The sequence below is a fragment of the Erpetoichthys calabaricus genome, chromosome 5, assembly GCF_900747795.2.
Source record: "Erpetoichthys calabaricus chromosome 5, fErpCal1.3, whole genome shotgun sequence".
Lineage (NCBI taxonomy): Eukaryota > Metazoa > Chordata > Cladistia > Polypteriformes > Polypteridae > Erpetoichthys > Erpetoichthys calabaricus.
This window is the reverse complement of record NC_041398.2, coordinates 210,401,525-210,506,441: the sequence shown is the minus strand read 5'-3', so window position 1 is coordinate 210,506,441 and position 104,917 is coordinate 210,401,525. Positions and strand designations below refer to the sequence as shown.

The following is a 104,917-nucleotide window of genomic DNA, read 5'->3' as shown; positions in this document are numbered from 1 at the left end:
GTGGTAGTGCTGTTGCCTCTCAATAAGGAGACCGGGGTTCACGAGCAGGTCCTCCCAGCATGCTTATCCTCCCTGTGTCTCCATGGCGTTCCTCCCACACTCCTAATACATGCAGGTTAGGTGGATTGGTGATATAAAAAAGGCCCAAGTATGTGTGTGTTCATCCTGCGATGGACTGACGCCTTGTCCAGGGTTTGTTCCTGCCTTCCACCCTATGATAGCTGGGACAGGCTCCAGCATCCCCTGCAACACTGTTCAGGACTAACCGGGTTAAAAAATGACTGACTGAAATATAGCACGATTCTAAATCAAATTTATTTCAATCCGTGCCACAGAAAAAGACAAGTGGTGTGTGAAAATACTTATATTTTCTAATACAATCAATAGATAGATACTTTATTAATCCCAAGGGGAAATTCACATAAAAAATTCACAATAGAAAATATGGATCAACATACAATATTAATCAGTAAAAGGATGCTAAGTTGGTGCCTCTTGTTAAGAAATCACTTAGCTGTTGGGTTGGTCAGTGCATATTGAAAGATGCCGCCAGTTTCTTCCATGCTATACTCCTTTCTGAGTGTTCAATTTATAGAGGCTGTGCTCTACTGTGATGAGACATTTTTCACATATATATTGTCCAGCCCATGACTAGTTATTTCACCTTGTTATTAATTTGGTTATTAAGAACAGCTGGAAACATAATGAATGACAAGAATTAACTCTTCTGTATTGTCTCCATAATAATATGAGTTACAGCAAGACCATATTAAGACCCCCACAGGCACCAGCAGAGTGGGCCATTTCATTAGGCAACATAAGAGGCTGCCCAGGGTGGCATTTATGAAACTTAAGGGGCATGTGTGCTGGAAACCACAGGGAAACCCCCGGACATAGAAGTGTGATAAAAATGTCTGCAATATGCTTCGGACAGTGAGGGGACACTGGGGACTTAGTTGACAAAACTCTAAGTAGGCACCATTACACATCGTGCATCATTTGAATGAGTGCACACGGTTTGTATTCCAAGGGGCACGCGCTTCCTTAAAGTCTGCAGCATGTGCACAAAGAGATGCCATTTGTGCTATTGAAAGGACACATACTCCAGACATCGAGGTTGTCGAAGTCGAATCATCCACTTACCATGGATGAGTGGTGAGGTCCATCAACTCCACCTAGAACTCCAAACTGGCACCTGGGTGTCTCATGCATATATTTACACTCCATGAACATCACATATCAAAATAAAATGAGCCAAGAGGTGATTTTTCGATGTGGGTGGGCTCCATGTTCCCACTCTTCATTGGGAGCCTCTTAAACCCACCACCATTGATACCATAACTGAGATGAGCCTAGCAGATGAGGACATGTACATCCAGACATGGAGTTGATGTATAAAGTGCTCAGTGCTTTTATTTATAACCAAAGAAAACAGTGTTCAAAAGTGCAGTGTATCACACGTTCAGTCAGTAAATCTATATATATAAAATTCTTTTCGCGTTTGAAACGGAAATGACGTATGACCACGCGATATGGAAATTACGTAAAAGTGGTAAACACAAACACGCCGATCTATCCCATACAAGTGCACCCCGCGTCGCCCTCTCCCAGCCCTCCTCTCTGGACTCCAGTGCTGACCCGTCCGCCGCCAGGCCCGTTCTCACAGAGAAAACTGACACATTGTAACTCTTTTTTAATTCGCAGTACTTGATAATAGAAGAGATGAACAAAACAGCTTTGTGTCTTTCTACTTTTTAACTGCGCCGAGCTGTAAACAACATGAAGACGAGACCGCCTTCAGCGGCCAGGGGTCGTAAGAACAAAGTGGACGCTGGGAGGCACGGAATGTCGGCCTTTTCCTCCGGGTCAACAGCTTTGCAGTTTTGGGCAGCGTCCTCACTTCTCGCACTGTTCGTCACACTTCAAGTGCCCCGTCGGCTCCTGGGGTAGTGGAAATCTTTGCAAATAAGTGTAATCAGCGCAATCGAAGCGGGACTCTCTTGGTAAATTGCGGTGCACGGCTACTTACTGTCCCTTTCAGTCAGTGGTGCCTATAAACAATATTCACCCCCTTTGAAGTTTTTACATTTTATTGTTATGCAACATTGAATCAAAATTTAGGTTTTTGACACAGATAAATAGAAAAAGATTTTAAAGTCAAAGTGGTAGCCAGATATCTGCAAAGAGATGTAAATTTATTATAAACCTAAAACTCAGACTAATTGATCTCATTCCCTCCTGTCATGTAAGTCTCCATGCTTGAAGCCACTGTTCATGTGCAGGTAAAGCTGTACATGTGGGGCGCTATAAAGCAGCTATGTCAAAAAGTACTGATAAGTTTCCATGATAAAACAGCAGTCTTGTTTTATACTTTTGAATTTAATTTGCTTCTTTATTCCTAGTTAAGTAATTAATCAGTTAATACAAATTCCATTTTTGTGTGAGGCCAGGATTCTATGGTTAGGGTTAGGTGTTATGGTTAGCGTTAGCATTAGGGTTAGGTTAGGGTTAGACCTGGCCAAATTCCATTTTTGTGTGTGGCCAGGGTTTTCTGTGGTTTCTGTCCATTTTGTGTATTTTGTTTTTGGTGGCAAACCATAACCATAATTCCCTTTTTTGTATGTCATCAATGTTTTATATGTGGTATTACAAAATTTGTAATTGCTGATCGTTGTCCTTAATACCATAATTGCAATTATTAATTTCGATCAATAGCTTTACAATGAAATTCATATTCTGTATACACACAGTACAGTAGAACCTCCATTTGGCAGTTTTCTAGGTAACCACTTAAAAAATTGTGAATGTGAAATTGTTAACTGCTGGACTGGTTGAACAATTAAAAACGCATTGTTTAAAATGATATTCTTTCTCATTTATTGTGTACAATTCTTTATTACTCTTTTTATAATATGTTAAACTATGAAATAAAATGCGAGTATAACACAAACGTCTTACTCTTTTTTAAATAAAACCTGTCATCACCACCAGTCACCATTTTGGGGAATGTTAAATTGGGGTTCTGCTGTATTAGGAAAAGTTGCATGTGTGTGTAAAATCAAAGGACGGAATAAAATCTGACAGTAATTTCAGAATAAACGTCAATCTAAACACACTCTGATAGGTATATAATTTAGGTGTACAAATGCTGTTCAGAGTTACTCAGACTTCTCGGGAAAGTGCTGCCAATAATCTGGCACAGTGGAGGTTTACTGAGGGGGGTTTGGATTCCCCAGGAGGAGAATTCCGTAGAGATTGAGCAGTTTAGATGGATCCTGCTGCTCAGTGTCAAAGGCAAGATCTTTTTCAGCAACCTTTCCCACCGGCTGACAAGCTTCCTGCTCAAGAACAACTAAATTGACACCTCAGTGCAAAATGGGGGAACTCCAGGGATGCCAAGCTGCCTCAAACACCAGGTATAGTCAGCCAGCTTATCAGGGAAGCACCCGAGGGGAAAGGAGATCTGGTTGTGCTGTGGTTAGACCTGGCCAATACCACATCAGTTGGTTGAGTCTGCACTAAACTGGCACCAAGTCCCCTGTGAGATCAAGGACCTCATCTTGGATTACTATAGCAACTTCAGGTTGTGAGTCACTTCTGGGTTTGTGATATTAAGTGGGCACCACTTGGAGAAGGGCAGTATCACTGGCTGCACTGTATCAGCCATCCTCTTTGCCCAAGCCATCAACCAGGTCCCCCATCAGGGCCCATATGGTTGACCTCCCATCCTCAGTAACAAGGAGGAGATGGATACTCCAAAGGCTGGAGGGACGCATCAAGCAGGCAAGGATGAGCTTTGCGCCTGTGAAGTCAAGGTCACTTGTTTTGAAGAGAGACAGAGTTTCAGACAAGTTCCGCTTTTTCCTGGATGGCACCGAGATTCCATCAATCAATGAGAAGCTAGTCAAAAGTTTGGGAAAACTTTTGGGCCACAGCCTTAGAAATGAGACAGTCATCCAGATATCAATCAAGGAGCTGGAGACATGGCTCAGCAAAGTGGACAAGTTTGTACTGCTTGGGTATACTAATATGGCATCCTGCCTCAGATAGTTTATGATGTGCCCATTACAGCGGTGGAGACAATGGAGAGGAGAATCAGCGGATATTTCTGCAGGTGGCTTGGCTTACCACACAGCCTGAGCAGTGCAGCCCTGTATGGAAAGAATAACATTCTACATCCAGCGTCACGGAAGAGTTTAAGGTCTCCTACACTAGGGAAGCCCTGCAGTACAGACACTACAAAGACCCCAAAGTCTCTGGGACAGGCACTGAGATTCAGACCAGCAGGAAATGAAGTGCCGCTAGGGAGCTGCGGACGGCTAAAGCGAGGCTGAGGCACCAGACTGTGTAGTGAGTGCAGTGGCAACGGGAAGATCAGGATTGGGCAGCTTTCCAATATCTCAATAAAACAAGGTCACGGGCAAGGAGAGATGACTGCTTGTCCAAGAAGAGGTAAGAGCAGCAATGGATGAGGAAAGAACGAGCAGGACAGCAGAGCTTAGGGCGGCAGGCAGCTTGGACGAGATGGGAAAGTTCAATGAAATGAAGGCTCTCTTGGACAGACATCTGGCAGCAGAGCCGCAGCACATTAAATTACTAATCTATGCCATCTTGCCTAGCCCTGCAAACCTCCAAATGTGGCGCAAGGCTGATGCACCTTCCTGTCCACTCTGCACTCAAACACATCCTGAGCAGCTGTTCAAAGGCCCTAGGGGAGGGTCGCCACAAGTGGCACCATGAACAGGTGCTGAAGGCAGTTGCTGCGAGGGTCTCCTCAGATATAACAATAAGCAGGCTGCGCTGTCCCCCTAGGAAGAAGAAGACATTTGTCAAGGCAGGAGAGTAGCTGAAACCGTAGCCTAGCAGGACAAGCAGATCTGGGAAAGCAACTTCAGTTTCCAGTGCACATTGAGGAAACATCACTGTGAGCAGACATTGCAATTCTGTCAGGGACCTCAAAACAACTTGCTTAATAGAATTGACTGTACCCTGTGAAGATCGTATGGAGGAGGCTTTTGAGAGGAAGCTGGCCAAGTATCAGGGGGCTTCTGGAAGAGACGGGGGTGGTGAGCAGACTGCCATGCACTGGAAGTAGGCTGCAGAGGCATCGCTGGCCGCTCTCTCTCTCATACAGAGTCTAAACCCTGCTGGGCATGAGTGGGCTGCTCAGAAGGACAACCATCAGGACTGCAACGGAGGCAGCAGAAAGAGCTTCCAGGTGGCTGTGGATTAAGAGAGGTGAGCCGTGGTGTAATGCTGCTGGGCCACCTGGGTGAGGGTGTATGATGTTGTGAGTCCTGAAACGCCCTATGATCCCAGGAAACATCACTGATGATGCATCCTAACGCATCCATAGGATGTATCTTTTTAAATATATACAATATACACACACACACACAGTATATGATAAAGTTATCTGCCAGATAATACAAAGAGTACATGACACATGTTTCGTACTTATCGGGGGCTTGTCAGGTGTACACAATTTTGCATCCCCTTGCGGGGATCGAACCTCAGACATCAGTGCCTGAGGCAAAGCCTCTGATGCTGTGCCACGGTGGCTGGTTCGCTTATTTGGCAGGGTGAAGATCAGAGTATTACATTCTTTTTAAGTCTGAATTGCAATCTTTCAGAAGTTGGAGGTCTTCAGCCATTGAAGAACTGAAACTCGCAACTGGGAGAAGGAATCCATCACACCTAAGAGAACTGGAGCTCAAGTAGAGTAGAACAGATTACCAGGTAAGATGTGTAGAGGTCTCATTTCCGAGCTGCAGAAAGTTGTACTGGGTGTACTGAAAAATATTAGGTTAGGGTAAATTCCAATAATTTTCTCCATGCTGTTTTATTGGTAATATGTTAAATCCTAAATCAAAAGCAAAATGTCTACTCAATGGACTAAACAATGGTGGATGCCAATTACTTTAGGCAGTCTCAACTTATTTCATTGAAAATTGTGATTCTTTTTTAAATAGTGGAAGGGTACCAATAATTATTATGATATACAGATGTGGCCAAGGAAGTGACTTATATTTCTTTATAATCTCTTTAATCAGAGCTGGGAAGAGGAAAAAGTTTCCAAGGACTTGAAACAAGGACTATGAGTTAAGTTGCCCAAGCAAGCAGACCTCAAGGATTGCAACAACTAACCAGCTTAATAAAAAGACCAGCGTCTGTCTGTCTGGTCCACAGGGTTAGGAAGAAATTTTAAAAATAGGCAAAACATGTGGAAGAAGAGAACTAAATTAAAATAATAAAAATACCAAATAAACATCTAAAAATAAGGAAATATCTTTTTGGCCTATTCTGTTGTCCGACACTGGCAACAGCAGAGTGGCAGTGACTTTCTCGGGCTGGCTCTGGCCACGTAAATGAGGTTTAGATGCTAATGTAATGCTAATGACTGATAACTCTGTGTGGTGGGCAATGAACGAGTTGAAAATAACAACAAATTGACGCACATTTCAGGAAACCAAAGTCCCAACGTGACTAGCCTAGGGTCGCTAAAGTACGCCAATGCAGGAGCAACCACCACTGCATTTTTCCAGCAGAGCACTTCAACTATGAATGGTCTGTTTGACAAACAACACCACAAAGAAGAGTTGAAGACGGACTGCTCGATCCAAAGAGGAAAAGACCACCGCAAAGGAAAGGGATCGGGTGTGTATTATTACACCTTATCAAATGGACAACCCGTGTATAAAATAATTAATCAATAATCAATCATGAGCTGTAGTCGTATTGGGCTATCAAGATACCCCATCCAGAAAACCTGTGATTCTGTAGTTTGTTCTGGATTTGCTCAATCCATTAGGCGAAGGATTACTTCCGAGTTTCTGCACTGAACTCACTTAATCCTCAAGTATATCATCCACTATTGTACTGAAAGAATTCTCAAGATTGACTTTAGCAAAGCCGTTGAGAATTTTGAAGACCTGGTCAGACCTTTCTTGGTCAGAACTGCCATTGCCCCCCGGTTGCACTTCCAGCATCATCAATCAGGATTCCTGCATACGTTTTACCTGTGGGGTACGCACCTTATGAACTTGGGCAGAACATGCAACCACCACATTTACCTTTGAACGCAATACTTAGAACCAAAAGACCCTTTAATAACTTTCTGTAAACAGATAATAAGGTAAACAGAATTGACTTTATTTATCACACAACAATACACTTTCTGTGATTAAATAAATTTTCAGTTATACATATTCTTCACCAATAAATTATACAGTAACTTTATCTTCTCAAGTGACAAACATTTTAAAGAGTTTGAGATCTCACATTACAACCCTCGACAAACAGGTGATTGAAGGATTCATGCAAATAAAAATGTAGAAAAATTAAGTTGTAATGTTCAAACAAAACAACCGTACACCAAGTAAAGATTTTTGAGATTGACCAGAGTCAAAAGAAAAAGAGAAAAATATAAACATTGTGTATGTCAAATATTTACATAAGCAGTGCATCTGAACGGAAATTGGAAAAATATACGCACGTCTGCCTAAAATGAAATATTAAACATTAAACAGTGCAGCAAAATGCTGAAAATATGCAAAGTGTTGGTGTAAGTGTTAAAATTAGGCACATTTCACGACTTTTCCAGTAATTTTCAGTCACAGACTTTATTTGCGGGTGGTCTTCCAGGCTCATAACCGTGACATGCGCAGCACCTCAGCCCAGCTTTTCTGTACCTCAGGCCGACTGAGTCAAACAAGTTTGATTTTTGTCTTAAGTCACGGGGGAGGACAATCACCCAGATGTAAAATGCACATAATGCACTGTTGAGAATTAAGGACCATGGGTGTTTTGGACCTCACAAAGTAGAAAGAGTTGTCTGGCTGAGGTTTTGTGTTAATTATGCCATGACAGAATGGGGGGGGGGGGGGGGGGGGGAGAGGAAGAGATTGCGCTGAACTCGCCATAACTGCAAAGCCTTCACACGTGCGCTAGCTCCATCAGGCAGCATGTTATTGGCTGTCAGAAAAAGGGGACAGCAAACAATACTTGTTGTGGAGTTTGGTATACCCTGCGATTTCTAGTCTTATATATAAACGTCTACGCATGGATGTCTGTCTGTCTGTCTGTCCGTCCGTCCCGGAAGTGAGAGATGGAGTCGGGGTAAGGGCTCTACCTCAGAGGAAACAGAAACTCGCTTAGCCGCTAATACACAAGCGAGGCGAGCACAGCGGCAAAACGAAACCTCGGAAGAAAGAGACACTTAGCCGCTAATACACAAGCTAGGCCAGAATGTTGACAAAACGAAACATCCGAAGAAAGACAAAGTCGCTTAGCTGCTAATGCACAAATGAGGTGAGCACAGCGGCAAAAAGAATCCTCCTAGGAGAGAGACGCCCAGAGTTGTTCCTTTCAATTACCTGACATCTCTACATTTCAATTTTTTTTCTGATGATTTCAATAGTGTCTAGGACCCCGGGCTTTTACCGCACTGGCTTACATAGCTAGCAGCGTATAATAACATGCATCTGGTGACAAGATCTGCAACCGCAGTCGTCAAGTTCTAAATCCCCTCTGACTAGAAGTTGTGTAATGTGGAAACGGTTTAAGGCTGAACAATTAACACACAGGATAGAAAAAGAGACTAAATTCAACTGCCATATAAAAAGACAATCCATTCATTCTGGGTACAAAACATAAAATGGCAAAAGATGCAAAATGACAACGTTTTCCAAAGGTTAAATCTGTTCCTAATTTAGGTCAGATGAAGCAGAATCCTGTCCAGGCAGCAGCACACACAATGCAAGGACATCCGCACTCACTTGTACCAGAATGCAACTGAACATGGAATGTGAGGGAAAAACTGAGCGTCTGGAAAAATCTAAAGGAGACACTTGGAGAATACAGGAACTCCACACTGACAGCAGCCATCACACCACGTCTACACGTTTTACTTATTTGTACGTATCATAGCCCGGCTCAGATATTTAATTTAGTATTAGATTATAGGCTTTTTTTTTATTACAGTGTTTATGTGAGGCACTGTACACCAAAATGTCCCTCTAGGATAATAAAGTTTATCTAAAGTAACCTAAACAGTCAGTCCATTAGAATGGGGTCATATGGTGGTGCTGCAGTCAGTCCTGCTGTGTTGCTGCCAGTGTTTCCAATCCTCTTTTTATGGAGGTTTCTTTGTGTAAATCTGGCCGGCATGAGTGTTGCCTGTGAAGAACGGCCATCTCAACCTGGGTGAGTTTGTGCCTAAAGCCTGATGCTGCCAGGACAGCCTTCATTCCCCATGATTTTAAAATGGGATCAGGAAACCGAGAGGTGTCTTCATATGTGAAAGTACTGAAAGACGTATAGACACTCAAAAGTGTAGCCGTCATTTAATAATAAAGAATTCTGTTGAAGTCTGTCACAACTTGCCTTAAGCCGTCTTTTAGAATCCATTCATCCACATAAGCCAATTGCCTTCTAGGCACAGTTTACAGCAGTGTGCAGGTTACGCTGACTGACAATACCAAAGTGGTCCAGCGTGAGTGTGGATGTGTGTAAGTGGGGAATGCTGTTCGGTTCATGGCTACCAGGTTAGGTCCCGGCGTCCCACAAGCCTCAACTGGATTAGACACATTTCAGAATGTAGTTTATATAGTAACTTCAAAAATGTACACAATCAAAATGAGCCTGGCAACGAACCAATCCTGGACAGGAGTGCAGTATACAGTACGTATTACAAGGGGGCTCACAAATATGCACAACCCCAATCAATTTTCTAAAATAATTGAAATTATGTTTGGGTTAAGGTAAAAGTATTTGAAACTAGCCCCAAAATCCTTACATGACTTGCATCTCAATGAAGAGTATCTTTGCAGATTTTACAAAACATACATGAAAATACATTTAGGCGGACTATACACCTACAATTGATAAAGCAAGATGATTTCCAAAAATAATAATAATAATATTTTGCAATTACAGAAAATTCACTTTTGGCACTTCATAATGTCAGCTTTTTGTTCGGACCATTTTCCATCCATCCATTATCCAACCCACTATATCCTAACTACAGGGTCACGGGGGTCTGTTAGAGCCAATCCCAGCCAACATAGGGTGCAAGACAGGAAACAAACCCCAGGGCAGGGCGCCAGCCCACCACAGGGCACACACACCGTGCCGAGATCACTTTAAGAACCAAATGTAATTTACAATCTTTATGAAGCACTAAATTGGCCCCAGTGTGATTTAAGTGTGTACCCTCTGTTGGACCAGTGACACCCCAATGACCCTAAACTTAAGCCAAATTGAGAATGTGCGTATGTTGCATAAGTGATGACAGTAGGAGTCTGGCTGCACAAAGCTTCATTCATTGAATTTTTATTTGTAATGCTGGATAAAAGATTCTTATAAATAAACTGAATGTACATGGACCTGAAACGGTCATTAATAGCACTGGCTGACAATTCTCAGGGCTTTGCTGGATGTCTCAAAGGTCCAAGAAAATGGGTTCAAATTCTGATGCTCTTTATTGTTCCCCAGTTAATCTACATCCTCCAACATGTCAAAGACGTTCACCTCAACTTGACTGGACCGAAATGCACGGGAATGCCTTTCATAGACTAAAGGGGTCTGTTCTCCTCCCTACTTCTTGATGCTGCCAAGTTCAGAAGTTGGAAAAGTGGTGTCATTTTGTACTGCAGTGGGTAATTATAAAATAGTATTGCTATGTAACCTGGAAAAATTTGTTCTTTTATGTGTAACATCTTAAAATGTCTTGCATGAAATCTTTCAAAACTTGTTGTCTTCTGAAATGGGAAACACTGCTCTGCATCAGAACCCTTTTGAATGCCTGAATACATTTAGTGAGATAAACATACATAGAGTAATAACAGTAGCACACACAGTTTGCACAAAATAAGCCTGTTACAACCCTTAAGAGTAGATAAATGCTGCTCTGACACTACAAGGAGGCTTCAAAAACCTTCTTCCTGCACAAAAATAGTTCATTACATGTGCTTCTTACATGGGTGGTCCAATATGCTACTCCTAATGACAATTTTGGCACATCTGGATGAGATAAAAATGTGGTTACGTTAAAGAGGGGAAATCTTTCTGAAGTGCAGGCGTAGGTGTGTGTGTGTGTGTGTGGTACAAGCCATAAATACTACACCTTTAAATATGTACATGTACTAAAATCCATAATTGTAAAAAAAAAAAAAAAAAGAATATTAAAACCAAAACACACCAAAACTTTCACTGAAAAAATGCTGCTTTCCAAAGAGTAAAGAAACTAGTATCAATACTGAAGTCTTTTAAGACTTTAAATTTGAGTTTCCCAAGGCTATGCTATCTGGTTTTCATTCCAACTGTTCTCAATAGGGAAATGAATGCATGCTTTTCGATTGACTAAACAAAAATAATAATCCAAAAGAAAAAAAAAAATTCTATTATTATCTAAAAACACACAGAAGGGCAGCAATGTTTATTATAGAGAGCATTTTCATTAAAAACAATGGGTATATTTACTCATTACAAGATACTGTATCTGAAATAAATTTCACGACCTCTTAAAATAGGCCCCTGCTCCATTTCACATATCTGAAAATGCATTCCAGGATATCTTGACATATTTTAAGATATTTGAATATCACCTCTGACATCTACAAAATATATCCAGATATCTCAAAATTGCTATTCATTCATTTGCAGATAGAGATAACTTCCTCCACATTTTAAGATACCTCAAAAGAATTGCAAAATATCTTAGATAAGAAGTTCAATTAAAAGAATAGGAAATTCTACAGGAAGTGGTCAAAATCAATTTCAGACATCTTAAAATGCATGCAAGGTCAACCTGAGATAACTCCAAATATCTGCGATATCCTGAAATGGAGTTTGGCAGTTATTTTGAGATACCATAAAGTGTATTTGAGAAATACTAAAATGCATATGAGATATATTGCAGATATCATAAAATGTAAAGGAACATATCTGGAGATTTCTGGAAACACAGTTCAGATATCTTATGATGTGTACTGCATTTCAAAATATCTGAAGTTCACTTTAAGATATCTCTAAATGTTAATACCGCTGGCCATATTCCCGAGTACTAACCAATAAAGGTTTTCATCCTATACCAGATTACACAATGTGAGCCACTTAGATAAAAAGGGTCTTTATACTGTAGCACTATAATAAGAAACACCTTGTGGCAGGATCAACATTAAAAACATGAAAAGTAAGACTATTAAACCTGCTACCCATTTGTCAGTTTCTGTAGATATGTTTGCTGGTCAAAAGTGCACAAGCCAGTAGTTATATGGGCAGTGCCAGGCACAAAACAGCACAAGTGACAGCCTTCTAGCTAATAGACATACCTGCTATGCACACTGATACCAATATGCCAAGTAAAAGTCACTAGTGGAAAGAACAATTTGGTCATTGAAGTATACAGAGAGAATGTACTAACTCCACACAGAAGGAAAACCAGTGGAGAACTGATTCAAGGTAACTAAGGAACAACAGTATTGCTATCTATCTTAACATCAAACAGTGAGAGCATCTGATAGGTAGCGCTATTTAAAGGAACAGTTATTCTAATTGTCTTTTATTAAGAACCTCATTTTCTCATATGCAAGACAACGATACCTCCATTTGAAGCAACATCAGTCTGGTCAGTGCACATAATATTCTACTTCATTAAACAAAACAGTTCCATTTGTATTATTAAAATCTTGTCAGCCTTAAAATGTCACAGCAAAACAACTAAGTAACCAGTAGACTTCACATGCCAAAAAGAAACTTCACAGAAAACTGGAGGAAAAAGGCAAAGTTTTGGAGAATGACAACATCTGATGAGTGCTTCTCTCAGCACAATAAAAAGAATACGAAAAGACACAAAGACTGAAATAGACAAAAACAAGGCTGACGGTTCATGTCCATTCATACAAAAGAAACACACAAGGTGGCAAAGCTGTGCTCTCCAAATACACATCCTATATACTTACTCGCTACTTCTCTGTGTATTAGTTGGCACTGCTTCTATTGAGAGAAGTATCCCTGCATTCAAAGGTATACTAAAGTATATTTTAGGAATAAATGTGTTTTATTATTCTGAATAAAAAGAATGCTTTTCCAGAATTTTATTCTTTGCATTCAGTTGTGGCACAATGTTCTATAACAGAAGGAAAAGAACATTAAACAAAAACTGATGATGTGGTATTTTTGTAGCGATAATCAAATAATTACCAAAATAATTACAGTCATTGAAAGGATAATCATGAAGTCCTCATAGTTTAAATGTCAAACTTACTTGGTTTCAGAAAGCTGAAACATTCCTTCTTGACAGAAGCATAACATATGATCACAAAGACACAAAAAGTGAAACGGCAAAAGACAAAAAAAGAACATACCGTCCATAAAAGTGTTTTAATATTTAGTATTTACAATATGATTCTTTCAAAAAAAGATATACTGTACAGTATCTACAAAGTGTCTTCATGAAACCCGTGGGTGTATTGTCATAAAATATATCAAGCAATATGTGAGTCAATAATTACTTTTATCATACAGTTACTTGAGTAGATTAACATTTTATGTACAATTTGCCCCTATAACAAAGAGTATCCCCTTGTAACCTATTTTACTACCATGGGGTTGGTTTTCTTTGTGGGTGTTTGTGTTGTTAAAGAAAATAAATACTGGCCATTCAAAAACTGAAGGTGAGAACTGCTGAACTTATCTTATACTCTTACATGAGCAAACAAATAAAAACAGTTCCAATAATTCTCTTTCCTATGTGTGAAAGAATGCATTATATGCAAAAGAACCTCTGCAGCAAACAATAAAACACATAATTTAAATAAATACAATAGATAAATACATTCACATAAATGTTGATGGCTGAAGCACCTTTTGTTCTGTTTTACTCTTTTCTTGCCTCTTTAAAGGTTGGTGGTGCTCCACACTTCAGACATCATCAAAGATTCGACTTCTAGACATAGACAGATACCTGCCTCCGGGGTGATGCCTTTAGAGCAGAAAAAAAACCAAAACATTTTATTTAATTTATATAAGCTGATCAAAACTTTACTGTGAGCTACAATTATTCTTTTTCACTTAAGACAATTAAGTAAAAAGCATAGCACGACATGAACACTATCCAATGGAAGAAACAAGCTCAGTCTTTATTTAAAAAGACCGCAACAAAGACCTTAAACAAAGAGGAAAAATATAAATAAAAAGGGAACTTGATAACAAGGAGAAGTAGGTGTGAACCTAGTTCTAATTTGTGAAATCCTGTAAATAATTTTATACTTGTAATCTACACTGAATATGCAAATTAATGACATGGAAGAATCAGCAATAACAGACCTGCTACATATTAAATTCCACAGTAACAATATACATTCATATTTGTGAAATGGTAAAATTTCCCAGAATACTTTTGTCCTAATCTACCACACACCAGTTATATTGGAAATAAACATCCAGATATAATAACATTATTAAAGGAAACTGTCCAAAGCTTTATTTTGTTTCCTTCCACATTTTTGTCATTATGAACAGTAAACCATAGAAAAACCACTCCATGGATGACCGTAGTAAAAGGCTGAAGTGCACATGCATAAAGGAGTGAAACAGAGAGTCTACTGTGGATGAGATGTTGCACCTTGTACAAAGCTAAACAATCAATTCACTTCTAGCAACATCCACCACCTAGCATCTCCTTCTATTTTGAAATTACCCTTCTTAAAGTTGCACAGTGTTTAGCATACTCAAGTTTTATTACCTTCCAGATTCAGAATCAAGTCCATCATCTGCAAAGGTATCTGCATTAAAGTCCATGGGCTCTGCATCCTGTAGTAATTCAACTCGATCTCTGTCCGGCCTGTTAGATCGGGTATATTTCATTGCTTCTGTGAAAACAATAAGATTTTTAACAAAAGATTGAGAACTGAAACTTTGAAAGCAACACTTTTACTGAAGCTTACACAATTATTTTGATCCCATTAGAATTATTACAAATTATAATAAGACATTTTTGCCACACTTGGAATAAAATCACAGAAAAAGCTAAGCTTTTTTAATATTTTTTGCTGCTGGAGTATGTGAATTTCCCCCTGGGATTAATAAAGTATGTATGTATGTATGTATGTATGTATGTATGTATGTATGTATGTATGTATCTATCTATCTATCTAAGCTTCTTCTTCTTTCAGCTGCTCCCATTACGGGTTGCCACAGCGGATCATCTTCTTCCATATCTTTCTGTCCTCTGCATCTTGTTCTGTTACACCCATCACCTGCATGTCCTCTCACCACATCTATAAAGCTTCACTTAGGCCTTCCTCTTTTCCTCTTCCCTGGCAGCTCTATCCTTAGCATCCTTCTCCCAATATACCCAGCATCTCTCCTCTGCACATGTCCAAACCAACGCAATCTCGCCTCTCTGACTTTGTCTCCCCACTGTCCAAATTGAGCTGACCCTTTAATGTACTCATTTCTAATCCTATCCATCCTCGTCACACCCAGTGCAAATCTTAGCATCTTTAACTCTGCTACCTCCAGCTCTGTCTCCTGCTTTCTGGTCAGTGCCACTGTCTCCAACCCATATAACATAGCTGGTCTCACTAGCGTCCTGTAGACCTTCCCTTTCACTCTTGCTGATACTCGTCTGTCACAAATTACTCATGTCACTCTTCTTCACCTTTTCACCCTGCCTGCACTCTCTTTTTCACAATCCCCATTACTCTGTACTGTTGATCCCAAGTATTTAAACTCATCCTGCATTTCCTCATTCCACCACCAGGTTTCCTTTTCCTCTTTCCTCTTTCCAGAGGTCATGCCAAGCACCCTTCATGCTGTCACCCTTACTACATCTGCTGTAGTTTCCCAGCTGTCTAGTAACTCTTCACTACCCCCAATGCTTGTCTCACCTCCTCCCTAAACTCAACCTTGCAGTCTTCCTTTTTCAGCTTCCATCATTTGATCCTTAGCTCTGCCCCCACTCTCTTCCTCTTCTTGATCTCCAACGTCATCCTACAGACCACCATCCTATGCTGCTTAACTACACTTTCCCCTGCCACCACTTTGCAGTCTTCAATCTCCTTCAGATCAGCTCTTCTGCATAGGATGTAATCTACCTGTGTACATCTTCCTGCACTCTTGTACGTAACCTTATGTTCTTCCCTCTTCTTAAAATATGTATTCACCACAGCCATGTCCATCCTTTTGGCAAAATCCACTATCCTCTGACCTTCTTCATTCCTCTCCTTGACACCATACCTACCCATCACCTCCTCGTCTTCACTGTTTCCTTCACCAACATGTCTATTGAAATCCGCTCCAATCACCACTTTCTGTCCCTTGGGTACACTGTTCATCACTTCATCCAACTCACTCCAAAAATCTTCTTTCTCACTCACTTCACACCCAACCTAAGCTACAATGTATAAAAGCACACTTACGCCTGTTTGTACTGGTGTTGGTGGCATTTGTGTCAGAATAGCTGGTTTCTTTTAACTCTGAGTGAACATTCCTGTTGCGAGTGTAGTCTTCTCGTTGATTTCCATAACGCTCTTTCCACTCCTGAAATAATAAAACTTGTTAATTTTTTCTTCAAGCATTTATGAAGATTGTCTTATATATCTTTGTAAAAATGTTAACAACCAACCAGTAAGAAAAGATGCTTACCCGCCTACGATTTTCCCCATCTTCTGCTCTTTGTCGTTTTCTTTTCTCTGCAAAGCGAAACATTCAGATATTGATATACTGAAAGAACTGCAGTTTACCTGTACATTGTACATATGGTTTGATAGTTGTAATGCAATATGAAGTTTACATTTTTATAGTCTACTGAAGGATTTAAACTATTTACTCTAAATACTAGAGTCTGCATTTATATTCTTCACACAAGGAGCATGAAAGTACACACAAAAACACATTAAAGACATCAATTTTATATCACTGAGCACTGAAAGAAGTTCAGCACATCACATCACTTAATTTTTCCCATATGCAGAAGGTTAAGCCTCCGCTTGTTTTAGTTTTTGTGGGTTTTATCTATTCATTTTTATTTCTTCCAAGCTTTGTTCTTGATTCCAGCATTTGTCTTTTATTTCCGTCTTGAAAGTTGCATAATATCCGACCACTGAATCAAAAAATCTCTTCTACTTCATAATGTCTGTGTCTATACATAGGCAACATGTTAAGAAAAATCAGTGAATAAGACAGACTACAACACAAGAAATCACGTCTCTCTAAAAAAACACGTCTATTTATCTCAGGTTTGTCCAAGACCCCCTGGATGCTCAACAACAATACTAGATAGATGTCATGTGGGCATTGAACTTTTTGTTTAAAGTACTGTACATAATGTTATGTTAGGGAGAAAAAATAAAAAACACTCCACACCAATAAGACCTCATTCGATTTGTGAACTACTGAAATACAGTGGTGTGATTTGAAGCAAACTGCTTGATGTGCAGACACAGAAAATGTTTGGTTGATGTTATTACTTCTAAAGAAAGTTCCACCCAGGAGGAATGCTTCGGTGAACAACCAGGTACCCAATCAGTGCAGACTGAGTTCAGAGAATGTGACACAAGAAGACAACGATTTAATACCCACATTGCTATTAGCTATTAATAAGGCATTTACAGTGACCAAGGCAAAACATAAACTCTGTATGTTTACTGATTCCAAATTTTCTAATAAAGTCTGTGTTATATTCAGCTAAAGCATTTAACAAAAAAGAGACTGGGGTTAGTGGTTTTGCCTACAAGACAAAACTTACAAAAATATTTTTTCATAAACGAGCTGAAACCAACTTGAATCTAGCCATATATGTTACTCATGATGTGACACTTCTGAGGTATGATGAAGTATGGTAGGAGATGCGACAGAAAGCAAACGGGAACCTTTGTAGGGAGGTGAGCTTAAAGAAGAAATGCAATGCGAGACACCCTAAACTTCCAGATATATGCACCGGTAATAGTTTATATAGTCAACAAAAATCTAGCTGCTCAATCTGCCTATTAGATATTATATCTTGGTTCCCACAAGGTTCTGAAAGACTACTTAAATGTTATTTGTAATTCAACATCTAGTCCTTTATTGTTTGATAACTTTGTGAAACAATAGGAACTGGTGATATTAATTACTTGCTTCATTAAACAAATGTTAATATCTTGTAGCTTGAAACAAGCAGCGTTACTGTTTGCATAGTTTAAAATAAAACACAAAAAAACTGTGAAACTGATTCAGTCTGTTCAAGTATCAGTATTAATCTTTTGAAGAAATTATAACTTTCTGGTGTATACTGTATTTTGCTAGCATATGCTAATGGTATGAAAAGGTAACTACTAAGCACTGCTGTGAAACCATGTTTAATATGCAGAATTTTAAATATCATCAGCTAAATGTGTAATGCAATTAATATCTCACTTCATGAAAATGAACCTAATTTACAGTATATAAGGAAGCATTCCCTTGGTAGACCTCTTTTCAAATACAGTGATACTAAGAATAGCACACTCTTTTGTCATGTATTGTGAAAATGATTGTCTGTATCTTGAGTTTTGTTGCTAGAGGCTGTACTGCTATGGACTCTCACTACAAGCCATTTCAGCTTGTCGATTTGCACTTTGGTAACTGTCAGTGGGCTGCCGTGAACCAGCAAAGTCTGGATTACATCAACTCTCAGAAGAAGTCTCTTATTAACCAGAACTAACAAAAGACATTCAGTGTTGGCAAAGTAGACAATGCTTCTGAACACTGTGAGTAAAGAGCTTCTTCTTGATGTCAACTGAGCTGTGTACTGCAGCCGCATTGCGCCACAGAGGCTCTTACAGCTGTTCCAAATTGTGGCTATCCAATATATTTCCTCTGTGCCAACTTTATTTCAGACTAGGCCTGAAAATATCCTGCCTTAGATTAAAGTGCCATTTAAGGCTTTCGTTTGCAAAGTGAAATGACATTTAACTGGCCCATAGTTTCAGAGGAAGCAAAAAGTGTTAATTATTTCTTACCTCTACGAATAAGCTCCTTTCCCTCATCAATAAGGTCTGATGTCATGTCATTGTCACCCATAAACTGCTGAAATCCCAACAAATTCAAACAGCGAGTTCCTAAGCTGCAAAAAGTATTACAAGAAGAGATGCAAGATGATTTATTAATTCATGTCTGCAGTTAAACCCCACCTACTCTGATGCCATGTCACTGTCTTAATAAAAAGCACATTTCCAAGGTAGATGTGTAAAAAAAGACTACTTGGCATATATCATTCAAGATTAAATTTAAGAAATCCTCATAACTTGGATCAGTGCCATCATTTCTGATTCAACAATGTATTCCTTATAAGGTACTGGATTTATTAAGACCATGTCGATTTAGACGACTTTTCCTGTAGTAGCCTTCACTTACACAATTTTAGCAAGTCAGAGGCAACCAGCGATGCTCTTCCATGAAGGCCAGTCTCATAATGTGACATACCCCTCAATTCTCCCTGATGAAACCAAACAGGTTTGATTTCGTCTTTAGTAGTAGGGATGGGCTCTGTGTGCATGAGAATTAACAACCAATGAATGCTCACTTCTGACATACAATGCATATAATGTGTGATAAGGAACAATGAACACGGGTGTTTTAGACCTCACAAACAGAAGACAAGCTCATCTTTCTTATGGCTTAAGTTTTATGTACCACAACAGAACAGAAAATAGGTCAGAGATTGTTGCTAAACTCGCCATACCTGTTAACTCTTCGTACGGTACTGGTTCCATCAGACAGTACATCATTGGCTGTCAGAAAAAGGGGCAAGGACAACTGTGCTGGAAGGTCAGTACGCAGTCACTAAACCTGACATGCACAGCAATTTTCAGTCTTGTAAACTGACATGGTCCGGCAATGAAATCAGAAATTGCAGTTGGAATGTCTGACATACCCAACGACTAGAAGTCACATAATGTAACTTTGGCTTAAGGAGCTGTTCAACCACACAGGAAGTTAGTGGCTCCCATCAAACACATAAAAAGAAAATAAAATTATTATAAATGTTCTGATAACATCTTTCTTTTCAAATAATGTAGATTACAGTATTATTTTTATTTTTGCATTTGTGACATACTTTTCTCCTGTCTGGAATTCAGGCATAAACATCTATGCTCATCTAATCTTTCACCCTAGTCCATATTTGTGGCTTCAGGAACCTGCACTTCAGAGGAGCAGTAAAGACATCTCGTGGGAGCCTGTACCTTGGATTGCCAAAATGCTAGCAGATCGTTAGAGTGGAGATGAACCATGGAGCACAGCATGAAAGTGCATGAATGGATTAAAGTTGTTTATACTCCTGCACACTTCAGTCGGTAAAATGTTTATTTTCAAAGTGGTGTGGCCTCAATGCATTTATGAAGTCAAAGCAAATACTCCAATCAATGAAACAATGTCATTGCTTGGGAAAGTTGAGGATAAAAACACTATAGACTTTTTACACATTCAACTATAAAAATTTCAATTTCAGATTTACAATACTTATACATTTACATTTTGATTTACCATAATAATAATATAAATATTAATAACATATGTAAAAAGAGCTTACAGTACATTCTGACAGCCCTAAAGTTCTGGACCAACTTTGCTCCTTAGGTGCTGGATTAAGGAAATATTATTTCACTTGAACTTTGGAGCCCATATGTAACATGACTATTTACACTTAATAAGGTTTGTTTTTTGAAGAGGCAGAGAAGCATTTCTAACATAAAATACTAATTAGAAAGTCGATTAACAACCAACAAATGTACTGAATTATGCTGATAAGTTACTGCACTATAAATAAACAAAAAACCAAACTTTGTTAAATATGACTACAGTGCATTAAATATTGCTAAGTATAAACCTATTTAAACAATATTACCGGTAACATATCTAACTTAGTCTGAAGTGGTGAACTACATGCTTTCTGTGTGTCTTTTGACATATATTAAAAATAAAATGAAGTTACTGCTGTTATTATTTTCAAGGTAGGAAATTTATGCTTTTTTTGTTACTTTCAGAAGTGCGATACAGGGAATAAATTCAAGGGACATAGGAAAAGAAGGTTCATCCAACTGAAAGCCCAATTTCCTTTTTGGTTTACTCCTCAAAGCTGAGCGCTAGTTCCACCCAAAGAATTATTATTTAAAGGGGTTCCTGCCTCACCCTTAGAGAAAGAGAGAGAGAGAGATAACAAAAGTGTGACAGAAGACCACTATATATTCAGAGGACCTACAAATATCTGCCAACAACTTACTAGCATGGCTGGCTTGCACTTAAAAGAAACAATAACAGCTGGTTCCCCAAAGTTTTACTTGCTAACATTTAAGCAATGGTATAATTAATAGGGTGCATTTCACTGTGACAATTTTCTGTACTTATAATTGATTATCTGATCTTAAGGCATGATACCATGGTTGCCAGGGAACAAGCAGATAGTACCATAAATAACTAAACTAAGACATAGGTTATGCCAGTCAAACCTGCTAAAAAATTAAACACTTCTAATTTTGTTAGAACAAAGAATATCTCACCTAAAGTAAGTAGCTATGCAAAGAATGACTATCAGCATAGGGTAGTAGATATAAAAGCCATCAGCAATGAAATAAAGTACTCGCATGGAACCCATAATCTGCAATATAAAACAAAAAAGTATGAAAGGCAAAGATTTCACATTTACGATTTTGCAAAAGCTTATTCAAAGGAGTAGAACTTTAATAAAAGCGAAAAATAATCTGAACTCAAAATACAAGAAATTGTATTGTATAACAGAAAAATGTTAAAACTGCATGGGCATTCTAAACTAATATGTAATAAATTTAAAATAAGTATAGAAAATAAAATAAGGATAGATATTATGCTTAATTTTTTCTACATGCAGTATGTTGTGAATGAATAATTATACTATAATACCTATAACATATTTATAGTATGAAATATTAAAGACAATTCAAAACCTTTTCCTCTAACATTAAGTCTGTTCTTTGTTTGCAACAGAAGCAAGTTTCAAAATTGATATAAATATTGCTGTTTTAAACAGAAGTCAGGCTATTGTTTAATAATATTGTTTAATATCAATTCATATTGTTTGGGAATATGATGAAGCAAGAAAACTGGGATCCAGGCCTAAAGGCAGAGTCTTCATCGGCACATTCTAATTGCCCAGAGCACACCATTAGTTGTGTAGTTAGCATCCAAAGACTGACAAAATGTGACATCACTGGACACACAGTAGATTAAGAATGTGCTTACAGAAGTATATGCTGTCTGCTCTTTTTTCTGGTGAGAGATAGCAGAGTCCATGTGAATCAGACCCAAAAAATTCAAACACAGAGGAGGAGTAAGACGACAAAATAACCTGCAAGTTAAGGATAACAGAAGAGAAGCTTTATTCACCTCCTAAAGTTAATATTATTAGCTTACTTTTTGTAATTTAGTTTAAAGCTGACATATGCACAGCAAATGCATACTTGGATTATATTTCACATTAAGGTTAGCAGGGAACATTTTTATAACCCTGCCCCAACCACCCGCCATATCATTACTAGATTGAAACATAATAATGAGGTACAGTATCTACTGTGATACATGCTTTACAATACAATAATCCCCATAATACACTGCATCCTCAGGACAACAAACAAAAAATAAACAAGAAAACATTATTTTTGGAAAAAATAAAAAAAGGTTTAAAACAATAAAACACACCAAAAAAGGCATTAAAAACAATAAAAATGTATAAATTCTTCACTATGTTCATATATTTGTATTCAGTTTTGCAATTACGAAATTGAAAGCACAAGAAATCTTTGCCATTTCCCTAATCTTGCATGTTTCTCTAAATTGGCATCTTCAAACTCTGTTGTGTAAGCTAAAAGACACCTGCCCTTTAGTGAAGATGTGTGTTGCAAATTTAAAAGGCACTTTATAGACATTGTACATGTAACTGACACTTTCACAGCATTTCAGAAATTAACAATATTTTACAAAATGACATAATCAATGAATACATAATTCGATAAGGGAAAAATCAGGAAAATGAATGCAATATCATACACTGCCATGTACCTTCAAAATGTGCTTGTGCTGTTTTAATTCTCAGGAGCTAACAGTGTAGCCTGGCCCTGCTAAATGCATTATGCAAAATGTTTTACTTTTACACAGTTTTTAAAGGGTAATATACAAATACGGAGATATTTGTGTATGTAATTATTAAGGTTCATACTTAACTCGCTTTTTTTATTACTTCATAATGTTAAAAGAAACCACCGTTGCATAAAAACAAAGTGCCACCCCACACACTAGCCCATTTACATATCAAAGGAAGAAACCTATAATAACTTATAATAATAATAATCAATATGATATCCAAAGCACAGCTACTTGTCTGTATCTTGTGTTTCTTGATTTAACTATTTGCTATAACAGCTGTTGGTTATTTATACTTCAGATTCGACATCTGAACTATTTTATCGCTATAAATACATTTCAATGGACACACCAATGAAAAAACTTTGCAAGACATCAACAAGTACAGTAGTTGTGCTGTTGTGTATTAACAAGCGTACTCCTGTTTGTGCTCATGCACTGTGACTCATCTCTGCCTTTATTTGCTTCACTATGACGTGCCTGTGCAGTAGCAGCACATCACTAAATATTTGTCATCTTGAAAAAGGCTTCAAAAATGGCAGTGAGTTTTTTGTACAAATTTCACAACTACATTTTGCTGTGAGACAAGTGCTATGTGCGGGGAGGCCAACCTCCACACGAGAGCAGTGAAGAAATAACTTCCCAAACATAGACAACTGTTCCAAAACATATTCATTAAACAATTTTTCAATTAGGTAACTGATGAATTAACTGTTTTATATCATTGAGAAATCATAGGTTGTTGGTTATATAGATATTGAATAATATGAGGAAATTGGTTGGGGTTTTCTGAATGGCTAACAATGTATTACTACTTTTACCATTTAAAATAATTTAAACAGTTTTTCAATATCAAATGTTTAGTTTTTTTACTTCTTTTTAAGGAACAGATTAGAATGCTGATATCAAAGGATGACTGAACACACATACCATCGTGGAATAACAAGAAGCTGTGTTCAAGAGTCATGTTCTTGAAGGTCATGAATTAAGCCTGTGGCTTTAACATTATGCTTTTGTACCCCCATATTGCTTGCCCCGTGCGACTGTGGTCCTTGATTATGTTGTCTGCCCTTATAAAACAGAGTAATGTAAAAATGTTCTTAGTTGCAGCAGCAATTGATGTAATTTAATACAGTAGCCTCAGGATTATCTTAAGTATTTTATGCCTTCTGATCAACATTTGCTGCATCAGGGGATGCATACTTAAAAAACAGAGAGTGCTATTGCATACTTGTAAAAGCTGTTAAGTACTGATGAAGACATACAAAATTTATTTGATTGACTGAGAAAATAAAGAATTTTGTATGATTTTATAGTTATGGCATGTTTTCAGTGTACAAAGGCACTGAGAAAATCAACCAAAACTACAGCAAATATAGGGAAAACCACAAATGAAAAACAAATACATAAAAAAAAACAATAACAGCATAGGCTAAAAATATTTCTTTGTTGCTTATGTCATGATCAGCATATTTGAAATGTATTAGTAAATAAAGAATATATGTCATCATTTATAAGGAAGAAATATATTAAATAATATTTAGATACATACATTCCACTAAACTGTAGGCTGTACGCATCAGTCTGGTGGTGCGATGCCAGGTAGTAATAATTAAAGACACGAATTCGAAAGACTGTTGAGTAGACACAAGTACAAAGAAAAAAGATTGTGATGAAACAAGCCATCTGAAAAAAAGAGGAAAAGAATAAATGTAAAAGGATAAAACTGCAAATTGTTCTTTTATTCATGGATTTAAATTAAAAACACAAGATAAAATAGCTTTTCACAAGTGAAGATTAAATTTTACAGTTCATATCTCCTTTTACATCTTATCATTTATCCAGTACATCATGGCAGTCTACCATACATGCAACTCATTCCAGACCACTTTACATCTGAAAATTAAGCTAACAGTAGTCCTTTATAATGTAGGCAGAAGACATGGTACCTAATGAAAACCCATTTGTTCTCGGGGTCTGAGAGGAGGGACTGGTGAGGTGGAAATGTGTAAATTCCACATAGGCAAATCCCTGAAACTGTGAAAATGATCCCTGGAAATGTAGTTACTTTGTGTACCACCAAACCAACCCCTTAAATTACTATTATTGCTACTTACTATTTGTCTTACACCTTTATTCAGGGATGACTTACAACACTGGTTACGTTTCTAATGTTTCTTTACCAACTGGAGTACATGCAGGTGAACTGAATTGCTCGTGGTCATAGTAGGTGTCAGTAGCAGGATTAGATTGCACAAACTCTGTGTTTGCTTTAAGAACTGCTTCTGGCAGTTCTTTGTCATTGGTGCTTTACCTATCATTTGTCATGATAACGGAAGGCAAGTTGAATCAGTGTCTTCTACTATTCATCTTCAAATACATCAAACCAGAAATTCAAGTCTCTCAGCATACTAGCAGGTATAGAAAATACAGGAATGAATGCACAGATACATAATTTTTATATGTCACTCTACTAATTTGCAGTATCTTTTGTTATTCATGTCAATCCCTATTAAGTATGCACTTGTACAGGTCAATGCTTTAAAATGGGCCTAAATATACATTTTTAAGGTACACATGCTGTGCTTAATTCTGGACAGTCTGGTAAGTTAGGGAGCAGCAAAATAAGCAATACATTTTCTGAGACTGTGAGAACCAAGGGCATTTATTAAAAGACCAAATATTGCTCATTTATTTTCTCCCAAAAAGAATAGTTTGTTCCCATTTCACAAATCTGAAGTGTTCAAAATACAACACTTTGAATCAAAATGAAAAAGAAGGTATGAATGGCCCAAAGATTAAGCATGAGGATTCTTTACATCAGCTAAAGGCAGACTTGCCAGATGTCAGTAATCCTCCACTAATCCACCATGTATAACAACTATAAGGCAATTTTTAGCTATATACCTTTTTAAAACAGTTGACTCAATTATTTTATTATTTTCTTGAAGGACAGGAGCTGCAACTTTTGAAATGTTGGTCATGCAAAAATAACCTTTCCATATGACATGTACTAATATTTTGGATGGATTATTTTCATTGTAAAAATGTTCTGAATGCTTCTAAAATGGAAACTTGTACTTTCATTTTATCGCACTCTCCTTACTTAACTTAGATTGCCAAAACTTGCAAAAAATGTCAAAAGCCCACTTACTGAGGCCATGTTTAAATTATGTCCTTGGCTTTTATCCAACTTGATTACTATTTTCAACTAATAATCAAATAATACTGGAGAAGCAACAAATGCCCACCCTCTGTCTCTGCAGTAATAACTGTACCTCTAAGGACCACTCCGTCAAACTTATCAAATATGCGGACAACACAACCATCATTGAGCTCATCAGGAATGGAAATGAGTCTGCATACAGACAGGTGTAGTCAGAACAATATGGAGCTAAACACTCTCAAAACTGTGGAGATGACAGTGGGCTTTAGGAGACTCCCACAATATTATCTCTCCTCTCTATAGTTAATACTGCCATGACAATTGTGAACATTTTCACGTTTCTTGGATCCATAATCTCCCAAGATTTGAAATGTGAGACCAATGTAGGTTCCACCATAAAACAGGCACAACAGTGAATATACTTCTTGTGACAGCTGAGGAAGTTCAACCTTCCACAGGAGCTGCTGATTCAATTCTACACAGGAGTCATTGAGTCTGTTCTCGGCTCATGCCTAACAGAGTGGCTTGGATCAGTGACTAAAATTAACAAAACCAGTCTACAACGAATAGTCAGGTCTGCCAAAAATACCATTGGTGCCACTCTGCCCACCTTACAGAACATGTACTATTCCAGAGTCATGAAACAGGCAGGGAAAATCATCATCGACTCTTCACATCCAGGACAGATCCTTTTTGAACTTCTCCATTCAGCCAGACTTATAGATTACCAAAAACAAGCAGATGGTACGTTTTTTTCCCCCACAGGCCATCAAGCTCACAAGTGGTAAATTCAGCTTAATTAGACTAGGAACCCCATTGCACAGGCCTCCCATGGTCTTACAATACTGTTTACATATTGTTACTACTTTGTTTTTCAGTGTTTATTTCAGTATTTCTTGCACTTAGTTGCACTCTACCCTCTACATGAATATATATATTTACATTCTCTCTTGCTTTTTTTATCTCAGGTGTGTGATTAGCTGTTGTGTGTATGTCGACTATGCAATTTATACTTGGAGAGTCAAAAAATACAGAGTCAAATTCCTTGTATAGGTGCATACCTGGCCAATAAATGTAATTCTGATTCTAACAGCCATTTTGAAAGCAACACCAGATGGAATGCAATTGCTGCATGAACATTCTAGCACAATAATCTCTGTTATAAACTACATTACTAAGGCTGATTTGTTTGTATACCTCAATGTAAAGGTAGTTATATGTTCTCTCAGCCACTTGAATTAGGACTGCAAATAAAGAAAGGACAGGATGGGTGCTGAAGAAAGTGCATTCTGACCAAACCACAGCAACAGAGAGCAGGCTGAGAAGCACAGCTAGGATTCGATAGCACCACTGCTTCAAGAGACACTCCCAGTACCACTCTGTAAAATCAAACACAAAAAATAAATGTTGATATATGTACACATTTATATGAGAAATTTGTAAAAATATAAATATTTGGATTATGTTGCCTTAAGAAAAAAATAATCCTTTGGATGGTTTTAATCATCATATTAGGATGAAATAATAAACATGCATTTGGATGAGAAACTGCATAATAATAACTCAGCAGAGGTAACCTTACAAGATAAAACAGTTAATTTGCACAATGAAGCAATGGTATAAACTGAACCACCAACCTTCTGGTTTAAAGCTTCCAAATGTAACTGGACACTTAACTGCTGTTCTGATTTAAATTCATAAATGATCCAATCACATACAGGATATGTGTGAAACAAAAACATTTGTGTGATTATACTTTAAGGTACAGTAAAAAAAAACCTTGCATTAGGATATAAATACTATAAATATCATTATATCTTTACAGTACAGTACCACAAATTCTGACATTACATAAAATCAGCATGTATGAGAGTGACTAATTAAATAAATAAACAAGTTAAAATCAAAATGTACTGTTTATGTTTTTGTGAAGTGGAACTGTGCACCAGTTCCTGCTTCTTAACTATTTCTGTTTGCTTTAAAGGCACTTTATGAGGCAGGCTTTAAAATAAAACAGTGTGAAAAACCACTAAATCCAAGATTTTCACTTTTGCTTCATTTTTTGGAAAGAGCTGAAAAGATCTTAGACCCTTTACTCTTTTTCTTTAAAGCTGTAATAATATATACCACATAAATATAATCAAGAGATTCTTACTTTTGCGATGAAATAATAATTTCATGCTAGTGAAAAATCAAGCAAAATGACACCTTTTATTGGCTAACTAAAAAGATTACAATATGCAAGCTTTCGAGGCAACTCAGGCCCCTTCTTATTATTACATCTTGCCTGAAGAAGGGGCCTGAGTTGCCTCGAAAGCTTGCATATTGTAATCTTTTTAGTTAGCCAATAAAAGGTGTCATTTTGCTTGACTTTTCACTACATTCATAATGGCTAACACAGTACAAAACCCTACTACTAATTTCATGCTAGAAATGAAGGACAACGGATTTCTAAAAATCTGGAAACGATAGAGCCCAAAGTTTGCTTTGTAAGAACAGAGCCAAGTAGGAAATCTTGGGGAAAAGTAATTTGTCAGAAATCTTCAAACAACAGTGATTTCAGTTAATTAATTCAAAATTAAAGTGGGAAGATAATTAAAGAAAATAATGTATGTGTTCATAATGACTCATACAGATGTGAGGTGAAATGTAGCTATTAGTTAAATGGCAGCAAACAATTTTAATTTTTTCACAAAAGGTAGCCAGAAAATCCTGGAAAGCAACTAATTCTAGCTGGAGGGAAGACTACACACCTGTAAAGGAAGTGCAAGCCCTACAGTGCAAATAATTCTTTCAGCAAAAGGAAAAGAATACTTATTTAAAGAAACGGCTATAAAGATAGCCTGTTGCTTTGTCAAGCACTAAAATTATATCTGACATATCATCTTCAATTGTGCCTGTGAAATGGCAGCTACACATTAGTGCATTCATGAATATGTAATCAACAATCACCTTAGTCCTTTTGTTATTGGTTTCTAGATTTCTTTCCTGAAAGAAAACAGGTCATGAAGTTAAAGTGATACACAGAGTTGTGACTTGACATAATTCTTTTATTCATTATACACAATTACATTTTGAATGTGGATTCTGAATGATCAGGTTTGATGACAAAGCTGCTCATGTAGGACTCATCTGAATGGTGTTGTTTAAATAAACTGAAATATAAGGTCAGTAAACCAAAAGAACTTTTTTTGGACATACCATATATTCTTCAACAGTGAAATTGCAGAGTATTTAAGTACTCTGCTTCGCAGTTAGGAGACCCGGATTCGCTTCCCGGGTCCTCCCTGCATGGAGTTTGCATGTTCTCCATGTGTCTGTGTGGGTTTCCTCCGGTTACTCCGGTTTCCTCCCACAGTCCAAAGACATGCAGGTTAGGTGCATTGGTGATTCTAAATTGACGCTTGATGTGTGTGGGTGGGTGTGTGTGTGTGTGTGTGTGTGCGCGCCCTGCGCTGGGCTGGCACCCTGCCCGGAGTTTGTTTCCTGCCTTGCGCCCTGTGTTGGCTGGGATTGGCTCCAGCAGACCCCCGTGACCCTGTAGTTAGGATATAGCGGGTTGGATAATGGATGGATGGATGGATGGATGGATTAAGTACTCCAAGTTCCTGCACTTCCCCATTTCCATCACTGTAAAATGGAAGGAGTAGAACTTTTCAAGATATTTTATGGAAAGCTTCCTTGAATGTCTTTTTACAAGCCTGTTGGTGAAAGTGTTTTTACCTTCTCCATTATTGATGAACCATGACTTTATCTCTGCCAAGGGAGGAGAAGTGTGCTGTGCATTACTTCTTAAAATCATAGGATGCAACCTCTTCATTCTGGACTGATTCTTTCCAGACCAAAACATAAAACCTTAAAAAGTGTTACATGCCTTCCTTCTGGAATTCCGGGTCAAAATTACAAGTTAGATTTCTAAAATAAAATTTGGACAACACTAAAATCTGACTTGTCAAAACAAGAATTAAATGTATTTATAATTCCACATTAATTATTCGGAAATTGAATAAGCAATAATTAAATTGTATTTTGTGATACATACAACTGAGGGATAACTTCTATCGATTTCTATTGATCTTCCAATTCCAATTCACATGCCTATAATGAAGCGCTGGCAAACAACAAATACTATCTCCTACTAAATCCCATTTAGATACCTACAATTACATTTCACCACTCAGAATTTTAAATAGGTGCATCTCTAATGGTTTCTGAATCAGTTTCTTGGGTACAAAAAAAACAAGTAAACAGAACAACCTTCACTTTTTTAAAGGGGAGAAACTTTGATAAACAATGCAGGTGCAAAGTGAGATAATATCCAGGAATGACAATGCTAAATAAACTCTGAAGAATTTAATTCTGTTTTAACTACTGAGATTGAAAACTCAACTTTTTGGTTATGCACTAGAGTGCACAATTGTTCCAAAGCTGGCAGTTAATTTTTACGTGCAGGAATATTTTTAAAGTTGGTCCTATTAGCACTGTGAAAGAGACTAGACCGTTTTTGATAAACCCCTTTATTGCCTCTCATACAGCTGAGGAATCTGAAGCAGAATTTCATCAACTGGCATGAATTCTTCCAAATCTGTTATAAACTGACTATGACGGCAGAGGTTGGCTCCACGTTCCCTGTAACATTCAGGAGCCTCTTGAAACCGCCTCCTGCCAATGACATACCCGAGGGATGAGCCAAGCAGATGAGGACACATGTAGTTAGACAAGGGGTAGGTATAAAAGTGCTAAAGTGCTTTTACTAAAATCCAAAACGAAGCAGTGTCTAAAGTGTAGTGTTAACAATTCCATAAAAAATAATCCATAAAACAGCAGCAAATCCCACAAGGTTAAAATATCCACAAAAACCATTCAGTAAAAATGTTAAAATTGATGAAAGGTAGAAACTCTTTTAAAAAGAGCAGTTAAAGATGTGTGAATCCTGGTGCTTCCTTCTCAATACAGACATCTCCGCAACTCACCCTCAGCAGATAAATCAGCACAGGGAAGGGTCCCTAGGACATGCACAGCCACCCCTCAATCAGGGCTCTCGACACAAATGCCTCTTTCAGGGCATCTGCATTGCCACTACGATCCTCACCTCGCTCCCTTCATCTCCCTCCACCTCTCCCCAGACTTACACATGAGACCGCTGCAAGGAATCTGGTGACACCAGCTACCCACAATACTCAACAAAGCCTACACTTTTCAGTGCCCCCAGAGCGTCCTCTCTCCGTTTTTCTTAGGGCTCTTTTTAACTGGCTGCCTGCCTCCAACCTCTTTCACTGGCTCAGCCACCTCCAGCCACCTCCGTTATAACTCCATTTATTTAAACCTATCTCTCTCTTTCTAATGCTCATTCTCTCACGAACGTTCCTTCTTTTGCTTTCGATCTTTTCTTTTCCTTTCTTGTGACGGCTTTCCCTTATATTCATCCATGGACACGGCACCTCAATAGTGTACCACAGAAAGCTGAGAAATCAATTGAGACAGACTGCACCTTCCCTCAGTTACCTCACCAACCTCAAACAGTTGTACAAGCATGCACACCCACCCAAAGATGATCAAGCTGGCCATTGCAAATATTTATTTAAAAACGAGCCATGCTTACAAAGCTACGAACCTGCTACACTGTCAGCAAAACTGGCCTTTTTTAAACAATGCTGTGATGAATCTGCACTTATGGGGCAGAAAGGGAAACCGGGTAAAGGCACAAATTACCTTGTCATCTAAAAATATTAAAGCAAATTTAGACTCAACAAACAAAAGAAATAGGGTACTGGGAAATAAAAAAAAATTTTAGATAATGACATGATGTTATGTGAAAAGTGTATATTCTTTTGCACAGAAATTAAAGGCACAACTGCCAATTAGATTCAAGTAAATGAGAAACTGTCTAAGCACTTTAGTGGAAGGACGAATGTGCTTTGGGCTGAGGGAGGGCAAGCGTTCAAGGGATTTGAGCATAAAGAATAAATGAAAGAAAGCAACAAGCACCTGAAACGGCAATTGTAACAGTGCAGTGACAGTCTATGAAGGCAGCACAAGAAAAAATTTCTCTTCTGTTTCACCTTGTAACCATTTGAAAGCAAGTTACACAACACTCATTCTAAAATGCAACAATAACTACCATACACATTCACCCTTAACATGTAAAGACAGTAAAAGAATTAACTTAAAATTGCAAACTAAACACAGTACCAACCAATACATAAGAAATGCACAGGTAAAACTATTTAATAATAGGAATACAAATACCACACCTTCATATGTCTATTCTTAAAATAAGAGAAAAATTGTAAATAGCATCTTTCTGTGAAAACTAATTAGTGACAGAGTATCGATAAGGAAGAACACCTGAAGAAAATAAAGAGCTCGACAATACCATGTTCACAAACTGGGAAGGTGGAGACAAAGCTCAACTTTACAGACACTGAGTAAAGAATAAAACATTGCAGACTTGCTTCTCTGACCTTCATCAAAGTAGGCTGTAAACACTTTTGCTTAGGACTCAGAACTTATAAAAATGGTTGACAATTGCGGCTTGCAGCACAGTGCATGTTTAAGCAACAATCCCTTTTATACATGATTTTATGATGCAGAATCTGATATATTTCAGCAAGGTTTCTTTATCAAAATTAATATAAACAGTTTTAATACAAGTAAAAGTAAGTACAAAATGGAATGTCTTACATTTTTGTATTTATAGCTACAAAATGAAATATTTTATTAACAAATGCCACTTACCCACTGTAGGTGTATATATATAGCGGGAGAACCAGCCTTCAGGCTCCTGGGAGGGAAAGCTCCGGACGAATTGGTGAGTTGCACTAGCCTCATTCTTAGCCACATCTTCCAGATGGAAGGCCTGTTCTAAAAGTATATGCCACTGGACCCGAGTTCGGTTATGTCTCTGGACTGCATATATCACCTTTTGATAGAAAACAATACAACAATACATGTAAACTTGACCTCTAAACAATGAGGCAATAAAATATACTCTATACAAACTGCACTGAAATTGTACTGTGATCCTTTTAAACCTTTCAAATGACTTATACATCATGCCTATTACACATTTTTTTATTTTCATACTCATGCCCTTTAAAGGAACAAAAAAGTACAATTATTTCCAAGGATATACAGTATCTATATGTCAAAAACTGCAATATTATGCTTGCCTGTGTATTCATATCTCTCTATTATATAAAAAAAAAATCTTGCGACGAGACATGATCTTTTCAAGAGAGACAGAGAGACACTTTCACTTCCCGCGAGATGGTCAACTCACGTCATACTTACAACCTTTGGAAGCAAGTCCCGTGATATACATGCAGAGCAGGTTAGAGATAATGGAAGTAGGAAAATTTGAAAGTCTCAAATAAATGAGAGTAAAGATTGCATTAGTGCAAACAAACGGAAAATATTACTCGGTGAAATAACAGAACAGCGAAAAAAGATCGAGTGTTTGAGGATGTCTGGGGGAGAAGAGAGACAAGGCAGTGAGACAAAAGGACAGCTGCTGTACAGGCTTTTAAACATTCGAAGCGCCGCACGAAAAGCAGATCACGTGGCATGGCAGCAGCAGCAAGCCATGTCACTTCCATTTCCAAGCCCAATCACATCATGTCCGGTTCCTACCCGGATGACATCATCTCCCTCTGCCCGGCTTTAAAACCGCCATGTTCTATCTGTCTCACCAGTGCTGTTTTGGACTAAAGTCTGTTAAGACCTTTTTTTGAACAAACTTTCACTTTCATCAGCCTATGTCAAGTACTTGGGTAGCTGCCCCCAAACCTTTTTCCTGTGTTGTTTGAATTATTTCACAGCTGCCACTATTATACTATAAATATAATATACAGTGGAACCTCGGTTTGCGAGTAACTTGGTTTACGAGTGTTTTGCAAGACGAGCTAAAATTTTTAATAAATTTTGACTTGATAAACGAGCGACGTCTTGCAATACGATTAGTATGTATACGCTTTGTCTGGTGAGTGTCATGTAATCACAACTGAGCTGATGGTTCTTCTCTCTCTCTCTCGCTGTGGGATTGTGGGCAATCGTCTCCCATTCTCCGTCTGAGTCGGCGTGCCTCACTCATTTAGTGAACATCCGTACAAGCGTATACTGTTTATTACAGCATTGTGACTGTGTGTGCGCTGTGACATGCGAGTCCCCATCTTGCACCACCAGATTTATTCAGCTTGAAACAGCAACAGCGCGGTTATTTATTGTAGCGGGATCTGCCACTCTCCTATACACAGACACAGCAGTCAGACAGGGTTGTGGCCAAGTAGTACTGTGCTCTGCGCATTTATAATGTTCCTTGTATCACCCATCGACGGCAGGCGCTTATAGCATGTCCGTGATCTTTTCGGATTCGCTTTTACGGCAAACTGCTACAGCGCTGGGAGACTGAGATTGCTTTGGGACGCTCTTCCACGTGTCGTCCCGTTGGGTGGAATCACCACAAGAGTTTAGAAACTCACTCACACCAGCCATGATTCTTTTCAAAGGTAAAGTGCAGCTTAATTTGTTTTATGTATTTTTATTTTATATTTTGTATTAATCATTTTTATATGAATAGTTTTGGGTTGTGGAACAAATCATCTGTTTCCATTATTTCTTATGGGGAAATTCACTTTGATATACGAGTGCTTTGGACTGCGAGCACGTTTCCGGAATGAATTATGCTCGCAAACCGAGGTTACACTGTACTTCATTGACATAAAAATGTCAACTATAGGAAATTAGATTTAGAAAGAATTATAAAAATAAAACAATATACAAACATAACAAGCAATAAAAGAAAAATATCTTTAAACAGCCATAATCATTAGTTATGTGACTCCAAGGTCAAAATGCCCAGCCATGCATCTCAAAAGAAACTACTATTATGAAATCTGGTAGTCCTTGTCCTGATGGACGTAAGCCACCTACCATGTAAAATTAAAGTTAACAAATGATGAATGGGGACCTTTGTAGCTTTCATTTTCAGTGTGAAGGACTAAAGTGAATCTACAGTTGGAGACGGCATTCAATGGTTTTAAATATCCTTTTCTTGTCCTCGGCAGATATATCACCATAACACACAGTGACAAGAACCACCAGGAAAACTTACCACCAGTTGTAGATCATTAAAACATACTGTATTATCTATGCAGTGCATCACAACTTATTACATACTGGGGAAACATAAAATAAATATATGACAGGCACACACAAAAAAGGACATCAATAAAAAAATAGAACCTTGAAACAATTCCTTATTATTTTGCAGTTGTAAATGCAAACAAACATACAAACAAACATACAAATACAAGTTAAATAATTAATAAACATGCTTAATTCAAAATGGCACAGATTTTGTGTATCATTTGATATGATAAAATATATGGAGAAAACATTTAGATTGTGCTGATGTCCCACCACCAAACTTAATATAAGGAAGTATATTTAATGTCAAAAAACTAACCAACCACAATATTGGCACTAAGCATACACTCACCATACAGACAAACAGACATAATTAAATATGTACATCCACACCCTTATCACAAAAAAAATAAACAAAAATATGTCTAACTCCACCTGCTATCAAATTTAAATCACATATACTTCTCATAGTAACAAAAAGTTAACATAATTTTCTACAAGATAAAAAAATCTACATGGTGCGTCACAGATAGTTATGAAAAATAATGACTTACTGGGGACACATTTCTGTACAATTTTTGGATGGGTGATTACTACAAGGGCGGCATGGTGGCACAGTTGTAGCGCTGCTGCCTCACAGTTAGGAGACCTGGGTTCGCTTCCCAGGTCCTCCCTGCATGGAGTTTGCATGTTCTCCCCGTGTCTGCGTGGGTTTCCTCCGGGCGCTCAGGTTTCCTCCCACAGTCCAAAGACATGCAGGTTAGGTGGATTGGCGATTCTAAATTGGCCCTAGTGTGTGCTTGGTGTGTGGGTGTGTTTGTGTGTGTCCTGCGGTGGGTTGGCACCCTGCCCAGGATTGTTTCCTGCCCTGTGTTGGTTGGGATTGGCTCCAGCAGACCCTGTGTTCGGATTCAGCGGGTTGGAAAATGTATGGATGGATGGATTACTACAATATGGTATTTACTATGGATGTCACAAGAACCAATACTTCGGTACCAAGTCAATATCAAAATTCTGAATATGTAGTGGTACTAGCTTTAACAGTATCAATAGTACCAAGTGAAATTCAGCACTACAGTGAAGTAGACAAATTCTTTCAGAAGGCACAATAACATACACAAGAAAAATGTGAGTAAAAACTACATGTAGAAATGGCACACACTGGTGATAAAACAGGAGAGAATCAGTACATTTTGAAAATAAAAAAGAGCAGAAGTCATGTCTAGAAATGTTTTGTGTTCAGGGCAGGAGATTTGCAGCGCATGATTGTGGGAATTGTACTTATTATAAAAAAAAATTAAAAAAATATAAAAAATAAAAGCCAAAACGCACAAATAGCCTTTAGTTACAGTAATCCCTTGCTATATCGCGCTTCGCCTTTCACGGCTTCACTCCATCGCGGATTTTATATGTAAGCATATTTAAATATATATCGCGGATTTTTCGCTGCTTCGCGGGTTTCTGCGGACAATGGGTCTTTTAATTTCTGGTACATGCTTCCTCAGTTGGTTTGCCCAGTTGATTTCATACAAGAGACGCTATTGGCAGATGGCTGAGAAGCTACCCAGCTTACTTTTCTCTTTCTTTTGCGCTGACTTTCTCTGATCCTGACGTAGGGGGATTGAGCAGGGGGGCTGTTCGCACACCTAGACGATACGGACACTCGTCTAAAAATGCTGAAAGATTATCTTCACTTTGTGATCTTTTGTGCAGCTGCTTCCTGAAACGACATGCTGCACGGAGCTTTGCATACTTAAAAGCTCGAAGGGCACGTATTGATTTTTGATTGAAAAACAAACTCTGTCTCACTTTGTCTGCTCCTGACGGAGGGGGTGTGAGCTGCCGCCTTCAACAGCTTTGTGCCGCGGTGCTGCACATACTTAAAATAAAAACAGCCCTATTGATCTGTTTGCTTTTCTCTCTATCTCTGTGACAGTCACTGCTCCTGACAAGCACTCCTTTGAAGAGGAAGATATGTTTGCATTCTTTTAATTGTGAGACGGAACTGTCATCTCCGTCTTGTCATGGAGCACAGTTTAAACTTTTGAAAAAGAGACAAATGTTTGTTTGCAGTGTTTGAATAACGTTCCTGTCTCTCTACAACCTCCTGTGTTTCTGCGCAAATCTGTGACCCAAGCATGACAATATAAAAATAACCATATAAACATATGGTTTCTACTTCGCGGATTTTCTTATTTCGCGGGTGGCTCTGGAACGCAACTCCCGCGATGGAGGAGGGATTACTGTATTGGCACTTTTATAGTATTAAAGTTAGGATTTGTACATGCTTTGGTGTGACTCATCAGCTAATCATTTAACTTGCCTTTCAAATTCATAAGAGGAGATAAAATGATAGCAAGAAAAATCATTTTTATAGTTTTTTTTTTTTTTTTTACATACTACTGATAAATGAATGGAGGCTCCGAATATCCTCCAAGAGCAACTTCTTTCAACCATCCACAAACAGTTTGGTGACAAACAATGCCTTTTCCAGCATGATGGAGCACCGTGCCATAAGGCAAAAGTGATAACTGAGTGGCTTGGGGAACAAAACATCGAAATTTTGGGTCCATGGCCAAGGATCTCCCCAGACCTTAATCCCATTGAAAACTTGTGGTCAATCCTCAAGAGGTGGGTGGACAAACAAAAACCCACAAATTCTGACAAACTTCAAGCATTGATTATGCAAGAATGGGCTTCCATCAGTCAGCATTTGGCCCAGAAGTTTATTGACAGCATGCCACGGTGAATTGCAGAGGTCTTGAAAAAGAAGGGCCAACACTGCAAATATTGATTCTTTGCATAAACTTAATATAATTGTCAATAAAATTGAAATTTACGAAATGCTTGTAATTATACTTCAGTATACCATAGAAGCATCTGACAAAAAGACCTAAAAACACTGAGGCAGCAAACTTTGTGAAAACCAATACTTGTGTCATTCTCAAAACTTTTGGCCACAACTGTATACAATTCAGGGTCATGGACATTGATAATTACACATGCAGGAGTATGGGATGTGGGAGAAAACAGCACATTTGCAATGCTAACATTTGTAACAAGTAAAAATTGAGACCACTTTCAAAGCACAAAACACATCTCTCTATTGATGCAACATGTACAGTACTAGCAGGAACGTATAATCACTAAGACTGCCAAAAGAGCACATTTTACTGCTGAATATGACTATGCAAACACGAAATTTGTGCCATTCGTTTGGCTCTTGAAGGCAAATTAATGTTCATGAGTATAATCCCTAAAATCTTAAAATGTGAAGAACTTAAAAGCACATCTGTTATATATTTGAATGGTAGGGTTGATTGAAAATAGGTAGCAATAGCTATTTTAACAAAGTTCATATGTAAGAAAATTCAAAAGAGATGGACATTGTAACTAAAGTTAGAAAACATTGTTCTAATCCTGAGGCTCCTAAATGCTGTGGTTGTTCTTTTTCTGACCCAATCATTTATAATCAAAAGTCAGCTCTAAAGGTTTTGTTTTTTTTCTCGTAAAACTGAGCAGGCAATTCCTAAAAACATTAGTGATTCAGCATTGAATCTCCCTAGGATAAGTTGATCACATTTAATAAGAAATTTCACAAAGATCTTTGCACTTAATTTCCACAGACTGATTAGCTTTCCTTAGCTGACAATTAAGACTTTTCTATGTGTTTCTAATTATATATTGCTAAACCAGCCCCTTCAAGATGAGCACATGACTATAAATTAAACTGATTTAGCAGCTCATGTTTAGGATATAATGACATTTGAACCAGAACCTGTTATTTGATGCAATTTTTAAAGAAATTCTAATTCATAGAAACTAAAAAAAACTGTTAACAAGAAACAATATTCTTACAATTTACAAAAAAAAATGATAATGAAAAGTCAACTAAACCATTTTATACCCAGCCTAGACCAGACAACTAGAAGAACAATACGTGAACCAGACATTGATACTTATTTCTAATTCCATGTAAAGAATTGGAGAAGGAAGAGAAGCAGCTACACATACTATAAATTAAAGAAGCAAAAGGACTCTGAATTACTCTGAATTATAAAATGGCTGAACCCAAACCATCCATCCATCCATTTTCCAACCCACTGAATCCGAACACAGGGTCACGGGGGTCTGCTGGAGCCAATCCCAGCCAACACAGGTCGCAAGGCAGGAAACAAACCCCAGGCAGGGCACCAGCCCACTGCAGGGCTCACACACACACAGACACGCACACACCAAGCACAAACTAGGGCCGATTTAGAATCGCCAATCCACCTGACCTGCATGTCTTTGGACTGTGGGAGGAAACCGGAGTATCCGGAGGAAACCCACGCAGACACGGGGAGAACATGCAAACTCCACACAGGGAGGACCTGGGAAGCGAACCCGGGTCTCCTAACTGCGAGGCAGCAGTGCTACCACTGCGCCACCGTGCTGCCCCTGAACCCAAACCTTATAGTTAGTTAAAAACTTTACATAAACAAAGTCATATTCACATAAGAGTACATTTTTTTAAATTATAATGTAAAACAAACGGGACATACTTGCTTATGGAGCTTCACAAGGCTTTTTTCACTGGGATACATATTTTGCTTCTCTTCAAAATCTTCATAGTCGTCCATGTTGCGCCCCATCTTTTCTTGGTATTCTGCTGGACACTATAGAAAATATATAAAATATAAATGAAAAATACAGGAAAAAAAACAGCCAAAGCTAAAACATATTTTTAGGCTTTGTTAAGGTTGCACTATACATACATAAAAGCTAACAACCTGAAATATGAGCAGAAATTTAATTAGAACATTATAACAATCTAGGTGAGAACAGGACATTCAGCCTAAAAAACCTAGCCAGTTCTGTCCACTTAATTCTTCTAAAAAAATAAAACAGCAAATCTAGTCCCTAAAGTCCTACTGTCTACCACACTACTTGGTAGCTTATTCCATGTTTCTATGGTTCTCTGTGTAAAGAAAACCTTCCTAATGTTGTGCAAAATTTACCCTTAACACGTTTCCAACTGTGTCCCCGTGTTCTTGATGAACTCATTTTAAAATTACAGTCTCGATACACTGTACTAATACCCTTCACAATTTTAAACACTTCAATCATATCTCATTTTAATCTCCTTTTGCTTAAATTGTAAAGGCTCAGCTCTTTTAATCTTTTTTCAAAATTCATCCTCTGTAGCCCTAGAATCAGACTAGTCGCTCTTCTCTGGTCTTTTTCTAGTGCTGCTATGTCCTTTTTGTAGCCTGAAAACCAAAACTGTACACAGTACTCCAGATGAGGCCTCACCAGTACATTATAAAGCTTGAGCAGAACCTTCTGGGACTTGTACTGTACACATTGTGCCTTATAACCTAACATTCTGTTGCCTTCTTAATGGCTTCTGAACACTGTTTGGAAGTTGATAGTGTAGAGTCCACTACAACTCCTAAATCATTCTCATAAGGCATACTTTCGATTTTAAGACCTCCCATTATGTGTTCAAACCTAACATTTTTGATTCCTACGTGTAATACTTTACATTTACCGACATTAAATTTCACCTGCCACAATTCTGCCGAAGTCTTTATGCTGTAATAGTCCTTCAGTGATGATTCAATGGATTCCAGATTATCTGCCAATCCACCTATCCACCTGAAAACTTAACCAATCCACCTGCAAACTTAACCAGCTTGTTACTTATATTCCTATCCAAATTATTTATATAACGTCAGCCAATTCCGATAGGGTTCCTCACACCATCACCCTCTGCTTCCTGTATCCGAGTAAATTTTCCATCCATCTACTAACAACACCCTGAACTTCCTCATCTTTTAGTTTGATGCTGAGTCTCTCATGTGCCTTCTCAAAGTCCAGAAAAATAACATCATATGTTCTATCATACTCTTTTGTTGTTTCCTCATAGACTTGTGTTTAAATTCTGTTTGACATAAACAGCAACTTCACCTCCTTTTCTGTTCGGTCTATTCTTCCTAAAAATGTATGTTATAATCATCCCCATCTTTGTTATTTAGCCAGGTGTCCTTTATTGCTATGATATCATAATTATGCTCCTTTACATACAACTCCAGCTCACATGTTTTACTTTTGATACTTCTAGCATTACGGCAAGCTATTTTAATGTTGTACTCATTTTACTTTTACATTTAAATGTTGGGTGAGAATTTACATTACAATGCATTTTTATTTTTACACTATTTTTCGTTCCTCCATATACAGTTCTAAACCTGGCCTATCCTAAACTCTCTGCCCCCCATACCCTAGTTTAAACAATCCTTGACTAACCTACTCATACGCCTCCCCCAGCTCATTGGTGTCCCTCTGGTTCAGATGTAATGGCGAAACAGATCCCATCTGTCCCAAAGGTAGCCCCAATGCCCCATAAACCTATATCCTTCTACCCTACCCACAATTTGTAATTGATTCAGTGGTGTACCTCAGTTCAAAACTTGAGTCAGATGACATTGTTCTCCTTGGAAAATACCGTGAAATTCCCACTATACAATTTATCTTTTTTTTTTTCTTTTTATAACAAAACATGTAACTTGCAGATTAAAAGGTAATAAAGCATTGGTAATTAAAGTAATGTTTACAAGATCTGACAACCACAGCCAAAGTTACATAATACACTCCAGACTTGTACCCTGCCTATTCCCAATAAAGGACAGTGTATCAGTTTGTATTCATTCAGCAAATCTTATGTAAACAAAGAAAAGCTGAATTTTATTACTAAACTATCTACTCTATCCTGATTTGCCCGGAAGAGTGATAACATGTACATTACAAGCTTAAAAGTAATAAAAAGCATATCTGACGCTTATAACCTACTTGTTGTGGCAGAAAGAAATGTATTTTTTAGCAGTATTCAGCATCTAGTGCTTTTGAGCTTATTAAGCCCTTACAAAATTTTACTGTGAAATTAAGTCCAAGTTTTAGAGAAACAGAAGTGATTTTACAGCAAGGATCAGTTCAAAGAATAGTAATAATATAATAATATCTGAACTATTATAGAGCATGTAGAATGCACCCCTATCATAACATGCAACTCGATCAATGGAAGATAAAGAAGGGTCAACTGGCACATATGCCCTCCTCCTTCCTGAGAGGGCTTTTGGTTTATCACCACAAAGCATCCACCCCCCTCTCACTCCTGCCATCTAATAAGACTTTTGGTACTCCGGCTCAAGCAGGGATCTTGACACAAATTGGTTATTTGCTTCCTTTTTATTCGCTCTAGACAAAAATTTTGATAGTACCTTTTTTGCTCATCATAAAATGAGCATTTAAAAAAGAGGGTACTGATATTTGATATGATCAATGGTTAAACAGTTGTTCAGTGGCAAACATAAAAATCATGGCACCTGTCCATCGCAGGGCACTAGGTAGAAAATCTAAAATGTACTTGTATTCTCAGTTAGACTATAGGGAAATAACAGTAAAGTTCTGCTGAAATAAGTGCGGTGGTTTTTGTGTGATGCTCAGACACACAGAAATTCAATTTTATATACTGTATATATCAGAATAAGAGTAAAATGGAAGTGAGATAGATAGTGCCATTCCATAAAGTATCTATCTATCTATCTATCTATCCCAGCAAAATCAATATGGCGCACAGTACTGACCTGCTGCTGCCATCTAGTGGATACATAGTGTTATTTACTATTATTTCGGTTAATAGTAACTTTTATGGAGGTTGTCTCAGTTTTGATTTTTTCTGGATAATTATGTTAGAAAATCTAAAATAGGATTAGCCCAATGTATTTTCTAAGTTAGAATATACATGAGATAACTGCAAAGTTTTGAAGAAACTGATGAAGTGTTTTTTGTATGAACGTTTAACGGACAATCAAGCAGTAATTCAATTTCATATATACGCTGGGGTGGTGGGAGGATAAAATTCCTATAAAGTATTAAAAAAAAAAACCCTCAGTCATAAAACACACAGCAATTATCTTAAGTCACCGTCAAATTACTCTCTTTGAGATGCATTACACTTGTCCTAATGTTTCACCTGTTCCTGGTAACGTTTCCTGTACCCCTGTTTCGTTACCATGTCTATAGCCTCCGGCATTTTTTCCTGTTATTTCTAACGCTGTAGTAAATCATCTAACCTTAACTAGTGATTTTAGGTTTGGGAATTAAAAGAAGTTTTAGGGTCAAAGGATCAGGGGCCTCATGTATAACGCCGTGCGTAGAACTCACACTATAACATGGCGTAAGCACAAAAGCGGGATTGTGCGTACGCACAGAAAAATCCAGATGCAGGAATCTGTGCGCACGCATACTTTCACGTTCTTCTACTACATAAATCCCGATTTGCGTGAAAAGTAACGCACGTGCACGCGCCTTCTGTCCCGCCCCAACTCCTCCCAGAATTACGCCTCTTTGAATATGCAAATCAATATAAATAGCCTTCTGTGAAAAGACAATGGGAAAAGCACGGGAGAAAATATAAGAATTTCAGCGAATACCAAGTGGACGCAAAGGAAAAACGTACTATTTGTTGGTTTAAACAGTGGTATAATCAACAAAAGAAAGCTGATCGAGTGACAGTGTGTCGGAGAAACTCGAAAGCTCAACTTCACAAAGTCGCACAGTGCCCGAAATAAAAAAGAAATCACATATCAAAGTCGCCGTGAAAAAGCGAGTCGTAGCCCACCGTCTGAGTGTCATATGAAAGCTTATTAGGGTACAGACAAAAAAAAAGGCACACAGTGGGGAAAAAAGCACGAAATGTCAACTTTAATCTCGAAATTTCCACTTTAATCACGTAGTTTATTTTGCCATTAAAGTAGAACATCTTAAACTTCATCTTAAAATCGTTTAATTTACTAGTTTCTCAAATCCTATTGTAACTAAAGTGGCATGTTAAATGCTTTGTTCTGTATTTGATCTTCTATGTGCTCTATGTGTATGAATCACTACCTGCTTTTTAAACGGGCTTTCTCTTTCTCCGACAGGACACATACTCCATTACATTCTTGATATTACAGCTCTCTGAATAATTAAAATACTGAGATGTATACGTGATATCTTTTTCATGATGATAGGAATGAAAGCATGTTATTAAACATGGGAACACGGTGGCGCAGTGCTTGTTCATGTCTCACGCAAGAGGCTTGCTGCGCCATGCGCAACCTTCAGTTAAATAATTTATCACAGCAGTACTGTCTCTTTCAAACGTACTAACCTCCAATTCCTGTCCTTACTTTTCTTTCTCCAAAAACTCAATCGCCACACAATAAGCTATGTAATAGACGTGAAGCCATCTGTAAGCTTAGAACTTCGATTCTTCAAAACTTTTAAGGAACATTGAAATATCTTAGTAGTACGTGTTTAATTATTATATCCGTCTATCTTTCCAGTGTCGCGTCAGCACCAGCAATAATACAGCGCAAGGCAGGAACAATTACTGAACTAGCTAGCGCTGCGGCACCGTGTCCTCACATGTTTAATTATTAACAATACAGATTATTTAAATGAAGTTAAAGTTTTATCTGTATAATATAATCAACATGTTTTGCTGCATTTCGTCTTAGAAATGAATACCGTCATCACATGTAAATACGCGCTTTATAAAGTGGCGCAGGTTGTGCAATATTATAACTGTAGTGCAAGTTTACAGTGAGGTGATTGTACTTATAAGTAAACAATTATATAAGGAGCAGTTGATGGACTGATTTAGTGTTTAGAGTTCTTGGGATGAAACTGTTTCTAAACCGCGAAGTCCGTACAGGGACTAAAGCGTTTGCTGTGGCTCAGGCAGCATCTGCTTCATGCTGTGTACCGATAATTCTCTTTCCAATCAGCTGCTGCTGTGATTTCCCACTCAGATACAGTAATATAAATACTCTGAGTGGTGCAGTGAGAGTAATGTGGAAAAAGATGATCTGCTGTGGCAACCCTTAACGGGAGCAGCTGAAAGAAGATGCAGTGAGAGTTACAACGCTAAAGCAGTTATGGTATTTGGAATACTATGGCTATTCCCTGGACCATTATATTGCTACAGGTTAATTACAATCAGATGCATTACACTAATAAACAATATGCAGTTAATTTCAGTGTATTTATAAAGCCACGCCAGGAATGTGGATTTAAGAAAGAAAGAGTGATCACACAGGAACAGTAGCACTGCTTTGACACTGGGTGCCGCCAGTCTGCAAAACCGGGCGGATAAATTGCGTACGCCAAGGAATGAGTTACCGTGGAAATGTGCGTGGCTTTACGCCAAGTTTAGGTTTTATACATCGCGATTTGAGCGTGGAAAGGTTCGTACGCAACATTTCTGTGCGTACGCACCGTTTATACATGAGGCCCCAGGTGAATATGGGATGCAAATAAACAACAACACTGTTTTTGATCAAAAACTCAGACCGATAAAGCAGCATTTTCAAAATGCAGTTCTGTGGGCACCACTGCTCCAGACATTTTTTTTCTTGATGCTTTCCTGCAAACACCTCAGCTGTTCAGCACAATGTCACTGATTTAACAGTCTGTCCACAGAGAACAAACCCTTTATGAACAAGATCATCAGTGTCAAAAATGCAATCATCATTATCCCTTGGCAAGCTACCCCGGTAGCTTGAAGGAAAAACACAAAATCACCTGTGTGATTGCAGAATAATCAGCAGAAACTTGCACTTGATCAAATCAACACAATGACACTCAGTAAACTGATTAATTAAACTTATAGGCACCTGACACATAGCAGTATATGTATTAACTACGCCCTAGTCTATTAGAATGTAAGTATTCTGGGAATTTTTGGACCTCTTCCTCATGTAGATAACAGAAACCATAACATTAATATGTAAACCTCTATTCACAAAGTAGGTGCACTCAAAACTAAAACATACCTTTTTAAGTATAGTATCTATGTATTTTCTCAAAGGGTGATTGTACTTGACAGATTCATTAATTTTACGAACTTCCTAAAAGATAAATAATGTTAGAAACTGCAGACAAGGCTGTACCAACTGTAACTAAATTAAATTAACTATTAGAAGGAATATCAGGCAGTACTAAAAATTAATCACTCATTAATAAAAGTATATTTACATCTTTATATATCTTTAATTGCAGTCAGATACAGCATTAATCGTGATATTTTCAAAAACAGCATAGAAAAAATTAACTGCATTTAGCTTCTTGATACATAATAACGGAAGCAACTTTACAGAAGCAACTTTTTACCTTCATTCTTTATTAACCATTTGCTACCAGCTTTTACCTAAGATCTGAAAACCCTGAGTAGCAAAGAGGCTCCACAAACACTAAAATAATTGTAAATGTTATTCCATCCATCCATCCATCCATTGTCTCCCGCTTATCCGAGGTCGGGTCGCAGGGGCAGCAGCTTGAGCAGAGATGCCCAGACTTCCCTCTCCCCGGCCACTTCTTCTAGCTCTTCCGGGAGAATCCCAAGGCGTTCCCAGGCCAGTCGAGAGACATAGTCCCTCCAACGTGTCCTGGGTCTTCCCCGGGGCCTCCTCCCGGTTAGACGTGCCCGGAACACCTCACCAGGGAGGCGTCCAGGAGGCATCCTGATCAGATGCCCGAGCCACCTCATCTGACTCCTCTCGATGCGGAGGAGCAGCGGCTCTACTCTGAGCCTCTCCCGGATGACTGAGCTTATCACCCTATCTTTAAGGGAAAGCCCAGACACCCTGCGGAGGAAACTCATTTCAGCCGCTTGTACTCGCGATCTCGTTCTTTCGGTCACTACCCATAGCTCATGACCATAGGTGAGGGTAGGAACATAGATCGACTGGTAAATTGAGAGCTTCGCCTTGTGGCTCAGCTCCTTTTTCACCACGACAGACCGATGCAGAGCCCGCATTACTGCGGATGCCGCACCGATCCGCCTGTCGATCTCACGCTCCATTCTTCCCTCACTGTTATTCCATAGCAGGACAAATCATATTTATAAATAAAAAATCACAGAGCATGCTTTTGGCACTTGGTATATAATGAACACCTACCTCAAAACATACGTAAACTAACAGGAATATGAGACCCTTACATAAAAGGATAACCACCAGTATTTTACATGTCACATTAAAATTCTAATCAAATAAAATGTAACAACTTTGCTAACTTAACAAGATACAGAAATGAGATATTACATCAAATTAGCTAATTTCACTTGCACTTTCAGACTAGTATTTTCTTACCTCCATGGCATCCTCCAGACTTTCTTCAGCATCAGCTTTTTCAGTCATTAGTTTAGCAGCTTTAAAGTAAGTTTTCATCAGCAGATGACCACGTTTTGATGCATTCCAGTATGAACGTGGGATTTCAACTAGCCCATAACCCAACAAGAGCACAAGGAGAAACAGACCCCATGTGTTTGCAGCAGTGATGCCAATAGTTTGTAATTGATACCTAAAATGACAACATGCAATAATGAGTTTTCATTATTCCAATACTTAAAAGTACTATTTTTGGCAAGTGCACTTTCAGTTTTAATAGGGCAAGTCTCTGTAATTTTTTAATATCTACCCATGAAGCTCACTCAATTCCAATGAAATATCATTTTAGAAAAGGTAAGATCTTTTTCTATACAATGCTTTTAATACCTTCAAAATCAGTACTTGTTGCACACTACCTAACAATAGTTAAAAAGAACATATTATTTTATTGCAGAGCTTTAAATTAGACATGATGCCCACTGTCAGCCTAGAAAGCTAGTTTTAAGCACATATTTACAATTACTACACATAAAGTAGGTTCAAGAATTATCTGCACACTTGATTAAGACATTATCAATACAAATACAGATAAAGAGCCATATTTTATCTATAACAAATGGGTAAACCATAGCCTTTGATCCAAAAATTACATGGATCTGTTATTCTTCTCTGTGGCAAAAGAAGGCAAAAGAAGAGACAACAGGGAACTGGCAAGATGCAACAGGTCACATAAGGTATCTAAGGCATTATGGTTCAGTGTAGAGAGGGGCTCCAATGAAGGAAGATGAAAACTCAGTATTAAGCATTTAACCCAAAATGTCATATAAAAAAAAACTGCTTGGTGGCAGCCTCCCTGCCTGAGGATGGTGCCTCAGTTTCCTGCAGGGCTCCATGGGAGATGGAGTTCTCCACAGCCTTGTTGGGATCTGGGGTGGCCACCAGGGGGTGCTGCATGGGTCCCTGAGCCGGCCTGGACAACTCTACAGCCCTGCCCGGAAGTGCAATCAGAAGCAGGTCATCAAGCACCTGGAGCACATCCGGGTGGGCTATAAAAAGGGCCGGCAACCACTACTCAGGGCCAGAATCGGGAGGAAGAGGACAAGGTTGCTTGGGAGGAGTGGTGGTTTGAGAAGAAAGGGTTGTATTTTGTGTTTGGAGGGCTTTTGGGAGTGTGTATTGCCTGTAGGGTTCACGGGGAAGACGTGCCCCACAGATGAAGAAAAATAAAAGTCTTGTATGTTTTTACACGTGCCTCTGAGTGAGTCTGTGCCGAGTCGGGCACCTTTATCACTATATATGAGGGAGTGCAGTGGAGTGTGTACACCTGATGAGCCCAGAATGAGGGCGAAACACGTGTCGTGTACTCTTTGCATTTATTTGACAGTAAACTATTTCAACCATTCTATGATCTGCTCCTCACAAACTGAGGGCACCGTGGCGGATGTTAGCAGATTGCTGGCCAACCACAAGCGTTACCTGGTAGGTAACCACCCATACAATCAGATTGTGACACAGACTACGAATGCCGTGAATAAATATATATATATATATATATATATATATATATATATATATATATATATATATATACACACACACACACACACAGTGGGTACGGAAAGTATTCAGACCCCCTTCAATTTTTCACTCTGTTATATTGCAGCCATTTGCTAAAATCATTTAAATTAATTTTTTTCCTTATTAATGTACACACAGCACCCCATATTGACAGACAAAAAAAAGAATTTCTGAAATTGTTGCAGATTTATTAAAAAAGAAAAACTGAAATATCACATGGTCCTAAGTATTCAGACCCTTTGCTCAGTATTTAGTAGAAGCACCCTTTTGAGCTAATACAGCCATGAGTCTTCTTGGGAAAGATGCAACAAGTTTTTCACACCTGGATTTGGGGATCCTCTGCCATTCCTCCTTGCAGATCCTCTCCAGTTCTGTCAGGTTGGATGGTAAACGTTGGTGGACAGCCATTTTTAGGTCTCTCCAGAGATGCTCAATTGGGTTTAAGTCAGGGCTCTGGCTGGGCCATTCAAGAACAGTCACAGAGTTGTTGTGAAGCCACTCCTTCGTTATTTTAGCTGTGTGCTTAGGGTCATTGTCTTGTTGGAAGGTAAACCTTCGGCCCAGTCTGAGGTCCTTAGCACTCTGGAGAAGGTTTTTGTCCAGGATATCCCTGTACTTGGCCGCATTCATCTTTCCCTCGATTGCAACCAGTTGTCCTGTCCCTGCAGCTGAAAAACACCCCTACAGCATGATGCTGCCACCGCCATGTTTCACTGTGGGGACTGTATTGGACAAGTGATGAGCAGTGCCTGGTTGTCTCCACATATACCGCTTAGAATTAAGGCCAAAAAGTTCTATCTTGGTCTCATCAGACCAGAGAATCTTATTTCTCACCATCTCAGAGTCCTTCAGGTGTCTTTTAGCAAACTCCAGGCGGGCTGTCATGTGTCTTGCACTGAGGATAGGCTTCCGACAGGCCACTCCGCCATAAAGCCCTGACTGGTGGAGGGCTGCAGTGATGGTTGACTTTCTACAACTTTCTCCCATCTCCTGACTGCATCTCTGGAGCTCAGCCAAAGTGATCTTTGGGTTCTTCTTTACCTCTCTCACCAAGGCTCTTCTCCCCCAGTAGCTCAGCTTGGCCGGACGGCCAGCTCTAGGAAGGGTTCTGGTCGTCCCAAACGTCTTCCATTTAAGGATTATGGAGGCTACTGTGCTCTTGGGAACCTTAAGTGCAGCACAATTTTTTTTGTAACCTTGGCCAGATCTGTGCCTTGCCACAATTCTGTCTCTGAGCTCTTCAGGCAGTTCCTTTAACCTCATGATTCTCATTTGCTCTGACATGCATTGTGAGCTGTAAGGTCTTATATAGACAGGTGTGTGGCTTTCCTAATCAAGTCCAATCAGTATAATCAAACACAGCTGGACTCAAATGAAGGTGATCTCAAGGATGATCAGAAGAAATGGAAAGCACCTGAGTTAAATATATGAGTGTCACAGTAAAGGGTCTGAATACTTGGGACCATGTGATATTTCAGTTTTTCTTTTTTAATAAATCTGCAACAATTTCAAAAATTATTTTTTTTGTCTGTCAATATGGGGTGCTGTGTGTACATTAATGAGGAAAAAAATTAATTTAAATGATTTTAGCAAATGGCTGCAATATAACAAAGAGTGAAAAATTGAAGGGGGTCTGAATACTTTCCGTACCCACTGTGTATATATATATATATATATATATATATATATATATATATATATATATATATATATATATATATATATATATATATATATCTGTATCTGTGGAGACTGTGGAGACAAGTAAACAACAAAATAGACTTACCAATCAAGATGCCAATTTGGATTTACAGCAACATAAATCAGCAGAGATCCAAAGATCAAGAGGTAAGTTCCATAATAGATTGCATTTTCAATCAAGGCGGTTTTGATTTTTCCTGTGATAGAAAAACCCCCTGATCGTGCATATGACTGCATAAAAGGTAGTAAAAGCCTGAATGACAGGGCAAAGAGAAAGAAAATCAAAAGATTTTTTTCAGGAGAATGAATGATCTAAGTAAATACAGTAGGGATGGACCAAAAACTGGAAAGAATACAGCAATTGTAGTGTTAAAATAGCTATGCACATTCCATTTCTGTATCTAAATATAAAAAATATCTTATTAACAATGCTTATTTTACTTTTAGTCTACTATGTCAACATGTAAATTTTATGATCGGAAAAAGAACAAACTCACTCCTTCAGACTGAACAGCTAACATGCTAGTTTGAGCAGTAGTATATACTTTTGTGGCACCTCTTATCTGTGTTGTATGGGTAAACAAAGGTGTAAATGCCTCTACATAGCTAAAAATATTATTACAAGTCAACAGTAAAACATACTGTTTGAGTGCTAAGGCAGTTTAAAGCTGAACATAAAATAAACTGTAAGCGTAAAGTGTAAAAGTGAAGCATACATCATGTATAAGCCTATAACTTCCGGTATGAGTTACATAAGTAACAGTCCTTCTTACCATGTTAAACATTGTGATGTCCAGTAAACTACACGCCAAAAAATAGGCATAACCCCATCTGGAATGTAACTCCATGGCTTATAACATTCTCTGTGAACTCTTATGAAGGAAAAAAAACACATTAGTTTTACTTTTCCTTAAAAAGGAAAAAAAAACATTGTTCCTCTGCAGTTGTCCTATGTGAAATGTGCACTTACCTTTTTCAAACAAATATAACATTTTAATATCAACTTTTCACTATTATGCTATATTAACAAAATAGATATGTATTATTAAACAGAGTATGTGGCTTGAATGCACATAAATTATTTATTAGAATTAGAATTATTATAATTACACCAGTGAAACTTAAATAGACACATAATGCCTTCAACTTTAATCATTATTACAAAATAGTCTGTCGCATTTTTTTCAGAAATTATAAATCACTATATTTTTTTCAAATATCATTGTTATAACATAATATGCCATAAATATTTGGAAATTATAAATCACAATAGTTTGTTTAAACACTTGTCCAATTTATCTCAACAGTTTAGAGATAGACATTTTTTTGCAATAATTTTGAATATAATTATTCAACTGCTTCAGCCAGATAGTGGTGGAGGTCAAGATTTCCCATACAAATTCTAGTAGGGTGGAATTAGAAAATATTAAAGAAAAAATGATTTAAAAATATATAAATTGACTGCTAAAACCTTCAAGTACATTTAAGAGAATTGATTTCCATGGAGGAAAACAGTGCTTATTAAAAGCAAATATCAACAAATTCCACTTGTTGATCAAAAGTTCACTTCCTGTATAATTTACGATTAGCTTTAGAGTATAAAACACACAACAAAGTAATACAACATATTGAACTAGAGTAGAACTTTATGCTAATCCAGACCTAGAATTTAATAACATAATTTTTGGAGGCTAAAGAGCTGGATGGAAAATTTACTGTTCCTGCAAAATCTGTGAAACACATCAGAAATACATTAAATTTTTTTTTATTATTTTAGAGTTACCACCACACACTGTTGTTGAGTTTGGGATTAACAACGTCTATAATGTAAGTGTGACCCATGCCTTGACCTTGGTACACATTGTTAAAGTTTATAGTTGAAGTAATAAAGGCACAAAATGCGAGACATGTAGGGTCTCCAATTTAATTTGTGTTGGATCCTATTTCCAATATTTATCATTATACCTTGGTCAGTCAAATTCTAATTAGTAAAACTTTTAGGTATACTTGGCTACTGAAGAATTTTACTATGGACTTCTTTACAGCATTCAATTACAGATCAGTAGTTACATTATGACTAATTAATATTTCAATTTCAGAAATCTTTAAAATGTTTGAATTAAATATGTTAACGATATAATTAGGTAACTCGTTTCTGAGAGCATTTTAATCATAACCGACAATATTTAATGCTAAACCTGGTAGAAGGTAACAGCTTGAACTGACCTCTTTCAAAGAAAGGCTTACACCTGATTTAGAAAATATTGTGCAAAAGATTTTCTAAAATATACGAGGGACGTTCAAAAAAGTTCTGCACTTTCGTATTTTCATTGGAAACGGTGAAGGCGGGAGGAGTAGCAATTGGGCATTAAAAAGTTGGTACGACGCTGAGAAAATTGCATCGCAAAGGAAGGTGACTATGTAGAAAAGTGATGTTATATTTGTTTTTGAAATTCTTAATAAATAGAGTTAAAAAAAAATTTGGAATCTTTTTGAATGTCCCTCGTATATACAAATTTAGTTCAAACACTGCTGCCCTTCAATGCAAGCCTTCTTGTTAAGCCAACTCTTACATGTGTGCTGGGGTGACACTGCTGTTCCTTGTAGACTGATTCGACTGTGTCACGGCTGTAGGTGTAGTATCTTCTTCACTGTCAAGCTTGCATTGATTATAAATAGTCTGAAACCAAATTGAAAACAAAAAAGAAAGTATTCCATGATTATCATTTTTTCAGCAACCAAAATGATTCCTAAAACATGTCAGTGACCTCCAATCAATACTAATGGTGTCATATTAGAACTGCCAATTCTAAAAAAAAAATCTGAAAAAATCTTGAGGCTTCTAAGAATAAAAATATTGTTTTCAACTGAAGAAAAGAAAAGTAAAAAAAAAAATACATACACTTTTTATAATTTATGAAGTAACGGGGGCGGCACGGTGGCGCAGTGGTAGCGCTGCTGCCTCGCAGTTAGGAGACCCGGGTTCGCTTCCCGGGTCCACCCTGCGTGGAGTTTGCATGTTCTCCCCGTGTCTGCGTGGGTTTCCTCCGGGCGCTCCGGTTTCCTCCCACAGTCCAAAGACATGCAGGTTAGGTGGATTGGTGATTCTAAATTGGCCCTAGTGTGTGCTTGGTGTGTGGTGTGTTTGTGTGTGTCCTGCGGTGGGTTGGCACCCTGCCCGGGATTGGTTCCCTGCCTTGTGCCCTGTGTTGGCTGGGATTGGCTCCGGCAGACCCCCGTGACCCTGTGTTCGGATTCAGCGGGTTGGAAAATGGATGGATGGATGAAGTAACGGTTAGAAAACATATAAACCAATCTACTTCTATATTTATTCACTTTCTTCAAGCTACAGACTTGAAGGTTAAATGTTTATAAGTGTCATATTTGGGATTCAAATGTCATTTTTATGTCTTTCTTGTTTATTGTTGATCCATTTGTTTATGTTAATATTGTTGATTATTTACTTTATTTATGCCTAAGCAGGTTTCATTATGCACCATGTATTTTGTGGGTGGTGCCACCTGCCCATCACCAACAAGGGACTGACTGCCCTCTGTCCTATACAGGCTCAGGATAACCCACAGTCCCTTGCAGTTGTTTCTTGGTGCACTCACAGTAGTGACTTCCTCTAATAATTATTGCTATTGTGCTTTTGTGAAATACAGTGGAACCTCAATTATCCGGTTTAATGACCGGCGCCCATCATCCGGATAATCAAAAAATCACAGATAATCGAAAATAATTCTAAAAATTCGCAAATGCTAGAATAGGTGCTGTGAAATTCTTACCTTTCTTGTGTTGTTTATGAAGTTTTCTTGAAAAAATCGGACAGGAGACGCTGCTTTGTGTTCTTGTAGCGCTTCAATTTTATTGATGTGCAGAGTTTGCGAAGTGTTAGGATATCACTAAAATTTGAATCTGTTTCCTGCTCAAGAAAGTCTAGCAATGTTTTGGCACAATTTAGCGCTTCTGCAAGCGAAACTTTCTTTTCTGATGGTTCGTCTACAACCACGTCATCGTCGCTTTCTTCTGGCAATTCCGCACTTGACTTCGCTTCCGCAGCAATGGCGGCGGTGTCTTTCACTTGATATCCAGGCTGATCATTATCATAATCAGAAAGTAGTCAGTCTTTCATGTTTTCTCTGTCGACGTCTTCAAATCCATTTACATTTTCAATTTCCTCCAAAAGCGATGCCGCTGTTATTTCTTGGCTTTCACTGTCATTGACGTTTTCAACACTATCCATCACATCTTAGACTTTCCAATGCATACGAGTTTCAGTTTGTGCGAACCACTAGCTTTGGCACATGCTAGCACTGTTATTCGTTCCTTACTGGACTTGTGACCTGGAGCAGACTTTTCTTCTTTTGATACGAGCGTTTCTGACGGCAAAGCCTTCCAGTACAAACCAGTCTCGTCAGCATTATAAAGTTGGTCAGGTGAAAGATCATGAGCCTCAACAAGTCGTTTAAATTCCATTACGTAGAGATCTGCAGCATCAGAATTACCGCTTAGTTTCTCACCTTGGATATCCAACTGTCTAATTTCGTGGCGAGATTTGAAACATTGCAGCCATCCTTGAGACGCAGCAAATGGTTCAGGAATCTTCATCTCACAGTGAAACCCTTTCGCTTTTTCGAGCAGCAATGGCCCGGATACAGGACATCCCTTGGCACATTTTTGCTTGAACCATTCGAACACAGCTCTATCCAGATCATCAAATTTTGAACCCTTTGTTGTCTTGCGCGCACTCGCCCCATTAAATGTATAAGATGAAGTTACCAACTTGTAGAGTTCATCTTTTTTCCGAACAATATCACGCACTGTTTGATTTCCAATGTTAAATTCTGATGAAAGCTTAGCAATTGATTCCCCCTGTTCGGCACGTTCAACAATCTGCAGTTTCGTAGCAATTGACAAAACAACTCTTTTTCTTTTCACTCCCGCACTGGACCCCAACATTTCAGCACGAACTTACGTGAAGCCGCTTTCTAACCTCGAGGTGCGGACGCCAACTGAATGAACTCGGAACAAGGCGTCGCCTACATGGATGGTGCGATGCATTCACAATCTTTTCCAAGAAAAGCGTTGAAGCAGAAGACAATGTCAAAACTTATTGACGAATGGCAGTCATTGGAATTTGGAAAAAGGGGAGGGAGAGTGCTCGGAACGAGTCCTCTGCATCGGATTAAGTCTAATGGTTTTTCACAGCAGGGGATCGCCTAGCTGGTGCACAGATGCTATACTTTCAATCCTTTTAGAATAATTCTCAGAAACCCATCGACAAAGAAAACTGAAGTTGTGACACACGTAGTGTACACTCCTGTAGTCGGAATTCTTGGCGGCAAAATCTTGGAGGTCTTGTGATGTCTAGCAGTTTTTTTTTTTTTTTTAGGCGATCCCGGATAACCGATTGCACGATTAATTGAAGACCGGATAATCGAGGTTCCACTGTACTGCCTTTCTGAAGCCGAGCTCTTATTTAATTTCAGCTCTTGAATTTCTGATTGGAATTTTCTTCATCTTTGGGATTGGCTTTTGAAGGCATTGCCTTCTCGTCGAGCAGCCATACCCCATGCACTTCAGAACAAGTAATCCATCTGAAGCTAAGCATGTTCAGGACCAGGCAGTAATGGAAGGAAAAAGCTTGGGTTACTGCTGGAAGAGGTGTTGGCGAGGCCAGCAGGGGATGCTTACCCTATGGTCTGAATGTGGATCCCAATGCCCTGTGAAGTGACAGGGACACTGTGCTGTAAAAACGATACCATCCGTCTGATCAGACGTGAAATTGAATCTCTGAGGTGATAAAAGATCCTTTGTAAAGACTAGGGTGAATTGCCCATCATGGCCTAGTCATTCTGAACCCCTAATCCATCCCTGGCTCTAACTGGCTAACTATCACTCACCCCTTCACCACCTGACAGCTATTGTGTGATGCGCATACTGGTGCAAAATGGCTGCTGTTACATTATCAAAGTGGATGCTGCACATTAGTAGTGGTTGAAGTACCTCCATAATCAATATGTAAAGCACTTTGAGAAGTGAGAAAAGTACTATATACTGTAAATATAAAGAATTATCATTATTGTTTCCCTGCGCCTTCGAGTTGGGGGAAGGACTCTGACTGTTGTTTGCGCTTATGCACCGAACAGCAGTTCAGAGTACCCAGCCTTCTTGGAGTCCCTGGAAGAGGCGCTGCAAGGCGCAGCTCCTGGGGACTCTATTGTCCTGCTGGGAGACTTAAACGCTCATGTCGGCAATGACAGTGAAGCCTGATCTAAACTCGAGTGGTGTTCAGTTGTTGGACTTCTGTGCTGGCCATGGATTGTCCATAACGAACACCATGTTCGAGCATAAGGGTGTCCATAAGTGCACTTGGCGCCAGGATGCCCAAGGTCGCAGCTCGATGATCGACTCTGCAATCACATCATCAGATCTGCGACCTTACAGTATGTCTTGGACACTCGGGTGAAAAGAGGGGCTGAGCTGTCAACTGATCACCACCTGGTTGGAGAGGATGCCGGAGGGACCAGGCAGACCCAAACGTATAATGAGGGACTGCTGGGAACGTCTGGCGGAGGAACTGGTCAGAAAGATCTTTAACTGCCACCTCCGGCAGAACTTCAACCTCATTCCAAGGGAGGCAAAGAACATTTAGTCTGAATGGGCCATGTTCTGAGCCTCCATTGTCGAAGCAGCAGAATGGAGCTGTGGCCGCAAGGTTGTAGGTGCCTCTCCTGGCGGCAATCCACGAACCCAGTGGTCGACACCTAAGGTTCAAGAGGCTGTCACGCTGAAGAAAGAGTCCTATTGGGTCTGGTTGACCAGTGGGACTCCAGTGGCATGAGGGGTACCGGCGGGCTAAACTTGGGCATGGGATGTGTTTGGGGAAGCCATGGAAAACGACTTTCGGTCGGCACCGAGGTCGCAGAGGTAGTTAAAAAGCTCCGAGGTGGCATGGCCCCTGGGGTGGACGAGGTTCACCCTCGGTTCCTCAAGGCTCTGAATGTTGTGGGGCTGTCCTGGTTGACACGTCTCTGCAACATTGCATGAACATCGGGGGCTAGTGCCTCTGGATTGGCAAACCGGGGTGGTGGTCACCCTTTTTAAGAAGGGTGACCGGAGGATGTGCTCCAACTATAGGGAGATCACACTCCTCAGCCTCCCTGGTAAGGTCTATTCAGGGGTGCTGGAGAAGAGAGTTTGGTCGATGGTCAAATCTCGGATTCAAGAGGAACAATGCGGATTTCATTCCGGCCGTGGAACACTGGACCAGCTCTACACCCTGGCCAGGATCCTGGAAGGGGCATGGGAATTTGCCCAACCAGTCCACATGTGTTTTGTGGATTTGGAGAAGGCATTCGACCGTGTCCCTCGAAGCATCCTGTGGGGTGTGCTCCAAAAGTACGGGGTACAAGGCTCGTTGTTACGAGCCATTCAGTCCCTGTACAGGAGGAGCAGGAGCTTGGTCCACATTGCCGGTAATAAGTCAGACTCTTTTCCTGTTGAGATTGGACTCCGGCAGGGCTGCCCTTTGTCACTGACTCTGTTCATAAGTTATATGGACAGAATTTCTAGGCACAGCCAAGGAGCGGAGGGGGTCTGGTTCGGGGACCTCAGAATCTCGTCTCTGCTATTTGTGGATGATGTGGTTCTGTTGGCTTCATCGGACAGTGACCTCCAGCTCTCATTGGAGCAGTTTGCAGCCGAGTGTGAAGCGGCAGGGATGAGAATCAGCACCTCTAAATCCGAGGCCATGGTTCTCAGCTGGAAAAGGGTGGAATGCTCTCTCCGGGTTGGGAACACATTACTGCCTCAAGTGGAGGAGTTCAAGTATCTCGGGGTCTTGTTCACGAGTGAGGGAAGAATGGAGCAGGAGGTTGACAGACAGATCGGTGTGGCATCCGCATTAATGCGGGCTCTGCAACGGTCCGTCGTGGTGAAGAGAGAGCTGAGCCAAAAGGTGAGGCTGTCGATTTACCAGTCGATCTACATTCCTACCCTCACCTATGGCCATGAGCTTTGGGTAGTGACCGAAAGAGCAAGATCGCGGATACAAGCGGCCGAAATGAGTTTTCTCCGCAGGGTGGCTGGACTTTCCCTTAGAGATAGGGTGAGGAGTTCAGTTATCCGGGAGAAACTCAGAATAGAGTCGCTGCTCCTCCGCGTTGAGAGGAGTCAGTTGAGGTGTTTCGAGCATCTGGTTAGGATGCCCCCTGGATGCCTCCCTGGGGGGGTGTTCCAGGCATGCCCCATTGGGAGAAGGCCATGGGGCAGACCCAGGACACGCTGGAGGGATTTTATCTCCCGGCTGGCCTTGGAACGCCTCGGGGTCCTCCCAGAGGAGTAGAGGAGGTGGCCGGGGAGAGGGAGGTCTGGGCTTCCATGCTTAGGCTGCTGCCCCCGCGACCCGACCTTGGATAAGCGGTGGATAATGGATGGATGGATGGATGGATATCATTATTAGGCCTTTTGTGCTATTTGGAGCTTATTTTTGCCACAGAGTTTAGTGAAAATACATCTTTTTATTTATAAAGGTTCTATGTGGCCCTTTTCACTGCTGTTTGATGGTTATTTCCCCTCTAGTGGGCATTCTGAGTATTTTTGGGACTTTGTGTGCTTGGGAACATAATAGTTCAAAACAATTAAGGGCAGCGTTTTAGACCTGGTATTAGATTTTTAATTTGTTCAGATTTTTAAATTATTTTAAACTCTACTTTTATTAATACAGTAGCATTGCTGAAGGATCTCCTGAAACATATTATTGTTTAAAATGGTTCACCGACAAATGTGCGCCGACAAATGCGCGCCGACAAATGCGCGCTGACAAAATCGTGACATCAGAATCGTGTCGACAAAAACGCGCCAACAAATGCGCGGTAATTAGTAATAATAATAATAATAATAATAATAATACATTTTATTTATATAGCACCTTTCCCATGCTCAAGGAACTTACAGAATATAATAAAGAACGGCAGCGTATACAGTATATAGCATTGTACAAACCAGATAAATAAATAATGAAGACAGTGAATTCTGAAAAAAAAAAAAAAAAAAGTAGTAGTATAGTAGTACAAAAGCATAAAAAGTTCTACTTAAATATGGTTTGTAAAACTTAATTTAGATGTCAATATTATGAGATATGTGAAATAAAACATTTTGCTATATATTACATGATACCTGGCTACATATTAGTGGGTCAGCACAGTCAATAGGCTTTTCACAGCTTGTTGATACTGAGATTTTGATTTTCGCGATTTTGTCGTCGCGCATTTGTCGGGTGTGCATTTGTCGGGTCACAGTTTAGAATGATTACTTCTATAGGTTTTTGATTAAGTCTATTTGATTAGTGGCCTATTCCAGAGTGCTTCAGATGTTACTTCTGTTATAAAAGGAAAAGCCTACTAACACTTTCAGATATATTTTGCACACCTACCTAACAGATAATTTACTTTATAATAATGTTACAATGATTTCTGATATAGTTAATGATGAATACCTAACAGCACACAAAAAAAAAAAAATGGAATGCCCGAATAAGATACTTTCTCTCTATTATTATTAAATCTGATTTCCTCACTCCATTCTCCTCCTCCTCCTCCAATGTCTACCATAGGAAAGATAAGGTAGCACTTTCAACAAGAAGCAAAAGCATAGCACAAGTTGAAACAGAAGCTAAATACATAAAATTATTTATTCCGTATTTAAGTAATAATTACAGCTTACCGTACTGACATCTAGCGGTAGAATAAACACAATGAGGAAGCACAGGTACCAAGCCAATAGTGTGCCAAAAAGAACCATTCGTTGCTGCTTTTTAAAATCCCCATATCGGTGCAATAAGAATAATGCCAAGAAGAAAACAACTACAATTTCAATTCCCAAAGCAGCTCCACTCATTGTTGAAAGACAGTTACAAGCTCCTTGTTACAAGCGATGACTCATCATACAGGCTGTGAAGTGGTGAAAAATCCACCCTTGAGTATTATGTCCAAAAAGTTAAGATATCTGTTGAGAAAAATAAATCTTTTGTTGAGCAAGAAGGAAAATATGTTGTGCAGAATAGAAAAGCAAACAAATATAAAGCTTGTTACCTAAAGGTCATCCAACTTGTGTCAAAAATAGCTTTATATTTTGTTTGTTATTTTTTTACTTGTTACAAATGCTTTTTTATTTCCATTTGTTAATGCTTCAACACACATACATTTTATTAATATTCTACTTAAAACAAGTGCTAAAAAAAGTTTTTTGACTAAAAGAAAAGCAGACAGATGGACAAAATCATACTGGATAAAAAAATAGTAATCTATAAACCAAGACTTCAAATAAATTAATATTAGTGTAATGAAAATATCATTTTCCACCTCAACTTATTTAGGCAATTTAAATGACATTCATTTTTGACTCAAAAAAAATATGGGAATATGGCATCATTTGTAAATATTAACTCACGACTAAATTTATTAAATTCTGAATTAGCTAAAGGAACAGGCAAAAATCACTCACATCACGCATGAAAAACAAGCATAGTCAGTTGAATGAGAAATACAGTAATGAAAGAAATCTGATCAGGAATGGCAACACCTACCAACTGCTAGAAAGCACTGTGTCCCAAAAGGGAAAAGGAGCCATGCAATCACTTAGACAATGAAGGCAGCTGGTCAGTATACAGACCTAGTCCTAGAAGCTTCAATGGGAAAGCAGGAAAACTGACTGTTATCAATGTTGAAAATATATGTCAGGCCGTCAACCTTTAAGCAGTTCTGTAGTTTGCACAGAAAGTAGAAATTTTTCCCTTGGGCAACAGTTAAAGCCACTCCCGTCCCAAAGCATGTTGGGTGTGGATTTGGAAGAAATAAAAGAACAAGCATTTGACTCGCAGAAGGAATAATAATTGATTACATTGTATATATCACTTTTTTTAACCTACTCAAAGCACTTTACATAGAGAGGGAACCACTTCAGATGACATCCATGTGTAGTGTCCATCTGGATGATGCGACTGCAGTCATTTTTGTGCCAGTTCCCTCACTAAACATTAGCTATTAGGAGGTGAATGGGAGAAAGAGATAGCCAATAATGGACAGGGAATGATTAAGGGTCCAGAATGACCATGCCTTGTTAGGCTATTTAGATTTTTTAAATCTGTGTTCTGATGTCTAAGTGAACAAGTCTCCTCACAGAATGAGGTGCCTGCCGAGTAGGCTCAAAGTGCTTGTAGGGTTTCTTTTTAACTTTTGCTCAATATGTTGCTTTTACACATGAAAGGATCGATGAAGAACAAATGCCCCAATAATAAAGAATTAGCTTAATTCACAATTTATATAAATTAGTGACATTCTAATAAATACAACTGATAACCTAGCAGCGAAATTCCGTTTCGTCCTTTATAAACTCACTAAGGAAGCAAAACGACACGACCTAATATAAAGCACGATGAGCTGAAGTTGCTTCGGACTGTCTCCAGCAAAAACTATGTCTCTCTTTCATTTCAGAGTTCTAATGTAAAGACTGTTTAGTGACGGATCTGAAGCCTGCAAACTGGACTCGTAGGGGTCGCATTCTATGACATTATGAAAACCATCCGTGCACGGACTACAGGTACATCGATGGGACAGATTTAAACAGGGTGTGTACAGAGGGTGCTGGGGCCCATTGACAGATGACAGCCTATTCAGGTGGAAGGATGAGACTTGTTTCCCAGTAGCCCGTTCTTCATCCATACTCAGTTTCAACTCATCGGTCCAACACGTATTTCATCAACATCGTAGCTGACTAGGGCAACACAGCTCGTACACAACAATAATTTTATGAATAGACCATACACCCAAGGCACTTGCTAAGAAAAACGTCTGTGTCAATATTTAATTCACAAATGGTAAAGACAATTCTTACCGGCTCCAGACGCAATTCGCACCACAGAAATTGATCACTACTGTTAAATTCACAGGTAGCTTTGGTCAACTGACGGGGCACGAGTGCGTGGAAGGGGACACGTCACTTCCGCCTGTGCGCGTGTACGCTCTACGTCAAAGACACGCCCACAGATGAAAACCGTACCACAACAGTGGGAGAAAAATGAAACAATACTACAATGGACTGGCGTCCTGTCCAGGTATAATACAATACAATACAGTTTATTTTTGTATAGCCCAAAATCACACAGGAAGTGCCGCAATGGGCTTTAACAGGCCCTGCCTCTTGACAGCCCCCCAGCCTTGACTCTCTAAGAAGACAAGGAATAACTCCCAAAAAAAACCTAGTAGGGAAAAAATGGAAGAAACCTTGGGAAAGGTGTCTGTCTATGAAAGTATATGTACTCTGACATACCATTTGTAAGTTTTAAATAACAGTAATGTTTAAATATTCTGTAAATTGTATAAGTGTTATTAATTTAACAGCCTCTGTAAAATGAACCAAGAAACCCTGCATTTTGTTATTAGTCAAATGAAGCACTTATTGGTTCCCTACGTAAACATGAAGAGGTTGTCAGTAGTTGTAAATGGACATACATAAGGTAAGATGGGGAAGGAAAGGATATCAATTCATTTATCATTTCATGGTAAAAAATATATAACTGACACAGTCAAAACAAAGATGTGGACGGTTCCCATTTTAACATTTCACATGTGAAGAAGGAGGGATTTCCGACAAGCACATGTGCAATAACCATTAAACAATACTGAGATGCTACTACTGAATGCATAACCAGGAAACTTTGTTCTCATTGATAAACAGAAACATATGACTGGCACACTCATTTCTGATTTGTGATAGAATGTACTAAATGGACAGAAAAAAAATGTAATCTAGTGTGCATGACTGCCACTATGCAATACAGATGAGAGGTTTGTTTATGCAGATTCAATAATGCAGTCCAATCCTTTCCTTACAGCCAAATAATACCAAAGATAAGACATTGAACACTATCTGTTTAACCCACTACTTCATCTGAGGGTTTTCTGGTTTTATTTTATATTTGGTATGCTTTTTCAGACTTAAATAAATGAAGAAAACAAATCACTGTATCTGCCCCATGAGATGACTAGCTTACTTGTAGATTTAAAAAAATATGTTTAACTTTTATTAATACAACCACTATTTCTACATACTAATTCAATTATGTTTACAACAAACAGAAAATAAATAAAACTATTTGTAAACCAAATGCATTTTCCTGAATACTACAGAACAGAAAATCAAATGAAAATAAACAACATGAAAAACTTTCGGAATAATGCTTACAAGCTGCACAAAATATAATTTTATTATAAACACCCTCAGCACTCAACCACTACTTGTAAACTTGTTCCATTTGGAATACTGAGTAAAGATTTTTAATGGCAGGAAATTAAATCCATACCTCATTCTTCAATTTGCTTCCTGAAAATCTTGTCAAGCCTTTTCCTTTTCTTGCCTTGCTCTCTGTGCTAGCTGGGATATTCTCCAGCCGTCCACCGCGACCCTGTTCAGGACTAAGCGAGTTAGGAACTGACTGGCCGACTTTTCATTGTTGCATTCTAACGGTACATTACTGATGTAAATGATACATTTTATACATTATAGCATTAGATTACAAATAGTAAAATAGAAGATAAAATAGACAATTTCTGAATGCAAATATTAAACTACATAACACAAAGACAAACTGTATTAGCCCAGATTAATATATATTTTTTATATTTTTATAGTATACAAATTAGTTGAACTCATCAATTAATAAACTAATTTAGAATTCTGTTACTAAATTTCATTTTGTGGATAAAGAATTTTGCAAGTAATATGAATAGATTTATTACATAGTAATAATCTTTGTTACATTTTGCATAATAAAACAAGATATCATCATTCTCTTTATTTACCGTACAATTAATATTTCTTTAAAATCATTCTTTAAAGTAAGTCAGACATTTTTGGAATGTACATAGTTACAAAAACGATATTCAATACATTCATTATTTTTACCACAAAAGCAACATTCATCTGATATATCTGGGATAAATTTAGATATTAAACTGTTAAATGGATAAATTTTATTCATTAATTAAGGATTCTTCTTTCACTTTATTTGTCAACATATATCATGAAGGAAGTTACCATGCCATTTTCCAGTCAACTTTGTATTTTAATGCACTCTTAAATGACACAGCAAGGGTTTTTTTAAATTAGTGGATTCCTAATAAACTTTCTGTTATACCAATCCCATTGACAGAAACTGTTCCAAGGTCTTCATGTATTAAACTACTAGTTTTGAAACATCCTTTGCATATGGGTGCATATACCATAGCATTTATTTTTTGTTTTCTTTACCATAGTGAGGATTCTTCTGTCATCAGCAATGGAAGTCTTTCTTAACCTATCAGTCCCCTTGCGATTATTGAGCCCACCAGTGTGTTCTTTCTTCTTAATGGCATCCCAGACAGTTGATGTAGGTAATCCTAAGGTTTGACCAATGTCTCTAATGGTTGTATTGTTATGATGCACCCCATAATGGCTTCTTTGACTTTCATTAGCACAGCTCTTATCCTCATACTGTACAATGGTGACTACAGACTGTAAAGGGTAAAGGCAAGTCTAGGTATCTTATTCCTAAATTAAAGAAACCATGAAACACACCTGAGTAATCACAAACACCTATGACACCAATTGTCCCAAACATTATGGGGCCCTGAAATGTGGGTGCTATGCATAAAAAGTGTTGTCATTTCTAAACTGTGCCTGAAATGTTAAATTAAATTCTGTAGTGTGCAATTTAATCACATCTGAATTATAATTTTAAATTGTGGTGCAGAGGGGTAAATCAAGGAAAAAATCTGTCTTTGCCCAAAATATTATGGAGGGCACTGTAAGTGGAAATTTCCCTACTGCATTAGAATGCTGCAATAATGAAAGAATAGTGTCGTCTTTTATATTTTATTGAAACTTTACTGTTATTATTGAATTTTTGTATCTTAATAACTTTCATACTTTTTGTTTCTGAACTATTTAATTATAAATAAACATTTTTAAAAATTACCTGGTTATAAATGGATAAAATGAATCAGCTGTTTTTTAAAGCCATATGGTTTAAAGAAACCAAATTAAAAGTTGTAATTTTTACATTATTCATTAAATGAGAGGATCATTTTAAAATACATGAATTAATATGTTTCTTACTTAATAACACAGTTTGAAGATATTTCATGGTTCAGTTTCAGTATGCGGGTCTACACCATTCCACTCATGTGATTTTGAATACATAAGTTTGCTTAGAAAAGTATTAAGTTATCAAGATGAAGTTCTCATTTCTTTAAAACCATATATTGTAAAAGGCCTAAGTCACACTGTGTGGTCACTTATATCAGTCTATTCTAGAAAACACTACAGGGCCACAAGATTCAGGGACAGGCTTAATTGGCAGGTCATAAGACAACCTAACATCTACTCATACTGACTACTCGATGGGCATTTCTTTTATACATCATTGGGTGTTGCTTTTAATGTGTGGTGTTCTAGTCACAATCTGTCCTTGCAATCATTGTGTTATATTGTGTGTCTCTTGTGGAGAAAGAATTAAGGGGACACACCAGAAAAGGGTTTGACAGCTGATCCAGCATTTGCCTGTTTGTCATTTTCCCCCTGAGACAGGATGATCCAGAACCCAGAATAACAATTCTGACCTCTAACTCTGCCTTTTACAGTCACCTGCCCCCCATTGAAATACAAAGCCAACAGGGAGTCTTTAACATTTCATGGGAGCAAAGGAAGGAGTCACGTTGGTATGATGAAGATCATAACCTTTTTTTTAGTTTCTAACCCAAGCTTTAAACCTGTGTAAAAAGGTGCTATATATTGCCCGACCTGACACAGATTCACACTGGAGGCACGTATAAAATAAAAAGACTTTTATTTTTCTTCATCCATTGGGCACGTCTTCCCCGTAATCCGCACTGGCACAACACAGTCCCAAGTGTGCAAGCACCATTAAACACACCACACACTTTCTTCTCCTTTCTCTTTCACCACCACTCCTCCAAGCTTTGTCCTTCTCCTCCCGACTCTGGCCAATGACTGGTGGTTGCTGGCTCCTTTTATTAGTCACCCGGAAGTGCTCCAGGTGCTTGATTGCCGACATCTGGCTGCACCTCCGGGTGTGGCGAAACTAGTGCCCAAAAGGGGCTAGCAGCTCCTGCTGCAGCACCCCCAGGCAGCGCCTGCAGAACCCAACAGGGCTTCACCAAACTCCACCTCCCATGAAGCCCTGCGGGAGTCCGAGGCACCGCTGCAACCCAGGGAGGCTGCCGCCTAGCGTCCAGGGGGAGATACTGGGTTTCCCATCTTTGCTCCCCCGGAACATATGCTGTAGGGCCCCGGCTGCCTGCCAGGGTCCACCACCCTGAAGCACAACAACAATAACAACAATGTATTTCTTGTATAGCCCAAAATCACACAAGGAATGTCTTGATGGGCTTTAACAGGCCCTGTTTTTTTTGACAGCCCCCCAGCCCTGACTCTATAAAAAGACAAGAAAGAAACTTCCCCCAAAAAAAACCTTGTAGGGAAAATGGAAGAAATCTTGCAAAAGGCAGAGACCCCTTCCAGATACAGTAGGTTGGATGTGCAATGGGTGTCAAAAAATGGGATAAATACAATACACAAAACAGAAGAGAAGTAAACCTCTTCATAGAGCTAGATAGCTAATCCATTATTGTCACCTCAAAAATACAATACAATAGTACAAACTAGTTTGTTTTTGCACAGTGCTGTTCACCAAGTGCAGGCACAGAGTGCTGCCACAACTCTCAAGGCAAAATGCAAGAATAAATTATACCACGCATTAAATATAGAACTATCACATATGTGGAAAAAGATTTGCTCAAATACTTCAAAAACAAAGTAGAAATTAATTACCATAAATTACAAACAACAATATACTGTATGTCTATCAGTTAAATAGAGAACCACAAGCATATTGTAGAAAAGGAGTCAGAGAACAGTCAGAGTCCTGGAGGCCTGTTTGTAGGCTCCCTTTCCTTCACTCAGCTTTTTCTTTAGCACACGCTTTACGTCCTTCACATCCTCTTTTTCACCAGATTCGAATGCTCTCTTTTTCTCACTCAGGAGACCTTTAGGCTCCTTAAAGATGTACATTAATTTAATAAGTGCTCAAGGTAATAGGTTTTATTTTATGTGGATTTTAATTTTTGAAAAGTATTTTGTGCATATATATTAAAATTTACTCCTCCTCGAGCCGCCACCTTATCGTGGTGGAGGGGCTTGCGTGTCCCAATGATCCTAGGAGCTCTGTTGTCGGGGGCGTTATACCCCTGGTAGGGACACCCAAGGCAAACTGGTCCTAGGTGAGGGACGAGACAAAGTGTGGTTCAGAAAACCTACTATGAAGAATAAAAACTTTGGATGGCGTTTTCCCTCGCCCAGACATGGGTCACCGGGGCCCCCTTCTGGAGTCAGGCCTGGAGGTGGGGCTCGATGGCGAGCACCTGCTGGCCGGGCCTACACCCATGGGGCTCGGCCGGGCACAGCCCGAAGAGGCAACGTGGGTCCCCCTTCTCACCTGTAGGAGGGGCCAAGGAGGTTGGGTGCAGTGTGAGTCGGGTGGTAACCGAAGGCGGGGACCTTGGCGGTCTGATCCTCGGCTACAGAAGCTGGCTCTTGGGACATGGAATGTCACCTATCTGAAGGGGAAGGAGCCTGAGCTAGTGTGCGAGGTTGAGAGGTTCTGGCTAGATATAGTCGGGCTCACCTCGATGCACAGCGTGGACTCTGGAAACAATCTCCTTGAGAGGGGCTGGACTCTCTACCACTCTGGAGTTGCCCCCGGTGAGAGGCGCCGAGCAGGTGTGGGAATACTTATTGCCCACTGACTTGGAGCCTGTTCATTGGGGTTTACCCCAGTAGACTAGAGGGTAGCCTCCCTCCGCCTTATCCTAACTGTTGTTTGCGCGTATGCACCGAACAGCAGTCTGGAGTACCCACCCTTTTTGGAGTCCCTGGAGGGGGTGCTAGAGGGCACACCTTCTGGGGACTCCCTCGTTCTGCTGGAAGACTTCAATGCTCACGTGGGCAATGACAGTGAGACCTGGAAGGGCGTGATTGGGAGGAATGCCCCCCCCCCCCGATCTGAACCTGAGTGGCGTTTTGTTATTGGACTTCTGTGCTCGTCACAGATTGTCCATAACGCACACCATATTCAAGCATAGGGGTGTGCATTTGTGCACCTGGGACCAGAGCACCCTAGGCCTCAGTTCGATGATCAACTTTGTGGTCTTGTTGTCGGACTTGCGGCCATATGTCTTGGACACTCGGGCAAAGAGAGGGACGGAGCTGTCAACTGATCACCACCTGGTGCTGAGTTGTCTTCGATGGTGGGGGAAGATGCCAATCAGGCCTGGTAGGCCAAAACGTATTGTGAGGGTCTGCTGGGAACGTCTGGCAGAGTCCCCTGTCAGAAGTAGTTTCAACTGCCACCTCTGGCCGAACTTCGACGTGGGGGACATTGAGTCCAAATTGCCCATGTTCCAAGCCTCTATTGTTGAGGCAGCTGACCGGAGCTGAGCCGTAAGTTGGTCGGTGCCTTTCATGGCGGCAATCCCCGAACCTGTTGGTGGACAAAGGCGGTGAGGGATGACGTCAAGCTGAAGAAGGAGTCCTACAGGAACCTTTTGTCCTGTGGGACTCCGGAGGCAGCTAATAGGTACTGGCAGGCCAAGTGGAATGCGGCTTCGGTGGTTGCTGAGGCAAAAACACGAGCATGGGAGGAGTTTGGAGAGGCCATGGATAACGACTTTTGGACAGCTTTAAGGAGATTCTGGTCCACCATCCGACGTCTCAGGAGGGGAAAGCGGTGCAGTGTCAACACTGTGTATGGTGGGGATGGTGCGCTGCTCACCTTGACTCGGGACATTGTGGGTCTGGGGGGGGGAGTACTGTGAAGACCTCCTCAGTCCCACTAACATGCCTTCCAATGAGGAAGCAGAACCTGGGGACTCTGAGGTGGGATCCCCCATCTCTGAGACTGAGGTCACCAAGGTGGTCAAAAAACTTCTTTGTGGCAGGGCCCTGGGTGTGGATGAGATACACCTAGAGTTCCTCAAGGCTCTGGATGTTGTAGGACTGTATTGGTTGACACGCCTCTGCAACATTGCATGGACATCAGGGACAGTGCCACACACACAATAGGGACAATTTAGAAACCCACGTAGACACGGGAAGAACATGCAAACTCTTTCAGGAAGGACCCAGGAAGTGAACCCAGGTCTCACAACTGCGAGGCAGCAGCGCTACCCATTGCACCACCGTGTTGCCCTATTTAAAGTTATCCATCCATCCATCCATCTTCTTCCGCTTATCAGAGGTCGGGTTGCGGGGGCAGCAGCTTGAGCAGAGATACCCAGACTTCCCTCTCCCCGGCCACTTCTACTAGCTCTTCCGGGGGAATCCTAAGATGTTCCCAGGCCAGCCGAGAGACATAGTCCCTCCAGCGTGTCCTGGGTCTTCCCCGGGGCCTCCTCCCGGTTAGACGTGCCCAGAACATCTCACCAGGGAGGCATCCAGGAGGCATCCTGAACAGATGCCCGAGCCACCACATCTGACTCCTCTTGAAGCGGAGGAGCAGCGGCTCTACTCTGAGCCCCTCCCGGATGACTGAGCTTCTCACCCTATCTTTAAGGGACAGCCCAGACACCCTGCGGAGGAAACTCATTTCAGCTGCTTGTATTCATGATCTCGTTCTTTCGGTCACTACCAAAAGCTCATGACCATAGGTGAGTGTAGGAACGTAGATCGACCGGTAAATTGAGAGCTTTGCCTTACGGCTCAGCTCCTTTTTTGCCACGACAGACTGATGCAGAGCCCGCATCACTGTGGACGCCGCACTGATCCGCCTGTCGATCTCCCGCTCCATTCTTCCCTCACTCGTGAACAAGACCCTGAGATACTTGAACTCCTCCACTTGGGGCAGGATCTCGCTACCAACCCTGAGAGGGCACTCCACCCTTTTCTGGCTGAGGACCATGGTCTCGGATTTGGAGGTGCTGATTCCCATCCCAGCCGCTTCACACTCGGCTGCAAACCGATCCAGAGAGAGCTGAAGATCACAGCCTGAAGAATCAAATAGGACAACATCATCTGCAAAAAGCAGTGACCCAATCCTGAGCCCACCAAACCGGACCCCCTCAACGCCCTGGCTGCGCCTAGAAATTCTGTCCATAAAAGTTATGAACAGAATCGGTGACAAAGGGCAGCCCTGGCGGAGTCCAACTCTCACTGGAAACGGGTTCGACTTACTGCCAGCAATGCGGACCAAGCTCTGGCACCGATCGTACAGGGACTGAACAGCCTTTATCAGGGGGTCCGGTACCCCATACTCTCGGAGTACCCCCCACAGGATTCCCCGAGGGACACGGTCAAATGCCTTTTCCAAGTCCACAAAACACATGTAGACTGGTTGGGCAAACTCCCATGCACCCTCCAGGACCCTGCTAAGGGTGTAGAGCTGGTCCACTGTTCCGCGACCAGGACGAACACCACACTGTTCCTCCTGAATCCGAGGTTCGACTATCCGACAGACCCTCCTCTCCAGGACCCCCGAATAGACTTTTCCAGGGAGGCTGAGGAGTGTGATCCCTCTGTAGTTGGAACACACCCTCCGGTCCCCTTTCTTAAAGAGGGGGACCACCACCCCGGTCTGCCAATCCAGAGGCACTGTCCCTGATGTCCATGCGATGTTGCAGAGGCGTGTCAACCAATACAATCCTACAACATCCAGAGCCATGAGGAACTCCGGGCGTATCTCATCCACCCCCGGGGCCCTGCCACCAAGGAGTTTTTTGACCACCTCGGTGACCTCAGTCCCAGAGATGGGGGAGCCCACCTCTGAGTCCCCAGGCTCTGCTTCCTCATTGGAAGGCATGTTAGTGGGATTGAGGAGGTCTTCGAAGTGCTCCCCCCACTGACCCACAACGTCCCGAGTCGAGGTCAGCAGCGCACCATCACCACCACATACAGTGTTGACACTGTACAGCTTCCCCCTCCTGAGATGCCGGACGGTGGACCAGAATCTCCTCGAAGCCGTCCGAAAGTCATTCTCCATGGCCTCCCCAAACTCCTCCCACGCCCGAGTTTTTGCCTCAGCAACCACCAAAGCCGCATTCTGCTTGGCCTGCCGGTACCTATCAGCTGCCTCCAGAGGCCCACAGGACAAAAAGGTCCTGTAGGACTCCTTCTTCAGCTTGACGGCATCCCTCACCGCCGGTGTCCACCAACGAGTTCGGGGATTGCCGCCACGACAGGCACCGACCACCTTACGGCCACAGCTCCGGTCAGCTGCCTCAACAATAGAGGCACGGAACATGGCCCATTCGGACTCAATGTCCCCCACCTCCCTCGGGATGTGGTCGAAGTTCTGCCGGAGGTGGGAGTTGAAGCTACTTCTGACAGGGGGCTCTGCCAGACATTCCCAGCAGACCCTCATAACACGTTTGGGCCTACCAGGCCTGACCGGCATCCTCCCCCACCATCGAAGCCAATAATATTTAATATTTATATAATATTTATGGGGCAGCACGGTGGCGCAGTGGGTAGCGCTGCTGCCTCGCAGGTGGGAGACCTGGGGACCCGGGTTCGCTTCCCGGGTCCTCCCTGCGTGGAGTTTGCATGTTCTCCCCGTGTCTGCGTGGGTTTCCTCCGGGCGCTCCGGTTTCCTCCCACAGTCCAAAGACATGCAGGTTAGGTGGATTGGCGATTCTAAATTGGCCCTAGTGTGTGCTTGGTGTGTGGGTGTGTTTGTGTGTGTCCTGCGGTGGGTTGGCACCCTGCCCGGGATTGTTTCCTGCCTTGTGCCCTGTGTTGGCTGGGATTGGCTCCAGCAGACCCCCGTGACCCTGTGTTCGGATTCGGCGGGTTGGAAAATGGATGGATGGATAATATTTAAGTATTTATATATTTATATATTCACTTACCTTTATATCTTCCACTTCTGTGAAGAAACAATGTTTCCCCTTGGGATAAATGAAGTTCTATCTATCTATCTATCTATCTATCTATCTATCTATCTATCTATCTATCTATCTATCTATCTATCTATCTATCTATCTATCTAGCTAGCTAACCTTAGGGACCTTCTTTCTTTGATCATTCGGGTGTGAATTTGAGGTTGGGGCTGTTGTTTGTAATAATATAATATTTATTTTTTATTTAGCTTCTGTAAAAACTCAGATATTGCCCTGGGCACAATTAGAGTGCTGTCTCTCTTTCTATGTAGGAACAAACTTCAAATGAGATGTCAGCCCATTAGCGCCCACGCTCACACCTTTTTTCAAATGATTATGGGATTTTCTCAAAGCGTTTAATTTGTTTTAGCACAAGGACAACATATTGAATCTGTTATTTTCTGTTACTTACTGTTACATAGAAATTCATTTTTACCTTCTCTGGCTGTTATGCAGCTCCAAGACTGGACTGGAATGATACAATAAGCGGATTCTGAAAATGAACAAGTGCATATTAATATTGCTATCTTGATGTGATGCAATTATTTTTTATTTTTTATAGCTGTCACTAATACGTTAAGATATAAGTAACACCTACAGTATAGCACTGTTACATTTTATTTTTTCGTTTAGAGCGTTCGGTTTGAATCTCAAATTACAATGCTTTATGGCAAATTCTGCAGATGTGTTTACGTGCAAATATTTATATTAAACTAGTACTGCAAATTATATTCTACTAGCGAGAAAGAGCTTCAGATCTTCTCTTGACAGCTTTTAATTGCAATCTCTTTTATTTAATGGTTTGGCAGTTGCGACTCTTGTACGTAAATGTATTCTTTATTTGTTTTAATAAAAAATGCATTTATTATTTTATTAATTTATTCAATAGTACATCAAGGGATAATTGTGCTCCTAATATATTTTAATATCGATACAATAAAAAGTGTGTTAAAGAAAAAAAAATCTAAGGGCTGCGAGACGTTAGAGTAGCGGGCTTGTGGTGTGTTTGTTCTTCTCAGGCTCCGCCCACCGGGTCAGAGACGCCTGCTATTGAACGGCTGCCGACCAATCAGACAACACTTCCTCTACTCGAGTTCTAGAACTGGCGTGTCATATTTATTTTTTAAGGCGGGCAGCGAAGCGGGAGGTATTGATTTGTGCACCGTGAATATAATAAATCTGTCTAATTCCAAAGAAAGAACATACGAAAATAGCGTGAAGCAGTTAGTTGAATGCATGCAGCTATGTCCCAGGAAAAGAGGTAAGCAGATGTTGCATGAATGGAAACAAGTTTATGCACGTTTCTTATAATGTATGGCGCCATTATGCGCGGCAGGTTAGCAGTGAAATGCGGAGGTTCGGTTATGATCGTTAAGTAAAGTTAATGTTGCTTAGTTAAAATGTTTGTTAGTGTGTGATTTTTGCAGTTTTTTTCGCGGGAGTATTGCAACGAACGTCCGAAATGTGTAGTCTTGCTAGAATAAGAACTGATTTTTATCAGCTGTTGCAAGTCTCTGGCACATTTTAAAGCGACTACACTTTAAAAAAAAAAAAACTCTCCAACAAAAGTAGGCTGAGTTTTTGAGGAAATACTTTTCTAAAATTTGCTTCAGTTGCATTTGCACATTATTCTTTGACTTGCTTCGCTAAACCAGTGATTAGACTGGCGAGCACTTTGGAGGCCCAGCAAAGCTCTTTTTGGGGGCGGGGTGATCATGATGTGCGTTTTTTTGTTATATTTTTGAAAGTCGATTTTAACTTAGTGTGTAGATTTGCATATACTTTCTTTGTGCCTTTTATATAATGTTCCAAAGCCCAAGGATGCAGTAGGCAAGGAAGCACCAGTTTCAGCAATAATTAAGCAAGTGACCAGTGATAAAGTAAGGAAGAAAATGCCACTGATGGTTTTTATCCTTTTAATGTAAAGACATTAAACTTGGATGCATGAAGTCATCAGCAGACAAAGAACGAAATGCTACTTGGTTACTAGATATTGATTGCTGTTTTTTTCATGTAAGAGCTTGTGAGACACCAGTAAGGATATCAAGCATTGGTTAGTCTGAAGTTAATGAAGAAATTACTGACCATTGCTATCTGAGCAAGAGATCACTAATAAAAGACTTGTGTGACAGTTGTTAAATGGAAGGAAGGAAAACAACAAGCTTAACATTCAGCAAGGAAACCAAGCCTTGTAATTCACTTAGTAATGACTTCTGGAGACAGATACAGCAGCTAGTGCCATGAAGGAGTGAAGTTTAGTGTTAGATAAAGTAGTCCGCAAACTGTTACAGATGATAAGGGGACAAGTGAATATTGCGTAGCCATAAACATTCTCATTGTTCGGTGCCATAATACGTAGCTGTCATGTCCAGCCCTCCTTAGTCACTTGTAGTTTCAGAAAAATAAAATAATGGAGGCAAAGACTGGATAGTGCAACAAAGATTAAAAAGTGGCCAGTGTTTTAACACACAAGGAAAAACAATTTACGTTTGCTTAGCAGATATTTTTATTCAAAGTGACTAACTAAAGAGGCCAGTATAATTGAATAAACATCATAATGGGGGACAGTTTGGGATCAAGTGTTACAAGGCAGGTTACACAATTAATCACTAAGAGTTCAGAACAAAACATAGTTTGTAGGTTACAGAAATCCAACTGCTAACATCAATTAGAAAGAAATCCACCAAACGAGAGTCAAATACTTCTTGAACATATCGAGGGAGTCAAACGTTCAAATGGAGATGGTTGTCTTGTTCCACCAGCTAGGCTCTACACAAACAGTCTGGATTGAGATTTGATGACTTGCAGAGATGGCATCACCAGCCTTTGCTCAGTAGCAGACTTGGGTAGTCCAGAAGGGACATAAGACCTCACAAGTGTCTTCATATAAATAGGGGCTGACTACTCTTAATCTGTGCCACTACAGGGAGCCAATCTATTGATTTGAAAAGAGTGACATATGCCCACCTTGGTTGGTTGAACGCTGGATGTGCCACTGCATTTTGAATCCTATGCAGCAGTTGGGTGACATAGGCCGGTACACGCGGCAGCAGAAAATTGCAGTAGTTCTGACATGAGAAGCCCAAACCTGCAGCAGGAGTTGTACTGTATACTCGGTCAGATACAGTCTGACTGTGCAGATTTTGTATAGAGTGAACCTGCAACACAGATAGACCATAGCAACATGGTCGTTAAAGGACAGCTGGTAACTGATCACCACCCTAGGGCTGTGTACACACTTATCAGGTGTTAGTGAGAATGAGCCAGGCTGAATAGAGATTTGGTGCCGAATAGATCGATAATCACTTGGTTTCATTTTCGTGCTATATTATGCAATTCATCCAGAGTTTGGTGCCAGGTACACAAATGAGATGGCACTATTTTGTCTTAAAAAACACCATTTTGCTCCAGCTTTGCCTTTAATTAGTTTCTCCTCATGGGTATATTTTGTGATGTAGTAAATATACATTTTATGAATGATTTCAACTGAGTTGCTATCATCTAATGACTTTATACCTTGTTTTCTCCTTTGGGTGCAGAATACACCTGCAAGAGCTGCCATCCTCTAGTGGTCATGTGGCAAGATTTACAAGAATAGTTGATCCAGCAAACGCTTTACGAGTTCAACTTAAAGAGAATCTGGAAAATGAATGCACACCGCAGGAGCTAATTCAGAGTTGGTCCCCACCACGAAAGTGTCCAAAAATTTGTAAGGGGAAGGAAAATGACTCTGCCCCTTTTGTACTTGCCCGCAGACCCAGAAAGAAGCCAGAGGCAGAAAGAGGTAAGATACCAGACTATGCTGAATAAGAGTGTGAAATGTGTGTGTGTGGTACTTTAATAATCTGTTTTCCCAGGGAATTCAATTTTAGGGCTCTTAAGTGGTTGCTGAAAAAAACCTTTGGGGACTCGCAAGTGATCAGGAATAATGTCTCAACATGTAATATACCAGCTTGTAACAAAGCTTTAGTTATCCTTTTAGAAAGGTGCTATATAAAGTAAAGGTTGTGTATCTCTCAGTGAGTATTTTCCCAAAGGACACTACAATAATTTTTTTTTGTTTCCATATTTCTTAAAATGGAGCAGTGACTCCTTAATAGACATGGCTGGATGGCATTGAAGACACTGGAGGAAAAAAAAGGAACAAAAAAAGAAAAACACACCTCACAGTGTAGCCAGCTTTGTCCAGATGGGAATAACCATTGAGGAGCAGATAGACGATTGCATCTTCCACTCTAATCTTTGTCTGATAGGCAGAGAAAGCAGACAACTGCAGTTGGTCCAAGTGGTCTTTCTTAAAAGCACTTGTATAGTCCAAGACCAGCCTCTTTGCATGGTGTGAGAGGTAAGGACCACTGGCAGGAGATGTTGCAGTAGGGATGATGTGGTGGGACTTGCCTTTGGAGGAAGGTATTGGTAAAAGAAGGGAAAAATCTATTAATTTGGCTCAGGATGTTACTCTCTACTACACTATTTGGTCATTTGTTCCATGTCTATGGTGTTGTGTTGTTTATTTTTTTTTTTGTATGAAGAAAAACTTTGTAAAATTTGAGTGAAGTTTACCCTTAACATGTGTTCGACTGTGTCACTGTGTTAATTTTAAAGTAACAGCTGGCATTCACTGTACTAATTTCCTTTGTAATTTTAAATACTTATTATGTCACCTCTTAATCTCGGTTGCTTAAATTGAAAAGTTGTAACTCCTTCAATGTTCCCTCATAACTCATATCTTTTAGTCTTGGAGTGAGTCTAGTCTAGTCTTCTCTAGACTTTCTGTAGCACTACTAGGTCTCTTTTATACTATGGAGACCAAAACTTTAATACAGTACCCCTGGTGAAATTACAGTAGCTTATGCATACCCTCCCTCTTGTACTCTACACATCACGCTAATTAACCTAACATCTTCTCATCCTTTTCAATCACTCTCTGGATGTACAAAGTGAAGAGTCACATGGTGAGTCAATGGTGGATATTCAAGTGATATCCTGATGTGTTTTTCCTCAGTACTGTTATTAAGCTTGTTTTCAGGCTGGGTAAATGCTAAACTAAAAGTGGTACAATTCTATTTATTTTAAACATTTTATTCTGAGTGTATGTATGGTAGTTAGTGTTTCTGAACACTATAATCAATGGTAGCCATTACCAGTATGGAAACTAACCTACAAAATAGACCATGTCATTTTTTGTTTCTTGGTGTCTCGATCTAGGCATACCTTTTTCGCTCACTGCAATTTATAAATTTATACAAAAGAAAATGTTATAAATGTTGAAGAAGCTGCAAAATTCATGAAGCATGTTTTATTTGATTTTTAGTGTTGATGGTTCATACACTCATTTTCATTACAACTGGGTGAAAGAAAAGAGAGCTTGTAAAACAATGAAATTTGTACAACAATGAAGGGTGAAATATAAAAAAGCTAATGTGAACCTGACAAGAATTTATTGCTACAACAATCACTTTAGTATCAGAATAACTGTCCAACAACATTGAAAATGCAGCCAGAGAAAGCAACTCAAAATGCAATGCAGGAAGGTATTTTGGTACTTGTTGTGCCAGTCAGGAAATACTTTAGGAGAAGAATTAAAATTACAAACGATTTTTGCAACAATTACTGAAGAAATAAATGAGAAGCAAAAACTGCCTGTGCCACCTTACAAATGTTTGATACATTCTGCCTTTGGCAGGTAACAATGTGATCCCGCCACGTTGCATTGTACAGGATGAATTTCTCTTTGCTGTAATCTGTTGCATATGCATTTTAAGATATATTTGTAGTGTACTGAAAATAATTTAGGCTTTAAGTGTATTAGTGTATTGTAGTCACACATCAGCACCCCCTCATCCCCACACGCCAAAAACCAGTGCCCAGCTTCTAAGTTTGTCCTGGTGCTGTCCTTGCATCATGGTCAAGTTATTTATGCATTATTTTCACAGCCACAAAAAGATGAAATGCAGATATCAAAAGAGTCTTGTGTGGAGCATATTTTTATTTTATAAATTAACTTAATATTATTAATACAGTTCAAATTCTGATACATTTATGCACAATTTTAGATAATGCATTTTTTAAATAATGTAATACCTTGAGTGCAAGTAGGCAAACATAGCATTGAAATTACAACTCTTATCTTCTATATACTAAAATGTTGTGTCTTCAAGAATTTTGTTGTCTGTTTTTATTCTAAAGGGCTTTCCTGGGACAATTTGCCTGATGAGCTTCTGCTGGGAATTTTTTATCACTTGCCGCTGGCTGACCTACTAAGGGTTTCCCGTGCGTGCCGACGATGGCATTGCTTAGCGTAAGTTTGTGTTTGGAGCAGTTTGAAGGAGAGAATTCAGATATTGTGTAATTTATCTATTTATTGTTGATATTGTTGGTTGTTTTTTTTTATGATCACTGATTGTGTAAAAATATTGCGGCATCTGTATTTTTATAGGTTCACTATTTTCACGTGTACAGAGTGCAGTGAAATTCCTACTTGCATGTGCTAATCAGCATGCCACTTGTCGCCACTCTCTAGCCTCATGATTACCGAATATAACTATCTTACCTCGAAACATCTGTCTTTCTTGTCTAAAGAAATGCAGAACAAATTTGTCATATAGGGTTTTAAAAAACTTCCTATATATTCTTAATGCATTGAATCAACTCTTTCCTTCCAAAAATCTAGTATGTCACGTGAAAATATGCAATGTACAGTGGCCAAAATAACCATATCCTAAAACTTTGTATCGGGGTTCTATATGTCACTTATCACTGTTCGGAATTTGAGCAGGGACATCAAGAAATTGAATCTTTTTGCATGAAAGAATACTCCACTCAAAAATGATAAGTTTTGTATGTTAACCACCCAAATTTATTTGTATTGCTGGCCTATACATTTTTTCGTCTCCTGTTCTTATGGAGAACAGAGACAAATTCCAGATTCTGTGGGCTTGATTTGGGATTGATTTTGAGCACCAGCAAGCAATATCAAAGCATCCATGAAAAATCTCAAATTAATTTTGTCACATATTCCAAATGGCAGGTAGTCAGAGATGCTTACAACATCCCAAATGTGCATCTTTGATAAAATATTGTTAAATAAACCTGTGCTCTATGACAGCACACTCATACAAGATTGCGCGTTTGAATTGGAGACCTATCTCCCCACCTTGCATTTAGTTATGCTTTTCATGGTCAGTGGCACAAAAGTATTTGCTAAATATTAGTGGTGAACGGTTCTGTAACATACACAGGTACTTTTTCTGTGCTTAATAATAATTAGCTTTAATTATTGTTTCCACTTGTCTATTAAGAAAGTGGGTGAAAAATGCAAAAATTAGATCTGTGCAATTGAAGCTATCACAACAATATTCATTTTTTCTGAATTTCAGAAAGAACCACTTATTTACAAGATTGCAAACAGTGAGCTGTGACAATCTTATTATACTGTATAGTTATTTTAATTCACTTAACATTAAGGATTGACGGGCATACAGTGGTTGTTAGGGTTGCTATTTCACAGCTTTTAAAGATGAGCTATAATCCCACCATAGTCAGTCTTTGTGGTAGTTTACACTTGATTCCCATGTCTTTGTGTTTTTTGTTTTTTCTCCTTAGTAGTACTCCCATTTTATTTTACATCCCAAAGATGTGTAGGATAGGTTACTTAATAACTTTGGTTCCCAGAGTTTGAGTGATAGCATTTGCAGGGCCCATACACTATCATCGGCAGGATTGGTTCTTGTCTTAAATCCTAACTTGCCAGAATTGTCTCAGTGGCTATGGATTAGATTAACTGGTTTGAAAATAAAAGATTGGATAGATATAACTCACAGCTGTTGTCAGATTAACAAACTGGTAACAGCAAATGTAGATTTCTTAGATCAAGGTTTCCCACATCTCTGAAGTAGATTGCCCAAGTGACAATTATACCTGTGTCTGCTTTTCCTAAGATTTGATGAATTTCTGTGGCACAGCATTGACTTGACTGGAAAGTCCCTACTGGCACATCCTCTCCATCAGGCACTGAATGCTGGAATAGTTGCATTACGCTGCCCAAGAACCTGTATAGGCAAGCCTTTGTTAAGAGATTCCTGGTAAGTTGGCATTCTTGATATTTGAAATGGAAGTAAATTCTGCAGCTTTCCAGTGTCATCTTTATCAATTTCTTTTTTTGGTTTTGCAGTCCATTTCGTCTTCAGCATGCAGATTTCTCAAATTGCACGGTAAGCACTACAGTGCTGGAGGACATTATTGGCCATTGCCATCGACTCCAGAACCTGAGTTTAGAGGGACTTGTTCTTTCTGACCAAGTCATGCTGTGAGTATGCCAAAAGTAAAAGATATTTTTCTTGAATTTTTAATAAATTGTATTTGCATGCTTCCCCTGCTTTATACTACTAATCTGTTCCAGAAAATCCCTTTTTAATAGGGATGTTGCAAGAATCTATTCTTTGATGCCAAGTCAATATCAGAATGCCGAAAACATAACATACTAGGTTTTTTTTTTATTATTATTTATTTATATATAGTATCAGTAGTACAGAGTAAAAGTCGGTACTGCATTCATGAGTGGGTGTATTACTTCAGAAGGCTAAACAATACGTGTGAGTAAAAATTACATACAAAAATGTCTCAACAGTGCTACAGCATCATAGTAACGCATCTTAAAAAGAAAACGTGCACAAGTCCAAAACCATGTCCTACACAGTCCTGATAAGGAACGGAGGCTTTGCATTCATTCTCTGATGGGACATCTACATATGTCTGTTTGAACATCGATATCCATTTTTTTAACCAGCTCACCATGCGCATCAATGAACCATGGGTGCCCATGACCCTGTCGACAGTTTGCCGTTTGTCCTTTCTTAGACCACCTCTGGTAGGTACTAACCACTGCATAATGGGAACATACCACAAGACCTGCTTTTTGAAGGTGCACTGGCCCAGTTGTCTGTCCATCACGATTTGGCCCTTGTCAAAGTTGCCCAGATCCTTATGTTTGCTCATTTTTCCAGCTTCCAACACATCACCTTTAAGAACTGACTGTACACTTGCTGCCTAATGTATCCCACCCCTTGACCAGAGCCAATGTAAAGAAATAATCAATGTTTTTTACTTCACCTGTCATTGCTTTTAATGTTGTGGCTGATCACTGTATCATATATTTGATTGGTACATTAAAGAATGTAATGCAAGTTCTCAGTCACAATTAATTGACCAAGTAACATCAATCTATTAATTTTTTCTGAGTCTGAATTTGTACACATACTTGACAATATCAAAGTCCAAACACTCATGTAAGAAAACTGAACAATAAAGGCTGCTTTTACAAGAGTTATTGAATAATGGATTAAAGTAAAACAGACAACTCCTACAGTTTAATTGTACAGATCTGTCCCTTTTTTTGTCTAAAGTCCCAGGACATTGTGACATTTAGAAAGTTGAATCAATTTAACTCACTCTGGGTTTTTTTTGTTTGTTTACCAGCTAATGATGCTAATATAAATCTTACAATAACAAATGTTACAAAGCTAACAGAGTGGTTCTCAGGAAAAAACGGGCTTGAAATATTTTAAACAGCTTTAAAAAGTTTCTTTACTGAAAATTATCTTGGAATTCACCAATTTAAAAATAAAATAATTTATTCAATCGCCAATTTTTGTCCGGCTTTCATATGCCTGTTACATGCAGTGCCAAGTGTGTCCAGTTCTACTTTGTTTGATCACACAACGTTGTATACCCAGAAAATCTGGATTCTGCGGATGCCTGTGTTTTCAAGTATCACTTTCATTTGAAGGTTGCAGTATTTACATAACAGTATGAGTCCTAAGCTATTAACGCTTTGCAGATGCACCACAAGAAAAAGTACTAATTAAAGTAAAAAAACACATAAGTAAATTCAAATATATTTGAATATTGGTGGCTGGTACTATGCCACAGTTAGTCCCGCATTCTTATTGGTACCATTGTACAGCACAGTTTGATTCCTGACAGGGCGCACTCTAACTGGTGTTTGTATGGAACTGTGTTTCTCCCAGTTTTCAAACCTGTGCACTCTGTAATATACAGTTTATCATTAACATTAAATTGGTCTTGTGTGAGTGAAGGAGGATGTGAAACATTCTGTCAGTTACTAGGACTTATTTTGATTGTCTGAAAAGGTGCCAGCTAGTGTTTTGGCCAACCTGTTAGCATTTTGTCAGTAATAAAAGTAAGAAAACCATTTTCATTACTTACGGTCTTTCCACTAGTAGGGGGAGAAAAAAATATCGTACTCCTTTTACTCTTCTACAGGTCACTGGCACAAAACACAGAGCTGGCGCAACTAAACCTGTCAGGATGTTCAGGCTTTTCTGCTGAGTCTTTGAAGGAGATGTTACAGCACTGTTCCTGGTAAGAAATTGGTATTAAGGTACTTGCTTTCAGAATTTACCTGCTTTGTGAAAGGATGGATTATTTTAAATAATTTATTACCATCATTAATTATTAAAATTTAAGTTTAAAGATTAGAAACTCCATCTATTCATTTTTTATCCTACTTATCTAGCCCTTGGTCATAGGTAGCTAGAGTTAATTCTAACCGCAAAGGACATAAGTCAGGAATCGGCCTTTAATGTAGCAAAGTGTTTCACTAGCCACATTGTATTTCTGCAGTAATCAGCCTGTGTTGCTGCAGGGGCACCACAAATTAAGAGGGGTAGATTAAATAAGTGCACAAGTTCTCAAAAGTCACTTTGAAATATCAAGCTTTTCGGTTGTTCTTTGACTGAACAGTGCATCTTTGACTCAGCCTGCAGCTGTGAAGAACACGTATTTTTTTATTTTCCTAAAACACTGGGAATCGCTGACTTTTTCAGAAGAAATTTTAATTCTGCTAAGTACAGAACTCACTGTACTAAGAGATGACATTTTTTTAGCTGCCCTCAATAGAACGAAGTGTCAATTGGCTGTATCTTTGGGCACATGTATATTGGTTTAATTGGCAAGTGTAAATCAGCCATACTTGATTAAGTGGTGGTGGATGGGTGGCCAGGGATGGATGTTGCTAGGGTATTATCTGGCCCTCTCAACCTTGCATGGAACCAAGTGTGTCAGAAAATACTTTGACAATTACTGTATATAAAGGTGTACCTACCTTTTAAAATATGGAAAAAAATCCAACATACACAAATGTGCAACACAGAATTATTTTTCACCTCCAGAATAGTGTGCTTTTGTCGAGGCATGGATTCAGGAAGGGGCTACAAACATTCCCTAGGGATGTTTTTGCCTGTCCTGACTCGGCAGCATCACCCATTTTTGTGATTTTTGGCCACATAATCATCCCATAAACCTCTCGCTCCACCTCATCCAAAATAAAATAAATTGGGATTGAGATATGGGGACAGTGCAGGCCACTGGAGTAAAATGAAGTTAGTGTCGTGTTTGTAGCACAAGTTTGAGGTGGGCTGTGCTTTGCAGTATTGGATATTATCCTGATGGAACTATCATTTGTAAATAGGTAGCATCTGAAATCTATGGAAACGATGCTTAGGCAGGTTATGACATTCAAATTACATTAAGTGTGTGTGGAGAGGTCTAATGTTTGCCAAGTTCAGAGTAGATTACCAACATCATCAGCCTGTACCATAACACAGACAAGATGGAGCCACTATTTCGTGGTGTTCCTACCAGCTGCATGTAACAGCAAAAAATCGGGATTTGTCATACCAGGGGCACATTCCTATTATTTTCATTTGTTTAGTTTTTTTTAATAACTGAATTTAATTAAAAGGTAGGCAATCTGATGTACAGAGGAAAACAACACTAACATTGTATATTACATAATCGCACAACAATGAGATTATCTCTTTTAATCAATGTTACCCAAAACATTAATTAAAGGGAAAGTTAATACATGGAAATTACATAGAACAGTGAACTAAAACAGAAAACTCTTCATTACTATTAACATATATAGTTACAGTAGCGAAGGAACAACAAAAGAAATGGGGGGAAAAAAAGGAAGGGGGTTAGCCTCACCTCTTCAAACCCATTGAATACTTGTTAATGTGTGCAATCATAGAGTTTAGTTCACACATTTGTCTGCTTTGGTGATCAAATCTCCATTTTCACCTCCTCGTCTTGTCCTTAGCTGAGGAGAGTGGCGTTCAGCCTGCTGCTGTAGTCCGTCTGTTTCCTAGTGTGGCATGTTGTTTGTTCAGAGATGGCCTTCTGCACACCATTGTTGAAAAGAGCTGCTATGTGATTATTCCTGGCCATTCTGTGAGCTTGAACAAGTTTAGGAATTCTCCTCTGACCTCTCACATTAACAAAGGGTTTTTGTTCAAAGAACTGCCACTCAGTAGATATGTTACTTTATTTCACCATTCTCTCCAGACTTTAGTGGGTGGCAATCCCAGGAAGGCAGCTGTTTCTAACATGCTAGAACCATCGTATCTGCTGTCACTAATTATGCAGTGGTCAAAGCTGCTTAGATTATACATCTTGTTACACCAAATTTAGGCTTAGTTTTTGCTTATTCCAGTTGGCCATGTCCTCGTGATGTGCAGCCAGATGATTGGCTCCATGAAAGAACAGGCTATTGGTGGTGTTAATGAGCAGTTCTCATTAAGTGTATGTTACAAACACTACGATATTAGATTGATCACAACTTAAAACGGAACAATCAGGTGTTCAGGGTGCTAAGTTTTTGTGTCAAACCTCTTCTTGATGCTGTAGATGTTGTAGTACTTTTTGGCAGATTATAGAGGTGAGAACACTTTGTGCCCAGGATGGTCAGGTTTTTTATGACAAAGTTTGAAAAACGCTTACAGTCATGTAGCCACTAAATGATCTTGTGGCTATCTGAAGTGTAATTAAGTTTATCCATCCATCCATCCATTTTCCAACCCGCTGAATCCGAACACAGGGTCACGGGGGTCTGCTGGAGCCAATCCCAGCCAACACAGGGCACAAGGCAGGAACCAATCCCGGGTAGGGTGCCAACCCACCGCAGGACACACACAAACACACCCGCACACCAAGCACACACTAGGGCCAATTTAGAATCGCCAATCCACCTAACCTGCATGTCTTTGGACTGTGGGAGGAAACCGGAGCGCCAGAAGGAAACCCACGCAGACACGGGGAGAACATGCAAACTCCACGCAGGGAGGACCCGGGAAGCGAACCCGGGTCCCCAGGTCTCCCAACTGCGAGGCAGCAGCGCTACCCACTGTGCCACCGTGCCGCCCTAATTAAGTTTATGCTATTTCTTATTTTTACATACACTTTGGGACACACACACAGCACTTGTGTACAGCCATGCCACTGCTTCCATGACGCGTATTGTGATTACCTTGTTGATCCTGAGCTCTAAATGCAACAGACTTTTGTCACTGAAACTCTCATTAAAAATGCATGGTATCTCCTCAGGCACTTGCTATTTCAACAAAAGTTCCTTTACAAAAGGTGGCATTTAGGAGTACTAGTAATTGGATGGATAAGCTATTTTTCATTAACATAATGACTCTTTTCAGTTACGTGTGTGCTAGCAATGGAGTGCCACCCTTAATTCTAATTCAGCCACTCTTTTTAGTCCTTCTCACCCAATGCACACCATATAGCTAAGTAGGTTAGGTTCCCTATGACCACGGTGAGGATTAAGCAGTTCATAATGGTGGATTTCATCTGTTAGCTTACAATTGAAAGTATTCTGTGCCAGGTAGTTTTGATATCTTTAATCTCCAGACTTTGTGAGACTTCACCTTTGATGGTGTGTACTGCTTGCTTACATTATAGCCTGGCTATTTAACTGGTTTTTTTTTTTTTATATTCTTGCTTTTGTTGTCCATAAAAGCCTCAAGGAGTTGAATCTGGCATGGTGTACCTTTAAGGCTGAACACATAGCAGCTGCTGTGAACAATTTTCCAGAGGGTCTGACCCAGCTGAACCTAAGCGGCTACCGAGAAAGCCTGTGTGGAAATGGTAAGAGCCGCACACCTTCCAAAGCCTGTTGAGTGACAAAAAGGCTGCAAAATAAGGAATTGTTTACTTTTCTTACTGTATGAATGGCTCGTTCCTTGCTGTGAATAAAGCTGAGGATGACTAAAATACTGTGGACCTACAAATGTTATTTGACCACTGGTCCTAATGCAGTAAAAGTCTCCTGCAGCAATAAACAGTCTGTGGAAAAGGTGGAGTGAAAATATTTTTATATTTAAATAAAATTGCTAAGAGGGTTAATTTTTTACTTCTTTACACCTCTTTTAAAAAGGTTATTTCCATGAACACAAAAAACTGTCATAATTTTGTTTTTAGATTTTGTGACATTCTTATTTGTTCAGGGTTGACCCAAGGTAATATAAGGTAAATTTCTGTGAATTGGTGATAGTTGTTGACCAAAATATCTTTAGGATTTCTAAATACCATGTCCCCTAAATACTAATTAAAACTTATTTATATGTTTGGAAAATGAGGAAAATCTCAGTTTTTAAAGGAATATTCCACCCTAGAATTATATATATTTTTTATATGTTACTTATCCCATGTAGTTTGTAAAGATGGCTAAGAAAATATTTAATCTTGTGTTTTCAGGAAGAACAGACATAAACTTTCTGATAGAATGGGACCAAATGGTGACCAGCAAACAATATCAGAAACGTCCAAGAAAAAAATCCCTTATTACTTGTATCGCATTACCCACAAGTCAAATCATCCTGTCACATGCTCACAACATGCAAGCTGCATGTTAAATAAATCTTTAGTATGAAAGTAGTTCACAAACAGGGAGTGCCTTCGCAGTGGATTGCGCTTTTGAATTGAATTGTATGATGGCGTGTTGTTGTTTGTTCAGAGATGCCCTTCTGCACACCGTTGTTGAAAAGAGCTGCTATTTGAGAATTCCTGGACTTTCTGTTAGCTTGAACAAGTTTAGGAATTTTCCTCTTCCCCTCATTCGTTGGTCAAGATTTCTGTCTTCCGTTTCAAAGTAGAATCCTGTGAGAGTGGAACACGTATCCTAATATGTGTCGGGCAGATTAGTTAGACTTGCCAATTAATGTAATGTGTGTCTTTAGGATTATAGCAAATATTACTGGGTTATGATAGCATGGGCATAATCTTAAAGTTTTGATACAGAACTGTTCTTGCTACCCATTTTCAATACCCCTAAAATATCACATCCTCTACACTGTAGAATGATAGACTATTCCATCATTTCTCTGATTCAAGTGTTGTGTGCGTGTGTGTTTTGTACTATAATTTATAAATGTAGCTTGATTTTTGTCATGATAAACAATAAGAACACATGACAGAGACACCCCTTGGTGTCTTTTATAGTCTTACAAGCAGACATAACAGTAAAGTTATGCCTGTAGGCTGCTCACAACATTAAATAAATGGAATTTAAATTGTTTATTAAAATGAATATTAACAATATTCCTTGCATTTGTAATTTCTATCTACTAAACCTGTAAGACCAGTTGCAGATTACAGAAGATAAAATCTGAAAATGTTAATACACATTTACGGTCATTGGCAGAGTGCCTTTATGAAGCAGACTTATGAAGCCAGACTTAGTTTTGCGTCCCCTCTTTAACTGTACCCATGTTTTGTAGAGCACCCTACTGCAGGCATTGACTGTTTCTGCTGAAACTGGTCATAGCTGCAAACAGGATACACAAAAAAAGAACTTCACAGAGCCAGTGGAGAAATGACATTTAATGATACATAACGTCCTAAACTGAACACAAGTTTTGGTCCCTGCATTTAGGGGGTTTTCAGCTGCAATATTTTCAGGACATCATGGGGCTTAACTTGGTTTTATGATTTCAGATGTGGAAGTGCTGGTGAAGAGATGTCTGAATCTTACAAGTTTAGATGTCAGGTAAGGAATCAGAACAGGAGACTAAACAATTTTCCAGGCCTGTTTATTTTGGATTTTTATTTTACATGCATGAGCATTTCTTATGCCCTATGTAATTAAATACAATTATGAATATGGATAACATTTTGCTTTTGTAATCAAGAATACAATTAGAATTGTAAATTCCACCAAAGTTCAAAGTGTACCACTTTAACATACAATGCCAGTGCCTTCAGTTTTCTTCATAATTTATGATGCAGCCTTGTGCTAAAATTGTTTGATTTCAGTTTTCCCTCGGTAGATAACACGTATTACCCCAGAATGACGAAGCAAAACCAAGATTTTAGGAATTTTTGCAAACCTCATGACGGTATGTTGCTGAACATTGGGGCAGTCCTGCAGCATCACGTCCATGTTCATGTGACCTTAGCTTCAACCAGACTAATGTCAGAGCGCTGTGCTGTACACGTTCAAATTACTTATCAGCCATTGTGAATGTGTTGTATTGAGTCTACTTCTATCTGTTGCAGTTACCTCATGATTTTCAAATTGCCTTTACTTTTTGAATTATTCCTGTATAAGAAATTTGGCTAAGGTGTATTCAGCTGTTATGCTTTTCATTGAGATGATTCTACACCTCCAGTTGGAGTCCATCTGTGGCCAATTCAACTGATTAGACATGAGCAGGAAAGGCCCACACCTGTCCATTGAAGTTCCCACAGCCATTAATGTGTATCAGAGCAAAAACTGAATCATGAAGTTGAAGGAATTACCAGCAGAGCTTAGAGACAGGATTGTGCCAAGGCACAGATTTGGGGAAGGCTACAAAAAACATGTCTGCAACGTTGAAGGTTCTCAAGAGCATTAGTGCCCTTCATAATTCTTAAATGGAAGGAGTTTTGAACCACTACAAGCAATTGAGGGAGATGTGCAGTGGTAAGAGAGGTGACCAAGAACCTGTTGGTCACTCTGGCTAAGCTCCAGAGAAGCTGTGAGGAAAGGGTCTGAATGCTTGAATTAATGTAATATGTCAGTTTTAAATTTTTAATAACTTTGCAGACATTTCCAAAATCCTGTTTTCACTTGGTCATTCTGCAGTATTGAGTGATGCTTGGGAGTGTAAGGGGTTTATGATTTTAGCTAAAGGCCGCCACATGACACAATGTTTAAAAAGTGAAGGGGTCTGAATACTTACTTGATTTATTTATATATACAGTGAGCCTGCTTATTACATAATAAAATAATAATGACCTTGGATTTCAAAAGATTTGCATATGAAGTAAGAAGTTTGGAAAATTAATGCTGTTATGCTTTAAATGTTTATGGTGATTTTATTTTTCCACAGCTTGGACCAGAATGAGTGTTTATAAAGTTCTACAAAAGAATACTATATTTATATCTTACAAGATAATTTCACCAAAAAACTGTTTCCTTTACAGTGACAATGTGCTCTTGACGGCTGATTGCTTCAAGTATTTTCTTCAACTGAATTCCTTACAGCACTTGGGCCTCAGTCGTTGTTACCAGATAAATCCGGCATCTCTCATGTAAGTTATGTCACTTTTACATTTCTGCTTACAGGACCTTTTGTAAAACAAAATATATACTGTGTGTGTATATGTATGTATGTATGTATGTATGTATGTATGTATGTATGTACAGTGGTGTGAAAAACTATTTGCCCCCTTCCTGATTTCTTATTCTTTTGCATGTTGATCAGAAACATTTTGTGTGACAATCAAACACATTTAACCATTAGTCAAATATAACACAAGTAAACACAAAATGCAGTTTTTAAATGATGGTTTTTATTATTTAGGGAGAAAAAAAATCCAAACCTACATGGCCCTGTGTGAAAAAGTAATTGCCCCCTTGTTAAAAAATAACCTAACTGTGGTGTATCACACCTGAGTTCAATTTCCGTAGCCACCCCCAGGCCTGATTACTGCCACACCTGTTTCAATCAAGAAATCACTTAAATAGGAGCTGCCTGACACAGAGAAGTAGACCAAAAGCACCTCAAAAGCTAGACATCATGCCAAGATCCAAAGAAATTCAGGAACAAATGAGAACAGAAGTAATTGAGATCTATCAGTCTGGTAAAGGTTATAAAGCCATTTCTAAAGCTTTGGGACTCCAGCGAACCACAGTGAGAGCCATTATCCACAAATGGCAAAAAATATGGAACAGTGGTGAACCTTCCCAGAAGTGGCCGGCCGACCAAAATTACCCCAAGAGCGCAGAGACGACTCATCCGAGAGGTCACAAAAGACCCCAAGACAACGTCTAAAGAACTGCAGGCCTCACTTGCCTCAATTAAGGTCAGTGTTCACGACTCCACCATAAGAAAGAGACTGGGCAAAAACGGCCTGCATGGCAGATTTCCAAGACGCAAACCACTGTTAAGCAAAAAGAACATTAGGGCTCGTCTCAATTTTGCTAAGAAACATCTCAATGATTGCCAAGACTTTTGGGAAAATACCTTGTGGACTGATGAGACAAAAGTTGAACTTTTTGGAAGGCAAATGTCCCGTTACATCTGGCGTAAAAGGAACACAGCATTTCAGAAAAAGAACATCATACCAACAGTAAAATATGGTGGTGGTAGTGTGATGGTCTGGGGTTGTTTTGCTGCTTCAGGACCTGGAAGGCTTGCTGTGATAGATGGAACCATGAATTCTACTGTCTACCAAAAAATCCTGAAGGAGAATGTCCGGCCATCTGTTCGTCAACTCAAGCTGAAGCGATCTTGGGTGCTGCAACAGGACAATGACCCAAAACACACCAGCAAATCCACCTCTGAATGGCTGAAGAAAAACAAAATGAAGACTTTGGAGTGGCCTAGTCAAAGTCCTGACCTGAATCCAATTGAGATGCTATGGCATGACCTTAAAAAGGCGGTTCATGCTAGAAAACCCTCAAATAAAGCTGAATTACAACAATTTTGCAAAGATGAGTGGGCCAAAATTCCTCCAGAGCGCTGTAAAAGACTCATTGCAAGTTATCGCAAACGCTTGATTGCAGTTATTGCTGCAAAGGGTGGCCCAACCAGTTATTAGGTTCAGGGGGCAATTACTTTTTCACACAGGGCCATGTAAGTTTGGATTTTTTTTTCTCCCTAAATAATAAAAACCACCATTTACAAACTGCATTTTGTGTTTACTTGTGTTATATTTGACTAATGGTTAAATGTGTTTGATGATCAGAAACATTTTGTGTGACAAACATGCAAAAGAATAAGAAATCAGGAAGGGGGCAAATAGTTTTTCACACCACTGTATGTATGTGTATATGTGTGTATATATATATATATATATATATATATATATATATATATAATATATATATATATATATATATATATATATAATGTCCAAAAAACACACACATTTATTTTCCTTCTTGCCTTTACACCACCACACAATGCATTAAACAGCCACAAACTGCTCACAGTCCCTTCTTTCCTTTTGTGTCTCTCAATTCTTCTGCTGCCTCTACTCTTTTCCTCACAAGTTCCGTCCTCTTCCTCCTCCAGACTCCGGCCCATCTAATGGAGTGAGGCGGCCCCTTTTATAATGCCCTGGATGTGCTCCGTAATGATCTTCCGGCAGCACTTCCTGGTGTGGTGGAAGTGCTGCAGTCCAAGGCTCTGTAATCATCCAGATGCCCCCTAGTGGTGGCCACGGTCCCCAACAAGGTTGAGCTTCTAAGCTCTGATCCCATGGCCCCGATACAGACCAGGGTGGCTGCCCTCTCATGGCCCAAGGGAGGTATTGCCTCTCTCCCGGTCCTTCTAGGTGTCCCAGCCGTCCACCACAATAATATATAAAGCTTGCCACCGTTAGCAGGACAGTTACAGAAATGCACCAGGAGTAAATAGAAAATTCAACTTTCATATCTTGTAAAGGGGAGAGGTGGATCAAAGACCCTGTGGAAAATGTTCACCTGATTAATGTGATTAACACATTTATTAAATATATTTAAAATTTTGTAGCAAACACTTTGCATTTTGCAGACAGTCATTACTTGAAGATAAATGAGACATGGACTCTCAATAACCAACACCTATTTCCTGAAATACTACAAGCATGACTGCATGTGAGCGTTTGGCTTGTGGGCTTACAGACCGCGAGAACGTTTTAATCCGTCTTGTGGTCCGATTCCCATCACTGTTTTCCCAAATATTATCTACTCTCAGGCTGGTCAATTATTACCATGTATCAAAACAGCCACGTGAATACTGAATCATGATGACCTTCAGCAGAATGTGTGAAGGATGCCATTCCCTTTCCCTGTTTATTTGATTATCGTGTAGATGGTAATGTGTTTGTTTTTTAACACTTTCAGTTATTACCTGGAAATATACAATTTTCCATAAATTGCAGCACATTCTCATTAAGCCATTAAGTTTAATTATAAGGATAGAGTCTACTGTATATTCCACCCACCCTGCTATTTTTTAGATACCCATTAGAATTATGTATTTGTAAGAAAATAACTTTGTATGCTGTTTAAAGATTTTGTGTATTAGAATACGTCTTTCATGCTCCTCTTTTTTTTACCATTTTCTGAGCTTTGCCTTTTACAAAGATGAGTTCAATACAAGTTTGCAGAATTCAATTAGATAGATAGATAGAGATAGATAGATCTTTATTGTCATTATTTGATGTTCTTCATATTTATAAATGGCTGACCAAGTTGGGGTTTCTGTGTCAACATTTTCAAGCAGAAGAATCTGGTAGGCAGCGAGTGCCTTCCAACACTTCCTGCATTACAGGAAAAACAAAATCTGGAGCAGGCTCATTTATAAGATGAAATCATATATTTTTTTTTTTTTTTTGCATTCAGCATTTTTACTGCAAGACAGTAAATGTTAGGTGACATTAACACAGAAATCTTTGACAAAAATTGGATCCGTTTTCATCAATAAAAGGAATTGTATTTTAATGTTAAGCTAAAATGTAAGACATTTTCACATCTGCTTAACCCAGGACATTGTCAGTGGGGAATGCCTGGCAACATCAGATACTGGGTAGGACAAAGGCCTGGAGAGAGAGCCAGTCCGCCACAGGGCACACCAAACCAGTTCAGAGTCTCCAGTTAACCCAACACACATATGTTTGGGATGGGAGAGGAAAAAATGGAAAACGCACCCGGACATCGGCCTACTCGATTTGTGCAGCACTGGCTGTAGCCACTATGCCAACACACTGCTATAAATGAGATTTAATTTATTTGTTTATGCTGAAGTCTGTTTTGAGGGATATATGCAAGATTTCACCAAAACTGATGGATATATTTTAATCTGAAAATGAAAACTAAAAGATGAACGATTAATTTTTTGGTTATTTTTCGTGCTTTCATTTCAGAGATTTTGAGAAGTGCCACAGCTTGAAAACTCTTGAAGTATTTGGGATTGTACAAGATGTGCATCTTCCTGTTTTGTGGAACAGCCTTCCTCGCATTAAAATCAACACCTGCCCCTTCACCACCATTGCCCGGCCCACTACAGGTGGCAAAAACAGTAGGAACATCTGGGGCATCAAGTGTCGGCTGAGCTACAGAGGCCTCTTCAGCTTTTAGCACAGCAGCAGGGCTGGGGTCTTTTCACAAAATTGGCAGCCTGGGGTCTGGAAATGCTCCGAATTTCGACTCGTTTCAGCAAGAGCATTGTGCAGGTTCAGAGGACGCTGGTGGTACGATTCAGGACGAGTTCATGTTTAGTTTTATTTCTTTTAAGAGTTTTATTTTTAAGTCCCTTTTTAATCTCGTTTTAGAAAAAGTGGATGAAGACACTAAAATCATCAGTTGGCTTTAAAAGTTAGATTCTTACAATTCAAATTCACCTAAAACAAGTTTGGAATTCGGCCCACAATGCTTTTACTACCCTGAATTATTTAAACTTGTTTTAATAGTTAACCTTTTACAGTAGCATTCCTCCAAAAGTGATTTGTTTTAAATCACTACCCTGTGTATGAAGAAGCTGATGCTTCAGAATTTAAAATGCACACTGTAGTATTTTATGGATCCATTTTTAGTACATAAAATCAGCCTTTCAATGCCAAAACTGAATATTTTTTGGAATACTTGGTGGCTTTTATAAGCAACCAAAATAGTACAATAAGCCAAACGTTGACTTGAAGGCTTCAGCTCTAGATAAAAGCTTATAATTTACATTATTCATTGGATTTCAGTGGTTTCTACATTTCATGTGTATGTGCTAATAATGAAAGTCTGAATTTCACAGCAGTATGGACTTATGTGAAGACGTCTCATTTCCCAGAATTCCCACTGAACCGGACATTAAATATCCATGTAAAATCCAAGGGATTGGTGTTCACTCGTAGCATGCAGAGTCCTCCATGCTTGGTTCTGTAGCACATTAATTGTGCAGGAAAACGTTTATTGAAATTAGATTTGTATTAAGACTCCTGCAGTATGATTGATATATTTAATAATCACTGTACTTTGAAATCCTGCTGTAAATGCAGAGTGGCCATCAAGTCTGTTTTGTCGTCAATCCTTAGATGACCATCTTGTTTAAATCCAAACCTTTACAAGTGATCATGAAATCCTGCTGGGTATTGGTAAGCGATTTACTTCTTTAAACATTTACAAATTGATAGAATAATCTGTATAAAAGATGTAAGATTACAGTTGTCTTATCTGCCATAACTAGTTCTGTTTATTCACTTCACACACATTTGTGCAGCTCGGTAAAACTCTACATGTCCTTTGGAACTTCTTTTGTTCTCGTTTCCATGTTGCTGTTTTGCACACATTTGAGTTTTCTGTCACAAACACACTTTAAACTTCATGTTTGTTACGTTCACTTGCACACAACACCATAAAGACCGGCTCACATTGATGCTTTTTCTTGGTTTTGTATTGTAATCCGTGCCGTTGTAAATGCCATAAAATGCATATGAGTATTGATATTTGGAACTTTACTTGAATGGGTGTGGAGGTGTTATTTTATTTCAAAATGAAGTTGTGAATACCATTTTTTTTTTTTTTTTTTTACATCTGTATATAATGTAAAGATTCTGTCACTGTTTCTAAAATAGTTACTTTTTATGCATCTTTTATGGAGAAAAATTAAAAGTTTAAAGATAAACTAATATCTTTTTCCAAGTGTATTATTTACAACAGGTTGTTATGTTGGTGGTGGCACAGTGGGTAGCGCTGCTGCCTCGCAGTTGGGAGATCTGGGGACCTGGGTTCGCTTCCCGGGTCCTCCCTGCGTGGAGTTTGCATATTCTCCCTGTGTCTGCGTGGGTTTCCTCCGGGCGCTCCGGTTTCCTCCCACAGTCCAAAGACATGCAGATTAGGTGGATTGGCGATTCTAAATTGGCCCTAGTGTGTGCTTGGTGTGTGGGTGTGTTTGTGTGTGTCCTGCGGTGGGTTGGCACCCTGCCCAGGATTGGTTCCTGCCCTGTGTTGGCTGGGATTGGCTCCAGCAGACCCCCGTGACCCTGTGTTCGGATTCAGCGGGTTGGAAAATGGATGGATGTTATGTTGGTCATGTGAAATACTATAAAAAAAATAGCAAGTCCGTGCGCCATGACATGTAAATGTGTTGTGGACCACCAGGCTGGCACAGCTGCCTGAACCTGACAGACAAGCGTGGGACACAAGTTCAAGGCACACACCATTTTTCTTTTTTACCCTGTGGGAAACGCCTTCCCTGTTTCCCACAGGCACAACATAGTCTCAGCACAAGCACCGCACAGTACTTTTCCTTCTTTCTCTTTCTTTTCTTTCTCCTGCACTCCTCTGGTTAAGCTTAGTCTTCTTCCTCCTCCTGACTCTGGCTCCTCAAGTAGTGGCTGCTGGATCCTTTTATAGCCCACCCAGAAGTTCTCCAGATGCTCGATGACCTAGCTTCCAGCAGCACTTCCAGGTGTGACGGAAGAACTGCCCATAAGCGCTCAGCAGCTCCTGCGGATCCCAACAGGGCTGCTCCAAACTCCAACTCCCATGAAGCCCTGCGTGGTCCGAGGCACCGCTGCAACCCAGGGGGGCTGCCATCTAGCATCCTGGGGGAGGTAATGGTCCGGCCACGCTTGCTCCCCCAGTTCTTCCAGCATGGAGGTGTCCCGGCCAGGCAAGGGCTACAGTGTATATGTAACAAACTAAAGGTGGGAAGGACTTTCTGCCAGAGTAGCACACTGATGGCATTGATGCTTCACAAATCTGGCATTCCCACTGCCGGTCGCTGCCTCTGCACACTTCACATGTCCTCCCACATTCCCAAAGGCAGGCAGGCCCTGCAGTGAGTTTCATCCCTGTGCCTGATGCTGCTCTGGTACTCTGCACTGGCTTGAGTAGATTTGAAAACGTAGGCCCTGCTCTTACATCACAGAAGATTTAACGTTCTGGGTTCTTGCATTAGTCACAAAGCCTACTCAACGATCGGTTCATTATCTTATTACTGACGAGCCCATCAGCACGTTCTTAGTGGTGTTCATTTGATCTTGGATGTGTAAGATGTTGAATAGGCTTTTTCAAAGATGTTTGTGAAGCCGCTGTGCTAAACGTTTCTATGCAATGGGACATTTTGGAATCCAACACTAATGTGGCAAACTGAAGAAAGAGCTGAATTTAAATTCTGACCCTCACTGAAAAACCCTCCTTGTTAGATCTCATCCTCTCAGTGGTTGAACTTAGCTGGGCTTTGGGCTCCGTGGGTGTGGGTAAAAGATCTCCAGGCCTTGGTGGTCTTCCTTGCAGGTTTTTATCTGCTTTTTTGTGATTGGCTTTCTAACCTCCTTTTCCAAATGTTACAGGCTGTCATCACCTCCATATACACGAACCCCTCAACTAATTTGGCTATGAGAACACTTTTTTTTTTTTTTTTTTTTTTTTTTAACAATCAAAGGTCTCACATTGTTGAAGTCACTGCTCGATTACCCTGATGAGTGTCAATGCCAAGCTCTCAGTTCTTGCTCAGTGTTTAAGCACATCGATAATTTCTATACCCTGGTCTGGCTGTTTTTTTTCAGGCAGCTAAAACCCACCTTCTCCTTTACCATAGTGGTAGACCTTTAAGCAGGACCTCCAACTTACAGGGAAAAGTTTGTGGTGGGTGCAGCAGCGCGTTATCGGCACACACCCCCCCAACCATCGAGCTTTATCTGAACCTTCTCACTTGCTACTCTTCTTTTCCTGTGATGGGAATTGTTACGGTGATCATCTCCACTCATTCGGCCATCGCTCCTGCATTTACAAAGGGGCCATACGGGTTTCCCCTTATTGTCCTAACACCACTTTCCTGTCACTGTGGGCTGAAAAGATCAAATGACTAAATCATGACAAATGACTGACGATACCTTCACGCTCAATCCAGCTTACAAATACCTTGATGTATCCAACAGGCAAATGAACATACTTGAGATAATGAGAATGTTTACTGGACAAAAATCAACTTGGGGGGGAGACTTCACAAAAACAACAAACTAAACAAATTTTATCATTGAGTAATTAATAGTCAAAATAATGAACTGAGAACAGAATAACAACTGGCAACCGGTAACACTGGACGCAAAAGTTTTGCTACCTGAAGAAATTTGGATGATTTCAAGTTAAACACAAACATAATTTCATATCGATTGACTTTTGGACTAAGGCATTTGAAGAAACACGAAATTTTATTGAACTTACCGAGTTTAATAATGCTGATGCATTCATTCAACTGAGCTAAAAATGTTTTGCTCCTGTTTTTCATTTGTGTTCTGCATCTAATTCTTCTGGTTTCAGTTCTCACAATAGCTAGCCAGCATTGATTATTTCCACTTTGCCTTGATGCCAGTTTTCCATCTTTGCAAGGTCCCGGTGAAACCCTTCTCTGTGTTCGTTGTTGACTTGCACCAAGGTTAGCAGGAAAGAATTCCAAGTGTGAATGCAGAACATTAATCTTTAGTGACATGCTGCACGTCATGGTTTTATATGCTTGAAACTTGTCAAAAAGCTGGATGACGTTTGGTGCTTGGGCCAAGAAACGTTTCTAGAACACCACTGAATGCCTTCCATGCGGCTCTCCTTTGGCCCCACTAGCTGATCTTCAAAGCCCTTGTTCTTGATGACATGTCTGATTTGTAACGCCTGCCTCAATCTTGGCACCAGTTATTTGTGGAAAGATCTGTCTCAAATACTGCAATCCTTTTACTTTCTTTGTTCACTGTGTAGTTGGAAATTTTCATCAGTCCATGTTTTAGTTGAAGAAGAGGCAAAAATATTTTTATTGGGTTAGCAAGTGGCCACACGTTTAGGCCGTGGAACCCAATGTACTGCAGCTTGGGCTTTTAAAGTAACGAGACATCACAGCGCTGGCACTATTTAAGTCACCACTGATGTTCCATTTGTAGTTGTTGTAATGTATATGTATAATATGGAGGGGCTATTGTAAAAATAAGCGATAATGATAATAAAATTTAAAGGTCACTTTTGCGATCAGCAGGCCCAATATACACCCAAAAGTGTTCAAGAAGTCAAATCTTTGTTGTCTGGTGGAATTTGTCTGTAGTGGCTCATCATTGCCTTTTGAAGCCTGCTGTGGTTTTCTCTAAGTTAGCAAGTGTCTCCTCAGGTGTAAAATATTACTTGTTGTCCAGGGTAGTAAAAGACATGAGACAAGGAGAAAAGGAGTGTTGGAAACAACCACACTGCAACTCTAAATCCAAGAGCACCAAAAAAAAAAAAAAAAAAAAAAAAAAGCGCGGAATTATGTGAAGATGCCTCATTTCCCAGAATTCCCACTGAACCGCACATTAAATATCCATTTAATAGGCTGGGTACTGGTGTTCACTCATAGCATTGGAAACCCTCCATGCTCAGTTCTTTTAGCATGTTAATTGTGCAGGAAAATGTTTATTGAAATTAGATTTGTATTAAGACTCCTGCAGTATAATTTATATAGAAATGGGAAACTTCAAAACAAAGACAAAAACCCAAACCAAAAGACAGAATACGATGGCACAAAGCCTCATTCTGCCTCTGGAACAGCAGCTCGTCAGCGGCCTTAAAATATTAACAATTGTCAACATTATTTCCAGTACAGTAAATCAAAGCTGTGTTAAAATGCGACTCGTTTAAAACAGCTCTGCTTACCTAACCTGTGTTTGGAGGCAAAGTAATATCTGCACATTTTCAGATTTACCCTTACCCTCATGAATGTGTATTGTATATTTATTTACATGCTTATTAAAATGGAAGGCATTTAAGACTTTTCTGCTGTATCTTTTAGTGGAATACTCCACCCATTAAATATTTTTCAGATACAGTTAACTTTTTTCTAGTTACAGACAACTTTTTTCTAATTTTGGTTCTGTACATTACCACAATGAATTTTAAATGAAACAACTCCGATGCAGTTGAAGTGCAGACTTTCAGCTTTAATTCAGTGGGGTGAACAAAACGATTGCATAAAAATGTGAGGCAACTAAAGCATTTTTTTAGCACATTTTTTTTAACACAATCCCTTCATTTCAGGGGCTCAAAAGTAATTGGACAATTGACTCAAAGGCTATTTCATGGGCAGGTGTGGGCAAGTCCGTCGTTATGTCATTATCAGTTAAGCAGATAAAAGGCCTGGAGTTGATTTGAGGTGTGGTGCTTGCATGTGGAAGATTTTGCTGTGAACAGACAACATGCAGTCAAAGGAGCTCTCCATGCAGGTGAAAGAAGCCATCCTTAAGCTGCGAAAACAGAAAAAACCCATTTGAGAAATTGCTACAATATTAAGAGTGGCAAAATCTACAGTTTGGTACATCGCAAGAAGAAGGACGCCTCACGCCTGGACAAACTGTTGAGGAAGGCAGGCTCTATTGTTTGCATGGAGCTGGACAGTTTGACATCTGTGGCAGAGCAACGGGCACTCAGCAGGCTCCTATCAATTATGGAGAATCCACTGCATCCACTGAACAGTATCATCTCCAGACAGAAGAGCAGCTTCAGTGACAGACTGCTGTCAATGTCCTGCTCCACTGACAGACTGAGAAGATCGTTCCTCCCCCAAACTATGCAACTCTTCAATTCCACCCTTAGGGGGGGGGGGGGGGGGGGTAAACGTTAACATTATTCAAAGTTATGGTCTGTTTTTACCTGCATTTTTATTACTCTTTAATTTAATATTGTTTTTTGTATCAGTATGCTGCTGCTGGAGTATGTGAATTTCCCCTTGGGATTAATAAAGTATCTATCTATCTATCTATCTATCTATCATATAATGCCTTTCATATCTATCTATCTATCTATCCTGAGAAAGACAGCAACCACTGGTGAACTCAGCAACGCAAAAAGACCTGGGGCCTCATGTATAACGCCGTGCGTAGAGCTCACACTAGAACATGGCGTAAGCATAAAAGCTGGAATGTGCGTACGCACAGAAAAATCCAGATGCAGGAATCTGTACGTACGCAAATTGCCATGTTCTTCTGCTACATAAATCCTGATCAGCGTGAAAAGTAACGCACGTGCACGCGCCTTCTGTCCCGCCCCAACTCCTCCCAGAATTACGCCTCTTTGAATATGCAAATCAATATAAATAGCCTTCTGTGAAAAGACCATGGGAAAAGCCCGGGGGGAAATATAAGAATATCAGCTAATACCAAGTGGAGGCAAAGGTAAAACGTACTATTTGTTGGTTTAAACAGTGGTATAATCAACAAAATGAAGTTGATCGAGTGACAGAGTGTCGGAGAAACTCGAAGGCTCAAGTTCACAAAGTCGCACAGTGCCCGAAATAAAAAAGAAATCGCATATCAAAGTCGCCGTGAAAAGGCGAGTCGTAGCCCACCGTCAGAGTGTCATATGAAAGCTTATTTAGGGTACAGACAAAAAAAATAGGCACACAGTGGAAAAAAGCAGGAAATGTCAACTTTAATCTCGAAATTTCCACTTCAATCACGTAGTTTATTTTGCCATTAAAGTAGAACATCGTAAACTTCATCTTAAAATCGTTTAATTTACTAGTTTCTCAAATCCCATTGTAACTAAAGTGGCACGTTAAATGCTTTGTTCTGTATTTGATCTTCTATGTGCTCTGTGTGTGTGAATCACTACCTGCTTCTTAAACGGGCTTTCTCTTTCTCCGACAGGATACATAATCCATTACATTCGTGATATTACAGCTCTCTGAATAATTAAAATACTGAGATGTATACGTGATATCTTTTTCATGATGATAGGAATGAAAGCATGTTATTAAACATGGGAACACGGTGGCGCAGTGCTTGTTCATGTCCCACACAAGAGGCTTGCTGCGCCATGCACGACCTTCAATGAAATAATTTATCACAGCAGTACTGTCTCTTTCAAACGTACTAACCTCCAATTCCTGTCCTTACTTTTATTTCTCCAAAAACCCAATCGCCACACAATCAGCTCTGTAATAGACGTGAAGCCATTTGTAAGCTTAAAACACTGATTCTTCAAAACTTTTAAGGAACATTGAAATATCTGCGTAGTACGTGTTTAATTATTATATCCGTCTATCCTTCCAGTGTCGTGGCAGCACCAGCAAGAATACAACGCAATGCAGGAACAATCCCTGAACTAGCTAGCGCTGCGGCACCGTGTCCTCACATGTTTAATTATTAACAATACAAATTATTTAAATTGTTAAAAGTTTTATCTGTATAATATAATCAACATATTTTGCTGCATTTCATCTTAAAAATGATATCGTCATCATATGTAAATGCGCGCTTTATAAAGTGGTGCAGGTTGTGCAATATTATAATTGTATTTCAAGTTTACAGTGAGGTGATTGTACTTATAAGTACAAACAGTTCTACAAGGAGCACTTGATGGACTGATTGAGTGCATTTATAGTTCTTGTTGTGAAACTTTTTCTAAACCGCAAAGTCAGTACAGGGAAGTCTCTGAAGCATTTTGCCGTGGCTCAGGCATCGTCTGCTTCATGCTGTGTACTGATAATTCTTCTTTCCGATCAGCTGCTGCTGTGATTCCCCACTCAAATACAGTGATATAAATACTCCGAGTGGTGCAGTGAGAGTAATATGGAAAAAGATGATCTGCTGTGGCAACCCTTAACGGGAACAATTGAAAGAAGAAGAAGATGCCGTGAGAGTTACAAAGCTAAAGCAGTTATGGTATTTGGAATACTATGGCTATTCCCTGGACCATTATATTGCTGCAGGTTAATTACAATCAGATGCATTATACTAATAAACAATATGCAGTTAGTTTCAGTGTATTTATAAAGCCGCGTCAGGAATGTGAATCTAAGAAAGAAAGGGTGACCACACTGGAACAGTAGCACTGGTTTGACGCTGGGTGCCACCAGTCTGCAAGACCGAGCGGAGAAATTGCCTACACCATGGTATGAGGTACCGTGGAAATGTGCGTGGCTTTACGCCAAGTTTAGGTTTTATACATCGCGATTTGAGCATGGAAACGTTCGTACGCAACATCTCTGTGCGTACGCGCCGTTTATACATGAGGCCTCTGGACGTCCACGGAAGACAACAGTTGTGGATGATCGCAAAATCATTTCCATGGTGAAGAAAAACCCCTTCACTACAGCCAACCAAGTGAACAACACTCTCCAGGGGGTAGGCGTATTGATATCCAAGTGTACCATAAAGAGAAGACTGCATGAAAGTAAATACAGAGTGTGCACTGCAAGGTGCAAGCCACTCATAAGCCTCAAGAATAGAAAGGCTAGATTGGACTTTGCTAAAGAACATCTAAAAAAGCCAGCACAGTTCTGGAAAAACATTCTTTGGACAGATGAAACCAAGATCAACCTCTACCAGAATGATGGCAAGAAAAAGTATGGAGAAGGCGTGGAACAGCTCATTATCCAAAGCATACCACATCATCTGTAAAACACGGTGGAGGCAGTGTGATGGCTTGCACGTGCATGGCTGCCAGTGGCACTGGGACACTAGTGTTTATTGATGATGTGACACAGGACAGAAGCAGTCGAATGAATTCTGAGGTGTTCAGAGACGTACTGTCTGCTCAAATCCAGCTACAGTAAATGCAGTCAAATTGATTCATGATACAGATGGACAATGACCCAAAACATACAGCTAAAGCAACCCAGGAGTTTATTAAAGCAAAGAAGTGGAAAATTCTTGAATGGCCAAGTCAGTCACCTGATCTTAACCCAATTGAGCATGCATTTCACTTGTTGAAGACTAAACTTCAGACAGAAAGGCCCACAAACAAACAGCAACTGAAAGCCGCTGCAGTAAAGGCCTGGCAGAGCATTAAAAAGGAGGAAACCCAGCATCTGGTGATGTCCATGAGTTCAAGACTTCAGGCTGTCATTGCCAGCAAAGGGTTTTCAACCAAGTACTAGAAATGAACATTTTATTTCCAGTTATTTAATATGTCCAATTACTTTTGAGCCCCTGAAATGAAAGGATTGTGTTCAAAAAATGCTTTAGTTGCCTCACATTTTTATGCAATCGTTTTGTTCACCCCACTGAATTAAAGCTGAAAGTCTGCACTTCAACTGCATCTGAGTTGTTTCATTTAAAATTCATTGTGGTAATGTACAGAACCAAAATTAGAAAAAAGTTGTCTCTGTCCAAATATTTATGGACCTAACTGTATATCACTTACACCATGTGTTTGTAATGATGAACAAGAATTTTTTTTACAAAGATAAAAGTTTATGATACAATAAAAGCCAGTGGTCACCAAAGCTGTACAATGGCTATTGATATGAAAAATGTCCACGGAGAGGGGAAAAAAACCATCACGTTACTTGTGTTGTATAATCTACGTCAGTTAACTAAACATTTGCTCACTAAATGCAAAACAAACATTTTTTTCTACAATATTGTTAAAGAAGTGCTTCATGAAAAACTAGCGCATCTCATAAACAGGAAATGCAAGTCACATGGGACCGTCTTTGGGAAGTGAAGCTCCGCCGCTCCCCTCATTCGTTGCTCTGCAGCAAGCTGGTGCTGACATTGTCTTACTGGAGTGCTTTTCACTTCCACTGACTGGTAGGCTTGATAAAATAAATGATAAGAGAACGGAGCAAAACCTGGTAGGGTCTTCAAAGGGTCTGCAACTGCAATAGCAATCCATAAGCCAGTGGCCTCAAACACAAAGTGTTTAATAAGAAGGTGGAAAACCTCCGCCAACCCTTACTTACTGTACATGCCACACCACATGG

The 104,917-nt window shown here is 39.4% G+C and overlaps 2 protein-coding genes across 3 annotated transcripts; one reads left to right on the top strand and one right to left on the bottom strand.

Annotated features, from left to right (window-relative positions):
* Positions 1-7,131: 7,131 nt before the first annotated feature.
* lmbrd2b (LMBR1 domain containing 2b) lies at positions 7,132-62,930 on the bottom strand. Of its 2 annotated transcripts, XR_007935142.1 has the most exons (19): positions 62,827-62,930; positions 60,658-60,939; positions 53,502-53,608; positions 51,702-51,800; positions 51,014-51,181; positions 47,632-47,842; positions 46,315-46,389; positions 39,997-40,110; positions 33,044-33,227; positions 27,503-27,684; positions 24,692-24,825; positions 22,243-22,348; positions 21,525-21,622; positions 18,987-19,090; positions 16,651-16,697; positions 16,425-16,545; positions 14,747-14,873; positions 9,047-13,984; positions 7,132-9,015 (listed from the first exon to the last, which is right to left on the bottom strand). XR_007935142.1 is itself a non-coding variant. In XM_028802463.2 (18 exons), exons 2-18 carry the CDS (start codon positions 60,829-60,831, stop codon positions 13,924-13,926), a joined length of 2,112 nt encoding a protein of 703 aa, XP_028658296.1. In that variant the 5' UTR covers positions 60,832-60,939; positions 62,827-62,930; the 3' UTR covers positions 7,132-13,923. The 2 variants fall into 2 exon arrangements, 1 of the variants encoding a protein (XP_028658296.1); XM_028802463.2 differs by having other exon boundaries at positions 7,132-13,984.
* Positions 62,931-74,009: 11,079 nt separating this feature from the next.
* On the top strand, positions 74,010-95,850 carry skp2 (S-phase kinase-associated protein 2, E3 ubiquitin protein ligase). The gene is made up of 10 exons (XM_028802462.2): positions 74,010-74,181; positions 76,460-76,704; positions 79,110-79,221; positions 80,861-81,004; positions 81,094-81,228; positions 83,205-83,303; positions 86,752-86,879; positions 88,728-88,779; positions 90,198-90,305; positions 94,128-95,850. The coding sequence occupies exons 1-10, from the start codon at positions 74,153-74,155 to the stop codon at positions 94,339-94,341; spliced, it is 1,266 nt and encodes a 421-aa protein (XP_028658295.2). The 5' UTR covers positions 74,010-74,152; the 3' UTR covers positions 94,342-95,850.
* Positions 95,851-104,917: the final 9,067 nt, after the last annotated feature.

Coding starts and splice junctions, on each gene's coding strand:
- lmbrd2b (XM_028802463.2), bottom strand. CDS start 60,831: ATGAGTGGAGCTGCTTTGGGAATTGAAATTGTAGTTGTTTTCTTCTTG. Junction 27,685..33,043: donor TATATATACACCTACAGTGG/GTAAGTGGCATT, acceptor TTGATTTTACAG/AGTGGTACTGGGAGTGTCTC. Junction 19,091..21,524: donor TGCATAGCTACTTACTTTAG/GTGAGATATTCT, acceptor TACTTTTTGCAG/CTTAGGAACTCGCTGTTTGA.
- skp2 (XM_028802462.2), top strand. CDS start 74,153: ATGCATGCAGCTATGTCCCAGGAAAAGAG. Junction 81,229..83,204: donor CTTTCTGACCAAGTCATGCT/GTGAGTATGCCA, acceptor ACTCTTCTACAG/GTCACTGGCACAAAACACAG. Junction 88,780..90,197: donor CTTACAAGTTTAGATGTCAG/GTAAGGAATCAG, acceptor TTTCCTTTACAG/TGACAATGTGCTCTTGACGG.